The sequence below is a fragment of the Gallinula chloropus genome (genome assembly GCF_964237585.1).
Source record: "Gallinula chloropus genome assembly, chromosome: 5".
Lineage (NCBI taxonomy): Eukaryota > Metazoa > Chordata > Aves > Gruiformes > Rallidae > Gallinula > Gallinula chloropus.
The window spans coordinates 61,762,253-61,901,820 of record NC_140090.1 but is presented as its reverse complement, the minus strand read 5'-3'; the positions used below and the strand labels follow the sequence as shown (position 1 = coordinate 61,901,820).

At 40.8% G+C, this 139,568-nt stretch overlaps 5 protein-coding genes across 9 annotated transcripts; 2 read left to right on the top strand and 3 right to left on the bottom strand.

Annotated features, from left to right (window-relative positions):
• Positions 1 to 26,564: 26,564 nt before the first annotated feature.
• Positions 26,565 to 27,698, bottom strand: NPY4R2 (neuropeptide Y receptor Y4-2; the record flags this gene model as incomplete). The annotated part of the gene is made up of 1 exon (XM_084265794.1): positions 26,565 to 27,698. One exon carries the CDS (start codon positions 27,696 to 27,698, stop codon positions 26,565 to 26,567), a length of 1,134 nt encoding a protein of 377 aa, XP_084121920.1.
• Positions 27,699 to 51,594: 23,896 nt separating this feature from the next.
• Positions 51,595 to 54,163, bottom strand: LOC311192189 (beta-microseminoprotein-like; the record flags this gene model as incomplete). The annotated part of the gene is given in 5 exon segments (XM_084264612.1): positions 51,595 to 51,843; positions 52,517 to 52,622; positions 52,716 to 52,812; positions 54,118 to 54,133; positions 54,135 to 54,163. Coding segments are annotated over 5 exon segments (378 nt in total). The 3' UTR covers positions 51,595 to 51,713.
• Positions 54,164 to 61,611: 7,448 nt separating this feature from the next.
• LOC311192428 (beta-microseminoprotein-like) lies at positions 61,612 to 66,694 on the bottom strand (the record flags this gene model as incomplete). Of its 2 annotated transcripts, XM_084264898.1 has the most annotated exons (4): positions 61,612 to 61,996; positions 62,810 to 62,912; positions 63,438 to 63,537; positions 66,620 to 66,694. In XM_084264898.1, the coding sequence occupies 4 exons, from the start codon at positions 66,620 to 66,622 to the stop codon at positions 61,867 to 61,869; spliced, it is 336 nt and encodes a 111-aa protein (XP_084121024.1). In that variant the 3' UTR covers positions 61,612 to 61,866. The 2 variants fall into 2 exon arrangements, with proteins under 2 accessions (XP_084121024.1, XP_084121023.1); XM_084264897.1 differs by lacking the exon at positions 66,620 to 66,694 and having other exon boundaries at positions 63,438 to 63,561.
• Positions 66,695 to 77,142: 10,448 nt separating this feature from the next.
• Positions 77,143 to 115,852, top strand: WASHC2C (WASH complex subunit 2C). 4 transcript variants are annotated; one of them, XM_084264914.1, is made up of 29 exons: positions 77,143 to 77,253; positions 79,960 to 80,025; positions 80,737 to 80,910; positions 81,564 to 81,657; positions 82,018 to 82,076; positions 82,863 to 82,910; positions 84,229 to 84,333; positions 84,877 to 84,955; positions 86,125 to 86,193; positions 86,555 to 86,667; positions 88,853 to 88,925; positions 89,728 to 89,784; positions 91,749 to 91,907; positions 92,459 to 92,586; positions 94,742 to 94,834; positions 95,085 to 95,189; positions 97,035 to 97,151; positions 98,651 to 98,814; positions 99,271 to 99,382; positions 100,283 to 100,465; positions 101,495 to 101,677; positions 103,890 to 104,018; positions 104,223 to 104,318; positions 105,372 to 105,491; positions 107,011 to 107,073; positions 107,761 to 107,973; positions 110,629 to 111,237; positions 111,821 to 111,995; positions 115,374 to 115,852. In XM_084264914.1, the coding sequence occupies exons 1-29, from the start codon at positions 77,224 to 77,226 to the stop codon at positions 115,508 to 115,510; spliced, it is 3,753 nt and encodes a 1,250-aa protein (XP_084121040.1). In that variant the 5' UTR covers positions 77,143 to 77,223; the 3' UTR covers positions 115,511 to 115,852. The 4 variants fall into 4 exon arrangements, with proteins under 4 accessions (XP_084121040.1, XP_084121039.1, XP_084121041.1 ...); XM_084264913.1 differs by having other exon boundaries at positions 84,874 to 84,955; XM_084264915.1 differs by lacking the exon at positions 89,728 to 89,784 and having other exon boundaries at positions 84,874 to 84,955.
• Positions 115,853 to 119,336: 3,484 nt separating this feature from the next.
• Positions 119,337 to 138,409, top strand: ZFAND4 (zinc finger AN1-type containing 4; the record flags this gene model as incomplete). Its single annotated transcript, XM_084265443.1, has 9 exons — positions 119,337 to 119,520; positions 126,542 to 126,617; positions 126,712 to 126,779; positions 127,272 to 127,458; positions 132,127 to 132,274; positions 132,369 to 133,550; positions 134,159 to 134,213; positions 136,350 to 136,467; positions 138,274 to 138,409. 9 exons carry the CDS (start codon positions 119,337 to 119,339, stop codon positions 138,407 to 138,409), a joined length of 2,154 nt encoding a protein of 717 aa, XP_084121569.1.
• Between the last annotated feature and the right edge of the window lie 1,159 nt (positions 138,410 to 139,568).

Here is a 139,568-nt window from a genome sequence, read left to right as displayed (position 1 = left end):
TTTAGCAGCCTTATCTGCATAACTTTAGTGAGGGCTCCCCAAGGAGCAGGGAATGGCAGAGACAAACTGCCTGTAAGCATGTGAAAGTTGAAAGCTGTGTCTCTGATTCCTTCCTTGTTAATGCGAGTGTCTGCAGGGGTAGGGGAGACCAGCAAATTGTGATATGACATAAATTAGACTGTGGGGAAAATCAAAACTGGCCTGAATTACTTGATTTTGGTGAATGTAGCATATCCCGCTCTTGGAAGCAGACCTGTTTCTAATCCTAGTTTTGTAGTAACTTCACAGAGGTTAGTTGACTGCCTTGGAAGTTGCCCCCACCTCCATGACTGCACTTACCACTTGCTGAGTGAGACCCTCGTATTTGAGCAATGATACAGAGTAGGAATGAAACACTTTGACATGCTTAGATCTGCCTTGACCAATACTTCTCTGTGCTGCTCCCCCCAAGCTTAAGGCAACTCATTTAAATGTGACATGACAAAAAGACTTGGTATTCAGAGTGGTAGCTTTTCTGGCAGAGTGAAGAAGTGGTTCTGCCCTTGGACTGCAGAAATGAACAGGATCTGGTGCAGTTCAAAAAGGCTTAGGGAGTCCAGGATCCAGTCCTGGGGTCAGGGTGTCTGCAACCCTCAGGTGAACATGATGATGATGCTTTAAGTGTTTGTGTTTTTCAGTAATAACCTGATTTCTCACCTGGACTAAAAGTGAGTTGGAGATACATCTCGAGATTGAGCATCAAGGGGGATCTGGGCAAGCTCCAGCCACCAAAGAACAGGGAATCATATCTCCAGTTCCCTGGACAGACGACCAGCTTGATTTTTCAGGGAGCCGTTTGTCCTTGCCATTGATGCTCACCCTTCCCCTGGTTTTGAAGAACAGGTTCAGGCGCTGATTTCTAGCGAGAAGTGTGCAAGGGCCTGGCTGGGGTGTCTGCCTCGGAGAAAGTCGGGCTTACACTACCCTCTTGTGGGTAACAGACTGTGTGCAGCCCGGCCGGCGGGACCACGGCGGGGAGCTCACGGACCCACGCGGGACCCCAGACCTGTCCGCCGAAGAGGGGCAGGTGAGCGAGCATCCCGGTCACCCCCTGCCGCCCCGAGTAGTGCCCAAAGGGCCATAGGGCAGGACCCTGGCAGGAGCAATGCAGAACGGGCATGGGGGGTGGTGTGTGTGGGGGTGTGAGATTTGGTCTCCTTTTAAGTGACCCTCCCAGCTGTTTTAAAATCTGTAACGAAGGCTGCCTTTGCTGGCAGCTATCCCCTTCGTGACTCTCACCCTGCAGTCCCTTAGTGCAGCTAAGATCCTCTGCAGAATGCTCTCCTCTGACCAGCTCTGTGTGATGAGGTTTTAGTGAAAGTATAAGCCATTCATCCCCATGTGTGGGGTATGATTTTTGGAAAGGCCAAATGGGAATTTGTAACTGCCTTAGCAGAGTGCACAAATTACACCCACCTTATTTCCCGTATTTCCTGAGGCTGGACAAGCTGCAAGTTCCAGTTTTGAAGGACTTAAAAGCTGACTAGAAAAGCCTAAAGAAAGTCCAGCTCTTCCAAGTTATTTTAGTTCAGAGTTGTCTGTTGATTTCACCACAACTTTTGTGCTTATGTCATCTCAGAGGTCCTGTTGTTGTTATCAGGTTATTCAGGTCAGAGGTTGGCTTTTCCTGTTGGCCTGTGCTTAGCACAGTGGGTTAGGACGAGAGCTGTTTCAGTGTGATTGTGGTCCCAATTTATTAATAACAGCTTGGAACATGTAAGGTGAATTACCAGTAGGCTCATAGAAGCTCAGTAGTAAAGCTGCGAAGGTGGAACAACTAAGGGAAGCTGATTTTATCACCATAATTGCTGGGAAACAAAACAATTGTAAAACATCAATAAAGATTTAATTACATATTGATTGCTGCTAAAATGTTCCCTGGGTGAACAGGTGCTTTAATAAAGCGGAATCAATTCCTAAGCTGTTCTAACCAGTCTTTTCCAAATGCAAATATTGACTTAGGGCCTTTCTATTCATTCACAGCTTAATTAACATGATTTTATTGCACCAAAATCAAGATAAAAGCTCGGAAAGGAAAAAGTAACAGAGGCAATGTAAAAAACACTCGGGACTGGTGAAGGCCGCCTGCTGCCTCTGTGCCAGCCTTTTTCCACCTCCTGTGCTGCAGGAAGATCTCTGTGTGTGGAGTCTCCAGAGACTGCACTAATCCTACCTTGCTTGTCCCTCCCTGGGTCATTGCTCTATGTCTTCGAATTCAGTGCACACACAGCAGGAGGGGTGCTAACCAGCAGTGTGGTAAGGTGTAGGTACTTTTGCTCTCTGCTCAACTCACACCCAGGTATAAGTAGCAATAGTTGACTCCAACTACTAGATCTGTTTCTGACACCTGAAAAACTAAGAAAAATATTCCAGATGTGATGCTAATGCATGCAAATCCTGTTTTAACACCTGAAGTCTCCCATTCCATTGAAAGCTGATTTTATATAGCACTGCCTAATTCTCTCAGCATCCCAGTGCAGATGTGGCCTGGAACCCAGATGGCTGTCCACAGGATACCCTGACAGCAGCCAGCCACATGCATGCAAAGGCTCTTCTTAAAAGGTATCTCATCACTAAGACTTATGGAGAGAAGTAGAAAAGATTGGATGGGTCTGGCTTTACTTGCATTTCTATTTTGCAATAGTTTAGAGTTATTTTTGGATAAAATTTATTTAAAGTGAGATTAAAAAATGTCGTTTCTGTCAGGAAGTTAAAAAAGAGCAAAAATCTTAGTTGGGTGAAGTGGGAGATCTCTTTCCCATCTTCCCATGCTTATGAATGTTTTTTAAGAGGGAGAAAATAATCTAAGAAGGGTGTTTTATCTTTATGGTTCTCTATGGTTTCCCCAGCAGTGCTTGGAAGCTTGGAGGTGGTGTAGGCAGTTAAGCTTGGGCTGGGAAAGAGTCATGCTAGAGGCACCAGGGCTGTGAGACAGCCCAGACAGCATTTCTCTTCAGAGCAGAGGGTGGGTGTACTGGTTTTGGCTGAGATAGAGTTAATTTTATTCATAGTAAACAGTATGGATCTGTGTTTTGGATTTGTGCTGAAATGAGTGTTGATAATGCAGAGAGGTTTTTGTTACTGCTTCTCACAACACCCCACCAGTGAGCTCCCTGGAGATGCACAAGGAGTTGGGAGGGGAAACAGCTGGGACAGCTGACCCAGGCTGGCCAAAGGGATATTCTATGCCATATGATGTGAGATATATATATGATATAGTATATAACTGGGAAAGCTAGCTGGGAAGTGAGATTGCTGCTCAGAAACAGACTGGGTGTCAGGTTTGTTTGGTTTTTTTGGTTTTGTTTTTTTCCTCCACAGATGGTGAGCAACTCCATCTGTGCATCACTTGTGTTATAGTTGCATGCTACTTCTTCTTCTTATTATTATTATTTTCCTTTCTCATGCTATTAAATAGTCTTTGTCTCAACCCATGAGGGTTTTGTTGTTCTTTTTCCCATTCTCTTCCCCATTCCACTGGCAGGAAGGGGTGAGTGAGCAGCTGTGTGGTGTTCTGTTACCTGCTGGGGTTAAACCTCAGCAGTCCTGTTTGGTACCCAACGTGGGGCACGAAGAGTTGAGATAACAGATCTGACCCAAGTGTGTTAAGACAAATTCATTGTAAGCATTCATTATATTAGTTTAATAGTCACTGGTCACAATGTTGTATTACGTGTTTGTGTGGTTGTGTAAAGTAATTTCTTTCTTGCATTATGTATTCCCTATGGTGCTGTTTATTGTCTCTGGGAGCTGAATGAGTTTTTTTCCTCTCGCTACACTGTGTACTACCTGCTTATGATAAGATAACATTATTGGCTATGAGAATGATTTGGTATGTGTATTAAGCATTGCTGTCATTTCCCTACCTCGGGAATTATTAATAATCATACTCCCTACCTTTTTCTCCTGCAAACCAATCTATGGAGGAGATGGGGAGGGGTACCTTCACCTTTCCTTTCTCCTTCACCTAGTCACAACAGCTCTTGAGAATTTTTAATACTCTTGGGATGTTCAGACCAGCATGTTCCTATTGTTAGGTTTGAATTGTGGTTCAGGTCTTGTTCAGGGTTAATGAACTATTTAAAAATGCCACCCAAAGACCTGGGCCAAGGCTGGATAGTTATGACTGGCAGGGTGTATCGGGGTAGTATGGGCAAGTACCTAGAACACTGAGCACCTCTGGTGCGTTGGAACTTCACCCCTAAACAAGTGCCTGAAAAAGTAGTAAAATATTTGGGAAAAGTGCCCTGTTACCCTGGCAATTCTAGAGCAACAAAAATCCCTGCAACTTGCTGAGGCCTGGCCCATACTAATCAGACTGGGTTCAACACTATTCAGTACCCTCAACCAAATGACAACTAAATCAAAGGCACTGTGACCACTCCTGTGGCAGGCATTGCAGCTACTCCAGCAGCCTGTTAGCCCCCCTTTTTTTTTCTGTTTTGTTTTGCCAAAAACACAGGACAGCACAGCATATGGCCCAGGGCAGAAGAGGAGAGGGGTCATGCTACCATAGATGGTCCCATTAGATCTTCCGATGTGGGCTGAAGAGAGGCTAGAGAGGAGTGCATCCTTGTTCCTGGGCAGATGGGAGCCTTTCTGAATGGACACTGCTGATTATTGTTTATTCTTAAATTGATAAATTAATTTATTAATGTGACATGCTGCAGTGAGGGAATACTGTCCTCCACAAGCATCCAGATGGGATAATGGAGTCTCCTAATGTTGTAGTTTATTTCCTGGCTTTCTTGACAGAGCCTGTTTTGCTGGCTAGGTGGCCATCTGATGATGAAGTTGCAGACCCTCCTTGGGACCTATTGGATGGCATCTCCCTTGCAGGGAAGATAGTACCAAAATGTAAGATGATAATATGGGACTGTGCCAAAGATATAACAGGCTTTTCTTCAACTTCTGCCCTGAACCCAAATGCCTGAGCTGACTCCAGAGATTCTTCTTTAGTTGTTGGGGGTCGATAAGTGGAACACATCCTTGTGCCTGGGATACTGCAGCAGCACAGAGATGTTTTGTTTGACACAGTGCAGTGACCTCTTCTCCTCAGACCACATATAAACAAGAAGGTCACTCCAACTCTCCATCAATCCCGTGGCTGCAAACAATACTGGTCTTGCAAGTAGTGGTTGTTCAGTCTTTATGGTGTGTCATGGTTTAGCCCCAGCTGTCAACTAAATACCCTACAGCCGCTTGCTTGGTTTCTTACTCTCCCAATGCGATAGGGAGGAGAAATGGAAGAAAAAGGTAAAGCTTGTGTTTGGGATAAGGATGGTTTACTAGCACAACAAAAAGAGGAGAAAAATAACAACAATACTAATAAAAAACATACAAAGTGGGTGAGACACAGTGCAATTTGCTCACTGCCTGGAATCCATTGCCCAGCCTATCATTAGGCATCAATCCCTCCTCCCTGGCCAGCTCCCCCTTATATACTGGGCATGACATCATATGGTATGGAATATCGTTTTGGCTAGTTTGGGTCATCTGTGAGGCGACATGGCCAGGAGAGCTTCTTGTGAAAATTAACTCTATCCCAGCTGAAAACCTGAACAGTGCCATCCATTTGAATGCAAAGGACCCACTGATAAGGTTCCAACAAATTATCAGTAGAGAATTTGTTGTTTACTTAAAAACTTTATGTTAGGCTGCAGGAGAATAACTGCACTTTAGGTTTTATATCTGACTGTCCTCCCAGTAGCCAATAGAAACAGTCAGCCCTGGGGACCTGGAGGAAAGTATGATTTGTTCAAGCTGTGCTTCTGTTTTCCCAATCTGCCTTCCTGTTCCAAATCTCAATTAGCCATGGTGCGTCAGCATCATGCCTTGGACTGTTTGTGTCTGTTGGAGTTAGGACTGGTGTTTCTGACTGAAAGTTGTATGTCTGACACTTAAGGGTGTCATTTGTATGGGAGTTCAAGCTCCCAGGGACTTTATCCCATAATAATACGCAGTGTTTCTTTAAAACATGCATATAGTGGTATTTTTATGTGACACACAAAACATATGCATGCATCCAAGTGGTTTTAAAATTCTGAGAAACATTTTCTGCATTACTGGCTAGATTCATAGCCAGTAATGGTCCATAGATTCTGTACATGCAGGGATCTAACGTTTGGAGAAATAAATAGCTCTGGACCACACAGAGGAACTAGTACTGTTCTCTCTGTGGTAATTGAGAACAGGATATGTTGTAGGCACAATATTATTAATAAATAGTGAGCGATGCAATACAAATCTGTAATTCAATTTAGGATTTCAGCTGAAATTGCTCTTTGGAGTTATAGATGACAGTAGGCTCTGAAATTGAGTTACAGTCCAAGCAGGAACTGAGTCATGTGTAGCAATGTTCTAGGGAAGCATAGAATCACAGTCAGCACTGGGCAAAATGTTATTGACAGTAGTATATTCACTGAAAAATGGCATTTGGTGGACAGAAATGAAATGTAATTGAGCTTATAAATGAATGTCAGGCAGATAAATAGGAGGAAAATTAAAGTCAACATTTCCACGTATTGATTTTAAAATGGCAACTTTATTTTTAAAACTGTTTCAAGCTGAAAAACAATTGCTGAAAGGTTTCATTAATCTGAAGCTGAAACATGACATTTCAGAGGGGAGAAAGTGAACATATATTTTTTTAACTTTCAAAAAATATCTCCTAAGTTTCTGTTTTAGGTTAAGCCAGAGAACCACAGTTTCCCCTTCAATTCCTTTGTTTAGCCCCTGAGCTCAAAAATAGCTTTTTTATTTTAGCCATAATGAAGGCTGATGTTACTCAAAAAGGAGGGAGAAATCATTGCTTTAATTGTAGCAATCTTTCCCAACAGAAGAGATCAGTGTTGTGGGGGCTAAATTGTGGGTTTAAACACATCCCAAATGGTCAAGACAAGAAGAAACAGGACAAATACAGTTGATGTTAGCTTCTAGCCTGGTCAAAACTTGCTGTTCAAATCTTATGCAGCATCTCAGAATCACCCTCTGCTACCTTCTCGTGTTATTCTTTCCTTTCTGAGGTTTCCAGGGTTTCACCTTAACCTTACTTAATTACTTTGCTAGGAAGCAACTATGACACATGAATATGAAGTATTTTTGTAAAAAATGCTATGCAATGGTCAACAACCTAGTTTGCAGCACAAAAGTAGCAGAAGAAAGGTGCAGAAACTTATTCACACTCTGTGCTGAGCAATTTTAAACAAAGCTAAATTCAGAAATTTATTAGCTTTTTAGAATTTTTTTCCCTCAATCTGAAATACTCTGGTATCCTAGACTCAAAAAACCCCCACCTTACTAAATAAACAGAGCTACAGCTTTCCCTAAGATCCTATCAATTATTCATATTAATTCAAGGAATTGCTACTTAAAGACAGCAGGATGTCATGGCTATCCCCATACAGTTGCCATCTCAGCCTTAGTTCTCTCCTTGCAGGCAAGGCAGAAAAAGGTTTCAGAGTCAGTGCCACACACATAGAGTATTAAAGGCTGTGTCTAGGGCTGAATCAAAAAATGTCCTCCAGTTTTTGAAAATCATTATATAAATGAGAAGGCTTCAGGGAGACCTTGTGCTGCAGCCTTTCAGTACTTAAAGGGGGCTTATAAGAAAGATTGGGAGAAGCTTTTTAGGAGGGCCTGTTGCTATAGGACAAGGGGTAATGATTTAAAATAAAAAGGGTAGATTTAGACTAGATATAAGGAAGAAATCTTTTACAATAATGGTGGTGAAATGCTGGAACAGGTTGCCTAGAGAGGTGGTAAATCCCCCATCCCTGGAAACATTCAGGGTCAGGCTGGACATGGCTCCGAGCAACCTGTTCTAGGTGAAGATGTGCCAGCTTATTGAGGAAGGAGGTGGGGGGGAGCATGTGTGTGTTGGACAATATGACCTTTAAATGACCCTTTTAACACAGACTTTGCTATGATTCAATGATAAATTCACTTATTTCTCACTGCTTGTTGTGCTTCTGGGACTGAAAGAAAATCCCTGTATGAGGCAGTTTTCTGCTCTGCAGACATGATAGATCTGGATTTCTAAGCCAGAGCTGTGTTACCGTGAGTAAGGTGCTAACTGTAAAAGCCAGGTAGAGATAGATCTTTACTTCCTGGGACTGTCTGTAAAGAGCCTAAATTAATTAGTTTCAGGAAAGTGCTCAGATTCTGTGATTAGAAGCCATTAAATAAATAGGATTTTCAAGCAGTAAAGCACAAGATAGGTTTCTTATGAAGCACCAGTTATTGTCCACAGTTAAGAAACTAGTCATCCAATATGATCCACCACACTAAGACTGTAGTTCCTTCCTCTTCCTATTTCATCTAGATTATCCTGTAAGAAATCCACAACCTCTCTTTTCCTGCCAAGTATTCTGGGAAAGGTGGTCAGACTAACTTAGGATGCTGAAAACTAGGCTAAAGTCAAAGAAGAGTTTGACCAAGATCACCTGTCTTGACATACACAATAATTTGTCTAACATCTGATTCCCAAGTAAAATAATACCAGGCAAGAAGCTGGAAGAACTGTTGGTTTGTTTTTTGGTGGAAGCTAGGGAAAGAAGTTTCTTCTTAAACTAGCAAAGTACCCAGTAGGCAGTACTACTTTTTTATGGTTTCCTGGTGAACTTTTCAGATGGTTCCAAGGATAGGTCATAACCACTTCATTTAATGTTTCAGTGACAGTAAGCACAGCAAAAATAATTGTCTAAAATATACTGTTCCTTAAAGGCCTCTTACTGGTTTAGGAAAATTGTGGTTAAAAACTGTGGCATTTGGATGACCTTCCTTTTGCTGTTCTTCCAGCTAATACTAATACTCAATTCTAGTATAAATAAAGGCAAACATTAGTGATAATAAACTTTCAAACTCAGTCACTGACTTGTTTGTAGCTAGGTTGGAACTTGAGGGATCCAGTTTAATTTAAAAGGCAATAAATTGAAACAAACTCACTCCATTTTGGAGGCTGTTTATGAATTCTTTTAATTTGGTGTCATATTTATTTGGGGAGAATTAGATTATCCTATTCATTAGATGCAGTGCCCGGTGATGAATGGAACAACATTCCACATCAATGGCATTAATTGAATCCTCGCAAGCACAGATAATACCCTTGCAGGAAACAGGAGGAGATGGAAAAGTTCTCCAAAGTACGCCTGCAGATTCTGCAGCAAAGAGGGAGCTCTACTGGATAGCCAGGATTGTTGGTAGCAGTTGAATCCTTTTCATTTTTTTGTGAAATTGCATAGAGAGTAGTTATGATCTCTGGGCATACAATTAAGGTCAGATCCCCATGGTACTCTAGGCATTGCACAAGCACATGTTAAGGGGAAGCTACTGCTCCAAGCAGGTTTAAATAGAAAAAACAATGACAAAACCAAGACAATGTATGGGACGGGTGGTAGATCTAGTCAAGGGGAAAATAGGTGGTTTAGGACATGCTTTAATAATACAGATTAGCTGCTGTGCTAGCTACCTCCGGCACTGGCAGACCTGATATACTTCCTTTACTCTGGCAGCTGCCTGTCTTGGTGATGAGCTGGTTCAGGAGACAAATCAGTGAAAAATTTTCTCGATGCTTATAGCCTGAGGCTGCAAATTTGTTTCAAGGGGTTTCCTGAACCAACTGCACGTCTCACTGATGGTGAAAGCAAATTGTTCCGCCCCACCCCCCTTCCCTGCTTTCAACCATGTACTCTGGCCTGTTGCTGCTCATGGGGCATGTTTGACTACATCAGCGCTAACAGCAAAAAACCTACATTAGCACTTCTTTGCCTAGAAAGGGAATTGTATCAACTTAGCCTGAGATCATAGTCAAGTCCAGGGAGAAATCCCCTTTGGGGGCTGGGAGCTCTTATTTCAGCTCAGCAGTAACAAACTCCCTCATTTCTTTCCTGCTGGCTCAGCCCCCTGCCCTGGCTGGATCATCAGGCTGCCAGTACTGTGAGAAGCAATAGGGTGGGCAAAGCGGAGGGGAGGGCCATGCCAACCAGACCACTGGATTGCCTGCCTTGGATTTTGGCATTGCACCCATATAGGTACTTTGAAAATTGGGAGTCCAGCTCAGCAGGCAAAAGAAACCTTTTCAGCATGTCGTGTCCGGGATCACCCATGGTGTCTGAAGCAGAAAGAAAGCATATGATTCTGAGCTGCAGGCTACTGCCATAGCAAAATCCTTTGCTTCAGGGGAGATTTACTTTATTTCAAGAGGGAAAAGTCAAAAAGATTGGCAAACCTTCCAGCAAAACTGATTTAAACCTTGGGTTTGTAACAAGACCAAGATGATTTTCTCCCATCTCATCAATAATACATGCTTGTGTCTGCTGAGGATTTCTCGGAAATGTGTCATTCTTCCAGGGAGCGTGTCCTATTGATGGAGCCATAAGCCACTGCAAATTAATCAGGGCATAATGCAGTGTTCAAAAATGAGCATGAGCCTTTCATGCCAGTCCTGTTTGATTCATGCCTCCGCTATGATTCATGCCAGTCCTCTCTCAGATGAAAAGCTGTTGGCTATGAGGACATTATTTTATTGTCAGTGAAAGGTGAAAACCAGCCTCAGACATGGATGGATTTAAGTGCAAAGGGAGTAGGAATGCAAACATTGTTACATTCTGAGCTTCCTGGTTGCTTCCTATGGCACAAAGCAGTGAAGAGTGGCAAAGTGAGTTGAAGCAGCTGAGCCCTGGATGTATGGGACTCCTTAGATCCTTGATGGGACCTATTAAGTTCCTCTGCTCCTGATGGATCCTTTCTATCATCGTTGCCTGCCACTCTGCAGGCAATGGCAGGTGTCTTCAGCAGTGTCTTCACCAGGACAGTTCTCCTGGGGGAAGTCAGGGGCAGTAGCTGGAGCAATTGTTTTCTGAATTTTTTGAACACATGCCCAAAACCACCCTGCTGAGTAAATGAGAGGGGCAGCAATGACGATTACTCATGCAAAAAGGCAGTGCCAAAACTGGCCACTGGGAATGCAGGTGACTGAGCATTCCCATTGCACATCCTCTGCCAGAGGCAGGAGGGCTGGAAGGTAGATAATAGCACTGTCCTCATATTGGTGAGGCAGAAACAGAGGTGGGTGACCAGTTCAGGGTCAGCAGTGGAGTAGGGATTAGGGTGCAGTTCATGAGAACCCCAGGTAAAACACCCTCCTAGATACTCCACCTCTTCTCTCCACTTGTGCAGGCTATGTTTCTGCACTCTCAATATTGCAGTCCTGAGAAAGTGCTCTCAGCTAAGGTCTCAAAGAGGTTAAAGAAGTAATAGCCACAGAGGGAGCAACATGGGCATTTATAAAACTAACCATTTCAGAGCACTAATTTCATCAGCAAGCTAATTGCAAATATTGTATCTAAGAACATTTCCAGCCATCTGCAGGAAGGGAATGTCACAGTGCTTGAAAGGCATCATGTATTTATGATTGTGTCTTGCTGTCAAATAAATCTGGTGTGGTGATTTTTGGATGTCATGATGATAATCATGCAGAACAAACTGTATCTGAATCCTAGAATCACAGAATGGGGTGGGGTGGAAGGGGCCTCAAAGACCATCTAGTTACAATCCCCTGCCATGGGCAGGGACACCTTCCACTAGACCAGGTTGCCCAAAGCCCCATCCAACCTGACTTGGAACACTGCCAGGGAGGGGGCAGCCACAACTTCTCTGGGTAACTGGTACCAGTGCCTCACCACCCTCATCATAAAACATTTCCTTCTTATATCTCACAAAAAAATACTTCCTTGTCTGTGTAAAGTCCTGTTAGGTTTCCTCTCTGTTTTAGAATATACAACTGAGTGAATATGGGGACTGTTAATACTCCCTACAGCAGGGCTTGGCTGTACTTGTTCTCACACAGGAAACCTGTGATGCTGCAAGGAACAAAATTGTGACTCACCCAATGGTGGTACTCTACTAACTGTGTTTCCCTTTTTTATTGTGGATCTAGATAAATATTTGCAGTCTCTCAATAAGCTTCATCAGAATCAGTCCTAAGGTGACATAAGTGACAAAGAGACCGAGAAGAGTCAGGTTTGTGTCCCATTCCCAGAGTAAGAACAGCAGCAATGTCAGGAAAGTGGATTCCTGTGCTGTCACTGTCCCTGTGCTTTCTGTATTCTGGGTAAATTGAAATCCTCACTTCTGAGAACAGGAGGTTTTGACACACACCAAGTCTACTGGAAGGTAAGTAATTTTTAAAACACATACTGGGCAGGATTCACCATGTGGTACCACTCTGTTTTTTGATGCTCACTGAATCAGGCAATGGAGTGTGAGCTCTAAAGGAACCTGCCACCCTGTTGGATAGAGCTGTGGCATGATTAGCCCTTCTGTCTACTTGGAACCAGTTCTAGAAGCTTGCTGCTCCCTGGGAACTGATTTTTGATGTTTGGACTGCCTCACGTAACTCCCAAATCATCTGTGTTTGTAACTAACCCTTTTCATAGTCTTGTGTATAATGTATAAATAAAGCTATGCTTGCTTTTTTCCTGTTATGCAAAGGTGACCTGTAAGGAACTGGCACCTGATGAGGTGCCAATGTAACAAATAACCTGCAAGACCTCCATCTCACAAACCAGTTACATAGCTGCATGGCTGCATATAGCCCACAGGATTTGTGAGTTGCCAGCCAAAGAACGAAGAGTTTAAAAACACGACAGGTCCTACTCTGCAAAAGCCAGAAGACTTTTAAGGAGAAGCCAAAATTATTTTTAAAATTACTTGTTTGATAGTTGGTTTAATGAGGGAGGTTGTCCCACTAATCATTGTTATAACAACTGTTAGGACACTTCCCTCACCTGACAATCAAGCAGAGTCATTCTGCTCTGAAGTCTCAAAAGTTTGTGCTGAGACAAATATGCTACCAAGCATAACAACATGTCTTTCTCAAGGGCAGGGTGAAGTTATTACATCCAGGCTTAAGGCTAAATAATCCCAGGGGTCAAGACATTCCGACTGAACTTGCAACAATTAGCTCTTAAAATATTTCCCATTTTCCTCTAGAATAAACCAGTTGAAAAAACAGAGTCATGTTTCTTGTTAATTGTAGCATATGCCTATCAATGAGACCTTGATGTTTTAAGCAAAGGAAATTGAAACCTTTCCCCCAAAATAGCTCACTTTGTTAACATTTATTAACAACTTAGCTTGTCTGGGATCCAATCCTGGTCTGGACAGATTCAGTGCTAGAACTGAGTACCATGACTTTTGTTGAAAGTTCTCTGGAATTGCTGGGGTCTGGTCCAGTTAACATCTTCTCAAGATCAGGACCTATGGTCACAACAGCGAGCAGCACAAAACTTTACTTTCCCACTGACTTTACTGAGACGTGTGGATGCTAAACACCTCTAGTAATATATGATACATGTATAAAGTGCTTTTCATAGTGGGTAGATGGAAGTAGATGTTTAATCAAAGCAATGTGAAGGGACCCTGAAGAAGGACCTGCCAGTACAAGTTCTGGCAGGTCATCATCTGGGTCTTGTTTTTCCTGTAGATTGTGTGATATATCTGTCATATAAACATATGCAACACAAGATTTTTACTTCTGAAGGCCTAAATGATTTGCATGTGAATTGTGGGACACGGTGGTTTCCCACTCTGCAGTCTTGACCATGCTCTGAGAGCTCAGCTTCTCTTGGTTGTGGTTCCCATGTGTTACATTTAGGGCAGACACTGGATGGTTGTGCAGTATGGAGTCTGCTTCTACTTCTGCTCTGACACAGCCAAAGCTGTGTGCTCAGATGATGTTGGTGTTGTCTGGGTACACTAGATGATTTTTTAAAAAAAACAATACATTAATTAAGAGTGTCTTAGAACCTCTTTTGTGAGATTGGTAATACTGGTAACATACATACTGTGACTAGTTCATAAACTCTTTATGTCTGTCACTCCTCCTCGCAGAGATGATCTATGAAGATGACAGGGGTTGAAGACAGTTAAACTAAAAGCAGTACCCAGTCACAGTCTCTGTCAGCAGAAGAGATGAACCATGAGCACAAAACTAGCTTTGCCACCTTAAGCCTGCTTAGCACAAGGACTCACGAAATCTGAAACCAACTCACTGGAAAACAAATAGAAAGCTCAGTTCATGCTGTCTGAGGTTTCAGCTCAGAAGCAAAGCTCCTTCTAGTCTTTCATGACTCTTTCCAAGACAACCACTATAATAGTAATACTTTTGCCACAGCACATGGATGAAATGTGGTCATTCGCTCAACAGCCAGAGTCCAGTGTAACTGTTAAGCAGGTATTCTTTACTGCAGAGCTGGGCAGCACTGGGCCTTGCTCCACTGCAAGTGCTCCAATGACTTGGTGAGATAACAGAGAATTTATGTTACAAAATCATGCATATTCAGTAGAATTTCCAAGAGCTAATCTACATAAACATTCAATTTCTAAGAACTCATTTATATATGTCAATGTTTTTGTCACATGATCAATAGCTCCTTCTGGTGGGCTTCGGGGGTCCTCTGGTGGTTGAGGGATGAAGAAAACACTCTTCCTCAGGTGTTTCCAATTGACCCTCTTTTGTTATTCTTTTGATCTTGATGACTCCAGCTTGTGACTCAAGAATCAGTTTGATAATCATGCAGTTAAATGTTAATAGGTGTAATTGTTGGATTGCATGCTTGATCATTGCTTACAGTTTGCTCATCTATCTACATTACTAGAACAAACTATCAGTTTGGCCTTTAAGGAATTCCCAGTCTTTTTATTAGTCTCCTTCAGGAGGAACAGGACCCATTTTTTAAAGGTGTGTAAGGCAGGCATGAAAATTCATCTCAAATTTTGAAGCTTTTGCAATTTAACAGAAGGTCTTTTGAAGAAAACAGGGCCTGCACAATGTTTTATAATATAATAATGGAAACATTAGCCTTTATCCATCCTACAAGAGTGGTACTGTTTGGAGCAAACAAACTTTGATCTTTAGAATGAGAGATAAAATATTGTTTGGAGGAAAAAGACCAGCAAGTTCACATGAGCAGTGCACAGCATTTTTAAGGTGACTTCCAATCATGAGGTTCCTTTGAAAACAAATTCATAATTTAAGAACAAAATTTGCTCAGCAGTCATGGAATCACTCAGGGATGGAAATCTGAGCAGATCTCAACTTATGGTAGGTGGAAAAGGATCACTATTTTGACAGAATAAAAATAATTTACAACACAGAAGCACTTCATGATCTATAAATAGAAAAAAATTAACTCTTCATGCCTGAACATCCAATTCCAGATGCCTCAGAGAAATGAAGAATGAAATAACCTGATAACTAGTATACTTTAAGATGTTTCTAAATTGTCTAGTCCTGGATGGGGATTGAGCCCAGCATCCTCCATGGTAATGACTTTGTAGAGTTTCAGAAACCATGTCCATTCACACATGTGACGCCCATTTCACTGACTCTGATGGTGCTCTGCTGCCTTACAGCAGCTGAAAATCTGGTTTTAATTCAATCAGATGTTAATTCCCAAAAGTTGGGCAAGTCAAGTCCTGACTGCCTGGAAATAAGCTTTTTAAAATAAAACATTCTTTCAACCTCCTCTACTGGGGTAGCTGCCGCTTCATCTCTCATAACCTTTGCCCCACCATGGAGATTGCTGTAAGGTTTTATTAATGCTAGCAAAAAATTGTCTCATGATTTGCAGAAAGTAGACTTTTAAGTACGATACACTTTCACTATCTTTAATTCCGAAAAACAGTCATAAAAGCAGGAAGCACATTGACTAGAGTTTATTTGGAGCACCTGGGTATAAAGTTACCACCTGGGCATGGAACATTGAGATAATCGAACTTCACGTAATTCCAGTCTAAGAAAATTGATTGAGGGTTAATTGTTAGGGAGTTGCCCAAAACACTTGCTCTTCAATTATACTATTTAAGGGGCTGATCAGGGAACTTTTAGTTGAGTTGCTGGGGAAGATGTGTCTGGAAAGAGGCAGGTAGCCAGTATAGCCTTTACTGCTGGCTGAATAATTGTTGTTGGAGATCTATCTAAAAGCTCCTTACTGTTTTCTGGTGGTGCTGTGTTCTTGGTTTGTTTTTTGTCTATTTTTTTTTTTTTTTGATGTATCATATTTTAAAACACTTGTTACTTACAGAAATATTCATTGGGTGATCTGAAAGTTTCAAGATATGTTTCTGCCAAGAAAAGAACAATCTCCTGCTCTTACATGAAGGCAACAGGGAATGGCTTTTGTACTGCATAAACTGCCAAAAGATTTATGCTAGTTCCTTACAAGGGAGGACAGCCTAAGGCAGTATCATCTTGGGGATGCTTGCCTGCAGGTAGCTTCTGCAAAACTATTAATTCCTTTCTCTATGCATCACAGAAAGACCTATTAAGGTATGGACTAGTAAATGACTTGAAACCCTGGGATAAAGGAAGGAGACTCCAAGCAAGGCTGCTAATAAGACTGTGGTCATCAGTCTGACATAATAACTATCTGGCAGCAGAGTACAGGACTGTGATAGGTGGTCCACAGCTATCATGTCCTGTAGCACCAGGTAAGCTTGTTAACTTGGTTTTGGTCTTAAAGATAACATGGTTAGGAGGTATTTCAAGAGAGCCTTCCAGTTTCAAGCCCTATGTTAACTTGTTTTCTTGCTAACATTGTCTCTTGACCTGAACTGCCGTTTCTTTCTCTCTGACTTAATTTGCCTGAGGCAGGTAAAAATGGTAACAGCAGCCTGAGTAGCAAAGCTCTTCTAGTGACTTTTGCTATATAGCTGGCTGATTCTCTGATCCTAGTAATCTTACTTTGCAGCTCGTCCTGTTTTCTGTAGATCTTTCCTTAGTGTGGGCCTCTCTGTGCTGCATGAGGCCCTTGCACAGTGACAGGTGTTTCAGTTACCTTGTTCTACTTGTCCTCAGATTCCATTTCACTTCTCCCAGCTGCCTGATGTTATGAGCACACTGTATGCTGGAAAGGTCACACTATGTCATCATGTAGCAGCACTAGCAACTATGAGTTTCTTCAAAAGATTCTGTAATATCTTATAATGGTACCTCAGAAAATGGATTTGGGCATTTACCTTGACATTATGTAGAGCAACTCCTCAATGCACCTTCTGCACTCACATTATAAATATTCCTGAGTCTGTGTGTGCTTCAGATGCTGATCCTCAGGGTTATGGCGCATAGCTTAAACTCTGTGTTCCCACAATATTGAACTAATATTGAATGAAGAGATATTTCAATATCTCTATAGCACTTAAAGTCTCAGCAATAACAATGGAAGGGCAATTTGTAGAGTTATACATACTCCCTGGAATAATTGGTGGTCCATTTCTCAGTTTAAATTATCTCAGAGTAAATTATCTCAATGATAATTTACCAGGCCATGGCTTCTTATATATGTACTCACATATTTTTTGTCAGTTGACACTTACAAGCATTTCAGCTTCTTGTTGACTCCTTGGTTCTGCTCTTTTTTCACTAAGAAACAAAAAGGTAATTTTAATAACTAAATACGCATGTTCATATGATTGACCAGCTCTCGTTATCTATTGAGAATTACTTAATATTTTCTCTACAGTGTTGTGTAGGATGAACTAAAGAAAATGAGGCTATCTTACTCCACTGTGTGATCCAGAGAGTATCTGAGCCAGCTGAATACAATTATGCAAGCTGGAACATGAGCATCATCCAAAACACACAGTAGGAATTCCCTCTGGCACAGTAGCACTCAAACATACCATACTTTTGCAATAACTACAGAGGGTCAGGATGTCAGCTTTAAAGCTAATTGGAGAAAATGGACGTGTTCATTTATTCTCATTAGTAGCTCTACCAGACTGTACTTGTCTCAGTATTTTAAGCTGAGAGAAGTCTATGGTGTCTATATAGGAAAGAAACTTTCAGAATTTAGAAGGGAAAAGTTCAATGTGGGGTTCTTTCTCTCCATTTAACCTTTTTCCCTCCTTCAACCTTTATGTAAAAGCTGTTAAAGCTTTTCAGTGTACTTATTTGCAGTGATTGCAAATATTGCAGCAATTATGCTAAGAGCAGTCAAAACACTTCATCCAAATTATGTGCTAAGTACCTCCTGCCTTATTATAACACTGGCTGCAATGTCAGTATGGTGCAGAACTTTCTGTTTCTTGCTCTGAAAGACTGTTTAGTTCTACTGAATGTTGTCAAGCAGATGTAACATTTAACCCAAGAGCTGGTTGTGTTTCAATCCTGGATAAAGTTGTTCCTGTAAATAAAGCTTGCAAAATGCTCTCTGTCTGAACAAAACTATGGGCCAGTTTTTATTACATGCTATTATTATAATTATAAGATCTTCTGCTTAATCAGGATGTGCTTAATTAGGATAGCCATTTAATTGGGACATCTCCCAAGGAACCAATTTAGTTTAATGTTATTAGTACTATCTAATCAGGGCAGCTTAGAAAAAACTTGCTTTTAAAAAATAAGACCCCAGCAGAAGAAAAGATAAGCTGATGTTTTGCTGGTCTGATGCACCCAGTCCATTCTCTAAAGGTTTGGATTGCAGCACTGCTAAGGTAGCTGTAGGGATGATCGCCTTAAAGTAACAGAAGACAAGCCTGATCAGGCTGTTCTGAAAGTACCAGACACAACCTTCACTCCTGTTGGCTACCATTTCCTCACACCAGAATACCCTGGCTAAATGAGACCTGTGAAATTAATACTGTACCCAACAGGAGAAATCTCCAAATATAAATATCAAACCAGAAAATACCACCACATTTTAATCATGAAAGAATTTTCAAAGCTATGAAATAAAGCAACAAATAACACACCTTAAAATGAGTTATTCAAGAAGACAGGCAATGAAACTGTTTGTCATTGAGCTTTTGTTGATATTTCAGAAAAAATCTTTTTGTTCTATCTTAGGTTTTTAAGTTAATGTCACTGCAGTTATTCATTCAGCATTGTCCAATGATATACCACCACCAAACAAAAGCTGCTGTTGTAAAGAAACATGGAAATGTGCAACTTAGGCTTAAATTTCAATAAGTTCAAAGGTATTAACTTCTGTGATTGAACTTGAGACTCCATCTTAGCCTGTGAGCTAAGACGACCCCAGATCCTGCAGTTGAACTAGGCCTGAATTTTCAATTTCAAATGCTATTGAGAAACTTAGAGGGAAAGAAGATTAAGTAGATGACTGACTTCCAGCTGATGTAAATTGGTGACATCCCATTGCAGTTGGTGCAGACATACTGGTCTTCATGTGATGAAGACTATAGCTTAAGACCGTGAGATGAAGCAGTGATACATCTGCTTGTGCAAGGTGGCAGTACTGGAATAAGGTTGCCTAAAGGTGTTGTGGAATTTCTATCCATGGAGATACCCATCTGGATGTGATCCTGGTCATGTGCTTATGGTGTCCCTGCTTGAGCTCAGGGGTTGAAAAAGATGACTTCAAGATGTTCCTTCCAGTCTCAGTTGCTCTGTGATTCTGTAAAGATTCTGACCACGCTAACGTCAGTATGGGTAAAGAACAAAGCCAGAGATTATGCTGAACTAAATCCTCAATGTCAACTTTGGTGAAACTGACTTAAATCCTGGATTCCAACATTCCCTGCTCCTTTTTTTCATGCTGAAAGATCACTGTCTTTACTTGTTGTGACAACTATTTATAGGAACATAGCATTAACTGGATCAATGACAAAACAAGGCTTAAAAAAACCAAGATTCTTTTTTAGAATGTTTATTTTTTTAAAGTTATTTTTAAATGCATTTCAGTTCAGCTATCTGGTTTTCAACTCTGCTGTCACAGCACATGGGGTGATGAACAAGCGGATGGGGAGACAGCTGGGAAGATCCAAGCATGATGCCTGGATCCTACACATTGTATAACTGCACACTGACTTGCACTGTCTTTTGCTGAAAGCAGGTATGTCTGTTCTCTGATGTTAATTTAAAAAAAAATCAGACCTTTGTCTTCAGCAGACTGTACCTCTTGGGTACTCTTCTTATGGGGGTAGGCAGAACATACAAAACCAGGTACGTTTTCCTTCTGTGCAGGTGAGGAGGTCTAACAGTTAACCAAATAAGAATTAAAATTGCATGAAAGTATATCCAGCAAGTTCTGCACAGTTCTGTGGGGACTGGTTGGCTCATTAATAGTACAAAGCTTGCAAGAAATGAACTCATTCAAACTAAATTAATTATAAGATCAAGTCACTCCCCAATTAATTGTTCTAATTGTATGACTGTCCATCCTCATTCAGGTCACCTTGTACAGCCCCATCTCCTTCACAGTGCTTTGACTCCCTGAGTTCAATCTGGATTGAAGTTGAATTTACTGTTAGATCCAGATGGAGTTTAGGCACCTATATTCCAAGACAGGATCCTCAAAGGTCTTCCTAACTTTAGATCTTGATTTGTGCTGCTTTCCTGGTCCACCTGAAATCCTGCTGTGGCCATGTCCAGAATTCCCTTGATTTTGTCATCACCAATGAGTTGTTTTCCTACCCAGTCCTTGCTGCCACCTTCAGAGCAGGTACTCCCCAGCCTGTGCTTCCTCAAAAGCCTGCTCCCTTAGATGTGCATCAGGGACTTGGGCAAGGCAATACCCTTCCCCTACGCCCTCATATGATTGCTGAGTAGCTGATGCATGCATGAACAGTGCATGCAAGACCCTTCTTCACTTCTCTGCACAGCATCTTCAGTAGCAGAGCGCTGTATTTTTAGCACAAGTAAGTAGATAAAGCAGAGTTATCTGTCTGTGTCATCAGGGCTCTGTAAAGAGAGAGGTAAGATGTAAACCTATTTAATTTGTTAGTGTATTCTGTTTACAGAAATTAATTATTTTCAATCACTGCTGTCTCTTGTGGCAAAGAGCAGGTGCTGTGTGTCTGCAGCCCTGACTGTGCACATAGCATACCCATCCATAGCATACCCATCCATGTATGTGCTCGTGGCACGTAGGAAGACCCCCAGTGGTGGAGAGCTCTCTGTAGCTGCCTGCACTCCACTTCTGTGTACGCTGATGGCACTGGGAGGCCTCATTGTGGGAGATGCTGCACTTCACAATTAATGCATGTGAACAGAGGGTGCAGCACAGATATTCTTTTCCTTTGTGAACTTCTATTAAAACACTTGACAATGTTTTTCTGAAGAGGCATTAGAAATGTTATTTAAAAAAAACCAAACAAGGCCCTTTTGATAAGGAATGGATGTTCTTGGAAGCTGGTACTATTTATTGGTCCCATACATGGTATTAACTTTTATTTAGTTATAAAAGGAAACATTACACATCATTTGCTCGTAGTATAAAATGGAAGATTGCCACTGATAAGCAACCTTAAAATAAGCACGACAGTGGTTATTTTCATTCCCTAAATATAATAACAATATGTAGAGACAAAAATGAATGCAGCTGGTGACTAAATCATAACAATAGCATCAACTGATTTGCTTCTGGATCTAAAAAAAACCAAATGAAGAATTATGTAATGTCCTAGATTTAAGACATTAACCTTAATCTTCTATCTGTTCCTTATGCTCATATACTCTCTGTACACACAGATGCCTGCTTCTACCTCTCACTCATGTGAATTCTATTTGTAAGAAGTAATATGGAATTAAGGTGCTTGAAATAAAGGCACATGCCTTTGTGTTATACTTGAGGGAACTAATAGCCATTTTGTACTGCACTAAATCATACCATTTACAGTCCAGTCACAATAACACATTCATGTTTACTTTATAGTGCTTATTATTTTTGTACTGTTTCTTTATGCTCTGTCTATTGAGGCTAATGTATTAACCTAGGAAGTAGTGCACAGTAGTCTTGTCCCAAAACAGGTATCCATAGGAAGTCTAAAACTAAGCTACTGCTATTCCTGACATAATTTCAAGTAATTTTTTTTTTCTAAAAAAATAAATCTCTGGAATTAAATTTCACCCCTGGTTTCCATTATATAATCTCTGCGCTGCTACTGAATTTCATGTTTACTAAGCATTTATTGGAAGGACAACAAAACAGTTCTGACTCAGGCCTAATGAGCATTGTCTGGCAGGAAAAGGCATTATACAAAAACATAAATCTCAGGCTTATTCTACTTACGACTTCCTGAGTTCAAAGAAATGACTTTGTAAAGCAAACTGAGAAACTGAGGGGTCATAAAAGCTACGTGGATGTTGATGCTCATAAATTGTAAACGCAGAATAACCATGGTGCTAAGCAACAACAGTATCCATTGAACTTAACACTAACCTGAAAAATCAGGCCAGTATTTAGTGAATTTGAAGAGTAGCCTGTAAAAGAAATGTCAGGTGATCTTGTGAGAAGACATATGCGTCAAATTAAAAGAATTCCTTAAAGGATCCTTGAGATGTGATGTCTTAATTTACAGCTCACTCTCAGACCATCATGCTTCATACATGTGTGTACACTATATTTGCAAACAGCAAGCCTACAGCGTAGACCCTGACTGACTACTGTCACAACATCACTGCCAACTGATGCTGATGATTACATCACACTTATGACATACAACAAAATGGCAGGCTGGTAGCAGATACTGCTATTGCACTCTTTCCTTGTGTATGTAACAAACATAACCTCATTATAGCACAATCTATGACCATCTCTATGATCATCTTGGCTTACTTTCTGTTAAGGCAGGTAACTCAAGCCAGAAAAAATTACCAATTCTTTTTTAATCCAGTTAACATGATGTTCAACAAAATTCTTATAAATGTCCCCGTTTGGTTTTCATCTCAGCAGTCTCAGTTACTTTCTGGTTGGATTTCTGTTCAGGGTTCAGGACCATGTGCTGTTCAGGATCCAGTTTCCTGTGCAGTCTGTCAAGTCTGTGAGGATGGGCTGAATCCTGGCATTAGAAAATTCCAGTGTCCCATGTTGAATCTTCGATACTTAACCTGTCTTCTCCTCCTTGCCTGGCTGTGTGGCATCACTGTCTGTTCTTGGCAGTAACGTATCAAGCTATTAATCCCTCATAAATCAATGAGTCTTACCACATAGTATAGCTTGTTTTCTCTTGATAAACGCTAGTCAAAAACTGAATCTGAAATACTTTATACTCTAGGTAGTATTATACCATTTTACAAAGCAGGCACAGAGAAGTAACACAGATGATATTAGATGATACTTTATTTGACTCCCCATAGCATGCCACTTATCACAGCAATGAGTTGTTTTCTTGCTCTAAAAACTTTGCATTCTTCTTACAGCATGTCACAAGAAGCAGGGTTATAAAAAAGAACTTATTTAAAAAAAAAGCAGAGTAAGTTCTTAAAATTGTATGATATACATGTATAAAATTCATGATTTGCACAACTCTTGCATATTTCCCCAACATCACTTTTGTAATGCAGTAGCAGAGCTTTGTGAAGAGCATGCTCAGAAGCATCACTGTATACAATGAACACAAAAATGCTTGATCTTTCTTGGATGTGAACCTTATTTGTTATTTACAAATGGATAAGATGTATGAAAGATATTTCTGATCTGTTACCCTCTACTGGGACCAAAGATACTCAGCCTCCCTTGGTTGCATTGAAGCCTCAAAGCAACAAATAAAATAGCTCTTTCAACCATGCAGGCATAATTGCATCCAGCCTTGTGCCTTTGCTTTCAGGAAACAGTTGCTAGAGCAGATCTTAAAATCTAGTGGCATAATATTCTCTACTACATTCGTGCACAGATGCATAAGTCTTGATGTCCATGCAGAATTAAAATGAGGTGATGAAGGCACCGTTCCTGTTCTGGCTGTTTGTGACAGAAGGATGCCTAGTGTAAATAAATATGTCAGTAAACATAGGGCTTACACATGGCATAGATATCTGGTCCTTTGGAACTTATATACATATTTTCTGGGTTTCCTCTAAAATTTATTTTGAGGTTGACCATTATTTAGAGGTTGAAAAATGTGTACCTCAGGATGGTATTTAAGTGGATTGATAGGCAGCAGCTGGTTGGGAGTTTTGAGGCTCTCCATTTTTGCAGTTACATGGATGCATGGAGTTTAGAAGCTTGTATTGTTTAAATCCTTTAGTTTACTGAGTCCAAAGTCTGTTAGCAATATACTTGACTCCAAACTTGACACTTCCCTTAATCATCTCTGCTCATGTCTGGGTTATTGTAAAGTTGTATCTACTTGCTTTACATATTTGCTTGTGCTCATGGATACAATTGGCTGCATGAATTGCAGTTAAACAGAGAGTCAAACTCTGCTGATATTTCCACCCTTTGCAGGAAGAACCTCATGCACAATGTAAATGCATATCTCTAGGGGCAAGCCTCTCACTTTAAGCGCTCTATCAAAAAGTTTTCACTTAAAACTAGCAAGAAAGACATGTTCATGGAAGTGAAAATTCTAAAGGTGATTGTGCTTCCATTTAAAATACTGGTGCTTGAAAAGTTGTATACATAAGGTCATAAATTGGATAGGCTGTAACGTTTGTGTTTATCAGAGTGTACTTATGATAGCTTGACACACATCTTCATTAATTATATGTTGGAATTATAGTAAGTGCAAGAAACACAAAGAATTACTCAAGGCTTGTTGGATGAAATTGATCCTAAATACAAAACCACTACAAAGTTTAAGCAGTATTTAAGCCCTCAAATAATACAACACAGTTTTGGCATAAATCAAGCTGATGGGGTATTTTATACCTCTTGATATCCCATGGTTGTATCAGCTCTGATTTCAGCTACAGTAGTAAATTTCAAGCTGCATGTAAAATAAGAGTCCTCTTGTTCTGTGTTCCAAATAGACTTGATGTCCAGTCTATCAATTATATTGAATACAAAAAAACCCAAAAGAAGCAACTTGTCATCCTACTGTGGAAAATAACAAAGAAAAAAATAAAGCAGAAGTCCATTTGAAAGAAGCAAAAATGTCTTGCCAGGTAATTGAGGAAGATACAAAGGGTATCTGCATGTGAACTCTTTCTGATACATAGGGGGTTTTTTTGCAGAATTAGAAGGGTGACAGCCCCAAAACAGCTTTTGCCTTAATGTACAGAAGAATTCAGGTCCAAACATGAAGTTTTCCCACTGATTTCTGTGCACTCAGTTCATGGCAAAGGATTAACTCCCATTTCTGCCATAAAATGAACCCATTGACTACAATGACTAACATCTGCTTATCATACTATAATTCATGTTGGAAATCACCTCAGTCACCTAGTCCAGTCTTTTAAGCTTAGTTTAACCACTTGAGACAGAACTAGCTTCCGTATTTCTTTAGCATTGACCTGGTTGGTCTCCTTTTTATACTTGCTGCCTTTTCTTTTAATCCATTCCTCAGTATGGGCTTCTTGGATTTAACTGATTCTTGGTTTCTCAGTAGTCTCTGAGCAATGTGTCTGGTTCTAAAGGATAAAATGAGCTTATGTTTTGTGGAAAAATGATAAACATACCACATCTATGAAAAAACATGACCCTCACTTTAGTAGAGCAAATAATGCTACTTATTTACAAGTATCTTGGCTTCAACCTCACCTGGATTCTGTTTGTGTCTTTTCCTTGGCCTTCTACTAATTAGCTGGAATTTCACTCCCTTTCTTTTGCTGATACCGATGAATGGGAATCATATTTGACATCTGGGTTTATTTTAATGGGAAACTGAAAGCCTCCATGCATGTTTATTTCTTCCTGACCATACCCTCTCTGAAAAGACATGTTCTCTACAATTATGTTTTCATGACTGTTCTGACCTTCTGATTAAGATACTTTGCCATTAAAGTACCAAGGAACTGTTGAAGTGACATCTTGCAGTTTTAGCATTGCAAAGCTTTGTGACTGACAGCATCAGGAATTAAGTCAACAAGACTCATTTCCATGTAGATCTACAACTTAAAATTAGGGTTCAGCATCATCTCAATGTGTTGTAAGAGTTTGATCCACTGAGTAATGCTTTTCTTTGTCATTATACCTCAATAAGTAACTGTCCTCTTTACATACCAGGGCCATTGTCCCGTGTCCCTACTTGCAAAGGCAATGGGTATTCCCAAGCCTGTATGACAGAAGTTACATACAAACATCTAGTTGTTTGATGTGAACTAGATCTGCTGAAAGATAACTGTTATCTAATGGGCTGTGAGAGTTGATAAAGCACAAAAGTTTATATATTTACATAGCTCTAGTCCATTGGTGTGACAGTTGTACACAAAAATCTTTCTAATACTGAAAAATTGAGAATCTTCTCTAATGTGGCTTTTGTCAGCCTGCAGCGCTGAAACTGGAAGTCTGAGTTTCTACCACAGCAACAGTAGAGATGTGATCTTAGCTGATGAACCCCATGTCAGTTTGTGTGCAGCTGCAGCTTAGTTACTGATCTGTTAGAGCTGTCATGTATACATCAGCCCAGTCTCCTCAATATCTGTACCATCTCAATGACATGAATAACTTGCATACCATAGGAGCTACTGTATACACTTACAATCTTCCTTTAAATGCCTGTTCTTCCCAAAATCAGGCAGTAATGGGTTCCTGTTCACATCTCAGCTATGGCATTGCCAGTTGCTTTTTATACCTAGAGGTAATAATTGGTGTGTGGTGTCAGTGCACCCTGTTTTCTACTAGCTAGATAGAGTTATGTCTGCAGTTCAACATTAGTGAGCCCTTGGAAATTTCAGTCTGCATGGTGGATAAAGGCAAATGATCATATTCTTCCATTGATGCAGTTACTGAATTATGCTGGCAGCTCAGAATCAGCGACTTCACTTCTTTTTTGAAGTTGCTATTTAGGAAACCATAGATAACAGGGTTGACACAGGTGGAAGCCATAGCTACCAGGTGGCACAATGAGAAGATCAGATTGTGGTGGCAAGGTGAAATGATTTTGTAATTCCAGTCCACAATGGTGTTGAAAACATGCAATGGTAGCCAGCAAACAGCAAAAGCAGCAACCATGGATGCTAATAAAATATTTATCCTTCTTAGCTGAACTGCTCGGTTGCTATATTCGCTCTTCTCAAACATGTCCTTTCTCTTCTGTAGACGTAAGTAGATACGCAGGTAGCAAAGTATAATGAAGAACAGTGGGATGCAATATTGCAAGAGCAGTAAAGTGGTAGTGTAGATAAGTCTGTGTTGCTCAGAAGGCCATGAGTCTATGCATATGGCCCTGTCAGTGGAAAAATTCATGATGTGTGAGAGCTGCTCATACAAATCATTAGACAAGATGGATGTGGTCAAAAAGGGCAGGGACATGAGACATGCTAAAGTCCAAATTACTCCAATTCCTAGGTAGGCTTGAGAGATACTTGGCCTCCAGCCAGTTGGGTTTATGATGAGCTGGTGTCTTTCCAGAGCAATAAGGACAAGGGAAAGGATTGATACTGTCACAGATGTGCACTGAGTAAAAGAGGTCATTTTGCACATGACTTCCCCAAATATCCAGTAGTCCATCATAGTGTAAACAATGGTGAAAGGCAGACAAACAAGACACATAAACAAGTCTGAAATTATTAAGTTGGAAATGAGAATGTTGGTGACATTGGCTTTTTCCTTCTGCCTGGCAATAACAGCAATCAGACAAATGTTTCCCACGATGCCTAGGACAGTCTCCAAGCTGTAAGAGGTGGCCAGAAAGACAGTAAGGTCAGTGATGTTCCTGCACTGGTTAGAAATGTGGATAGGGAAGCTTCGGTTTGAGCTCCAGTTTTTACTGTTCAGGAAGTGAAAACCATCGTTAACAGCCCTGGTTTTATTCATTCTGAACCCAAAAGTATTTATCCAAAAAGATGATAGTCAAACAGAATCTGGGTCTTCTGGAGCCAGCCTAAAAATTGTTTTGTCTGTTCTGTTTGGCTGTGGAAGATCTGGGTATATCTGCAAAGAAAAGAAAAAAAGATTGCTTAGTTATTCCACAAGAAATTAGTCAAAAGTTTGGGGGCAGGGCAGGGAGGGAGACAGAGAAGTAAATTCCAGGGATTCTATGTATATTCTGCAGCTCTCTTAATTATTTTGAGTTTATGACTCAGTTGGGTTTGTCCCATGGGTTTAAGAATATCTTAATTTCATCATTTAACTCAGTGCCATATCCTAATGCAATAGAGTAATGGTTCAAGAAACCTGGATCAAAACTCACTTGAGGGTAAAAATTGTGTATAATTCTGGTTTTGCAAGATTTTAATCCAAAACTGAGCAGAAGACACATTATGGGGCTGTATTTACCTTAAATTGAGCTAAACGTCAAGGTGAAAACTAGGGCATATTAGGTGCATAAGCCCACAGTAAAATATCTTCTGTGAGTTAAACTATGTAATATTGCATTTGTGATTGCAGCTGGAGGGATAAGGTGGGACAATTTTTAAAAGTCTAAAATAATTCAAAAGAATTTCAACACTTTTTCAGCATCTATGCAGCTGTGATAGGTCATGGGAACTGCAGCCCAAATTCCCCACTCCCTCATTCTGGATGGACTCCAGAGTCCATGAAACATTGATGTCTCCCTCTGGGTGGCAAATGTGGCTATCACAGTATTTATCAGAAATACAGTCAAGTCTCTTGATTTTGGCTTTAGGAGTGGATCTCTTAATTCCATGTGAGAAGCTGCTTATTGATTCTTCCTCAGCATAATTCTTTTTTTTTTTAACCAAGAGAATTCAAGCATTGTAATAGTATGTGATATCTTCTGGATACTGTTCCTGCACGAGCAGAAGGATCTGCTTCTTAATCACTGCTCCAAGCCCTGACCTGGGATATTCAAGGAGGTCTGGGGGAGCTGAACCCATGGAGCTAATTGCAGCTGCACACTTTTGGATATCTCAGCCATAGGACTGACCAGACTCTATCAGATGGCTCCTGGGAGGGTGTCGTGATCTGCTATAGCACAGCCTGCTTTAGAATCCTGACCCTGGAGCCCAAATCCTCTATGTCCAGGAATCAGAAAAAAAAAAAAAAAAAAAAAATCTGACTCTGCTGGGAGTTCTCCTCTGGCCAGAGGCAGTTTCATGCTGTACAAAGGCTTGCAATGTGAAAAGTAAATAAATACTCAGGGAATGACACTATTTACCCATTGCATGACCCTTTCCTTAGCAATAAAATGCCACTCAAACAAGTCTGCAAGGTTCTGAAAAACTTCTGAGTTTCAGAAAAACAAGTGGTCAAGTTATGAATATATAAATAAAATAATGGTATAGTGAGTTTATCGCGTTACTGCTGAGCAGCTGCATGCATATAGGTACCCACTACTACACAAAGAAACCACCCACCACCCTACAAATTTCTGTTTGCTTAGTCTGTCTCTTTATGAACTGTACTGTATGATTCTAGAGATGTTGTCTCTCAGAACTAATGAAAGCACTAGTGTACAGTAAATAAAAAGATGTTTTGGGATCATTGTTCTGCTTGGTCAGGCAAAAGTCACTACAGTAAATTGTTTTGGTATTTTTGTTTTGCTAGACCTGTTGATTTTTCTATCTGTACCTCTCTCTGTCATATATCTGTATTTAAGACAGTCACATGAGTAAGATTTAGCAACTTTTTCTTCCTCTTGTTCTTTTATTCCCTCAGTAGTGTAAATATTTATTAAGGAGGGCAAAGAAAATTTTCAAAATTGTGGATGTAGGTATGACTTTGTTCACTGCTGTGCTGTTGTTAAACCCGTGTGAACAGATTGCTTTATTTTCTATTTTCTATCATCACTGATGTATCAATTGCACGGTCATATGGCAGAGGGTCTGGGTCAGTGCAAAAATTGATATAGAATGAAAAAATAGATATATAACAAAAAAAATCAATCAGCCCCTTAGCTTTTAATGATTGCTGGCCAGTGGAGATGCTGCAAACAACGAAGCGAAGACAGCAGCAGCCTGCAATATTATTTGATAATAGTCAAAGGAGCTCAGTCTTGGCATTTGGACAGGACAAACTGCTGTAAATGAACACATGAGGTTTTTACTACAGTCCCAGCTTACTGTCCTTAGCTACAGTATCCTTGATAACAAACACATGGTTCTCTTTTTGCTTGAAAAATGTGTGCTGAGTTATTTCAAACATCTGTGCCCCACAGATTAAGCCCTCTCAAGGGTTCCAGACACTTTTGGACATGCTGAGGCGTCAGTGAGAACTAATAATGTTGAAGAAAAAAAGAGACAGTAGTGGAGCCACCTGGAAAGCAGAAACCAGATCCCACAGCTTTAAGGGGTACATTCCCAAGAGGAATGCCAAGGGCAGAGCACAGCTTCATGTTTATTGCAGATGTCAAACATGGTGGGGATAAAGAGCATCTCTGAAGACTCTGCAACGCATTCTGATGGGTTAAGAGCTCCCTCTCTTTTAACACTTACATAGTGTCTCCCACAAGGTTACTGTCAAGCACTTTCTGGGCATTCATTCTTCTGGTACTGCCCAGTGGTAAATAAGGAATTAATTCTCTCTTGTCACAGATAAGGAGATTGAGAGAGGGAGGTGAGACATAAGAGTTGTTCAGCATCGCAAGGGAAACTGTGGTGCACTGTGCAGGACTTAAAACTGCCTGACAACCTGATGTCTTTGGGAAAAGACTTGATCACCTAGGTCCATAGCGCTCTATCTCTTATTCTGGCAACTCTATGTAAAAAATAGTTCTAGAAAAAATAGAAAAATAAATGTTGTAGTGGCCTTATACTTATGTATCCTATTATACTGTCCTTGGATGGCAGATTCTCAAGGTCAACCACTGTTGAATGCTGTGTTATCTCAAAGTGTTTGACTGTCAATCAGTTTGGTCTAAATGAAAAGCCAGTAGTAAGCAATGTGTGCTTACTCTGCGTAGGCATTTGTATCAAATGTTAGCTAATGTACTGAATAACCAATGCAGTTTTAGAAAGGGTATTAGACCCCCCCATTATAACAAAGAGTTGTTGATTGCCCAGTAAAATATAGCAAAAACTTTATGGGCTAAAAAAACCCAGATTTTGTCTCCAGAAAGTGAGGAAATACTTACTTGACTTATAGGAATAAGACACATTTTTCCTAAATCAGTTTGCAGAGGGAGTGGCTGGAAAATTTGGGTAGGTTTTGTTTGCTAGGGTTTTTTTAGAGGAAAGAGCAATCCTGTTCCGAATCCTCAATGAACTTCAGGAAAGAGGTCAGTAACAAAGCTCACATGCTCAAAAAGAAAAGGTTTTCTTCTCTAATTGATGCAGCATGACAGAGTTTCTCTGAAGTAAGGGTCACAGAAGTCTGCAATAAATTAACAAGATCCAGAAGGAAAAAGAGAAGGAGCTTTTGGATTTAATCCTAGTGGAAGTTAAATTCCTCACTTAGATCTTCTATAGACATTCATTACCCTGCTGTCTGTTGGAAGCAATGAATAAAAGCAGGTAAGGTCTGAAGAGTTTGTCTTGCTGAAAAACAGAACCTTCTAAACTAACAAATACCACTCAGGTTGTCTCAAAAAAAAGGAAACCAACTATCCCTAGTCAGCTTGAAAGCCTTGCCCTGGAGGGCAATCCTGTATTTCCTGGAAAAATTCCTGAAAGGAAAGGTAACTCAGCAGAAGTGGGCCAGGAATAAAATTAAGCCCTCTGTGGGTTCCAAGGAGACTACTAGACAACATGTAGCCCTGAAAAGCTAATTCATGACTGCCCTTTTGAGAGATCTCTGGGCTTGAAGATATATTGTGAAAACATCTACAAAAACTGTGTTCCTGGAGGCAGGATAAAATAAGGGCCTAAAACTGATGCTCTACATCCTAACCAGAAAAGAGCAAGTCATTCTCACAAAGCTAATGATGATTGTTGCTCCCTGTAATCAAAAAATCAGTTGTGATGGAAAGTGTGGATAGTCAGACATAAGCCAAAGAAAAAAACAGTCTGCTGTATTTGGCTTCATTATCTGGTACTTAGAAGCAATTGCTTATCTAGTTTAGAACATAACCAGTTACTCAAGGCATGTTTTCTGCTTTCAGTCCATAAGTCTTCCTGAGAAGCAGTTCCTAAAGACATGAAGTGATTGTGTTATTTAAAGAGTAAATTATCTGGAGCAAAACAGCTATTGTCTGCCTCTTACAAACTAGAAACAAATGAGCAGCAGAAAGGTTTTAGAGACCTCTGAAATTCACATTGCAGATATTAAGGGAGATGGTGGGGACTGACTAGCAATGGTATCCCTTTTGTGCTGGCAATGACATGTCAATAAAATAGGTTTGCCTAGTTTAACCTTAGATCTTGGAGAAAGGTTAAAAATCAGCTGGCTACTTCTACGGGTTCCCAGGAAGGCAACACTTAACTAGAACAGGAAATCTGCTACTGTCACCTCACAGCAATGTTAAAGCCATAAGGGATTTGGTACAATGAAATGTAATGGTGTACTCTTCATCTTTGTTTAACTGTTGCAGAACATATTGGGAGCAGAAAAAGGTATATCTGTTAAAAATTTTTAAAACCTGCACTCTTAGAATATAGCACAAGTCATGTATTAATATGCTACATTGGAAGATGGTTTAAATTCCCATTGCATTCATACCAAAAGCATTTTCTTTTTGCATCTGAAAAAGCTTCTGAAAAATCCATCTGAGAAAAATCCCATCTTTCAAAACTACACTTTCAATGTTTTGTTTTGGGCACTGATAAAAGCAGTTGTTTGCAAAGCCTTAATCAAAACCAAATGGTAAACAGCAAAGCCTCCCTTGTTTTTATAATAATTCATGCTAAATTATTACTATTAATAATTATGTTAATGGTTATGATGGTGGTTTTAAAAAACTAATCGAGAATGGGTTCTTTTGTGCTTGGTGCTGCATATGTCTAGAGGAGCAGACAAGTCTCTTGACAGAGATGGACAAGAGTTAAAAAAGATGCAAAGAGAACAAAGTATTTATTACTGTTTTTCTTTGCCTTGTTACTGGATTCAGAGTGTGTTGATTATAATGGACTTTGGATGAGGTTCACTTAATATTTCTGCCTTTGTTTCTGTGTTGTTCTAAAACCTTAAAGAAATCCACAATATTTTCATGGAACAGAATTCTTTTTTTTGTAATCCAATATACACAAACCTTTCATTCCATGGCTTCTCTTGAAATGAAATTTCATGCCCCTGTCAATATCAATGGATTGATTTTAGAATTTAAATGCTCTTTGAATGCTTTTCATTATCTCCTGTTTACCCAAATAGTTAATTGAACGAAGAATCATATCTGAACTTTTTGTAATCCATATTATGTTTTTATAAAACTTTTTTCTTTATATTAACATAGCCACTACTCAGAAACACTCAGAAGTTTCTATATACAACTCTTGTCTCAGATCTTAGGTTAAATTTCAGGTGAATCCTTACTTAATGTTTTCTGATTAGAAAGCAGTCGTTATTCAAACCAGAGGAAGATTTGAGCAGAAAGGGCATTAGCAGTGATGGCATCAGCTGTCAGTCACTCCAGTGAAAGTTGAATACATTTTTACAGCCAAAAGTAACAACTTTATTAAACATATCTGAGGTCATACCAGTCTGAAATAGATAATTTAGAAAATTCTTACCTGTTACTGATTGAGAAAATGACTGTTGTTGCTGCACATTTCTGCCTTTGTAGAGTGAAGGTTTGCTGTAGCAGCAAAGTCAAGTCTTCTGTGTCCTAGCAATCCAGAAGAGAGGCTCTCCTCACTGTTTCTGTAGGTAATTCGGATGGCATCTCTCCCCCTCTTCCCCCTCTCCCTCCCCCCTCCTTCCTTCCCTCCCTTCAGTTCAGCCAATGAATTCTGCTTTATGGTTATGGTCTGACTTTGAAGTTCTGGCTCCCTCTGCTGTTACATAAATATAGAAATTTTACAAATACATGAGAGCAATAGCAACTTCAGGAAAGAGCTATGAAGCTATATGAAGCACTGCATGCACCCATGCTGCACCCAAGGAATAAAATAGTGGAGCAGAGCCTAATGCTGTTCTTGCTGAGGCACGATTTCTGTAGGGCTCAAGGAGAATTTTGCCTCACACATGAAAATGTTGCCAGTATCAGCTTTCTCAGTTTTTCCATTCCATCACAGACTAATATTCAAATTTTATTTTAGAGGGATCCAGGCTGCAAGTCCTTAAGTTGTGAAAGGGGAAGTGGTACACTGTTACTGAGGCAAAGAATTCAGAAATATAAGAGCACTGAGAAAGATGGAAATAGAGGAAAAGAAGAATTTGCGTAAGTGCCAGTTTTCATTGATTTTCCCTGGGTCTTTCTCACGAAAGAACAAGGCAGAAAAGTTGCAATTTTTTTCCTTGCACTGAGAAAATACACAGACAGCTATTTCCAAGGACCATTTCAGAATAACCTAATTTTAGTCTCAACTTAAAGTGGGTTTTAAGCTATTAACTATTTCAATTGCTAAGGTTATTCTGGGACCCTTCTAAAGGTGTGGTAAGTAGTTGTAGCAAATGTGTGTTCTCATCTGCAGGAATGTAGTATGTCGATAGAAATCAAACATTTCAATATCAAAATAAGTGCAAGCTCTTATCGACTAAACCAATAGTGAAAATAGGTTTTTATTTGTACTTATTCTTTCTTTTTTTTTCTGGTACCAGCCCATCTACTTCAAGTACTTAGCTGAAATATTTCATCATCAGAGAAATAATCAAAGCAGAAGCAGGATTATTTAACATCTTTCTAAGGTGTTTTGACATTCCCCATGTCTTATGATGTTTATAAACTGGAATCTGTGTAATGAATGAAGCTAGAGAGTAGTTACTGGTTCTTTCTTCAGGGCATCCCTGAGTTGCTTCTTATGGTGTATTACTTTTTTTTTTTGGCCTCCTTTTCAGTAGCTTTACTTACCAGCTGGTTTGAACCATCAACCCATATCACAGCATTTTATATATATATATATCCCTTTTACCCAGGCGCCTCAGAAGGAGACAACCTTTTGGATCTGGTTAGAGAAAGGGACATGTAGTCTGTGCTTCAGCTGAAAAGGCATCAGCCCACACAGATCTTGAGCGTCTTGCCAGCTTCTTAGGAAGTAGAAGCTTCCTATCTTACTGGAGCCAGAAAAGCTGAAATGATTTATTTAGCTGGCCTGTTCCCTTCTGTTTCTTCCTTAATTTATTTATCATATGTTTATTTGTTCTGCTCTTCAAGGCATTAAAGAAAGGGAAGGAAAACTACTAGGAAACAGACAGTCCTTTTACTGGGGAATATTTTGATTTGTGGAAGCTGGTCTCAACCATCCCCAGCTTGCAGCACTCCTCAGCCAGTCTTATTTCCACACCTTCCAAACATATAAAGATATGCTGTGTCAATTCTATTCTCTCAAATCAGACTTTTGGGCAGAGCATGCAAACTAACAAATAAGCATCTGCTCTCTTCTTAAAGTCAACAAAGAACAGCTGCAGCACTCACTATTCCTGAAACACTGCTCGAGGCTCTGCCTCACAGGGGTCAGGAAATGACCCAAGCACCAATATTTTGCTATGGCATCTGGGACATTCTTGACAGATTTTAGGTTGAACTGCTGTATCAAGGTTCTGGCTATTTTTAATGTGGTCAATGGAGCTGCATCAGAGTCATAATACATAGCACATATCACTTCCACATCATGTCCAGACTGCAGAATGCTCACTATTAACATGCTAATGTGGTAGCAGCATTTGGGTTATTCCAACCATGCACTAGTTCGTGTAGTTAAGACTTGCTTGCATACCACAGCCACTGAGCATAAGCCAAGAGATGTGGTGGGTCTGGAGCTGCCGTGCAATAACTGTCCAGACTGTATCAGGAAGGGGACAATACTGGAGCTAGCTTGGAGTGAGACCAGCAGTAGAAAGACAAAGTTGTGTATTTCCTCCTCCAGGTAGGTTTTGTAGGCTTGGTTCAGCACCAGTTGGTTCTCTGTCCACACCATGTGCTCCTGTTAAAGGAATGCACTGGGGAACTGTCCTGTTTTCTATACTGTTTGTTACATAAGACAGTTCCACTCCATTGTTGTGGGTTTGTGTGGCAAGGTTGTGGTGGAGGAGGTGAGGGGGCTGCAGGGATGGCTTCTTTATGAAGCAGCTAGAAGCTTCCCTTAGGTCCAACAGAGTAAATACCAGACAGGCTCATGGACAGACATGCCACTGACCAAGGCCAAGAAACAGTCATAGTACTTCTGTGAATTACATTTAGGAGAAAAAAACCCCAAGTATCCACTTCTACTGCCAGAGATGGGAGTGAGAAGATGTAACAAACTTTGCAGACACCAAAATGAGTGAAGAAGGGGGAGAGGAGGCATTCCAGGTGCCAGAGAGAGAAGACCATGGTGAAGCAGGTTGTCTCCCTGCAGCCTATGGATGATGATGTAGAGCAGAGATCCCATCTACAGCCTGTGGAGGACCCAGAGTGGGTGGAGACACATAAACGATGCTGTGACCCAGTAGAAAGCCCGCATTGGAACAAATACCTGCAGCTCATGGACAGACAGACCCATGCCACAGCAGGTTTGCTGAGGGGACTTGTGACTCTGGGGGGACCAGGCCGGAGCAGTCTGGGCTTGAAGGTTGGAACTCATGGAAGGCAACCATGTTTTAAGATCTGGTTGTATTTCTCATTATCCAACTCTGGTTTCTGTGTGTGTGTGTGTGTGCACTGTAATAAAAGAGATACTTTGTGAGGTTTTTATTCTGTGTTGAGTCTGTTTTGCCCGTGACGCTGATTGCAGAATGATCTCTCCCTGTCCTTATCTCGACTCCTAAGCTTCTCAATATATATTTTCTCCTCTGTCCAGCTGAAAAGAATAGCGATAGAGCAACTTTTGTGGGCATCTGGCCTCCAGCCAGGGCCAAACCACCACATCCATGGAGACAACCTGTTTCAAGGGGCTACAGATGCATGAGGACACAGTCCTCTCCACACTGGCCAAATAACTCCTTTCTGCTAGTTGTTATGGTGACAACAAGGCCTCTAGCAAGATACATTCATTAGGTGCAAGTAAATATTTTCCTGGGAGTAACAGGATTGCCACAGCAGTGGGGTTATAACTGCAATTCTGGGTGCTTTGAGGGTCTCCTCCAGTGGTATTGTGTTAGATTTTCAGGCCTACCAGCCTTCACTGATGGAGCCCTGAATCTCTGTTTCTTTCCTCTGAGTATGGAATTTCAGAGGCCAATTATCCTACAGAGAATTGGTAAATCTAATTGTGGTCCAGCATCTGGAGTCCTGTTCTCTCTGGTACTGTTAAACAGTGAACAGTATACACAAAGTATAATACTAGGTATTTAGTGATGAAAGCATGTGAAGAACATGTGCCAGTGAACAGTACATAGCCCATGTGTATGCTAAGCTAACCAGGTCTACACGGTACCCTTGTAGGTATATTGCAGAAGTTTGTTTAGGCTTTGTTTTGTCAGAATCTCTAGCTCTTTCTGAAGCAGAATTGATACTTTAACCATTTTCATCCCTCTCCAATCTGTTTGTACCCCTTCTTCTGTCAGGGGGAGGAGGGGAGATGGTGAAATCCATGTATCTTCCCAGGATTTTTTCTGAACTGCTTAAATGATGTCAAGCCTTCAGGAAAGCCCTGTTATTGCTGACTTCCTAAGCAGACCCTTACAAACACATCTAGTATATAGGAAGCTGATAACTGGTATTGCCTTACATACACATAACCTTACATAAATGTATATAATATATATATGGGTGAAATCCTCTTATCTGCTTTCAGCAGATAGAAAAGTGAGTGCCCCACAGTGTCTGCTACTTGCAGGTTGGAAGGGTCACAGCCAGCTCCAGTGACATCCAGTCCATTACTCCCAGAAAGGCACAGGGGGATATCATCAAAAGGAGCTGCTACTAAGCAGTTCTAACTAATGCTGAGGGACAAAGATTTAAGAAACCACAACTGCATTTCTCATTTTACCTGCTTCCTGGAATTGTCTTAATGACTTTCTGGTAGTACCTGGAACCATGGTTGAGGTTTTTTGTAATTGTTGGTAAGCTGTTTTCCTTAGCAGGTGTAGGTTTTCTATTTGTATGCTCTCAGCACCACATTTGAAAATAAACCATGTGGCTGTGGTTTTCCACAATAGATATTAAAAAATTGTTGTTTTCATTAGCAGAAATATTTCATTGCAATACACTTCAGCAACGTAGAGGAAAGGCAGATGAAGAAAACACCTATGATATCAGTGTTAAATAAATGGAACACACTCATATTATTTATCTGGGCCTTTTAAGCTGTACAGAACTCTAGTTATAATTGCTCTAAATATTGTCTAAATACATTTTATAGGATGTTTCTTATATAAACCACTTTCATGGACTTTGTACCAGGCACAGTGTAGTGCCTGATGTCTACTGACTAAACCTGTTTTATAGTCTAGGTTTTCTACACAAACAGCTTTCATGGGGTGGTTTGTCAGTGAACTTTGATCCAAACAAGATAATTGCAGGAAATTTTACCCTTGTATGAAAGGCTACAGAGCTATTTATATGGCATTTCTCTGTGGTAGGTTAGACCTTCAGGCATGGGCTTTCTTTTTGTGTGATACACCAGTCATCTCCTGGAGAATATGTTCCATTGTGCATCTGCGCCAATATATTGATCTAGACAAGGCATCAGGGTGGGGGGAGGCTTTCAAAGGGCTGTTTTCTGCTTTGTTTCATCCCATTCTTCTAGTATATGTGTCCTTGGGGGAATGCCAGTGAGCCTAATAGCATAATGAATCCATTTGTCTGGCAATAATTTATATAATACCTGTTACTCTAAAAGCTAGATGATTTCTAAATCAATTAAATTTGCAAACATTTACAAAATTCTTCTGTTTTCAATACGACCAATCAGTGACTACTTAGAAGGAAAAACAGTGATTTGACATATGTGAAAATTTATTTAAATTTGGATCCCAACAGGAAAAAAGTCACAAATTTATCTGTGGCAAAGCTTGGTTATAATTGTGTATGTTTTAAGACAAACCATCTAACATCAGAAATGAGAAATATGTGGAACAATTAGAACTGCAAAAGGCACGAGGTGAACCCATTCCTCCTGAAATCATGCTGCTTTTCTGCTTTCCTCTAAAGGAGAGATCCAGAGCATGTTCAACTTCTAGTGCAGGTGCAGGAGAGAAGAAACACATCATGCAGTCTTAACCAACTCAGTTGTAGACTTTGCAGCTTATATCAGGATTTGTTTTCTTCACTACTCGGATGGAACAGCTTTTCTTGTGGAATAGGCCAACACAGTTCACCCTGTCATAGTTCTTGGGGATTAAAACCCTGTCATTGAGAAAAGCAAATAGAAAATCAGCAGCCAAGACACGAACTGAAGTAAGGATGCTTACTGAGTCACAGCTACCATAGAGCAAGCTGAATGGTGGATAAATTTGGCTCATGGATTCCTTTAATACAAACACTACGGATTTTCACAGGGTGAAATAGATTTTCACAGAAGAAATGAAGTCCCAGTCATGGCTGTTAACAGATGAAGTGACTTCACAATGTTTGATCTGATTTCAATGTAGTTTTCACTGTCCAGTCTGTTAGGGATTGGTATAAATTCCCACACAGAGGCAAATGGGGATTAATTCCATCTTCCCCATTTAAACTAAGAGTTTCTTGACATGAACACAACATTTAAAGAGTGCTGAATCACCCCAACATGAATACCTCCTAGCTGAGCTTCTTCTGAACACAAGTCAAATCCCTCCCTCCTATAGCTGAGAACAGCCAGGGATAGCCCCCACCAATGATTACTTGGCTTTTATCCTTCCTCACAGAACCTTTATGAGACTCTTTCTCTCTCAACTCAATAATAAATTTCTCAGCCTTCTGAGGAGAGAGTTAGCTCACCCCATTATATTTAGGAAGACACAGCTCTCCTTGTGTCACCTGTCATCCGTGAGGCAGAAACACACGACAAGATTTAGAAAGCAAATTATCAGAGGAGGGTATGTCTGCCTTATTTTGATAAGCAGGAAGAGTGGACTTTTGGCAGCATGGGAAGGATGTAAAGAGCCTCTGGCCTGATGGCCAGGCCACTGGTCTGGTGCAGAGCTACAGAAGCCTGTGTGCATGTGTGTTGTGGGGTGTTTATGTATCTAGACACAAGCTGCTGAATAGAAGGAGAAAGAAAACTGAGGTTAAGGGGAGTCGTGCGTCCGGTTAGTATCAGAATCAAAAGAATGCCTAAGTGATGAAGAAAAGCCATGTGCTTTTCCCTAGCTGCATTTCATTTTGTTTCTCCTCAAAGAAGTCTATGTGATTGCCAGATTGTTCTGCTTGGTCTTGATTAGAGTTAGCTGGGAAACAGGAAGAGGAATTTTGCTCATGTGAGCGTGAAACTCCAATGTATCCTTTCAATGAAGCGGGGTTTTTTAAGTCTTAACATTTCAAACAGTTCATGAATAAGCAAACAATAATTTCTGGCAACTTACAAGCTGCAGCAAATCATTGCATTCATCTTACACCTGCATTGATAACAATCTTCAGTCTTCCACACTGCTCCAAAAACATAGAGGTTTCTGTTTGAAAGGCACCCTGCATGCACACATCAGGAAATGATAGTCAGCAGATCAGAACACGTATCAATAGACATAGACTACAGTCTTACATTTGTGGACTGGCAATCAAAGCACTGATTTCCATTCAGTCACACCAGGAAAGAATCTGAACCAGTGCTCTGCAGAAAGCATACCATGTCTTTGCCCCTGCAGCATGCATGAATGTATTATAAAGCACGATAAAGTGGTAGCAACCACATACCACAGAAGTACTATTCTGCTATAGCAATGGATCTGAGAAATGCCTTAGCTTACAGGTACTGTAGGATCTCTCTGCCCTTTTTCATATCCAACATACATGTCTAAAATTTAATTTTCCCCCTCCCTGCTCTGCTAAAGTGAATTTAAACACTAGTTGTGTTGTCTTTGCTTTGATTTTAGTGTCAGATACCCCATTCAGGTTAGTCAATGGTGCTTAGAAGTACATGAATTTTGACACTTGGGCAAGGACTTCAGTTATACATCAGCCTAGAGGGTAACTACTGAACAGGGAAACTCTCTTCCTCTGTGTCCAGATGCCTCCAGGTGGGTTGACTCCTAAGCATGCAACTGTTTGGATCATTCCTCAACAAAGACTGTATTATACTATTCCAACATTTTCAAGAAAAATAAGGCTTTGAATCTCTGAATGAATACTTATGGGATGTCTACATATTTAGCATTCTTACCGTATTTGCTGGCTGGTCTGAGGTAACAGCGAGCATCACACAGAGTCCTTGAGAAGAGAAGGATCAAGCTAAAGACCAGCAAGAATTTCTAGAAAAGAGACAAAAAGCTTTCTTTAAAATCAGGTGGTATTTTTCAAAGGTCTAGCAGACTAACTTGCACAGAATCAAAAATGAGTCCCACTACTCGAAATACAGTCAGATTAAAAACACTTCCAGTGTAGACACACATAACACATGCACGCAGTATAAGCTGCTGACTTACCATACTTGCATGGGATGCTCACATCTCCTAATGAGAAGTAGTGTGTATTTATATACACTGAGGAAACAATGGTTAATGCAAAGGGAGATGATGTAAATGTGAACACCCCAGGTGCCAATGAACACTCTAACCCGTTCCGTTCATTGATCAGAAGGTGGCACCTCAAAAAGTCTTGCAAAGGCTTGTTCTGTGCACTGATGTGCATTGGCATCCTGATCTCCATTGTGCAGGTGTAAAACTAAAAAAAAAAACAAACCAGTAGATCCATCAGTTACTCCACATCAGCATTGGTGTCAATGGAAGAGCCTGACCCCCAGAAAGTTATGCCTCCAGAACTGGCAGGCCACCAAGGAACAGCAGGGAAAGGGCACATGCTAAGCAAGGCAGCAAGGCACTATTGTTCCACTGACCTGCTGCAAGGAGATCGCCCCCAGGTATGGGACAAGCCATTCAAACAGTGCAGTCATGTGGAGAGTCCACTGTTCTCTGACTGATTTATTATCATATCAATTATTTTATATGAGACACATTATTTTGTCCATATGTAGGGACCTGCAGGGACTAGCTGTAGTTTTGATCTCCCAGTTGCTGAAGCAAATCCAGCATGACCAGATCTCACCTTTCTGGTGGCAGAAGTCAAGTGAGGTGCATTGTCTCAATCCAGAAGCCAACATAACAGTCATGATGATTGTCACTCATGAGTCCCTTCCTGACAGCAATTACAGTGATGCCAAGGATGGGGTGAGGCAAAAAAAGCCAGTGTTCCAGTTGTCTTTCACCATATGCATGCCTGCCTCTAACAGCTGGAATCAGACCCCAAAACCAGTGTTGTTTCTGCAACACTAAATTGAGAGAATTTCTTTCAATATACAGGTTGCCATTAGGTGTCTAGGTCTATTGCAACACACAGTATGTGAGGCTGCATCTCAAAACCAGCCAGGAAAATTAGTACAGATCCCTGTGGCTGCATCAGGGGCTGTAGGGATCCAATGCTTTCCTGAATTAGAGTATGGGCATAACAAATTTTAAAAGTTACCAGAGATTTTCCAGCATAATGAGTTGCATTGATTCCATTAGCGTGGCTCTTCCAGCACACCTGGGTTTAATTAGACACCTTGATCACTATGGCTGAACTCGTTAGCTTCCACTGATTGATAATTAGCTAGAGGAAGCAAAGCTGCACTGGAAGTGGTTTCTGGATAAAAGGAGCAGCAGAATAGTGAGTGTGGTCTCTTGGGGAGGGGGGAAAGGAAGAGTTGCAAAGTAAATGACTGATGGCTTTTGGAACAAAAGATTTGATTTATGTAAGTTTCTTTTACTTATTTTCATGTGTATTTTAGAGTTTCTGTTGCAGTTTGCCTGTAGCTTTGTGCAGCCCTCAAGTTTTGTGTTAATTTTGTAATTTTGGTAGAGTATGTTCTCTGTTTTGCTGCAGGAAACATTTGTGGTATTTAATGAAGTGCCTTGAGAAAAAAATTTTCTTCTGGTACTCTTTAAATGAATTAACTTCTGTTCTGAAGGGAATAATGTGTTTGAAATGACTGTGTTAGTTATGAGAAGCAATTGTATCAAAATACAACACATCTCTTATACAACTGAGCTTTTAAGTATTATGATATGAATTTACTTTTATTTTAATTGAAACTATTCGATTAGGGTCTAGCATGACTTGAGGCCAGACCCGCTTTGGGTTCCTGATGTAACTCTTGGCAAATCAATTTGGAGCATTTTGGATTGCAGACTTGACAGCAAAGAAACCAAATACTTATGAAAGCCTGTAATACTGAGTTGTCTGTGGGATCTGTAGGAGTGTAAAGGCTGGACCTGTGTCCTGCTGCCCTGCATGGATCTCTCCTCTTGAGACAAACAAGTTTCTTTGGGTCAAATGGGTAAAAAAAGAGTAGAGAAGATTCTCTGTGCAGGTATAAATTAAGTTACCTTCTGGGTCTGGGGTGTTAAGCAATGTTCTCTGGGGGTTTCTCTGTTAAGGGAAGGTTAAGCTGCCCTTACCTAGTTGATGGCTGTGGTGGGTGAGAAGGCTGATTATCTCGAAGACATGGAGATCATGGCAGCCAGTAAGCTGCTTTCACTCTATACCCTCTCCCTTGGACTCTCTTGTGCTGTAAGGGCTTGCAGCCAGCTCTAAATGTACTGACTTAAGTAAACCAAGTTCCTTTGTTGGTGCTGGGGGTATAGCAATAGTTAATATACAAGTGTCTCAGCTCCAGGTCCATGAAGCAATGAGATGAAGGTCCAGAACTGCCTTTCCCTGTTTATCGAGTTCCTGTGTCTGTCAGGGAAGCTGCCAAACTAAACTGGTCAAATAATATAGCAGCTCTACTAAAACAGTGACTCTCCGCCAAGACAAACAGGCAGTTCTGCCCTAGGAAGCTTTTGCCAATTAGAAGGATTTTATATTTTCTGAGGAGATGTCTGAAGTGTGTCCCTTCCTTGAACCAGAGGGGTGCCTGGATGGTAGTTCCAGGTCAACAAGGCTCTGACAGAGGTATCAGTTCCATAATTTGCTTAAAAATTGCTCACATTGAAAACAGCTCTTCAGTAGCCTTTAGTGGCTTTAGATAGGGTCTGCTGGTTGTTGTTTCACCTTGTGTTTCCTCATTCAAAGCTATATCAATATACTTCTTAATTTCTAAACACTGTGGTGGGCTTCAAAATTGGACTGAATCACATTAATGTATCTGACCTGACTTGGAACAGTTCATGTCATTCTCCTTTATAAAGAAAAGCTAGGAAGGGAATCTGATGTTCCTTCTGGATCTGACAGTTGATTGCCTTGCTCATGGTAGAGTCTTTCGGTAGGATCATCTGTGTGCAGTTCTTGGGGAAATCAAATTTTTACCCTGAAAGCATCACCTATGTGACCTGGCCCTTGTCAGAGAGAATACAGTTTGCTATTACTAGAGGTGGATCATCTGTGTAGCCACCACTTGTGGTGGGTAGTACTGTCTTCCCTCTGCAGGAAGGATTCAAGATTGACTTCCACATGCTTTTAGGTTATGCAAATACACCTTGCCCACATACCATCCCCAATATAAGTTTAAAAATTTCTCGATTAACATTCCCATTCTTTCTCACTATTTTGGGGCAGACGTTTGAGTCTCGTGTGTGTGATTATTTTAAACTTGGGTTATTTCAAGTTTAACCTATGTGCATGCTTCCTTTTCCCCAGGTCCTTTTGAAGCAAAAATAGAGTTGTCTAACTGCTTCTGATGCAGAAGTCCCAATTCTTTTCTTTAAACTGGTCAGTAAAATGACATAACACGTAACAGTGATGGATGAACTGGGTTTTGCCAAGCTGGTCTAGCAGTGTCTGATGTCTTGTTAGACAGGGGTGTGACAAAAAAATGCAAACCTGAAAACAGAGTTATTGCAGCTGTTACTATCTTTGTAATCTAGCCTGAATGACCATACAAGGGATTAACTGTAGGCTGCATTTGTCATGGAAAGCTTGTGTTTGCCAGTGATATCAAAGTGCAGATGGCAGAGAAAAACAAGACTGAATATTCCCACCCCTATCCTAGCTTCTTGACCTAGTAAACAAGAATTCCGCCTTCTTTCAGCAGTGCAGGCCTGCAGGTAGCTGACCACAGCAGCTGTTTAGTTTCATCTGGAGGAGTGCCTTGCTCCACTTCTCAGGGAGTTCCAATTTGAGGGAGGAGGGAAGGTTCACGAACCTCTGCGCCTTATCCCTCTCATCCCAAAGATAAGAGACCAAATCCCTGAAGAGAAGCTATTCTTCTGGGGGGCTGGGAATAGGGCTTAGTGTCCATTGGTGTAGATGGAGCCAAGCCCCATACTGGCCCTGAACTTTTCTGTGAGAAACAGTAATGACAGCTCTGGGAAGATGTTCTTGACTCTCTTGAGTATTTCAGAGCTGAAGTGACCCTTTAGCCTCTTAGGTGTGATTTGTTCTGCACTATCTTAAGTATTCCTAAAATGGCTGGCCTTTGAAAAGCTCCCTTTTAAACTAATACTGCCAGCCCTAGTTTCCCCTCCCACTCTGTTCCTGTGTGAATCTCTTCCACCCTAGCAAAAGTCTGAAGGTGAAGAGTTAGCCAAGATTCAGCTTAGTAGTATCAGCAATGGTACTAGGCAATGAACTATTCTGGCAAATGACTTCCTGAAACTGGAGTAGGAGGCTAAAATATGTCCATTAGTTTGACAACTCTCAACGCTTTCGTATTTATCAACTTTCCTGTACTTACTGAACATGTGACAAAGCCAGGGTAGTCTTTGTCTCTAGCCTGACTAGAAACCAACAAAGCCTAACCCCTTATGTGCTGTGTTCTCCTGTGCTCCATCCTTTCTGTGTGAAGGGCAGTCAGACTTTTGTGCTTGGTTTCTTTTGGGTTCTTTGTTAGACTTAAGTGGCCCAAAGCAAGCTGGGAATTAAAATCTTTCAGGTAAGAGACTAAAGTAATACAAATGCTCATTGGCAGTGTTAAAAGATCTCTGGTAGATGACAAAAGTCATCGAGTACTTACTATTTCTGCCTGTGCGGAGTATGAGGATTTTAGTCTGCCTGGCAGAGGAGCTCCTTGTAAGTAATGGGCTTTTTTCCTCTTCCTTGTCCCCACCAACCATATCATGGAAGTTGTGTCTTGACTTCAGCTCTTCCTGAAAACACAGTTTTTTCCGAGGACTGAAACTTGTTTCCCAGTGACAGAGGGCTGCAGGAATCCCTACAGGAGTGATGGATGCCTAATTGATGATTTGCCACGGCAAGATGAAAATCTTCACTGCGGCCAAAAAGACAACAACTGTGTAAGTTGAAAAAAAAAGTGGTGGAGGATATACTGAAGAGGCCACTAGAGGAGCAACAGCTTGACAAAAATGACCAGCTGCTAGATGATGATAGGACTTTGCTAGACTGTGGTATAAGCAACCAAAGCTGCCCTCCTTGTGCGGGCTTGTCCCTCCACAGTGGGCTTGTCTTTGTTCTGACTTGGCAATGGCAGCTTTGAACAATTGCATATGGATCTCTTCTCAAGCACCCCAATGCTACCTGATGTTATGACGTCATGGAATTCTGGCAGCAGCGCTAAGGAAGAAGCCTTGTGTTAAAAGTAGCATCTCCTCTTTTGTCTCTTGCAGACTGGGTATTGGTTTTGTCTATGTATCCTGCACCCATCCACACCCTTTCAAATATGTCTATCTGATCGATAAAGCATTGCAATTCAATTATATGATGTCAGTGTGCTGTAGTGTCTAGGCAGGCAACAGAACTGTTTCTCAGGATCCTTTTCAAAGTAGAGATAAGAAGGGTGGCAGCAGCTACTTACTATTCAGTAAGCTGAATAGTAAGTAGCGTGTTTTGCCACTTGTGTTTCTTCCAGGCAATGCCCATGGCCTTATCAGTTTTGAACAGATGGGTGGGGTTTTCTGGGGGGTGGGGGGAGAAATGTTGCACAGACTAATTTGGGATGCAAGTGTATTTCTGTCTTCATCTTGACTTCTGACAGTAGTGCCCTGAGGAGTTGGCTGGAAACTTTGGGGGACAGAGTCACAGAAGGAATTTCCAGTTCTGCCTGTAGCAAAATCTTTAGAAAGACTATAACCTCAAGACATGAGCAGCACTTAAGATTGGAGGTAATAAGGTCTATTTTCTAAAGTTAAAGGACACTGCACTAATACAATGCACAACAATAAGTTTTCAGAATCACAGCATTACCAGGTTGGAAAAGACCTTCAAGATCATCAAGTCCAACCATTCCCATCCTATGCTAAACCATATCCCTAAGTACCTAATCTACCCTTTTTTAGAACACATCAGGGATGGTGACTTAACTGCCAGAGTTGATGTCAAGTACCATTACTGGCATGGACTGTTGAAAACCTCTTAACTGGGCAAAGATAATTTTTGTCCTTCAGAGTTTATTTTCTGGCATCTGCCTTCTCCATTCTCGAAAGGCCAGAAAAATACAGTGGAAACATGTAGTATAGACAAAACCTGATCTAATAAAAGTACAGCTTGATAAGTCTCTATGAAAGAAATTGGTTACCATAGGTATAAGATCAGTCCTATCTATGCTTCTACTATTAAGAAAGCTTATGAAGTCACTTCACTTCCCAAAACAGAATTGATCTCAGCACTATTTATTTTTTTCTGTGAACCAGATTGCCTATTTTAGCATGAGGCTTTTCCTTTTCATTCCTAGTGATCATTTCACAAGCCACCACCTCTGATTCAACTCACTCTGAGGTGTCAAGGCAGAAAACTCCTGGGTTTGCTTTGTCTTAACAGAGGTGCTAGTGCATCTACTCCCTTAAACTCTGAAGTAGTGTTACTAAGTTTCCATTGTCCTGCATCAAGTGTAATTCAGGCAGGCCACTATGTCCAAGTTCAAAAAAACAAGTCTTAAAACTACTCAGTCCTGTCTGTGATACCTCCTTGCAGGATTCTCTCTGTACTGACAGACTAAGGACACTTCTCAAATGTTGCCTACACTCACTGGAGGGAATGGAAATGGTCTGTCAGCTGAAACAGGACCTAGGCTTTTGTGTTCTCTGTAACTCAGACTTGACCATTTCCTCCTTTCAGCACAGGAGCACTGTGGCAGAACTAGGATGCCATCTAGTGACTACAGTGAATTTATGGGAGAGGAAAAAAGATACAGACAAATCTCAGCAACAATGGGAAAAAAGGAACTTCTAGATATGTCTTATGTGTAGATAATTGTACGAATGTAACTGAGATGCATTAAGAGCAATCTGCTCAGCCAAGCTCCTGATACTTCCCATAAGGCTTGCTGAAAAGCTCAGGTCCTCTTAAATTCTTGTGTGGCATTGAGCACTAAAAGAATAGTGGCATGCCACACTCTATTGCTCATAGAATTTTGGTCATTCTAACTTTGAAACTCATTTTTACTGAAAAAGAGATGTAAAAGTCCCCCAATTAGAAGATATAATAGAAAGTAAATGGATTATGAGGAATATTGGCTGCTCAACTGAAAGTCTATCTTAAGACATAGGCCCGAGGCCAGCTGTGTAGGCAAACCAGACCCTAGAATTCTGGCTATTATGCTCATTCCTCCTCTGCCAAGATTCGTAATAATGTTGGACTTGATTTATCTAATAACTAATTGCTGTTAATAGTAGAGAACAATAATCTATGCTTTGAATGCACCCATTCAACAGTCTGCTTTACACTTGCATACTGCAAACAACTGAGCTGGGAAAAAACCCACAAGACTTGTTAAATAATACAGTCTCTGACTTCAGGAGTCTAAAGAATTTTGACTGAATAATTCACCAAGCCATACCCCTGCTTACCTCCCTTGACCATCACCTTTGGTATTCCCTTGTCTAGAAGCAGAAGAGCAGACTAATAAAACAAGATCTTGCAGCCACTGGGAAGCTTCATCTTTGTGCATGACCTGGGGAGACTTAGGGACAGGGCAATTAGGAGGGATCAGGCAAGTCCCAAAATAGGAACTGAAAAGGGGAGGTCAAGTGCCTGAGGGAGCTGTTGTACTCTAATAATGCTGAAACTTGGCTCAGTATAGTATGTTAGGGAAGATACGCGGTCCCAAGCTGGTATTTGAGTCTGGACCAGCTATTGTGTCCTTTGTACAGTGGAGTGACTTGTGTCATACAGCTGTCACTGTACATTTGACCCATCTTTGGCAGGCCAGAACAGTGATGGGAGAAACCTCTGTTATTACAGTGGAGAAAATGCTGGGATGTTTTGAAGGCAGTTATTGCATAGTGGCAGAGGACTGCGGTTTATCAGCATACTGTAATGGTGATCTACTTGAAGTATTGATTATGCAAAAGCACTGAAGCCCTGGAGATGAGTAAAAAGCATGGGAAAGTAGTTGACCCATGCTGGAAGAAATTAAACATGAAAATACAAATTTTTTTGGAGTGAAGTCTTAAAGTAACCATGTCACGCTGAGTATTTCAGATTGGCCATATGATTTGTGCACTCTGGAGTTTCATGTAAATACTTATTATAAAGCCAATCAGTTTCCTCTAAAATAAGCCATAGTCTGGCTCTGTGAGACATGCACAGAACAGTAGATTTCAACAGAAATGTTCAGGCTTTCAAAAGGTGTCAAGGCAAACTTTCCTGCATACCAACAGAGAAGTTAATTAAGAGTAAAGTTGTCACAAACTGAATTTATCTAAGTCTCTTAAATTGGCACAAAACAGAATGTGAACTGCAAATCTCTAGCTGATTTGGTATGCCTGATATAAATGAGATATGCACTTTCCTTGTTTATGATTAAGTTGGATTTTATTTTTAAGATTGGAGGAAAAATCTTAATGGAAAGAAAATATGAAACAGAACACCATTAAGTTTAGGTGATAAACACTGATAGGAAAGCTTCCATCAGATTTGACGTGTATTCCGGTGTTTGTTTTAACAGACGTGATAGTTGGTAGGCTAAGCAGTGGATTTCATTTCTTTTTTTAGGGCAAACCCACCTTTCCAATACTGAGAAGACTTGCCCTAAAGAATTACTGGGTGTAGAGAGACTATGCCCAGCTATCCAAAGCTGCCTCTTTCTAGTAGAAATAGTGGGAAAGTGTGTACTACTAGGTGGAGACAGTGTGTGCTAAGGGAAGAGAACACACAATCTCTTCTGCTCTGCCTGAGCTCTGTTGCCTCCCAAGGTTTTGTAGAGTCTATTATACCTTTAACAGGTCAGGATAACTGAGGAAACTCATGTGAATGTTTATTTTCCACGTTGCAGAGATAGTGGTGTTACGACTTAGGGCTTTGAGGGACAGGGGATGTATGAGACTGTAGATGTATGTCTTGAAGTAGTGAAATGCAAAGATAAAATATCACTTGGTGGAAATGGGAAGAGTGAAGTAGAGGTTTGTGTACTCTGTCTATGCTTTCTCAATTTTTGAAGGTTTTGACATCCTCCTGAAGCTTGACTCTTTGCTACAGAAGGGAGCCAAATCCCTGCTGTGCTTCTGGTGTTTTGAAACTACAGTAGGTAACATCATCTGTTTCCATGTTAAAATTTAAGAGAAGAGCTGACTGTTCCCCTGAGGATTTTTAGATTAGATAAAAGGATCTTTCCTAGTTCCACATTGCAGACAGAGTAGATCTACATGTTGTAACAAGTCTTGGCAGATGGTGAAGAGTGCTTGGGTGTATTTAAAATGTAGTTAAATACATCTGGATCATGTAGGAGTTCCAGTAAGGCTGGATTTTCTGGAATTTGGGACTGTGGATCTACTTAGCAGTAGAAAGGAATCACAGCATACTTAAGACTTTATGTTCCCTGTGGATATGCCTTATAACTGAACCTGGAAGTCTCTTGCAGACAGAAAGACATCCATAGAATGGTTTGAGAGACCTCAAAGATCATCTAGTTCCAACCTCCCTGCCATGGGCAGGTACATATTCCACCAGATCAGATTGTCCAAAGCCCCATCCAACCTGGCCTTGAACACTTTCAGAGATCTTTCTGTTACAGGGAAATAGAGCATGAAGACACAGAATGCTCAGTCACTTGTGGAAAGAGGCAACTGAACAAAATGTACCCATAAAGATTATGAATTCACACCCCAAGGGAGACCTTATACCACCATGTGTATCCCTTTTGTTATTGTTTGTAGACTTGTCAAGCTTCTTCCCTGATAGAGTACAGTCCAGAACAGTCTCACCATCCAGCCACAGTCCTGTATGTTGACCAATTTAATAACTCTAATTTCCCTAAGGATTAATCTGAATAAAGGCTCCTCTCTTCTACCTAAAACCCAGGCTGAGGACTGGGTCTGCTGTGCAGTGGGTGCAATGGAAGTACAGTGCTGGGTTAGCCTGGACCTGGTGGCCCTTCAGTCTATAGGTTGGGCAGGTTCCAGGGAACTGTGCAGTATAAAAGATCATTATATAAGACATTGCTATAGAAAAGAGTGTTTAAGGCTAAGTAGCTTTTTATTTCTTTCCCATGTTTTTTTTTGAATTTTAGTTCTTCAGGTTTCCATTCTCAAAGAAGAAAATAAGTCATATGAATTCCTGATGCTTCATCTGACTTTATTTTAGCTAAGATACAGCTGTGCACGGGTAATGGAATATACTCCCTGGGACTGAAGTGTGACTGGAGAAGAATTAAAATTAGCAGCTACTGAGGATGCTAAAGAATGTTGCCTTTAACTTCTGCTCTCAAGGAAGGAACAAGGTAGTTCTTTCTTTATAGAGAACCAGAAGGCAATGAAGCCAAGGAGTCTTTTGTGAGCAAATACTCAGTTTTATTATGTGCTAGATTTTATGAGTAGATTTCATTCAACAGTTTCATTTTTTGGTGTTTCTGAATTTGTGAGAGAACCATTAAAACAAAAAAGGCAAATATCCTCCAAATCCACAGTCCTTCTATGCTAACCCACCCACTCATGGACTGGGCATTCTTTTGAGTGATTATCTTTCTCCACTACTTTATAGCTGCAGGTCTCTTCGTTGAAAATGCTTATACAATTCTCTTCATCATAGCCAACTGGTGTTGCATAGCTGTCATTGGGAAAAGAAAGACAAAGAGGTGATGAGATCAAGGAGTAAATAGTTTCCATTTCAGATGATATCTACGCTTTAAATATGAAGAGGCTGTACTGAGGAGGTGTTCAAAAGCAGAAAAGGGAGCTCACACAAAGCTCCCAGCTTAAAATTTAAGCAGGATTAGGGGAGATATGTTTACTGTTCTGATTTACACTCAAGGATGCTTGTTGTGCTTATTTACTACTCAAGTATAATTGATTTTTCTTTTCCGCCACAGTATGGAACATGAATTGCTTGAGTGGTTGAGTGTTGCTATAGCAAACATTACAGGCAGGCCAGTGTATCTTGAGCCTCTTCTCAGAGTAAAGAGGGACTGTGAGGCTTTGGGAAGATCTGGATTAGGAGCAGTAGAAAATTCTTGAGTAACTTTGTGTTATCTCTTGAATTAGTGTCTATCCTGAAATTTTAGCCCTCAGAAGAATTGAGACCTTGATTATTGATTTTAAAATGAGCTGTATTTTTCAGAACTTCTTGTATGCTCAGTGACAGTGGTCTTGGTTTAATGCATAACTTTGACATGAAGCAAGTGAAAGGAGGACAACAGTTGTTTCTCAGGGACCCCTGTGTGAAGGGATTTGTGCTGTTTCATGGCAGTGGAGGAAAACCCTCACAGCTGCTCTGAACTCACCTGGTACAGCAGCTGATTCCACTCCTGGAGCAGCTGCAGTCATTACAGTCTGTGTCCCTCCATTCGGAATCAAATTTATGTAACTCTCCATTTGAGTCACGGCAGCCTGAAAACATAGCATTCAGGCAGCATTCAGTGTCAGACCTAATCCACTGATGATGCTATTGCTCATACAAAATGGTTGGGGTCTTTGGCTCACCATCAGTTGTCCCTGGCTTCAATGGCTCAAAGAAGCAAGCAGCATTGGACAGGTTCACACTAATGGCAAGAACAAGAAGGCAGGCTAAGATGGCCTTCTGAACAAGGAAACAGAAGTAATATTAATACTTAAGTAAGTATTAAGATGTCTGAATGACAAATACTACCTTTAGAAATAGGAAAATATATTGTGGTTTCAAATCAAAATCAATTGTCTCCTGCAGTTTAGACGCTTCAACATGCAGTCCAAACTACTGAGCAATTTAGAAGGACAAGAGGTACAGTATCATTTGAGAGAGGGGAAAAAAAAGTCTGTTTTCCAAGCTGTAAAATGAGGCGTTGCCTAATATAGGACTGATAGACTCAGTTTGTAAAAGGAGTGTTTTGTACTCCTTTCCCCTCCCCATTAATTTTTCTTGTCACTACTTTCCCCACAGGATTGGTCACTGGCTATCTCTATCACTGGTATTGCTGATAGCCATAAATACTACTTCACTGGAGACTAACAATGCCACAGGTTGTTTCACTGTACTACTGAAGGATAATGAACAAGCTGAAAATCTTCAGCTGATGTTGAACCCTCAAAATTTCACCCTGCTTTGAGCAGGAAGGTGGATTGAATGACCTGCAGGTGTCCCAACCTAGATAACTCTATATTTTAATATCTTTCCTAGTGGTTTTCTCTAAAAATTCAGCTTAAATTCCTCAGCAAGCCCTTTAATTCAATATGATTTTGAAATGTTTGAAAGGCTTTCATAGAGGATATGGAGGAAATAAGAACAAGAACTCTAGGGCGGAATGAGCTCTGAATTTAAAATCTTGGTAAGAGGAAAGGTAAACCAGGAGTAAACAATGACATACATATACACGTGTATTGTATTGCATGTTCTTTGGATGGTGTAGAACTGAGCACTTACAAAAAGAAGTCATATCTGAGAGATGGGGTGGAGAGAACTAGCATTTAATTTTGCAGAGAGAGGTTAAAACCCACAGAACTGTGGTAGAGCTGCAAATCAGTAAAAAATCAATATAATGGTTTTGAGTTTAAATATTCAGGTGTTATATAGACTTTTCATAAAAATTAAGGGCAGCTGTAGGTTGAGAGACAACAGAGTTGCTTTCTGGAGGTGAATACCTCCAAACATTACAGGTAAGTAAAACCAAGTTTTAATAAAAAGCCTTAGCTGAAGGCTTATTAGACGTCTCCTGCCATATGCACACTGGTATCTTTTACCCAAGTTTTTTACCTGCCAGTGCTTGTCTGACTTTAGCTCTCAAAACACAGTACTTCTATTTTTTTTCCAAGTTCTTCAGATCTCTTGGTACTGAGAAATCCAACAGAACCTCCCTTAAAATCTATAGCAAAACACCAGTCTTTGACAATATAAGATATAAGGACTCACCATTTTTGCAGAACTGAGGCTTCCAGTAAGGAGACAACCAGCTCATTTTCTCTGAGAACTTATATAGCGAGGGAATCCATGATACCAGTCCCTAAGCAAACTGAACATGCATGAAAAACGCCAATGAAGTTTCTGCAAAATGACCTCATGGGGTGGACATTATTAAAATAAGCCAATTATATACAGGGAAGTTTGGTTCTGAAAGGGACTGAAGAAATAGGTGTGGCCTTTGTGCCACACCTGATCTGGAAGGCAGTTATGAGAGGTACTTCAAAAGTAATTTAAATCCTGGAAGGAATATTTAGCACTGAGAAACCCATTAGAGATGTTGTGGTTGTCACTCTCAACAAAACTTGCATGCTTAGTTTGAACCATCTAGGTTTTCAGAGAGAGGAACTTTGAACAATCATTCAGCTTTCTAGTTCATCAGCTAAAGACGAATGAAGGCTCTTGCGGAAAAGCAGTGGTGATTGGAAGCATTATGTTTCTGTGAAGAGTGGCTGGCATCTCTGAGCTAGAAAAGGTCCTAGATAACCATTTTCTTCTCATATAGCCCTCTGTGAGTAGGGCATCTTGTATTTTCTTCGTTCTTGTAGCTGGGAGAAATGGTCCCTTTTCTGCAAAGGCTGTAAATGTCAGGAACAGACATGCCTTGCAAATGCTTAGTACAGTAATGTGATAGCAAAGGAGTTAAGTATAGTCCTCTTGCTTAGCTTTGATCTAACTGGTGGAAATAATGTAAACTGTAACCCCCTAACAGGGGAAGATGTTTTCCCCTTATTACCAGTGCAACACAGTTTGCAGTACTTGAACTATTTGTCCTGGTTTTGGCAGGGATAGAGTTAATTTTCTTCCTAGCAGCTGGTATAGTGCTGGGTTTGGGACTTAGGATAAGAATAATGTCAATAACAGACTGATATTTTAGTTGTTGCCAAGCAGTCAAGGACTTCTCATACTGACCTGCCAATGAGAAGGCAGGGGGTTGCCCGAGAAGCTGGTAGGGGACAAAGCCAGGAAAGTTAAGCCAAACTGACCATATTCTATACCATATGATGTCATGCTCACTATGTAACTGGGGGGTTGGCTGGGAGGCACTGCACCCCAGAAACTAGCTGATCTTTGCTTCAGGTAGCGAGAAATTGTGCTGTCCATCACTTGCCTTGAATTTTCTACTATTGTTGTTGGGTTTGTTGTTATCCTCTTTTCCCTTTATCTGAACCCATGAATTTTACTACTTTTTTTATTCCATCCCACAGAGAGAGGGAGCAAATGGCTGTATGGCTGTGCTAGCTACTGGCCAGGTTAAAGCACAACACTACTCTGCCTAATTGCATTGCCTTATTCTCTCGGTTTGAGAGTTGAGGCTGAACTCCAAGTTGGTGTGGCTACTCCACATCTACCCAAACTCCAGGGTTGAGAACTATCTCAGGAAGTCCACATGAGAACTGGAATTGTTGCAGTGCATATCAGTGAGAGAACAACTCACTGGGACAGCCTTAGCTGGCTTTCAACTGAGGCAGTTGGGTAAATCAATTTTTCTTCAGTTACCAGACCTTTCTTCAGAATGGCAGAAAAGAGCTGGAGTGTTTGCATTCATAGTTTGATTAAAGCTGCCCACAATTAGCTTGTTATATTGTCCATGCTGATGTATGCACTGTCCTGAAACAGGAGATGACTCACACCACCACCACATGGCCTATGCCCTTGGCTCTTAATTGCTGGTAAAACAACAGAACATGTCAGCCTATGAGCACAGGCACTGAGAATTTCTTTTACGCCATTTGGGCCCAAATAGCCCCTTTGGATCTCTCTCAAATATCTCCAAAGTCCTTTTGACAGCATTGTTGTGGCTTGGCATACTGTCAGAGTTACAGAGGAGGAATTTCAGAGCAGGTGTGTTTTTTTATTAAGTGTAGGGGGGAGGCTTAGGAGGATAACAGGATAACAAAATAATATACCCTAATACTAGACTAAAGCTGCTTTTTTGTGTTGGTTGCAGTGAAATTGGAGAGAATTCACACTCTCCCTTCCAATGTATATATATACAATGTATGTATATACTGGGCTCCCTGGTATAAAAAAGACAGGGATCTCCTGGAGAGAGCCCAGAGAAGGGCTACAAAGATGATTAAGGGCCTGGAACATCTCCCCATGAGGAAAGGCTGAGTGAGCTGGGACTGTTCAGCCTAGGGAAAAGAAGACTAAGGGGGGACCTGATTAATGTTTATAAATATCTTAAGTGTGAGATGCCAGGGGAAATGGCCAGCCCCTTTTCAGTGGTCTGTGGAGACAGGACAAGGGGCAATGGCTGCAAGTTGGAGCATAGGAAGTTCCACACCAACATGTGGAAGAACTTTTTCACAGTGAGGGTGACAGAGCACTGGGACAGACTCCACCACCTCCCTGGGCAGCCTCCATCTCTGGAGATATTCAAGACCAGTCTGGATGCCTATCTGTGCAATATGAGCTAGGGAGCTGCTTTGGCAGGGGGGTTGGACCCGATGATCTCTTGGGGTCCCTTCCAACCCCTATGATTCTATGATTCTATGAATGTCCTGTTCCTGTGCTGCCTGACCTAATAGATTTACATCTGTGGGACAGCTAATGATGGGCCCTACCTTGGCACACCTGCTTTTTGTTAACCTTTTTGTGGTGAGTAGTTACTAGTTCACTTGAGCTGAAAATAACTGTAGGAAGTATCAGAGAGTCCTATTCAACATATTGGCTCTTCCATGTCCTAAAAGATAGTCTGGAGAAAGCATTCCATGATAGTTTGGAAGAAAAGGATCATCAAATTACATTGTCTTAACTCTGGTAATTATTACTGACCCATTAAGCTTCTTAATTCTTGCATGTTTTGGAGTTTGCATGTAATATTTTTCTTGCTGCACTCTGCAGCAGTTCTTGTGTGTGAACAAAAATCACCGGACACGTAGCAATTTGTGATGCTGGTGTACAGGAGTGAGGCAGGAATTTGTTACAGACAAAACCCGGTTAACTTGCTGGTTTAGTGCTGAGTGACATAGAACTTGATTTTTTTTTTCTCAGCTCCAAATTGTTTGTGTACAGGATAACAGGCACCTTGCTTGAGTGGGGAATAGGTATCTCCAATAGATGTTGCTCTGTTGAAATTTTGCACTGTCTTCATAAGAAGTTTATTTCTTATTAAAAACATTATAAGAATATCAGTAGTCTGACCAGTTTTGTATCCCCTTTCCTTCCACCTGTGCTGATGAACAGAGGATCTTGTTCCTTCCTAAAGTGGAAAGGGGAATCTTGGGGACTTTCTTAAAGATCTACCTTGTTATTTTACTCATTCTTCACCTAGGACTTTTGGTTACATCTTACTGATGCCTACAAAGATAATGAATAATGCAAGACAATCAGCCTTTTTTCTTTATCTTTCAGTGCTAGGCAATCAACAAAGAGAAATCCAGCAGGATTTTAGAGCAGCAATGTTATTAAAAAACCCCCAACAAACTAGCATATCCATGTACAGTCCTTAAGGCCAGTAGGTTAGCTGGTAGTGCTGTTGAGACGAGAAAAGTAAAAGAAAAGCATGGGGTGTATCAGCTCAGATCATAAACAACTTTAAAAATAAATTTATCTTGATCTTAAACTGACAGTGCTGTGTATAATGTACATTGGTTTTACAGTTGTTGAAGTATCTCACTTGCATGTGAGAAAGGACAACTGTTTTAACAAAAAGCACAAGCAAGCAACTAAAATACACTGTGCTATTGACACAGAAACATATTGTAAATGTTGTAGAAGGAAGTTTTATCTTGGTGGGAAAGTTTTTAACTGAGGCTCATTCCTGCAAACCTCAAAGCCTATGCCCTCAGATCTCTCCTCATATAGGGATTAGTAAAGAATTGTATTGATTTTACATGCAAGGAACACAGATGGTGTGAGTGACTTGCCCCAGGTAACATACAGCAGCAGAAACTTGAATTGAGGCAAACTGGGTGGCCCAAGCTGGAGACAACATCATTTCTCCTTGATCTGAACACATTTCTTCCTATAGGTAGCAGATTCCTCATCCCTAGGCCAAATTTCAGTTTTAATTCAATGCAATTTCAGTGGGGTGAGAAACACTTCATTTCCCCCCCCCCCCCCCCCCGATTAGTTCTGCAGATAAGCAAAGACCCCTCTTGCTAAAGCAATGTCAAGAAGAAAGCCCAGGAAACATGGCTGTAAGCCCCCCATAATGTCTGACTGGTGCTTGGAAGTATTTTAACAGTTACTGGAAGCATACTTGTGCTATAAAAGATTTTTCCCCTTCTGAGAAAGCAAACATGAATCACAGCACCTGAAATTGTACAACACCTAACAGGCTTTATGTACTTCCTGCCCCCCAAAAATGACATTTAGCATTTTTTGTTGCTCCTTTAAATGTGAAGAAAGTTGCACCTCAAATGCATGGCACTCTGATCACATACATGTCAACAGGTTGATTCCAAGTGCTACGAAGCCTTAAGAACCTGAAACCTGGACTTACAATGTGTTCTTTCTAAGGAGCTCTTGCAGGACCTGTCTGGAGTTTCCTGAAGGGTTGATGTCAAGCAAATATATTTCAGGTTTGGAGAGGTTCTGTTGGGATTTCTGAGGAAGTTATTTAAACACAACTAGTAATCTATAAGCAGATTCATCACTGTAAAGGATGGAAAACTGAATATAGATTACTAGCTGTATTTAAATAACTTCCTCAGAAATCCCAACATGAGCGCTATTCTGTTCTCCTGCAACTGGATACTCTCAAGTGGGAAAGAAACAAACAAACAAAAAACAAGCACTGCAACAATGTTCTTAAACATTTCCTCTCTCACTAGAGGGGCTGTCCATTTTACAGCAAGGGGGAGTCAAGGTTCCTGAGCTTTGTTGCTAAGATTGTTTCATTTAAGAGAAGTAAAATTTCAGTAGTGCCAGCAGCTCTGGCAATAGAACACTCAATAAAATTGCATACGGAAAGATCTATTTTTTTTAAACATCTGGAGAGAATTTTGGATTTCAGTGAAGCAAGACTGTTCTCTGGAGCCTCTGGGTTAGTTATTTCCATGTTTACTGGACCTGGTAAACTCACCAGAATTCATTTTTTGGCTTCTCCAGTGTTTGTCCAGGGCTGTTCAGATTCTGCTTCAAGGACATGTAAGGGAGGAGGTGCCCTTGTAGTGGATGATGGCCTTCCCCACCCACAGATAACTGGAAAACACGTGCTCATCACATTGATCAAATGTGCTGTGTGTTCCCAGTCTTGCAACCTTAATGAATACATTAAGCATAAGATTCAAAGCCTGTGCTAGTTTTCTTGTTTCAGTCAATCATGCTTTTACTGGTGCTGCCAGCAAATTGGAAATCTTGCACTGTGAAAGTCGTCTTCATCTGTAAGAAAACTTGATTCTACAGGAACACTTGGGACTCGAGGAGGTTGTAAGGATCCTAATTAAATGCCCGAATAAGGCAATAAGTAGAAGGAAATTCAATTTAATTTAAAACCGAATGAAATATCTGTAAATCACTTAATGCCAAGTCTTACTGAGGAATTAACAATATTAAGAACATGAATGTGGCCTCATGAGGGAATTAACTAATTTTCAGAAGTTTCAGAAGAAAAATGTAGCCTTAATTTGTAAGATTATGGTAGGACAAAACTTGGAATACTGGAATCACTGCAGTGTCACCTGGTACTTCCAGACTAAAACAACTGGGTGGTAATCCTGATGTGTGTAGTTCTCAGTAGTTGGATTTTTACAAAATCCATGATGAATCTCCAAGTCATTTTTGTTAGTGATAAAAATGTTTATGATTTCAAAAAGAAAACAAAAGCTGAATTTTCTCAAGAAACAGTTCTGTGAGCTATTTAGGTAGGAAGCCTTTGGATCTCTGCGCTCAAATACTACTTCCCTAAGAAGCTGCAGCTGTTTGCCCTGTGAGAACATTCCTTCAGGTATCAGTTGAGGCTGTGTTCTGTGTAATTTTGATGTGAACTGGTGGAAAAGGGGAAAAGTCATTCAGAACAAATTTCAAAACTCTTCCTCTCCTGCAGGATATAAAAACTCTTCAGAGAAAGCTGACCTTAAGCAATGCGAGAACATTAATTTCCACATGCTGCTGTTCAAGGGAATTTTAATGACTGACACGATTAAGTCAGTGAAAGAAAGTCTGATTTTCAAAAAGGCTTGTATGAATGTTTGTACTGGAAAAAGCTGAACAGGCTCTAATTCCGGCCCCTCATGTTTTTTCAGCCTTGTAGGAAGTAACTGTACAGAAACACAGGGTTATTGACTGATATCCAGCCTGCACAGAGCACTGTAAAAGGCTAAGAATGTAATACTAGTGCTTGCAAAATACTTGGATGTTTTCCCCAAAAGGAGGTATCTTAAGTGAATCCATAAGAGAGATCAAAACAATGTTTACAGGCAAATTATCAAAAATAAAGCCAGAGAAAACATACCATGATAAATCCTTCTGACTTTACTGATTTTCTTCACAGAGCCTGAGACAGGTCATCTTGAGAAGCAAATACCTCTGCTAGGTAACAGCCTGACAATTAACTTTGGGCCAGGTGAGGATCCTTGCCCTAAGGCTGCTCAGCTGTGTGTAATGTCCTACTTTTTCAAGACAACAGATTATGGAGCATCATTAGAGAGTCTACTTGTCCTGAAATGTGTGTTTCTTTTCAAACCATGTGACAGTTAACTGCAGATTATTGTGGGCTTTTAATACTCAAGTCTGAAGCAAAGAGGTCATGTAGAAGTAGCATTTTACAGGGTATTGTTGCCTAGTGTCCTATGTGTGGGCAGATTTAGGATAGCACCAATTGTCAAGTGGGAGATTTGATTTTGAAGCCCATCACTGGCTGGGCTTCTCTCCACAGGGAATGTGGGGAATTTTTGTACTGAAGAGACAGAAGCCATTTGCCTTTTATAAGTACCTCAAGCTTTGCTGCCATGCGAGGAAGCATGTCTCCAGGGGCTGATCTAGATCTCTTTTTTTAGTGTGGGAAAAAGCCACTAATGCAACAGTGTGTGCATACTTCCAGGAGCAGGGCTTGGACTAGGACACCTAGCAGCAGGGCAGAGTGGGCAGTGAAAATGAGCAAGCATCGCTATTGGGTGATGACATAGCTTGAATAAAAAAGGATGATAATCTTTCATGCTCACTGTTCTTTCACAGGTCACCAGTCATCTTGCAGCACGGGTCTTGCAACACTCCTGCCACAGTTTCAGGTGTGTCCCGTATGCCCAGAGTAGGAGCCACTGCACAGTATATCCCAAACAGTCTATCCCTTCCAAATGATAATGGATTTTGACACCTGGTGAGCTAAAATTTCTGCTCAGATCCTTGACTAGAATAAAACCTACAAAGCATGAGTAATTTATGCCAGGGCACTGGTGCACCACATGTTGGAGTAATGAGGCAAATGTGTTCCCCTCTCAAAGAAGGTGATATTGCCCAGTGTCATTGTACAGTAAGAGCCATCATGATTACGTATTTCTGGATGTTTCATCTGGATTTATTGTATTCAAAAAAGCTCAGTGATACCAATGCAATTAATGATAGAAATCAGATGTTGTATCTGATTATGCATCTTGTATACCAAATTAGAACAATTAGGACAAAAAGTGAGCTGCTGAACTAATCTTTCTTACAAGATCACCCATGTCTTTGAGCTTCTTTATGATGATGAAGCATCTGTAGGAAGGTAAGGAATTCGATAGGGTAGAGAGGTTCAGAGCAGTTGGATTGCTAGCCCACACGAGAATAGACAAAGCACTCCTTTGAGGGGTCGCTCTTCTGCACCACATCATAGTTACAGCTTTCCTTGTTGAAAACAATTTTACAGTTCTCTTTGTCGTATCCAGTAGGAGTATGAAAGCTGTCATGGGCAAAGAGAAAGCACATGTTAGACTGAGATTCAATACTTCGGTGGCTCAATGGCTATAGCCTGAACTACTGCTGTGTGACGTAGCTCTGAAACTTTGGCTTAGACCAGCCTAGCTAGCTTGAGTGCCACACAGCTACAGCTTCTAGGGCCTCAAATGATGCTTTGCTGTGCTGTGTAGGTGCTCCAGCACTAGCATAGGGATTTCTAGCACAGCCCTCTACAGTGTGACGTAAGCATGGTCTCAGCATCTTTTGTCTCTTTTCCATTAATTTGTCATTATTGCCAGTTTGCTTAGAATGTGGTAGATGATTTCTGACAGACTGTCACCTAAGCAAATGTAATGAGCATAATCAATCCATTTTGACCCTTTGAGGAGGCTGGATAGGAAGAAAGGAGGATGTTGAATATGAATATTGGATCAGCATATTCACTGGGGAAAAGCATCTCTGGAACTGGATTCAGATCATCATCAGCCCTTTAAAGAGGCTTCATTTAAATCCCTTGTGGAATAAATTCCCTAAATTAAGTGTAAGAGGGCTTTACAAGTTGCTCAAAATTAAAGGCAAGCACCAACTGAATGTATCTGGAGGCACTTGTTTTCACTCCCACACTCGCAATTGGCAGAAAGAGAGCTAAGATAAAGCCACAGATCTAAATGATTAAGAGCTATATTTGCCTTGCCCTAACTCTGTGACAAGGGTAAGGAAAAGCTCCCTTGTGCCCCTAGAAACTCATTTATTTTCAGCAAATGGAAAACTATAGTCTTCCTATGGGCAATGATACCACCAAGAAGTTGAAACTTACAGGGAGCAGCAGCGCATTGCATCCGGGCTGCAGGTGCATCTGAAGCAATTATGTGTCCTCTTAATGTCTCCAAAGGGATATAGTTTTCCCTCCAGCCTACAGCCTGCATAAGACAGCAGCAAAGGAAAACATGTTCTTTAAGTTTCCACGTAAGGGCTGAACAGATTAAAAGTGATTGCAAAAAAAGTGTTTTTCCTGGAAATAGTAAAGTAGAAGTCATTTTATTTTCCAGGTTATTACCTGGACTATTTTGAGAGCCTGAATTTATTTCTTCTTCACTTGTTAGAGATAGTTTCAGTGTAACAGGTCTGGAGTGAAAGCACGCAAACAAACATCCACCTGGCACTGTAAGTACTTTCAACTCCAGCCTGAGCTCCATGTGTTGGAATAGCAATAGCAGCCCACTGTCAATAGCCATAATATTGCTGCAAGCATACCCAGCGCAGGGCAAGATTTTGTTTTTCCCTTCTTTTGGAAAACTGGTGCTGGAATCCTATTCACATCTGACATCCCTGCTCCCCACCACCACCCCACACACACCCCCCAGCTTTGTATTTTGAGCCCTTCCTGACAGCATGTAGAGCTGATCTGCCACAGAGCAATCAAGTAAGAATACCTTCCCTCTTACCTTCGTTGGCCTCCCCTGGCTTGTTCAGTTTAGAAAAGCAGTATGCATCACCCAGTGCCACTATGATGCCCATTGCAACAAGGAAAGCCAGAAAGTTCTTCTGTAAAAGACACACAGATCCCATGGGATTAATTTAATTCCACTTTGGTTATATTTGTTTTCAAAAGCTAAGTCACTGAATCTGAAGCAAAAGTTCAAAATAACCTTCTGTAGATGAAGGTGTTAGAAAAGGGCACTCCGGACATTTCACTGCCTTGTGACTTTTTTCTTTAGGTGTGATGAGACAAAACTACATGACATAAATGTGTCAGCAGCATCACTCACTACCAAAGTCCAATCTCTAGAAATCACAAAAAACTTCAGTAGCACTATGCACTTGAAAGCCCTGTCAGACTCTTATTAGTGCTTTATTTGTTGTCTTTGAATAAGATTTCTGATTGATATCTCCAGGAAAGCACAATCTGTATAGCATCCCATTGCTTCACTTTTAGGTACAGCAATTTCTCCAATTGGCAGTAGAGTGGAAGACAATTACATTCCTGCAATTTTTTAAAAATAGGTGGCTAGGTAGAGAACAGAGACACAAATTAGTGACTTAGGGTAAAAATCCAGTGCTGTATAATCTACTTAGCAGCATATGAGCCTTCTTGTCAAACAACATGGTTGCACAGGTCTGGACATGTCACAGTCCATCCTTCCTTCTGTCTGGTGGTAGCAACAGCTAAACATCTGTAAGAGCTCTTCAGAGATGTCTGATGGGACCTGTTTAGCAACTTTTAAAAAAATGTCTGCATAATGTTGTAATGGCCATTACACTGGGGTAGAGGGACAGGAGAAGCAGGCACGCTGTCGAAGAGACCCATGCTGGAACAGTTCATGAGGAACTACAGCCTGTGGGAGGGCCTCATGTTGGAGCAATTTGTGGAGGACTGTCTGCCATGAAAGAGAGGACATGCTGGAGCAGGGGAAGAGTATGAGGAGTCCTCCTGGCTGAGGAGGAAGGAGCAAGTGATTAACTACCCACAACACCCATTCCCTGTCCCCCTTTGCCACTCACGGGGAGGAGGGAGGGATTTTGGGACCAAAGTTGAGTCTGTGAAGAAGTTAGGGGTGGGGGGAGGTGTTTTGAGATTTAGTTTTATTTCTCATTCCTCCACTCTGTTTTGCATAGTAATAAATTAGATGATTTTTTTGAAAATTGAGTCTGGTTTGCCCTAATGATAATTGGCGAGTGATCTTTTCCTGTCCTTATCTTGATCCATGAGCCTTTTATTATATTTTTTCTCCCCTGTCCAGTTGAGAGAGTGATGGAGTAACTTTGGTGGGCATCTGGCCTCCAGCCACAGGGAGTTTTATAGGTAAAGGGAGGAGCTAGGTCTATGGAGTGGTCTGGGAATGGTGTAATTCTTAATTTCCACAGTGGTTCTGTGATGTGGAGATCCTGATACTTTGGGGTAGAATATAACCAGTTGAAATGCTGAGGACCTGTTGTGGTTTAGCTCCTGCCAGCTAGGATGAATTCTATCTTAGCTGAACCCAGGACAGGGCCATAACCAGAATGTGAAGTTTGGAAGAAAGAATGAAACTCTTAAACCATGCTGTTCTGTGGTGCCTGGCCAAAGGAAAAATGTCTAAGCAACTCCTATTCCATGAAGTTGTAGGATTTAACGTTGCAGCTGGTCTCTGCTGGGGTTCCATGCATATTTGGTATGGATCTATTGGGCTATCTGTGCCATACAGCTGACCAGGACTTTGAGACCTAAGGCAATCATGGCTTTCCACAAAGCCTCTCAGTGTGCTTGGGCTACTGCTTGCTGTATATTACTAATCCATCTTGAGTTTGGTAGTGGTTTTCCTCCAAACTGGTTACAACCACACATACCAGTTCTACCAGAGATCTTACTGCTGTCACCCATGTCTTTATAGAAAAGGCTAACATCCTTGTTTTCCTGTGCTAGGCTATCTTCTGTGAATGCTTTGTCCAGTGTTTGCTTCAACATTTGTCCTTATCTTGCTATCCCTTGTAATGTCAATCAGATTAACTTGGGCGTTCCTTCCACTAAACCTAAGAGAAAGAGGAAATCTGTGGTGTCTAATCACTGTCTGAACTGGCTTTATGCTGTAACAATCAACTAAACAACAGATAGTTAGCAGTAAAGGACCCACATTAAATAGGCAAAGCACAGATTAAATTAAAGAGGTAAGAAATCACTGGCAGAAACAGTGTCCTTTATTGGTAATGGTAGAGTGTATTACAGTTACATTGATGCCAATGGCTCTTAGTTAAACATCTGGGTTGTGTTGTTCTGAGCTGTCTGTTAGGCATTTCAAGGAATCCTTTTTTTTCCTCCTTGTTTGCTCTCTTAAAAAGGTGATGCAACCAGTCATCTTGCAGAGCAGAATATTCCAAACTGCATTTAATGGCCTTTGAAAGTAGGAGAATTAATGTGGAATGAGATACCAGGTCACTTTCAACTAAGTCTTGTTTGAGTATAGACAAGCTTTGGGAAAGCTTAGGCAGAGAAATAACTAGCTGATAATTTTGTTCTTTATGAATCTACATATATTATAGAACATACTGTCTCATCCAAAAAACTTAAGCCATTACTGAGAATCTCATAAAAGGCAGTAATTGATGTCTCTACCTTTGAGGATTTGAAGAACATATATTAGGGAAAAACTGGGCCATAGGGCTTTGTCTATTTATTTAGCATTATGTAACTATGGATTCAGATTCTGCAAACACATTTGGAGGCTTGAAGAGCTGAAGCAGGACTTGACAGATCAAAGAAAAATGCCAACAATACACTATTACAATTTTAATTGTAAAGTTGACTATATTTTAAACTGTATTTTACATCTACATTTTTTGAGAGGTTGCTTCTAAATGTTTACAAAATTCTGAATATTTTCACAATCATTTCTGAGAAAAGCATAACAAGTGAAAGACTAGTAGATACACGTGTACAACTTCTTGCAAAGAATTACAAAGCAAAGAACAAAATTCACAGTAATTTTCATAGAGGTGACTTACTGTCTTTGCATCTTGCAGTTTTTAATAATATATATCCACATTTTAAAATGTGTTATTAGGTGATTCTCTTAAATAGCCTTCTTATGCAGTTTTAAAGCAAATTCCTACCTGTATTCTCCTTTTAAAAATTTCTAAACCTTGGACTTACCATTAGGGAATGTTTGGCTTCCAAAGAGCTCCAAGCCTCCGGAAGAACTCTGCAAGTGCTTTATGTGGAATCTGGGAGCAAATATTTTATGGTGCCTTCATGTTGAGCAATTCAAGTCTCGGGTGGAAAAAAGCTTACTCAACTCAAATGCAATTATGTTGACATATCTGAAGAAATCACTGAAATTTTGCCAGCTGGCAGTGAAAAAATGTTTGATTCTGTAGAGCACTGACCTGGGTAAAAAGTTGGACCTGGAACTTTGTATTCCTTGGAAGAATTATGATTAGAAGAAATGCCTTTCTGGTGAAATACAAGTATTGATAGCGGTGGTGTAGGCAGTATTGTATGGTTAGGTGATTTTCAGCTGTGGCAGGACTACATGCTGACCATTTCTGGGATCAGTGGGTTGGAATATGCTTTAGAGTTGGAAGCTTTTGCCAGGTCTTTGCGTACTCATGTTTGATGTTGTAGTGTGCATTGTAAGATAACCAAAGGCATTTGGCCTTTACCAGTACTGAAATCTCTTAACGTTTAGATCTTAGTCAAAGTTGCATCATATTACAACTTGTCGCTTTCTCTTCAACTAAAATAAGGATTTCCTCTCAAATCAGAAGTCTGCTGTTGCTCCTGTGGGACTTTGACCTGAGTAACTGTGACAGAAAATGTATGATCGCTTTTATATGTGGAAAGTACAAGCAATAATACATTTCAGAGAGATGGTAAAATATTCTCCTTTCTTTTGCTCCTGCAACTTCTCTTTAGAATGAAATAAGAGCATGTAGCCCTACCTGTATTTCAGAAGAAATATTTTGCTACAGATGCTGGCAAGCAACTTGAAGCTCATTGCAGTGGGATATTTATCACCAACTACAAGAAATTTGGCATATGACTTTAAGATTATCTTTAGAAACTATGGACAAATAAATTGACTAAAGTTTGGCTGTACTACAAGCTAGATAATTTGGGGCTGCTTTTTAAATTTTTTTTTAATTGTTTCTTTTGAATAAATTAAACAGAGTTGTAAATACTTTGGAATGGTGGTGTGATAGCAAAAATAGTCGTCATTCTTTTCCTTCTACGCACTATATATTTCTGAGTAATAATAATAATTAAATCAGGCTTTAGACGTAGTCAATCCAATGAAATAGGAAAAAAAATAGAAAGAAGTGCATCGCATGACATAATTCCATGACCACCTTGGAGCAAAAGCTGAAATGGAAGCCTGTGAAGGTTTGATAATCCTTTAGTAAGAAGAACATAATTAATGAAAAGTTACTAAGCATTCAATTTTACAGACTATACACCTGAAACTTTTTGTTGTTGTTATGATATCATCACTATATGTTTAAAGACTTTCATTTAATGAAAGTCACGTTTACGTCACTGGGAAAATTCACTAAATTTCCTTTTTTACCCTTTGCTTCTGACATACTGGATAGTAGTACTTTGTCAAAACCTTCCTCTTGTCTGTGCTTACAGAGTGTCACATCATAACTTCCCTCAGAGGAGTAAAGTATTTTGGTCTTCAGATGTGTAGCACAGATTTCCTTTCATTCTTATAACCCATTTCTGAACAGTCTCCAATCTGACAGTATCTCACTTCAATCTGAATACAGAAGAAGGTCTGAAAGTTTCTAACTGTTGTGGAAATGTCCCCAGAGGCAATGCTTTTCCTGTGCATGCATCCAGGGACCACACCTGCTGTTTCAAGCACAATAATGTTCTAAATACAAAATACTTGCTTTCCATCTCTAAACTCTACTCGAGGGCACTGTTTTAAATATATTTGTCACTATTTACAGAGTTTTAATAGAAATCCTATTCCTACAAAATGTTTTAAAATTAAAAAAAAATAAATCTCTAAAGCACAGATTAAAGTAAGCAGGGTTTATTTTACCTTCAAGATAACCAGACTTAGTCATTATTTGTCACATTAAGCATTTTTTGCAAATCCTGGCCACAATGACTTACGTCAGAACACCTTATTATTCTTCTGCCAATGAGTTCCTGCTAAAGCACTGCTGATTGTCTGCTAGTGGGCTGAGCCTCCTCAAAGTGCCTTTGAACCTCCTGCCTTAGGACATGCAGATCTTACTTTAAAAGAATTGAATCTTTCCATAAAGTCTTAGATCCAGCTACATCTCCAGCAAGTTGCTTTTTTAATACACTTTCTTTCAAGACTGATTGCTTCCATAGCACTGCATTAATTTGCTTTCCATCAGTTGTTATACAGCATGAAGAAAGACAGAACTACCCGACAAACCCTCCTGTGGAATGTCCATCATCCTTGTGATCAGTTCCACTATTTCTGATCATTTTCAATATTCCTGTGAAGATGATAGCTGGGTTATGAATACAGAGTGATGAGGGACTACTTTTTCTGAATGCAGGATTACTAAAATGCAGAAAATGTCTAAGGCTTTGTTGGTAGGACAGCTGCTAAGGATTTCATAAGTAGACCTTTCCTAGTTTCCCAGATGAATGCTGCTAAACATGTCTGGTCTCAGCTTCTTAGGAAGAGTTTTCTCTGAAGCGTTGACACCTGGAGAAATCTCTCAAAAAGTTATCCTGTGAGCTATTATGGTATTACTTTTATAGTGGTTAAAAGTACTTGTATAGGACCTTCTAAAAGGCAAGTTGATTTGGGGTGATGGAAAGGAAGGTGATGCCAATTATTCTTGTCCTGTCCTCACAATCCTGCTTCATAACCCACCAGCAATTTGGAGCTCAGGGTAATCTATTGTTACCAGGTTGTTTGTTGAGTGTGTTTTTAGAGCTGAAGAAAGAAAGGCCTCATTCCTTTGCTTTTACTTCCAGGCTATTTAAAATCTTCTAATTAAATTGTAAAACCTAGTGGATGCTCTTCCTCTATTTTAAGTGTAGTAAACTTTATGTCAATTTAAACCTAGTAATAGATTTAAGTAGAGGTTTGGTAATTGTAGTTTAAGTAAATTCCCTCTCAACTAAAGATAAACGGCTGAAGAGATTCATTTTAAGTGCAACTAAATGTTTTTGCCCTGGTTTAAATAAACTGATTTAAATTCATTACTGTTAAGGAACTCTGGAGTATAAACAAGAGTTTAGAATAATGTTCTTGGAAAGAAACACCTTTTTATACACTGCTAGACTAGATTTGCTACTGTTGTGGCCAGGAGATGCCATTTCTGCATATCAGGATTGATGTATACTTTGCAGCAGCAGTCCATCAGCAGCAATTAAAGTCATGATCCTTTAATAGCTTTAGAGGCAATGTTGCTCTTCCAGGAATCAATTCTCTGAGCATGAGTAAGTTTACACAGGACATAGCAAGAATTGTTTGGTATGCCTCTAGAACTGCCCTGTAGCTTTATTCCCTCTGTAGCTGCCTTCAGCTGTTCATCCAAGTATGTCTAATTCTGATGTATCCAGTTTCGCATAAAAAGGAATGTATTTTCCCTTCCTTTTTAAATGTAGTTCATATTTAACCACACCAAGCTGAGTGGTGTGGTTCATACTCTAAAAGGAAGGGATACTATCCACAGGGACTTTAACAGGCTTGAGAGATAGGCCATGCAAACCTTATGAAGTTCAACAAGGCCAAGTGCAAGGTCCTACATGTGGGTCAGGTTAATCCCAAACATGGATGCAGACTGGGCAATGATTAGGTTAAGCGCAGCCCTGAGAAGGGCTTGAGAGTATTTCAGGATGAAAAACAGTGTATGATCTGACAATGTGCAACAGCAGCCCAGAAAGCCAACTGGGTTGCATCAAAACAAAACGTGGCCAGCAGGTTGACGGAGATGATTCTTCACTTTTACTCTGCTCTTGTGAGATCCCACCTGGAGTACTGCATCCATCACTGGGGTTATCAGCATAAGAAAGACATGGACCTGCCTGAGCAAGTCCAGAGGAGGGCCACAAAGATGATCAGATGAGGGGAGGAATGGCTTTAAACTGAAGGACGGGAGATATAGGTTAGAGATGAGGAAGAAATTCTTCACAGTGAGGGTGGTGAGGCACTGGCACAGAAAAGCTGTGGCTGCCCCCTCCCTGGCAGTGTTCAAGGCCAGGTTGGATGGGACTTTAGGCAACCTGGGCTAGCGGAGAATGTCCCGGCAGAGGGATTGGACCTAGATGATCTTCAAGATCCCTTCCAACCCAAACCATTCTGTGATTCTATTTTTACACTTCCCATTGAAAATGCTTTCCCTTTCAGATCTTGCACATCCAGAAAGTAGATGTCCTCATGGTGGGTTAATACTCAATAAGAGAACATAGAGTTTCTTTGTGGACTTATTTTCCAAAGTTCACTGCTCATTCCACAGAACATACATATATCACACAGATAAATATCAGCACACAAGTCACACAGATTAACTAAAGCTCATGTACATTAGAAATATGTTTTTCACTTAAATAGGTTTTAAGCCTACTGAGAAAACCTGGAAAACTCCCATTAACTTCTGTAGCCTTCATATTAGATCCTAGGGCTTGGATCAAGCAAAAACCACCGAATATATCCTTAGCTTTAGCCATATGAGTAGTTCCATTGTCTTCCCTGGAGCCACTCCTTGTTCTCAAGCACAAGCTTGGTGAAAGGCTTTGCTGTATCTAATGTGGAACACAAGTTTACAGTCATCCCAGCTCCATGTTGTTTTATCAACTATGATATATGAATTGATATGTAAAGTTTAATTTCTTGACCTATTTACAAAAGTTGGAGGGTAGCACTATTCACTAGTCCTGTGAGTTTCATGTTTCAACATTTTGCTGAAGACTGGAGTAGAAAAACATGAGACTGTGATTCAGGAGCTTTTTAAGCTTTTCCTTCTGATACTGACCTGATGCATTACTTCATGTGGCTCCCTTAAGTGTGTCAGAGATTTCAAGTTGCAGAGCTTATTACCTGATTGTGGAGGACTGCAGAACCCAGAGATAGAACCCAAAAGTCACCTTGCCCCATTCCTCGTACATTAGGCATTTCTACCCCCCACCAAGGGAACTCCAGGGTAATAGCCATCCTCCAAAACCATAAGCAATGAACTTTTGGGATCAAGGAAGGATCAAACCCACATAGGAGAAACCATGAAACACAGACTCACGTGTGTTTCCAACTCCAGGTTCCTTTAGAGTTCTGCTCTGATTTTTTTCTTTTTCCCTCTTTTAGGATTTCTAGTTACCTGAACTGAGTTTATCATCCTGTTGGTTTTTTTTTTTCCTGCTTGCACAACAACTTATTGCAGTAAGTCATTTGACTGAGTACATAGCAGCAAGGTCTTTTAGGTGACATGGGTAATCACAGTCTGCTTCTTTCTGACACTTGAGCTGTAATTAATTATTTTAAAGAAAATAAGATTTTGAATTCCCTGAAATTAATAAATTACCTACACAGGTAGGTAATTAATAAAATACCTACACAGGTAGGCATGTGGTGTTTTCTGTCATTGCATTAACCAGCAATGAATCCCAAACAGGAGGGCAGGTACCTTGAGGGGCTTCAGGATCCCATGCTGGTCGAGTGACAGCACTTGTGTACTGATTTCTAGCTGCAGACACTCCTTTCTACATTGTGCACCAGAAATTGAGGCATCTTCACTTGTCACCCCAAGTCCTTTTGCAGCCTGCAGATAACACAGGAGGGTTGAGAGTTCTGGTAGTTGCAGGGCTTAGACAAAGACATCTCTATCCTGTACCAAGCCATACAACACAATCTGGCCATGAGAACAAGGAGTGGCAGGGAAGATGAAAAACAATGCATAAACTGTGTTGGAGTTCTTTCTGGTGTGATACAGAAAGTTATGTTTTAATTGTACGTTGGCTTTTTCTTTTGTTTGCATCCTGTTCTAAATTATAAAAACATATTTACTTTCTGTTAGCTATTGGGAAAGCTGGCTATGGTATTATCTTTCTTTTTTTTTTACCATGTAAATATTTGTGAGTTTAACCAAGTGCTGTGTCTGTTTAAGCTTTTGTTAGCACTTCCAGTTTAAGGCAACAGAAAGTAATACTTCTGCAGAAGTTTTTACCCATGGAGAAAAAAAAAATTACCTGGGCTAACTATATGGTATATCATTACCCCAATTATCAAGAAGACAATATTTAGAGTTTTAATGAATATCATGCTAAGGCTCTGTCCGCTGGACACTGTAATACTTTCATGGGAAAATTCTAATGGGAATTTACTAGCCACTTCATATAAACAGATTAAAAAATAAGTAAAAGAGAAAAATCAGATTCCCCCCCCCCCAGTAATCCTCTATGACTATTTATTGTTATTACATAAACTCTGTATGCATGTTAGAAATCATTTTGTCTTTAATAGAGTTGCATTATAGCTTAGTAGTGAATGGGTATAGCATACACAATACCTCCATTAAAGTTGGCCATGTTGTTTATATGGATATTTTCTGGACAAAAAAATAAATTACTACTTGCTTTGAGAGTACTCAAGATCCATCCCAAGTGATTTTCTTTTTTCCAGCTTTGCAGAAGTTGTGAAGAGACAGTAAACTCTGGTTATACCTAGCAAGCATGCAGTACTGGCCTACAACTTACTTTCAAGGTTTCATCAAATTGCCTTTAGCCTCTAACAGCAGCTGCTAAAAGTTCTGCACTGTCTCATGTGCCAGTGGAAGTTATTGTGGATATCCACTGGGGACCACATTCATGGGAATAGATAACATCTTGTGCATTCACAGATGTTCTTTGTGGACAAGAACAAGCTTTGAGGCTAACACCAAATGAGATTAATCTAGTGGATTAAGGAGTCCTAGCGTGCTCTTTGGGCTGCACAACTCCAACTGGTTGTAGTACCCCTCCCACCATTTTTTTTGTCCCTATCCCATACCTTGGTTTCACAGGAAGGAGAAAGCCATCCAGATTGCTATAGTGCAGAATCCCTAACTATGCTAGGATCAATCCCCACTGCTCAATCCAAACTGCTAATTTCATTACCACATTGAGAAGGCAAACTACAGACACATATTTATATCTGTTTCCCCAAATTAGTTGGGAAATTCCAGAGCCAGCTGTTATTTTGGGCATATCTCCAATGCCAAGTCTGTACGTAAGCAAGTTTTCACAGTAGAACAATAAACTTTCGTCATTGTCTCCAGTTTTAAGTGATGATTTATCATAACTAATCAAGAGATTTTAGTCTGGCAGTAGGCTGGGGTAGTACATTTTGATACAGGGCTAACAAGCAATTTCACAATGAGCAGTGTTTTTTTCCACCATGGAGGAACACTGCAGAAAATAGCATGAGACAGAACCATGAAGAGAGCTGTAAAGGTTTGTTTCTTCTTGCACCATGTCTGCATAACTACAGCATCCTATTAAGCTGTGCTAATTCTCGACAAACTAGAGGGCAGAAAAGAGCAGCAATTGCAGTATGTGCTATCTTTCTCCACTCTGCCTTGTGTATGTTTCGTTCAAACCTTTTGTGTCCTGTACCTTGGCCCACTTCTGTAGTCCACAGGAGCCTTCCAGTAACCTCTTGACTGCTTGATCCCACCTTTGCTGCAACCTTTCGGAGTCCCATCAAAAGGACTCTGGCTCATTTGACACTGCTGCAAATGCATAAGGCTGAGCAGTTGCATGGGACTGGCAGAATTACAAGGATCACCAGTCTGCTTTGGACTTCTGTCCTTGTGGCCATTCAGGAAAGAAGAGATTCCAGAAGCACTATGCCACACAGCTAAGGCATGTCTGTAAGTATGGATATCAGAGCTCAGCTCTGTGCAGTCTGTTCCTTAATGTGCAAATCAGTGACATACGTGACTTTTGACACCTTTATATCACATATTCATTTGGAAAGTTCAGAGTGGAACAGGAAGTGATTTTTCTTGTTGTCATCTTCTCTCTAACCTTTAAAAGGAACCTGTTTAAATTCCTCTCTAAAAGAACTTTTAGGGCTGCAATGCTTTTTGAGCCTTGACAATAATGTTTAGGTTAGGACTAAAAAGCAGGTTTTCATTGTGCCATTCATGGCCCTCTCTGCTCAGAGAGTGGTGTATGTATTTCCCCTAAAAGAATATTCAGACTCCAGGTTTCTGTCTGGTTTATTTTTTTTAATGGAAACTAACGTGCAAAGCCCCAAACCTGAACCTGCTTGATGGGAAGTCCTACATTTTTCATCATCAGTACACACAGAGCATACAGACCTCACATTTTGTAACCCACAAAGCTCTATGCAAACAGAACTTTGTTTTATCAACAAAGGACTTGTTGGATTTTATTCCACACTTCAGTGAATATGGAAAGTAACTAAAGGCAAATTTTTCTATGTTTTGGAACGTTGCAGAGGAAGGAGCTATGGCAAAACACTAAAAGCCTTGGAGAATAATTTTAGATTAATCCCATCTGTGTATCTTTTAACAATCTTACTCAAGACATTGTTGTGAAAGTAGCCTAGGCTAATATTTTTCTAGTTGTACTTTGTTAGTTTCTGCTGTCTTATCACTATATTAAAATTCTTCAAATTCTACTAAGGTTGAAGGTCTGAGCCAGTTCAGTAATAGTATCTTGTTATAGAATCACAGAGAAAAATAGAATCAAAAGGAGTATAATGCTACTCTGCTTTTAGAAGTCCCTATATCCCCCATCTAGCACTATCCTTCAATATCTGGATGTAGCCAGTAAAACCAGTATTATGAGAACTTGGACATCTTGGGTGGTTTTCTTATTTAAAGTGAGAACATAAGAAGCAAATCACCCCATACCCTGGTTCTTCTTGAGGTCTTCTGTGGTATGAGTGCAGTCAAGTGCAGTAAATAAATAAACTCTGCAAGCTATTATAAAGGGCTGATCTAAATTGATCATTTCCAATGAATAATTTAGTTACCAGCTGGAAGAACAGATGATTGTATTGTCATTTCCTTTATGGTTAATTCACTTGTAATAAAGAAGATACGAAATGCAGTAGTATGACGAAGTTTTTTAATCCACTGGAAAAACATGATTTAGTGAGAAAGTGGAAAGTCAGAGTTGGTGTTTGACCTGCAAAGACCCAGGGATAATTGGCCGTGAATCCCAGTGCACCATATATGCATTTTTGTTAGTGTCTATAGCATTTTTCTTCTAGCAAATCCCAGAATTCCTGGAGTGGGCTTAAGAATAATCTACTTTAAATCAAAGGAGATTTTGCCATACACTTTTGTAAGAAAAATAGGAGGAAGGGGTCCCACTCTAGCTTTGTAAGAGTGGGCACCGGCATACCCCGTTGCAGTGCTCCGGCGGGGAGCTGTGCTGCAGACATGCTGCCATGACCTGCTACCCCTGCTGCCCTCGCCGTTGTTCCCGGTGTGGGGCAGGGCCGTTACCAGTCACTAATGGTCTCTCAGTCAAGGGTGTCAGACCCCGAAAGCGGATACAGTGGTCAAAGACATCTCCCATCTGGCCCTCCGTTCCCCTCAGCTGGGACTTAGGGTCCTCACAGGAGGGATGGAGCAGGCATCCCGTCACCCAGCTGAGAGCAAGCTCAGCCAGCTTCGCGCTGCCACCCTCCCGGGCCACGAGGCTGCGATGGCCAACTTCGGACCGGATGGGTGCCCAGGTGAGTGCCCTGTTCCCAGCAGGGCTGCGCTGCGGCCGCCACACCCCCGTTCGAAAGGATCGTGCCCCGCGCCGGAGCGGCTGCGGGGCCGCGGTTAGGCCGCGGCGGGCGAGAGCCGCGCGAAGCGATGCCGGCGCGCCCCCTGCCGCTCTGCCCGTGCGTGAGTCGCGCAGGGCGGGCCCGGGCGGCGGGTCACGTGACGGCGCTCAGCTGACCGCCGGGCGGGCGGCGCGGCGGATGGCGCCGGCGGGTGCGGAGGGAGCAGCGAGGCCCGTGGTCACGGTGAGCGTTTGGGCGGGCGTTCGGGTGTAGCTGCAGCGCCGGTTCCGGTTTCTCGGCTGACTGCCCTTCTCCCGCAGATGAACGGAGCCCCGCGAGACGCGGCGGAGCCGGCGCCGGTGTGGGAGCGGCCCTGGTCCCTGGAGGAGATCCGTAAGGGCAGCCAAAGCTGGTCCTTGGCCTCGGACGCAGGGGTGAGCGGTGCGACCAGGCCCGGGTCCCTGCGGCTCGGTGCTCTCTGCCACTGGGGTTTGGGGGGTGTCGGGTGGGGGACTGTGTGCGGGACGGTCCTGCCGCCTGCTGGCCCGTGCAGCTTCCGGGGGTCGGCCCGGCTGTCTCGGGAAGGGCGCTGTGGCTGCAGCCCGCCGGGCCCTGACTGGGTTCCGCCTGGCGGGCTGCAGCCTCTCCCGTTGCTTTAATCTTCTGGTCCGGGCGAGGAAATGGCCGTGAGGAGTTGGCCTGAAAGGAAATGCAGAACGAAGTGGGGACTGAGTAGGATGAGGCTTGGTCCTGGGTGTAGGTGGGAGTGCTGCAGTCTAAGCTGTGTTTACTTTGGTGCTCAGTTGAAGTGTATGATCAGCACTGCCTGTGTCATAAACTGTGCCAAAATAAAAAAAGAATTGGAAGCTGACTGTTTCTTTTCTCTGTTTTTAAACAGCTTCTGCATTTTCTACAAGAGTTCTCACAGCAAACCATTTCCAGGACTCATGAAATCAAAAAGCAAGTAGATGGATTGATTAGTGAAACAAAAGCCACAGACTGTCGCCTTCATAATGTCTTCAATGACTTTCTTATGTTGTCCAATACACAGTTCATAGAGAATGTGAGTATATTCCTGTACAGTATCAAGCTTGTACTTCAGACATTGATGGTGTCCCTTACTGTAATACAGAGGATGATGTTAATTTAGATATGAAGTGGTTTTTAATTGATTTCTGTTAAAGAGTGTCATAATTCCTTTGAGAGTCACGCACTAGTCAATATTGGCGGATTCTGTTTTGCTGCTTCTGAGGTACCTTCCTTCCTTGTTGTGGTGGTTTAGCCATGTCTGGAGGCCAGATGCCCACCAAAGGCTGTTACTCCCTTTCTTAGTCGGACAGGGGACAAAATATATATTAAGAGGCTCAGGAGACAAAATAGGGACAGGGAGAGATCATTCTGTCAGCAGTGACATGGGCAAAACAGACTCAACACAAAGTTAAGAAGAGAGAAACTACATAATTTATTACACTACACTACAAAGAACAGTGGAGACTGGATTTGGGAGCGTGACTAGATCTTAAAACAAACGCAACCACATCTTAAAACACTTTCCCCCCACCACTCCCTTCTTAGCAGGATTTTGCTCCCTTCTTCCCCCCCTATTTGCAGTACAGGGGCGGCAGGGACTGGGGGAAATGGGGTTCTCGGTAGCACCTTCCCCTACCCCTCCATTCTAAGCAGACTTCCCTTTGGCCATGATTTTGTTCCCTTCTTCCCCCTGCTCACAGTACAGAAGGGCAGGGACTGAGAAAAAATGGGGTTCTCGGTTACTTCTTCATGAGCTGTTTTCCTCTTTCAGATCTTAAAACACCTCTAACTTCCCCCCCGTTGCACCATGGGGTCTCGCCCACAGGAGACAGTCCTCCACGAACTTCTCCAACGTGAATCCTTTCCCACAGGGCTTTACCTCTTTATCACAGTGTCTCTCAGTCCCAATCCTCCACGAGATTCCAAGCCTTCCCCCAGCAAACCTGTTCCGACACAAATATTTCTCATCTCTGTGTCTCTGTTTCTCCTCATGGCTGCAAGTGCTGGCAGGGGCTTATCCCAACGTAGGGTCACAGCATCTTCTCTATGTCTCCACCTGCTCCATCCAGCGTGGAGCCCCTCCACAGGCATCAGGTGGGGTCTCGGCCTTTTCCATGGGTATCTCCATGGGCTGCAGGGGCATGTCCTCCCCCACCCTTCTCCGGCCTTTGTGTCTGCACAGCTCGTTACATCTTCTCACTCCCTTCTCCGGTACAGCTGCCTCTGGGTTGTTTTCTCCTATATGTGATTCTCAGAGGCGTTTCACTATCTCTTGGGCTGTGACTTTGGCCTTGAATTGCTTGTTGTTTATAGTTTAGGCTGGCAGAAAACTCTAACTGCTGCTTAAAGAAACTGTCTCAGTAGCACAGCCTCACAAAACTGCAACACTTGCTTCCATATGACATGGAGATCAGAGTTTCATTTTTAGGACTACAAATGAGTTGAGGTCTCTGGAATGGCCTGGTGTATCTTTAGAGGTAGCATGAATGTAGGATTTGACAACAATTGGCTGTGTAAATATGAGGTATGTTATATGATGCTGTAAGTTGGCCCAGTAGTATTATTTTACATTAAAAGCAGTTGGTGTTAAATGTGTCAGTCTGCAGGCAGTAGTCTATTATGTTTGGTCATGATGAGCGTGTTTGTTGGTTAATATTCTCTCTTCATGTACATTGCTATTTTAGAGAGGTAAAAGTTGGTCATGAAAGCCTGTTACAGCCAACATTGTATCACTAGGAGCAGGTGTGTAGTTATGATGTAGAGCTTTAATGGTCTTTCAGACATGGGGAGTATCTTTTAGGACTGTGGGTTTTATCAGGTGATTTGTTTTGATCAGCGTTGTTCTCAGGCCACAGATGTGTCTCATCTGAAGCCACGATGTTATTAGTGGGAAGGTGCTGGCAAAGGACAAGAGAAGGGAAATCTGTTTGTCTGGTTTGGGGTGGGTTTTTTTTGGTGGTGGGGGGGTTTTTTCAGAGCTGCTATGTCTCTTCTGACCTATCTTTGCTGTTCAGTGTAACAATTCTGCCTGGGAACAGTTTGTACCAAGTGTCTTAAATCTTGGGTGCTTGAAGGTGTTTGTTCCCAAATTTGAGTGCACAGAAATAGGTCCTCATTTCTAGTTCTCAATTTAGTTAATGTGAGAGAGCACTCTCTTCCCAGGGGATAACTACACCTGTGTTTGAGAGATCAGGATTTAGGTTTGCAGGTTCAAGGGAGACTTTTTATTCCACCGTGTCTCCTTGTAGCTGATCGTACAAGAGAGTTCTAAAATAGCTGGATGGGAGGGATCATCAGAACAAACTGAAGGCAGCTGTGAACCTTTCCTGTAAGTTGCAGAAGAGTAAACAAGAAGAAAAACTCTGAAATAACAGAAAATGAAAGGAAAATAGCCTATAAGTAAACTTAGATTCCACTTTGAGGGCTTCTAGAATAGCTGGTGGGGGGTTAAGACAGTGCTGCTTTTTAACATATTTAGGTTAATCAACAGGGTTAAATGTTCAACTTCTACTGCAGTGGCGTTTGCAGTCTTGAATCGCCTCAGTTGGGTTGAGATGATGCTTGACGGGAACTTCAGGGTGTTGATTTTGATGCATGAAGGAAATTATGGCATCATCCTTTTTTTAACTGTTTAATGAATTAATGTGTAATTACACATTACAAATTGATCTGTGGGTGGTGCTCATGGTTTAGCCCCTGCAGCAGTATGTTCTGAAACTAACTTTGCTTGACTTTTTAGAGAGTGTATGATGAAGAAGTGGAAGAGCCTATTCCCAAAGCAGACATTGGAGACAAAACAGAACAGGTAGTTGACTGCTGCCTTGAGCACTGGCAATGTATTTGTAGCTGTTGTCTTACCCTCTCCTTTTCAAACTTATTTTTTGGATGTTTACAGTTTATGAACCAAACTCTTTGTCCCTGAAGCCCCTCTGTTGGGCAGTGTATGTCATTCAAACTTAAAATTGGTAGTAACATAGGAGACCTCTACAGCTTGTGATAGTCTGTTAGGGCCTTCACAAGCTCAATACTGTGTCCAGTAGACTAGACATGTGCATTGATTTTTTTTTTTTTTTTTTTTTTTTTGTTTTTTCCAAATGGCTATGCATGTTTTTTTTCAAGAACATTCAGGAAGAGAACTTAGGCTTTGGGCCTTCTTACTGGATTCAGAGACAGTGAATTGGGGAAGCTGAATCTACCTGCAATTCACAGGGATAAAATCTGAGAGACCTTTTTATGTATCTTATCGCCCTGATGTATTATGCCATAAATATCCCCTTCATGGGCTAGGAGCACAAGTTGAATAATACTGTCTTGTGTATATTTAGAACACCTTAATTTCTGGGGTTGATAAAAGTGAAGTAAGTTAAGCAAGAACAGGTTATGAAGGTCATTTTCTTACATATAGTGGAAAAAGCTTGCAGCACACTAATTTGAAGTTAAAATTTTGCATCCATGTTGTAGTGAGATTGAGTACTGAGTAAAATGCAATGAGTATGTGTTGTTACTGTTACTAAAGGAAAAGACACGGGAACAGAAAGAAGCTGATCTGATCCCCAAAATTCAAGAAGCGGTGAATTATGGGTTACAAGTTCTGGACAGTGCATTTGAACAGCTAGACATCAAAGCAGGCAACTCTGACTCAGAAGAGGAAGAAAGTAATGAAAGGATGGAACTGATACTCGAGCCAAAGGTAGACACACCTGTTTTTGCTGGGAGTGTGGGTTTGTGTTTGATTTTGTGAGACTTGCTCTTTGCTTCTGTCAGCCAGTATCACTGCATTAGTATAAAATTTATATTAGTTACCTAAAAAGATTTGATGACTACTTCTGAAGTGCTCCTTGCTGAACTATTCCTTATGTAGCTTGTCTTGCGGTTGAATTAGCATTAAGGTATGGCACCCTAAAGGGAATTATTTTAAGGGTGGTGAACTTGGAAAGGGAAGTCTCAATTCTGGGTGGAGTGGGACTTTTGAATTTCATGCTTGTTAGGTACACATCATATCTTCATGGGTGGTTTTTATTCTCCAAGTAATTAAGAACTCTAGGTGCAGGACTTGGGATAAAACTGATGCCCACAAGTCTTTGCGAGGGTATTTTTTTGTTAGATAACACCTAGAAAAGTGGGGACCACACAAATTGAAGTAGCCCCCTTTGTAGTGTTAAAAAGGAATAAATCTCAACTGACCCACCTGGTTCTATGCTGACTTGTAACGTGTCTGGTGGGACTCTTGAAACAAGCTTGTATCTTCCTTGAGTTAAAACATGGGATGTAAGACTTAGGTTTTTATTGGCAACATAGAGCTGTTCCTAGATATCAGAAAGACCTGATGTTGTCTCTTTTCAGGATCTTTATATTGACAGACCTTTACCGTACTTGATTGGCTCTCAGCAGTTTATGGAACAAGATGATGTTGGCCTTGGAGATCTCTCTAGTGAAGGTATGTACTGGCACAACCTTTTGTTTCTTATCTGAGACCGATGTGTCGTAGCTCACAGCATGGGTTACACTCCATTGTAGGTTTAGATGCACACTGTGATTAGCTGGGGAAAAAAAAAATGCATCGTGCTGTAACAACCACTTTTCCAGTATGCAAAGCAAGTTGTCAGTAACTTGTGCTCTGTGTATTAGAAACACAGAGTGCTAAAATTGCAGCTCTTCCAAGCCGCCCTCTTTTCCACCTGATTTTTAGTTATCTTCACAAAGCCTTTAAAGTTGATGTTGATGTGTCTACAGACTACATTTCACTGTCTACAGATGCCGTGTCTGATTGTAACTTTTTTGTTTTCATTTAAAATAGAAGGATCAGTAGGTAGTGACCGTGGAAGTGTAATTGACAGTGAAGAGAAGGATGAAGAGGTAAGTGCCAAGTGACAGAGTAACAGCCACTTTGCACAAGCATTCATGAGTCCTTGGGTTGTGTGTGAGGCTATTTGTTACCTTGCTTTTTCACGTGGGTTCTGGAGATGATGGTGTACAATGTCTGTTCTCTATGTCGGTTGTGGTAAATGGGCTTTTCGTCATTATTCTTGTGCAGTAGTTTCCTCTGCAGCTTTTCAGAGAAACAATGAAATGTTGTTGCCTCTAATGCTATTACATTTGAATACTTCACACTGAAGTATTTTATTCCAGTCTAATTTCACTTTGTGAAGCAAATTAGATTCTTATCAAGAACTACCTCTATGGAGAACAAATCCATTGTAAATTACAAAGAATGGAATGGAAACTAACACAAGTTTCAAGGTTAAGTAGGTGTCAGTATTGCACCTCTAGGCTTTGGCTCATAAATATGCTGCACTAGACATCGATTTCTGATGTTTTGCCTGCTTTGTCTGGGGTGCTTCTGCTTTGTAACTGTGCTAGAAAAGCACTCTATTTCTCCTGAGGCTCTTGCTTCTGGTATCTTTTCTCAAGTAAATTTCTTTTGAGTTACTTAAATGCACTGCCAGGTGGAGCATGGAATCTTTGCTAAGTTAATGACTTTCTTGTGAGCTCTCTTCATGAAGATGGTCAGTGACAGGGAAATGGTTCCTTGGTGAGGAGATTTGTGTGTCCAAATATAAGCAAGTCCAGAGCTTCTGAACACTCTCTTGGCTGCTGGACCAAAATTGTGTGATGCCTGTCTTTGGGCTTCTTGTGTTCCAGGAATCGGATGATGAATTTGGAAACCCTAGTGAAGATGACCAAAAGACGGTACGGTTATACACCTTGGTACAACCTGAAAGACTTTCCACTTGTGACACAGCAAGGACGCTGGAAAGAGGGGATAAGAGCTCTAGACGTTTCATGCTTAAATACCTTGGTTAAGGCTGATTTGTGTCACGCTGTATGGGAAGGTTGTCCTGGCTGGATTGCACCATGTTGTGAAATTGGACCCGTGTTGGGCTTAGATATGCTAGCAGGTTGTCATTAGATACAAAGCATATGTAGGATGGCATTGCCTGATGTGTCTTCCTCAGGAATAATTTTGAAATAATAAGTTTTTTCAAATAATTTCCCTGAGGAAAATGAGGCTCTCGTAGGACTGTTTTTTTGTGTGTACATGTCTGTAATTCTAAACTTACTGTGCAGGAAGTAAGGAATAGTGCAGTTTGGGTATGATATGAATTCAAAGGTGCGAACAGTATTAGATGTTTGAAAGATATGCCTGTTTGGATAATAAATGAAAAGGGAAAATATGGGTTTAGATTGAGTGATTCTGACTTGAGTCCTTAGTAGTAGGAGAAGGAATCTTACCTGTGTTTAGGTGTGCCATTGCAAAAGATATTCATGCTAGGGATCCTCAATCTGAAATGGTTAGTGGCAAAATAACCATGTTTCACAAAGCAGCCCCTTTTAATCAATGTATCGATAAAACAATATTATAAAAGCACTCAGCTGCTATATTAAGCTGTATTGATTTTCATAGGGTAACTTTGTATGCCTGATGTATTTTAAGATGAGCAGGTCTCTTTGGGTTGTAGTGCTTCAGTTAACTTCTGGGCACTTGTCCATGCCATCCCCCAGCTCACAAGTCACTTCACCTTTTACATCCTCTCTTTTTTTGTTGGCATAACTGAAGCCAAGATGTGTCCATGTGATGTCATTGTGCTATCCTCCTTAGGAACAGCTCTAAACGATACGGTGTTTTACTAGCAGTTTGCAATGTTCCTGAGTTAAGGCTACATATTAGGACTTCAGTAGAGGAGTTCGTAAACTAAGGCAAGTGGCACAGCTAAAGCAGTTCAAGCTTATGTATAGTAGGATTACGTTCCTTGTGAGCGCACTCTTGGTGTCCTCAGTTGAATATCTGGTCTGGAAATGTTCAGTGATACAGCACAGGGGTGTGCTGGAGAAAGCAACAACTAGCATGAAGCTACAGGTGCTCTTTCCTTATGTCTCATAGCTGTGGGCTGGCTGAATGTTTCCCTCCTTCCAGCAAGTTTGAGTATTTTATCTAAGCAGGTGTAGCTTTGTACTTGTTTTGTTTGCCAAGGTCAGTAGAATACAACAGAGTATTACTGTTTTTTAGAGGACAGCACAGATGAGTGATGAAGATGATTATGATGGCTGTGATCTCTTTGACTCTGAAAAAGAGGAAGATGAGGATGGAGACTTAAATGAAAGCACAAGGCCTGTAAGTAATTGGAGAGAGATTTCATTTTCCTCATAAAAAAAAATTGTCCTTATAGGGATTATAATGGTAGCTCTCAGTTACCTGGTGTGGGATTATCTGGAGAGTGCCTGTAAAAATTGTGAATGGTCTTTCAACATGATTGTTCAGGCTTTATCCCTTTAAACCAGGGGACTTCTGCCACCCCAATGTGGCATCAAAGCTGGCTTTGAAGGTCATTAAGAAACTTGTTGCATTTGCACGTGTTAAATACTTCTTGCTTGTTCTGGTCTCAAAATAAGGTGACATTAAAAATGTATGTAATCACAAGGGATCACATAACAGACTAGAAATTACTTTTTTCCCCTCTTGAATCATGCACTATCTCTTAATTGCTTTCTTAATAGAAAGCAGCACTGACTTCTGAGCATTTCAATCAAAGGCTAGAGAGAATATTGTACAACTGAGGCTGTAGAATACAGTATTTATAATTGGAATTGCATCAAGTTTTTAACCGGAGTGTATGTAAGGAATGCGCTGTTTCTTGTCCCTGCTCCTCGGAAGAAGAGGCCAACATCATTTGCAGATGAGCTGGCAGCCCGAATCAAAGGAGAAGTTCCAGTCAAACAGGACGAAGAGCGTTCATGTAAGTTAACACTTTAGCTTTGATATGTGCTTATGAGGTTGTGGGGAATCATGAGAGAGCTGGACAGGAGATTCTGTTTAACAGATGTTTCACAAAATTTGAATATGTGAGAGGAGTTAAAGACACTGTTTCATGTTCTGAGAAACCTTTTGACCGCAATTTCTAGGAATTAATTGAAATCCACTGAGTGTTATAATGGAAAGCATTGCATTCAGGTAAGATGGGTCACACACAAAGCACACATTATTGGAAGTGTTTTCTTTGCAATCTGATTCTCCCTCTGTTTATAAAATTGCATGTTTGACCACGCGTTTCCTCCTGTTTCAGTAAGAAGTCACTGGTCGCTATAGTCTTTGTGTGAGCTTTACAATGGAAAACCCCTCGAGCAGTAGATTTTTGTTTTCAAGGTGTATAGGTTGTTTGGTTTTCATCTTTGTTACTTAAATATGCTGTGTTTTGAGGAACTTTTCCTTACTACTGTTTTCAGTGATATTTGAGGCTAAATACTGCATTTACTTTTGTGTCCCTTTCAAAGGCAGAGCTCTCTCAAACAGTTATTCTTGCAGCAAAGCAGCAGTTGAAAATAGGTGACTGAAACTGAGGTGGCAAGTGCCTGTCAGCCTGTTTCTTACCTGTAATTCTGAGAGCATGAACAAACATGAGCACCCTATATGTGTTCTTGAGTGGTTCAAATAACCAAGCTAGGTCTGTGAGTATTAGAGTACAAAACCTGCTGGCTTACCCCATTCAGTTACAGGGAAGTCTTCTGTTCGTTGTAATAACCTTGACATGGTAGGGCTAGAGGGAATAAAACTCTGGCTTTGCTTTAGGTAATTGAATCAAGGATAATATGTCTAGAACCACTTAAGATGCTCAAAGGTTCTGTGTGGGCTCTGCACCAGCTGGAATGCTGTGTGGCTCTGGCATCTTGGATGACAGTAGTCTGCTGGACCCATGGTGTCTGACAGAATGTTGTTATTACAATTGTAAAGTGCCTATTTTATAATCTGTACTTCATAGAGTTGCTTCAATGGGCTCATTCATATGAAAACACATAGGTCAGCTTCGTTAGATTTTGGGGGTTTTAGGTTTGCTTTATCGTAAATTGATCACTGTCTGCAAGTAAAGATGGACTATTTTATTTATGTTTTGAAATTTTCTTTTTAAAGCCCAGTCACTGGAAACCAAAACACAGAAAACCCTGAAAGAGAAGAAAGAAGTCAGAGTTCCATCAGATGGTAGGATTTCCTTCTCTGTTATTTTTGAATTATGGGCTGGAATGTAAGACACTGCTTAGAAAATTGTGACATCTACTCTAGAAACTGGGTGGGATGCATCCTTCAAGGTTGAGTGCGTATGCAAATCTAGGTTGTGGTGTGCTTGTAAAACAAGGCTAGAAACAAGCCTAGTGAGAGTTTCTCCTTAAATGTGGCCTTGTGGAGCAACCATATATAACCCAGTCTGACTCAGCAGCTTCTCTGTATGTGTCATGTTTGAGACATGGGCTGGAATCAAACCAGCTTTTGTTTTGGCTGTTTAATTCTCTTTCACTGAAATTTGGTTGGTTGCACCACAGCTATATGCTCTTATATTTTCTAGATGAAGATGATGACATCTTCAAACCTCCTAAATTAACTGATGAAGACTTCACACCCTTTGGGTCCAGGGGTGGCCTCTTCAGTGGTGGAACAGGTCTCTTTGATGATGAAGAGGTGAGAATGCTGGAAAGGATAAAAATAGAGTGTGTGTGTGTGTGTGTCACCATTTTAAAACCAAAGTATCTTGACATTCTCAACTCTGGAAGGCAGGGAAGGGAAGCAATATGTTGTTGATTGATGTAATATTCAAGCATAATGGAACAGTGTAGCTTTCCAGTGGAGAAAGAGAACTACACAAGTGAGGTACTTACGGTTCCCTTGGCACAAAGCCCTCTCTTCTGCACTAGTGCTGCTAGAGATGCAAGTGTGGTCCTATTGTTACATAAGGTTGTAATTCCAGCAGAGCTTACTCAGCACCTACCTCATCTTTATTTGTGGAGGTAAACCAAATGCAATACTGTTTATTCATTTTAAACCAGAATATTTTTCTTAAAATGCCTGTGAGAACACTGAGTTTCATCACTCTTTTTCTCTCTGGATGTAGGAGAAGTTTGTTAAGAAAGAGAACGTGATACCCTTTCCATTCTATCTTTCACATACCGTATCCAGACAATGATACTGTTGGGTTTCTGTCTCTGTGCTACTAAAAGTTCCCTATTGCAATTATATTCTTTTATCCAGTTATACAATTTCTGGGTTACCTGCACTGGCAAGAGAAGTTCACTGTAAGCTCACTTTCGTGCTGTGTAACTGCAGCTGACTTGAAGGAATGGCACAAAGTGCATTTCTGACCTTATTTTAGCATCATTTTTGCATGTGAAAGAGGAAGGAAACTCACTGTTGGGGGTACTTGAGATGTAAGAATCTGACAGTACAACTATGTAAAACAAGCAATTGCCTCTGATTTTATCATGCAGCTGGTTTTGGTAATGGTCAAACATAGTCCAGAATTAGCAGCCAGCCAGCCTTGTGTTCCTCATTACAGCTAGAACAGAAGTCAGGTGTTCCTTGGAGCTGAGGAGGCTATTTGACTGAAGTTTGGAAGGAGAAGGAACAGCTGACCTCAAGCTAACCATGCCAGTCTGCTAGAAAGTAACCAGCAAGCACCAGACAGGGGCATTGTGTGAAGGAAAGGATAATTCTGTACAGTGTTTTCCACTCAAATGCAGCCCTTACTGAGAAAATGTGTATGTACTTTTTAAGTGACAGATGACAGCTTTAATGAACAAACCAATGCAATAGCAGAAGCCAGCTTTGTGTCAGCGCTGATTCAGATGAAGAGATCACCAGTGCCTTTTGGCTGCTTATTGCCAAGGTTACTTTCCTCATCCTGTAGACGCAGGAGAGCCAAGCAGCTTTGTCTGTGATTGTTGCCTGCCTGCATACACTTGTTCTTGATTTTTCTGGTACCTGGAAGTTAATCATCTAGGAAGGGCAACTTAGGATGAGGCCTTCCTGTGCCAGAAGGCAGCCATAGTAGATCAACAAGCAAATAGTAGCTGACAGATGTGCAGTAACTCGCATTCCTGATGCAGCCCTGCACTCCCCTACTTTTTCCTAAGTATCACTGCCTTGTACAAAATTTTATATTTTGTATAAATACAAATTTATTTTTGTATAAATACAAATGCCATGCATTTTGAACCTCCAGGGATTCAACCTCATACTCAACTTCCCATAAATTGCTTTCAAGAAGGTGGTCAATGCTCATAAGATCTGGAGGCTTCCTGAAAAACTAGGCTGTGATTCTCAGGGAGGATTGGCACAGGGAAACTTCAGCCTGGACACAGTGACTTCTCTGGGAGTGTCCTGCAATGATTTTGAACTGTAACATACATCTCTGCACCATACTGGTGTCTTAGTCTCCTTAGCAACAACATAAATCATTCATCTTAATATGTGATGTGCAGGAATATTTTTATGATTGTCCTAATCTGAATTCTTCCTTCAAACCTTACTTCAGCAGGAAAGCTTAGAAGGGTTTAATCAGGACAGTTGCAGATTCTTTAGTGTAAGCCCTTGGGTATATGCAAATAAAAGGTCATTCCTTCTCTGCTGCAAACAGACTGATAATCTGTATAAATTAAATTTCAGAAGACAAAGACACTCTTTTGAGTGTGTACACTCAAGTTGATGCTTGAGTCTATATGTGCAGATATCCTTTTGAGAGAGATGAGTGATGATTACCTCCTTTGTCTTGGCTTAGAAGTGGATATTCTACATGGAAAAATCAGCAGCTATCTTTTGTTACAAAAAGAAAAAAATCACCACTTCTCTCCCTTTGCATTTTCATCTACAGAGTGATCTTTTTGCTGAAGCACCAAAAGGGGAAGAATCAAACAAGAGAGCAGACCAAGTCTCAGTAAGTGAAGGTAAGAACCAATTGTTTCTTCCTGTAGTCCTGTGTTGTGATTTATCACTGCTAGCAGCTAGACTGTGTTGTTTCCAAACTAGAAGGTCTGGAGTAGCAATTGTTGGCAAGTCTCTTCTCCTCCCCAGTCTTAATAAAGAACAGCTGTGTTTTCGTTGAATTTTAAATGTGTTTGTTCAGTATCATCTTTTACACACCTACTCTCCTGGAGCTGAAATGCTGTCTTTACCAATATTGGCAGAGCTCTCTGCATGCAGTGGGTTCCTGCTGCTGAAGAGTACTTTGTGGGATCCAGCTGTGGGTTTGAGTGGAGTAAAGATTGCTGCTTGTAAATTAATGCAAGTCGTGAGTTTCCCATTAGCTGCATATCTCGACCCTGAAGGATATTGAGCGCATGTTCTGTACTGCAGCAGCTTTGAGTGAAGCATTGTATTTGATGATTTTTCAGGTGAGGGTTGGGAGGCTAAGCTATTTTGTTTTGAATATATTGTATTGATGTGGTTTTGAATGTGTGAATGTGAACTCTTGTAAATAATGGTATGTGTAAGTGAATATTGTATTTAGATGCTTCAGTTTAGTAGAGTTGTTTTGTGGAGTTTTAATGGAGCAAAAATAGCTAGATTGCTATATGTATTTGTGAAACCCCACAAGTTCAAGGAGACTATGTAAAGAGTTCTGAGCTGTTGAGAGGGGAAAAAAAAAGAGCTCAGACTTCTCAGATTCTTATTTTTATGGAAGAATTCTGAAGGCTTTGACAGATGAAACAAGTGCATCCATTTGTATTGTACTTCCTATGATTTCAGCGTCCTCTACAAAGTCCTTAAAGAAAGTTCCTGCAGGTGCAGTATCTCTGTTCCCAGGTATGATTCATTCAATAGCAAATTGCTTCATGCACAAAATGCTCTTTTCTTTAAAACCTACTGAGGAGGTTTTAAAGAAAACTGTTCCAATACAGTGACACTGCATTGCTTGGTCATGTGCTTAATGACAAATGCAGGCGCTTCTACCATGCTAAGCCTAAAATGCAGCATGCTTTATGGATAATGGAGATTCTATAGGAGCTCTGAAGGTAGGTGTCATTGATGGCAGATATTGGCAGCTGCAGCTTCCAGTGTTATGCTGTGAGCTGTTAAGGATGTGTGTTACTTTAACTGATACTGTACTGTTTGTCTGCAGTGCATGCAGTCACACCTTTCCACTGTGCTCAGAGAAGAAAATGCGTTTTGGTTTCTCAGATTTGATCATGTTGCTTTAGGATAGCAGAACAGTTTAAACATGAGGTTCCTACATTTTTGTGGCACAACTAAGACTAATCTTGTTTCTGTGGTTTTGAGTAGAAGGATCTGCATACATAGGGAAGGAACAGTTCTTTAACTTGGAGCGAGGAAAAAAAGGGGTTTACAAAGGTTCTTGTTCCATATACCACTTCAGGCTGAGCAGTGAAAAGAAACATATCAGCAGCCTCTTTGAATCATCTGACTTGATTTCTGCCTCTGTGGAGGGTCTTCACCTGACTGTTACCTTAAAGTGTTGCCATTTGAGAGGGCTATTTTGTGACTTGTTGCTTCGCTTAACTGAGCCATCAGTGTTATTTTAGAGTAACATATTTACAAATACAGCCTTTTTAATTCAGGATTTAAAAGATACATCAGTATTGGTCATTCTGTGTAATTTTAAGACTTGGTAGCAAAGTTAAAAAGAGCAGATTGACATTTTCTTTATCCCTTGCTCTTTATTGGAGGTACTGTTGCATAACCAGTGAACATTCCATCATTCTAACAGTGTCCTGTTCTAGCTCACCAGGAATTAAGTTATATGTAGTGTTTATTCAAAGTTTTCAGTTGTTCCTTCTCAGTAACTCGTAGACATATTAAGGCCACCAGAGAAAAATGCAGATTACATATCCTTTGCTACTCAAAATCACTTAATGAACACATTTCCAGTAAACAGTTTAAGAACTTGAGAATGTTTAATTTCTAAACTTTGTGGCTGCGTTCTTGTCAATCTTGTGGCACTTTCTAATATCACAGTGCACTTTTGTCATAATAAACTGCTGCTGTGCTGGTCAAAATTCATGCAATCTGCTGACTTTTAATCAAATAATGGTTGTTCCACTTTCTGCTAACCTCTTAAAGCATCTTCCCCAGGCTTCCCACACACAAATTTCCAAGATAATATACATAAGGAGCAAAAAGGCTTAAAAAACAGGCTGCCTGTTTTTACCAAGAGTGTTAAAAGTGTTTCCAGACAGCTTATTGATGTGTCCTGCTTCAGTAATATGCACATTTACCCACCAGATACAGAAGAAACAGTTGTTACCAGCTTATTCTAGTTTACCATTGCTGTATCTAGAGTACATAGGAATCTTAGGAACGGTCAGCCTCATGCCACGGTACTGCTAGCTGTCCTGCATGACAGGTGCAGCTTTTTAGGAGATCTCAGTCACCTGTCCTCCCCTCTCCTCAAACACCTTACCACTTCTATTTGTCCAAGTGGTGTGGCTTACTAGTTAAAATGGGATTCTGGTTTGGGAAATCCATAGGGACAACAGTGAGGGACTGCTGTGTTTTGGAATCTGGCTACTGTTCTTAAGAGAGATGAGGAGGTTTGAGGATTGCAGTGTGAGGGATTGGCTGGCTGTGACTTGGCTTTATCAGGAAGTTTCTAGCTAATGGTTTTGATGTAGTATTGTTGCAGGAGCACATTAAAAGTTGCTGTAATGGAACTCTGCCTCACTCCAATTACTGTTGCACAAGTTCAGCCATTTGGTAACTCTGGCAATGATCTCTGTGTGGGTTTTATTTCCCCCCTTTCTGAACTGCAGGAGGAAGTGATGTGTTTAGTTCTGTAGTTGTGGAAAAAGACAAGAAACCAGTAGCACAGAGCACAGAGAAGACTCCTAAACAGCCTGGCAAAATTGCTCTGTTCGATGATGAGGATGATGACTTCTTCGTGGGGCCAACTAAAAAGCCTCCAGATTCAGGTACGTGTGCAAAGGAAGATTAAATCTAAAGGTCATCAAAATTCAAACCTGCATCACTGTTACTTCTGCTTTGGTTGTTTTATGGGAGTTTTTTTTGCTGTTGGCATTTCTTTTCTTCAGAGTGGCGTAGGACTGTTTGTTTGTACATGCTGTCCACTGACTTCCATCTCTTAGGGTGCTCTTTCTGCTGCTTAGAGCAGTATCTAGACTTAAATCGGGGCTATGTTGGAGACTTTATTCACACAGTCTTGAGTCCCTGAGCCCAACACTCACTATTGGCAGGCTCTAGACCTTTAGAGGTAGCAAGCCAATACAAAACACTGCCTTTAGGGGTGCCCCCAGCAATGCTTGCTGACTGCACTCTGTCACCAGTGCTTTTGGGTAAATGGTGTTTCACTTTCAGAACCTGTCTAGCTTTTTCCCTTAGAGACTCCTGATACTGGTTATATTTAGAGAGGGAACATGGTATCTTTTTGAGACTGTGGTATCTTGTTCAGTAGTGGCTGTTCTGTTCTCATTCCCTGTTTATCCTGTCTCATCTCTTAATGCAGTCAAGTCCACGGCTGACCTGTTTGATGATGATGAAGGTGACTTATTCAAGGAAAAACCTGGCATTCCTCCTGTGGTGGCTGGCACAACTAAAGCAGAAAGCCGCAGGGACACAGTCATGGAAAAAAAGGTAATGGTGTATAAATAGATGGTATGGCTAAGATTTTAGGAAGAAGTTACCACTGTAGACTTTCCATATACAACACTGTGGAAGTGTCATATTTATGAAACAACTAGACTCATGAGGACTTTCGCAACCAGAGTGCTTCAAGCATCCTTAAAGCCTTTTGCCTCTCAAACCTCAGGTTTGAGGGATTTTTGTGTGGGTGTTGTCCCAAAAGTAGGATCATTTTGTGATTGGAAGAATCTTATTACGGCTAGATTGAAATAAGAATAATAAGAACACAGTAAGAAACCTCTGATAATAAATAAGTTTTTATGAATATCATGGCTGAAATGAAATTAGTTTGACTTGAGAACCTTTTATGTCATATTTCTGTGCTACAGAGGCAGTTTGCACTTACACCAACTGTTGATAGCAACTTAACTAGTAACCCATTGTTTTTATCTATTATGGAAAAGGAAGGTGGGTGTCATAGTTCTACCTAAGCATTTACAATATTTGGAGTGTTTAAAAAGTTGGTTTATAGTGAAACCTCTTCATTTAAAGAAAGCTCTAAATGCTGTCCTGAGGACATACATATAGACTATGAGTCTCCCGATGCCTGCTCCTCTTTTATTTGCAGACACTATCTTGAGGAGAGTAGGGATGCTTTCTATGGCAGAAATTTTATATGCTCTTTTTATGTATATTTGTTGTCCAAGGAGTATTTGAACATAATGAGGGGCTGGAGAGCTCCCTGGAGGAGAAGAACCTGGGGGTGTTGACAGCTGGCTGAACATGAGCCAGCAGTGTGCTCAGGTGACCAAGAAGGCCAATGGCATCCTGGCCTGTATCAGGAATAGTGTAACCAGCAGGAGTAGGGAAGTGATAGTTCTGTTGTAATCAGCTCTGGTGAAGTCACATCTTGAGTACTGCATTCAGTTTTGGGCCCCTCACTACAGGAAGGATGTTGAGATGCTGGAGCATGTCCAGAGAAGGGCAACAAAGCTGGTGAAGGGTCTTGAGCACAAGTCCTATGAGGAACAGCTGAGCGAGCTGGGACTTTCTAGCCTTGAGAAAAGGAGGCTGAGGGGAGACCTTATCGCTCTCTACAGCTACCTGCAAGGCAGTTGCAGAGATGTTGGAGTTGGTCTCTTCTCTCAGGTGACAAGCAATGGTATGAGAAGAAATTGCTTAAAATGTCACCAGCAGAAATTTAGGTTAGATGTCAGGAAGAATTTCTTTACTGAAAGGGTTGTCAAGCATTGGAATATGCTGCCCAGCAAGGTGGTGGAGTTGCCATCCCTGGAGGTATTTAAAAAGGCATGTAGATGAAGTGCTTAAGGACATGATCCTAGAGGTGGACTCGTCAGGGTTAGGCTGTGGTTGGACTTGATGATCTAAATGGTCTCTTCCAACCCAGGTGATTCTATGATTCTCCCTTCTGGGCTGAGAAGCCTGCAGTGCTGGGTATGTCAAATGCAAATTGCTGCAGGACTTTCTCCATATTACCTTATGAGAAGCACCTGAGCACAAGGGCCAAAACCAGCTTCTGTTTCTGGTACAGTACAAGAGTATCCATGGCCAGTGAAGCGGGGAATGGTGGTGGAAGGTCATCCAATTCCATTGCTCTGATCTCATAGCACTTGGCTTTTCTGGAAGAGAGTTTGAGAACTGATTCAGCAGCACCACTCCTGCTCAGGAAGTGTGGGCAGTCTTATACTCTCTTGCTGTCAGTAGTGCTTGGGTCTGGAATTGTTCGGAGTTTAATGGCAATATAGCTGGTGGCAGGCTAGGGCTGTGCTGTGCTAATGCAGGAAATGATATCTGGCACAGACTGCCCTCTTCCTTTACAAAACACAGCTTGTTAGAAGCAACTTTTTAGTTTAACTCATGAGGAGGCCTGGCGTGAGTTGCTGCGTACGTTTTTCTGCTGAGAAGGTGGTGGTAGGAGAGGAGGCCTATGATAAGACCAGCAAGTCACTTTGCATAGCTCTGGCTGCGTGTGAGTAACTCAGCATGTGAGTTTTGGATTTCAGCCCATGGGTGACAAGCTTGTGTTCTGTCCCTCCAACTGCTGGGATGCTGCCAGCAACAAGCCTCTTAGAAGGGGCCATATGATGTGCCAGCCCTTACTGAATCTAAAATGGGTGCTGATGCAGTGTCTTTATTTGTCCTAAAGAGTCAACCATCTTCAGGTGAAGACTTTAAGCCTTTATCTGAAAAACCTCCAAGAAAGCAGATGGGCCTCTTTTCTGATGAGGAGGATTCTGAAGTGAGTATAATGAAAGATTGCCTATGTTTAATATCATGTCCTCAGCTTCCAGCTAGAAATTAATCTACAATACTGAGGGAAATTTTTGTGAGGTTGCAAGTGATTGGGACACCTGAGTCAGAAAATATGTCCCTACTTCACAGGCACACTAAATCCTTTTTTTTTTTTAAGGAAAAAAATTAATGTCTCATTTAGAGCTCTTGGACATATAGCATTGCTTTGCAAAGTAACACTTCTTTGGTTTGCACAGGACTTGTTTTCAACAAGTAAAACTGTGAAGCCCAAACATACACCTATACCCACCAGCAAGTCCATGACAAAAGCACCACTTTCTTTGTTTGATGATGATGAAGAGGTAAGTACCACTTCCTGATCCTACCTCTGTGTGTGTGTCCCCTGTTGCAAATGTAGCAGGAAGTACTCAGAAGTTCACACCACTAAGCTTGTAACTGGGGCACTGAATTGGAATGCTTAATTGATCTTGCCTTGTGTAGCAGTTCTGAGTGTGTATACAGCATTGTGGGGAACAGTAGTAACAGGGACTCCTGTGAGTTCTTTGAACTTATTAGTATTTTGCAGTCAGTGCATAGTATCTCTGGACCTAAACATGTTACAATACAAGAAAGATATGGAACTCTTGGAGAGGGCCCAGAGGAGGGCCACAAAGATGATTAGAGTGCTGGAGCGGCTCACCTATGAAGAGAGGCTGAGGGAGCTGGGCTTCTTCAGCCTGGAGAAGAGAAGGCTGTGGGGGGACCTCATTCCCAGTACTTGAAGGGAACATACAAACAGGAGGGGAATCAACTTTTTAAAAGGGTAGACAATGGCAGGACAAGGGGGAATGGATTAAAGCTAAAGGAAGGAAGGTTTAGCTTAGATATTAGGGGGAAGTTTTTTTACAGAGAGAGTGGTGAGATGCTGGAATAGGCTGCCCAGAGAGGTGGTGGATGCCCCATCCCTGGAGGGTCTAGGCCAGGTTGGATGGGGCCCTGAGCAACCTTGTGTAGATCCAGGTTGGTGGCCCTGTCTGTGACAGGGGGGTTGGAACTCTATGATCCTTGGGGTCCCTTCCTACACAGGCCAGTCTATGGATTCTATTACATTTTCCCTCTATCAGGCTAGAGTACACTGAGCAATAGAATGGATATGAGCTTCAAGAAGATGATTTATTCTGGCCTCTGGTACCTAGCAACATGGATGACTTCTTGCTTCTCTTGTGTCATGGCCTGTGAATTCCTTTTTTTTCTCACTTTCCAGTGTGTAAGAATTTTGGTTGCTAGTGTAGGAACTGAGATCACAGCACATTTTGTGCAAGAAACGTAACAAAATTGGATTAGTGCATGTTTTTCTTTTTTCCTACCCTCTTCTCACACCCCCATGCTCTCCAAAGAGCATTCAACTCTGGGCTTGCAGCCTTTGTGATGAGTTAACTTGCTCTGTAGCCTTAACCTGAGGCAAACAGGAGACCTGCTCAGAGCTGTAAGATTAGGGGATTTCTGCAAACTCAAGACAAAGGTTTCTCTTTTAAGAGGAGGGTGCTTCTAGATTACCTTTCTGAATAGGGGCTTTTCAGAAGCAGCTTTCAGGATAGTGAAACATTTTGTAATGTGTCAGGGTCTCTTGTTTCTAGCATGAAGGTAACATTGTGGACCTGAAGTTCAAGTTAAGTGGAGAAAAGAATAAATACATGTTAGGTGGTAAAGTCAACGTATGTTTTGGTATATTCTGATACCTAAATAATAATCTGCATGAGTGTCTGCAGGTGAAAAGTCTTGGATCTTGCCTCATGGTAGTGGTTTGTCTATCACCTGTCTTCTCAGAATAGGATTCATTCTCTATTTTATGATGTAGGTGTAGAAACAGTACTCCATTGTGTTAGCTACTGTCAAACAGATCGGCTCAGTGGTGGGTTTTGGCTGTTGGTCAGGCCTTATGGTAGAGAATCTGTGAGCCAAAATCAGGCTGTGTGCTTACAAGTTTATAGTCTTATCAATTGTGTGCATAGAATTCCCTGTACCATTCTTCAAATTGTTTCAAAAAGGGTTCACAAAACACAATTTCTCTATCCTGCTTATCTTCGAAGTGTGTGGCAGCAGTGTCTTGCATGCTGATGACTTCTCAGTCAGTCTTTCATTGAGATTTTGGCTTTTGATTTTTTTTTTTTTCTAATATGTGGGGGGTTTTTTAATTTTCTTTTAAGGATCTCTTTGGTGTGGTACCTGCCAAGAAGCAACAGGAGAAGCCCCCAGAAGAGAAAGCAAAACAGTCAGAGCCACTCAAGAAAGCCACCAGCTTATTGTTCAGCAGTGATGAGGAGGTACTGAGGAGTAAGGTTTGGTTGAAAGGGATTACCAGGCTTTATGCAGGGCAAAGTATAAAACTGCAGAGATGGGAACCACAGTCAAACTCTGCTATGTCCATATGCCATGCCTGCCCCAATCCTGGGACTTTTTTGCAGTTGAGAAAGTTTGAGCCAAGAAACAGCTGTTTTAGGATCTAGGTAACAGAAGTCATATGGAAGAGAAAATTAGTATTTTCAATGCAATTTATTAAAAGATTGATAGAAAATGGTGACTGCTGCCAGCAAATCTGACTTAATACTGAAAGGGATAAACAAGCTAATTTTTACTGCTTTAATTTCTCTAATGAAAGCTTAGCAATCCTAGGTAGACGTTAGATATGTGGTGAAATTTTTTTGTTTTGTTTTTTTGGGGGGGTTTAATTTATTTGCTTATTGTTTTTTTGTTTGTTGTGGGTTTAGGTTTTTTTGTTGTTCTTATTGGGTTTTTTAATCTAGGAAAAGACATAAATGACTAAGCTTCCCAGAGAGCAGTACTCTTCTAGTGATGGATTAGGTGTTGTCCTGCATGTTAAATGGAAGCCAGAGACACTTAAGTAAATTAAAAACTTGTCTGGAAATTCTCTGAATTAACTTGTGTGAATAGGATCCAGACTCTCCCTAGCCTTCCTACCTCCCAAAATTACTCTTTTGTGTCAACTTGATTTTTATTACCTGTCCTGTAATTGGTTGTGTAGTGGATACTAGTAATGTCTTTAAACACATTTTTATCTTAATGTAGACTAAACAAAGTTCATACTTCAACATGCCTCTAGTCTCTTTCAGAAAGAGAAGGAACAGAGGTAGAGAACAGGACAATCCACTTAAAATGCTGAGAATAAGATAACACACAAGCCAGAAGACTCTCACGATGCCAGAAATGTTTCCTTTTAATGTGGACTTGTTTGGGGAGTAGGCTTGAATTTTTTCACTTTTTTTTTTTTTTTTAACCTTCAGGGGAAGGGCAAAATAGTGTGGTTAAAAGCTGAGGAATTAAAACATGCAGCCTCATGCACTTGAGTAATGAATAGTCTTGGGTGTGGGGCATTGTATGCTTTTTTTCTTAGGTTTGGGGTAGGTTGTTTGGGGGTGGTTTTTACACAGACAGACACACACACACACACACACACACACACACACACACACCAGTCTTGCTGATTATTTGATTCAAATCATGTTCTGTTGGGTGACCTTACTCCTGTAACTGCAGCTGACACTGACTTCAGTTGTTAAGAGTAACTGTAATAGTAAAGCTTGCATACCCTGTTTTGTTGGGCAAATGCTGCATGTCAGAAGGTGGCCAGGCTCTCTGCAAAGCCTGAGCAGCGTCAGATTACAATAGCTAACACAAAGGTAGGAAAAAAACTAGTGGAGAGATGCAGGGGCTGCCAGGATGCTGAAGTGTCTCTGCTTGTAGAGAAGATTGGAAAGTGGCTTTCACTGAGACAAAAGAAAACTTAGGGTTCCTTATTTTTAAGGAACACTGGAATATCTCCAAGCCAGCTAAACTTCCTTCTGAAGATGACCGAAAAGAGGACCCCGCAAAACCAGCTAGCACTGTCAGTCAGGCTAAAGCTGTGAAGAAGACGAGCCTCTTTGAGGAAGATGATGATGAGGATTTATTTGCAATCACTAAAGAGAGGTGAAAGTCTGGGGAGGGGAGGGGGGGCATTTTTCAGAACAGCCCAGCAGTGCTCTCAAAACCAGGTGGATCCAGGCATATTGCAAGTGTTGTCCCTTGCTACTGCTGCTGAGGAGGAAGTAAGAGGTGTGTGAGTGGGAATGGGTAGGGCTGGGCTCTCTTACCTCTTTCATACCTGTGGTAGATCATTCTTGCTGCCACTGAACTGGGATCTCCGTTTCCCTGCCTGCTATATAGAATACTCTTTTTATCTTTGACCTCTTTTTATCTTTGCTTCTGCTGAAAACAGACAAGAAGGGAGGGTGGTAGAATTGTTGAGACAGTAAGGAAGCAGAGGCCTGTTTCTGGGATCACTTGCCACAAATTATGATCCTAAGTGATAGTTCTAAACAGATGCTGTGCATGGCATCTGAAACTTTTGCACTGAATCTTCCCCTTTCTCCCCTCTTCCTGCAGCCAAAGAAAGCCCCAGAAGGTATCCTTGTTGTTTGAAGATGATGCTGTTAATGGAGAATCACTCTTCAGCTCCCAATCAGCTCTACTTCCTTCAGCTGCTACAGCTGCAGTGGTACCCTCCCTTTTTTTTTTAAAGCTATAGTGGAACACTTGATCTTTTTATAGTCTATCTTAATCGTTAGATACTTGATGTAGGTCTAGATAATAGTAGCTCTAGCAAATTGGGAATGAGAACAGGGCAAACTGAACTCTTACGAGTGAAACGTTTTACTACCATCAGCCTAACAGAGGTTTCAAAATTTTCTCAACCACAAACTCTAAATTTGTTTGGTTTATGCGAAAAGGCCTTCCTGAGGATGATTTGAGAACTCTCAACCACAAAACACCATTTAAAAGAACAGATGGCTTACTGCTGACTGTGAAGCTATGGCTTCACCCTTTGTGTCACCTCAACCCAAGCTGATTTATCTGTGTTTACAGGTTTCTTATTGTCCCTCTGTTGAGGATGCTTGCACTGTCCTCTGTCTTATGAAGTTAGCTTATCATGTGTGACCTCTCTGTTGATGTTTTGGAATTGAGAGTAGGAGTTGGAGAAGCCTAACACAACTGTATCAGTAGTGGGAATTCCTTCGTGTGTGTGCTTCCTCCCCTTCCCCTTGCCTTCCTGCTTACTGGGAAAACAATTGTCCTGGCCCATAAAGATGATAAGCTTGGGAACAGAAGAAGAAACAGGCAATCCACAGTCTTGCTGCTGGCACCACACAGACAAGATTCCCAGTGCATCAACTCTAAGATTACAACTGCTTCCTGGCACTCTGAAACCAAAGAGCCTATAACACCATTGATCAAAAGTTACAAACCAGATTGTCCCATGGGAGGAACGTAGGAGTTAAGCGTTGTTGCCAGTGCCCTAGACCCCTGCAGAAGCCAAACTGAGACTGTGCTGTCCCACAGCAGTGTATACTTCTATACCCACTGATTTTGTGTCAACAACATTCTCTTAATTTTGCAGGAGAAATTAAAACCAGCACAGGCATCGCCTTTCTTTAATGATGAAAAGGAGGAAAAGGAAGGTCTACCAGACACAGCAGCAAAGTCTAACCAGGTAGAAGATACTTTGTGGTGTTTAGAAGAGCCTGAAGCAGTTCCTGTGCCTAGAGGAACAGATGTTGCACAACAGCAGACAAAAGAACAAGTGAGAGATTTTTTTACATTAATATGAAGTTTGGTCAAGGCTCAGTTTAAAAATATTAATCTAGCAGCACTGTTCTGGGACAGAATTCTTTTTTTGGATTGCCTCTTCTATTGCAAAGGAGAGAATAGCTCTTGTCTCCACTTAGCAAAATCACTTGTCAGTCAAACATTAAATTGCTTAGTTGAGAAACAACTTTGAAATGCCATTTAACATATGTGAGAGATTTGTTTGGGATTTTTTTGGGGGGTGGGTTAAGGTGGAATCTGTTTCGGTTTTCTGTTTTTCCTCCAGAATTGGATGAATAATCTTTACTTACATGAACAGAGGCTGTCCTTTGAAAGATCATTTACACTTATGTGTAGGCTTTGCTTCAAGCTTAGTAAATTTGTTTCAGCATACTGTCTGATGGGTTATAAATGGTGTTGGTAGCTGTAACTTTCAGGATTGTGAAGTTCTCCTGGGCAGCACTTCTAATAGAATGATATTTGAGTGTAGTATTGAAGAAACTTCAGCATAACGTACTTTTGGCCATGGTCTTGCTAAGGATTTTTGGGAAATGAACAGCTGATAAATTTCCAGAGTAGCTATGTCTTGCTTATTCAGGGTTCAAGTAGTGCTGCCCAATCCGAAGAATCCCAAGTTGCATGTTACAGGTACCTCAGAGATAGTAGCAAAGCTATTTAATGCAGCCTTGTGGTGCACGTGTAACCTGACGTACTGATGAGGACACCTTATGCAGGAAGCCGCTTATCAACAGCGCTACATCGTAGGGTACAGGAGGAAACTTGTGTTCCCTTCGGAGACATAAAGTATGTTCTCTTCTTTATATATTGTCTGTCTAAGTAAAATTAGTTGAATATAGTTGCTTGTTAGTGGACTACAGACCTTGACCACTGCTGCATTTAACCAAGAAAGTTTAAAGGGTTTGTGCTTCGTCTTTTTGTGTGGCTTTTTTCTTTGTTTGTAAACCTGAACAAAATAACAGGCTGCTGAATTAATCTTCTTGTGGGTTGTTGTGTTTTTTTGGAGCCTTTTGCAGCAGCATCCTCAGAGCTAGACAACAGTTCAGACCTGTTTGCAGCATCACCACCAGCTCTAGAGAAAGATACCAAAAAACAATCTAAGAAAGTATTAAGCTTGTTTGAGGAGGAGGAAGATGAGAGACTAGAAGAGGATGATGGCATTAAAACTGCACAAAAAGAAATTGGTGTGGTAAGTCTAGGAAAGTACTTGAACGCTAAGGAGATAGTATTTTTACCTTTCTACCTCTCCTATTCTAAGCAAAGTTATGTTTTTACCTTTTCCTCTCTTCATGTCATAGAGGCTAATCCTCTCGTACTTCTAGACTTACAGATTCTGGATGAGAAATTATTCCTGTTCTTCCCCATAAACCCAAATCATTATTTTGCTTCATGCTAGTATGGAAAGAAATTATGTTCCAGTGTTGTAGTGCAGTTACTTGTCCCCTGTACAGAATTGATTCCACAGTTACCTTTCAGGGTTAGAGGTACTAGGAAGTAGAAGGATGTGGAATTTGAAACTTTATCCGTTTATTTTTTACATTGCTGCAGTTTTCTTGGTGGATATATGCCTGAACACTTAGCTTCAGTAAGAATCATCTTAATTCTATTTTTCCCCATTTTTCCAGTATGTATGTTCACTTTAAAAAAAAAAAAGTCTCCAGTTGCCACATTCTTGCTGTATGGCTTTCCTGATATAGCATATACCATGAAGAGCAGATTGTGACTCTTCAGCAGCAATATCCTTGAATCCCTGGCACTGTTCTTATTTCTACTTGATTCACACGTACCAATCTTTTTTCTGTAAACTTGAAATCATGTCTAAAAGTATATGCTGTATAATGCAGTGTAACTCAAGGTTTCGTCATCTTAGTGCGACCATGTAAAGTAAGTTGTCAACCCAAAGGGCTGTACACACCTAAATCAGAAGTCCCTGGAGCTGAAAGATCCCCTTTTATAGCTGCTTCTGAGTTAAAATGGATTGTTAGCTGGAGCACATATTTACCTGTTGTAAAGGTATCCTGTGTTTGCTTATTTTACGGGGAGGGAGCGAGCACATTGTGAGAAGCCGCATCGGTACTGTGAACTTGGGAAGATACAAATCCTTCCAAATCTTTCCTTAAAGCATTCAGCTTTCAGCCTTTAACAGTCATGAAGTGATCAAGGTGTTGAACTGCATATTAATGCAAAGATTAGAATTGGAAATTTAGGAGCTTAATCTTGTGGTAGGCAAATTTGAAAGGTGCAACTGTTTTCCTTGCTTAGCTTCATATGTTTGGTGGGTAGATGCTATTAAATGTGCAATAGGTTTACATGTTTCTGGGCATAAACAGTACTTCTAGTGGTCTAAAAATGTGACCTGGCTTTTAATATTAAATTAAAGCTGGTGCTCACAGTGAATGAAAATGGAGCAGTAGTAAAAATCATAGAACAGGTGGTATAGTACAAAAATGGAAACCGGCTTTAGTAGGCAGACCTTTAGGGCTCCTGAAGACTTGTCCAATTCTCTCCTTCCCCAGCCTTTATTCATATGACTACTGTTCCTGCTGCTTGGATTTTGAGTCTGATGTTATGTTACTGGACATTCATTCACTCTTTTAAGAGGCATCCTTTCATTTACGTAAGCCCTGAAGAGACAGCTGCATGGTAAAACACAGATTCTGATATTCAATGGGACCTTTGTCTTTTGAAAGTCAGACCTGAGTGCAATATAGTGACCACAATCATAGAAAGGCATTGTTCTTGGTGTCCAAACAGCTGCTACTTGTTTGCCAGATAGTGAAGGGCTGACAAGGTGATATGTTAACTTCCACACACACAAATTTCAAAGTACAAGTTCTTGCCAAAGGTAGACAATGTGTTCTGTTCTTCATTGTGGGATGTGTTTGCTTTAACAGGAGGAAAACAGATAATCTAAAAATAATAATAGCTTTACAGGCCTTCAACTTTGGGTTTATTTTATTCTACTTTTAAAAGGTAGCTTAGCAAGATTATTAACCAGATTTCCTTCATCTGGCTTCAGTGTCCTGCACTGTCAGTTGAAAACTTGAAGGCATGTCTTAGTAAAATATAAGCCTTACTGTACACTCACGATGACATACTGAAAACATTTCTTCCCTCTTGAGGAAGCTTGACATGTAAACAGTAGCAGCTGAATCTCAGATCAGCAGACAGATACATTTTGGTTAATGTCTTATCATCAAATTAAACTGTTAATACAAATACTTAGATTGTAAATTTTGCAAATTTGGTCAAAGTAAGATATATAACTGGCAGTTAAAGTTGCATTTTTATTACCAGGGTCATAGTGTAGCCTCAGATGAATTGTAACCTGCCTTATTGCTAGGCAAGTAACCTTAAGGAAAGAGTTTCTCACTGTGTGGACCATTCTCCTCTCCGTCCAGGCTTCCGAGAAAAGAACTCGTCCCAAAAGCACTGGAGTCTTTCAAGATGAAGAGCTCCTCTTCAGTCACAAACTTCAGAAGGATAATGATCCAGATGTTGATCTCTTTGCCAGCCCCAAGAAGTCAATGGTGAGTTCAAAGTCCTCCCCTGAATCTGCTGTTGAAAAAGAGTCTTCACAGTGTACAGCTTACCGATGTTCCTAGTTTGAACACAGTTTAGAAGTCTGATTTCCATGGGAGGGGCAAGTGCTAATACTGGTTCAAGCATCCCAGGCTGAAGGAGATGTGCTTTTGATCTGTGACGTGTCTTTTCTCTATCTTTTGTCTCTTTAGTCTGCAAACCGTATCGTGAAGCCATCATCTGGAGGAGGGCTTTTTGGGGATGATGATGAGGATGATCTCTTTAGTACTGCTAAAACAAACCTTCCGGTACCTGTTCCTCTACTATAACTGGCTTTTATAAAAGATGTTGAGAAGTGTATGGAAGGGACTTTTTTCCCATATGTATTCCTGTAAGAAATGATGTGATTTCTCAAAGATTTTTGAGGGATTAGAAATACCCTGGTCACCCATAAAGAGATGCATTTGGTCTTCCCGAGCTGGGATGAGAGGATTGGATTTTTTCTCTTTGTGTACCACTGGGACTGGCTTCAATGTGAAAGAGAACACACCTGAGCAGAAATTCATAGTAGCAGAGTTTGTATTGTTTAATTGGGTTTTTTTTGTTTAACTTGCTAATAGTGCTTCCCTGTCGCTCATGCATGACCAATGAGCCTTGCTCTATGAATTAGGTAATTAAAGTCTCTGTGTATTGGCTTGATTTAAGGTAATGAATATGGTATTAAAATCCTTGTGATAACTGAATTGTTCTTACAGGGTGAGCAGCTGTAGTAATGAGCTAGACTGTGGTACAGGTGGTCTGAGGTCAAAGTCCTAACATATATTTAGAGTAGCAGTTTAGAATGCATTTAGCTTAATTAACCTGATGCCAACTTTTACTTTAGTCTGTTTTCATATCTATAGCTGGAGATTAGGCTAGAAAACTGCAATAGTTCCTGGAAACATTTTCTTTGAGGACTGTGGAAGGGGTGGTCTTAAGTAATTAGTGCTTGGCAGCTATATATGGAGCCTGTTTACTTGAAAACATAAAAATAGCAGTCTTCTTTTGCTAGCTTTTTGCTTTTATTTTCTGTGCTGTCCTGTGCATGAGGAAATAAGTATGCATTTGGAAATTTACTGAAACTCATTATTTGTTAGCACAGACAGCAAAGGCTGAGGTAGGCTAAAGGAATGGAGGATTGGGAGGCCCTTGTCATAGCAGAGCCAAAACTAATGCCTGCTATGCATTAAGGAGTCAAAAGATGTGGCTGCTTTTCTTTTCAGATAGAAGCAAGTCTTTTAAAAAACTTTGGTTTGTTTGATCTGCAGACCATGCTTTTTGCCTGATTCATGTTGACTTCTACTTACTCCTAATGCTTTCAGAAAATAGCAGAGAAGAAAACACTTAAGGGTAGTACTGGTCCTTCTTTGGAGAGCAGCAACCTCCTAGAAAATGCTTTAAGTGCCAAACAAGATGAAGCTCTGAAGGCAGCAGCTACAGAGGTAAGTGCCTAAATCTTGTGCCTTGAACAGCATGGAGAGAAAATGAGCTGTATCATTTTGTTTTAAATAAGTCTCTTGAGAAGATCAAAACTTAATGCCTGGATTCGCTGGCTGATACCTGTCCAGACTTGTTTCTGCTTATCAGCAGGTTACTAGCAAGAAGTGTAGGTGCTGTTGATACTGTGTTTTATTCATTGCTCACACACAAGGGCAAAGTACAAGGCAGTGAGGACCTACACTTTGGGTCCAGCTGGATTGAAAAAGGGTGGTTGGTCATTCTTCTCTGAAGTACCAATGTCTTTTGGAGTGAATATGATATCGGTAGGCTTTCTCAGAAAGGAGATGAGGGCATGCAGCACAAATCTGTGGCTGTCAAGAATCTTACCCTAGAGACTTTGATGAACAAACAAGTCTCCTACTCCTGTCCCTAATCTTACAGAACTGAAGGTTTTTGGGAGAGGCAGTCTGGCTCTGAATTCTGATTTGTCCCTCACCAGAGCTGCTTGCTGGATTTCAATCTGTAGATCAGCTTTTCACTGGGGTGGGTGGGGCTGGGCTTTTCTTTTTTCCCCCTGGGCTGAGGAACACAGAGCAAGTTTGTAAGGCTAGTAATTAGCCTGTCTCCCCTTATGATGGAAGTACTCCTTGTACTTGTAGAACCACGTGCATCTTCCCTTTTTTTGTAGCTACTGACAGACAGGTATAGGCATGATTTCAGTCTGTCTGAGGTTCAGCTGAACACATGCATTTAAGTGGAGAATAATCTCCTCAGACGCTGGGATTTCTCTGTCATGCTATCAAATCCCCAAACCATTGTCCTCATCCTTGCAAAATCATCTGTTACCTGACTGAAGGAATTCTGACTGCCCAGTCACATCACCAGCAGTACAGCCTTGCTACAAACTTTTGAAGAGTGAGCCCTGAGAAGAGCACCTTAGCTGATGTGATTCATGCCTGAGTCCTGGAATTGACCCAAGTCTTCAGACAAAACAACTCTCTTGCTCACCTAGCCTTATTTCTGTCACTGATGGACTGATTTTTATAGAGGAGCACTCAGTTCTCTGAAGCTTTTTTCTCTGTTGGCTGAGCGGTAGAATTTTGTAGCCCTTTTGGCTTCTGGGGGGGGATTCATCAAAGTCTGTGACCCTGTTATAGCCAAGAGAAGTTACTTAATATCATCATCTGGCCACATGGCTTCAGAGGGTTCTAAGGGGTTTAAGGGGGGAATAAGAAAGGAGGGAGCATAGCTGTCACAGTTTGTTTTGACTGGTGGTGTGTGTGACCTGGAGAAGATGGAAGTTGTTGGGCAGCTATGGCAAAGCAGGAGGAGGGTGAGGAAGTGTGGAGAACTGATGCTGAAAATTTAGTGACTGAAACTCTGGTGGTAGAATGTGATGATAACAAGGCATCTTCAAAAGAAATTAGTAAGCAGTGATGCTTTCTACAGAGGTATTAAAACGTAAAGTATGGTTTAGTTGATAACTTGTCCATTTATTTAACCCAGTGTAATTTTGTGCAGAAATCCACAGGTCCTGTTCCCACTAAAACCAAAGAGCCCTCATCTCGGATTGGAAAGCTACAAGTAATTAACTTTACTGGCATTTTTACTTTCAAAAGAAAAAAAGAAATCTTCCTTGTGTCACTGATAGCTTTCCCTGAAACAAAATCTTTTTACTTCCTTATCTTTATTCTTGCAATTTTACTAATTTTTTTCAGATGGCATATTTTCTATTACTTTTTCTGTACTGCATGTTTAATATTATTTCCCCCTCCCATTTCAGACCTCATTCTGAGCAGCGCTATTTACTCTTTTTGTGGGGCAGAGGGTGGGCTCCTCTTCAACCTTCCACTCTTCTCAGGACTATTTTAAGTGTCTTCAGAGACTCCTGGGGATTTCGGGTTTTGTTATCTCCCTCTTGACATGAAATGACTAATATCTGTGTATATCACAGTATCATTCCTAATGTCAGAACCATTGTTGCCCTTGGAGAGGACACCATGCTCCATATTGTTTGGCCTGATATAACCTGGCCATGCTGTTCCTGAAGCTCTTAAACAGGATAATAGTGTTGAGCACTCACAGTGCTCCACATTGTCTCCCACGTCCTGTCTCACTGAAGTGCGTAGGCGTGAGAAATGCCAGTCACTTGTAAAACTTGAATGCTTACATAAGCAAGTTCTTGTTGCTTCTCTGGAGCCATGCATGCTCTTGAGCAGCATTAAGGTGACTTCTTTTTCTGCATATGTTTTTCTTTTCTCTGTTTTGTAGGCTAATTTAGCTATTAACCCTGCAGCCTTACTACCTGGTGCAGTGCCTAAAGTCTCTAATGTAAAGCCCCCCTTACCGGTTCTGGAGACTCCATTGCATGAGCCCAAGGATATACAGAACAACGAATCCTTCCCTGATGCAGGAAACAATGAAGAAATAGGTGTAAGCTTTGATCAGCCTATGCAAGCGGATACCTTACACAGCGCTAATAAGGTAATCTTGGTATTTAGGAGGATATCAAGGGGGCTTAAAAATGCAGTGTGTCCTCATGAGGAATTTGCATTTTAGTATGCAAGTTCTGCTGACAGTGTGATCTATATGAATCTAAATGGAGGTGTGGAAATCTAATCCATTCTCATTTCTGTGGACTACTGAAGAGCATGTCAAGCCTACTACAGTCTTAGGTCTGTAAGGGGCCTATGTACATGCCCGGCTCTGTGTCTTTTTAAGATACGTGTGTCTGTTCCCCAAATACAGTAGTTCTCCATAATAGGTTAAAAGTATTTTACCATAACATCTTGTCCTGCCCAAGGAAATGTCAACCTGAAAACCATAAAAAGGCATTTCTCTAGGCTAGCTATAAAATACGTTATAGACTGTTGTTGTTGCAAGATACTAAGAACACATCACTGCCGTAGGTTGACCTTAACCTCCTCTCTGGATAAAAAATCATGTTGTCCTGATCTGTCACTCCTGAATCATTTTCAAACAAAAACTTTGGTTTTGAAGAAATAAACAACACAAAACCTATACCAAAAGGAAGTGTTGCAGATTTTGACATAGCAGACCTCTGCCTTCTGACTCACTACTTGTTTATTCATACCTCTTACTTTATGGAATGCAAATGGCTTATTCTAATTAAAGATTTAGTGATTCTTTGAAGAAAAAAAATCTTGAACCATGTAGTTAAGATTAATGCTTACGATTTCACACATCTCTTGGGTTTTGCAAGAGCAGCGATTTAGATAAGATAACTTATAAGATAAGGATCTTAACTTTGATTCTGTCTTTGCGTAGTGCTGCTGGGGTTGCTCATAACTAGATGAGCAGCAGAGATGACTTGAGAAGATGCAGCAGCTGTCACCACAACTGCAGACATGAGCCCTTACTGTCACATGAGTTTGAAGCTTGTACATCAGACTAATGCAGTACAATGTAGATACGGTTGTTTCCTGTAGCAGCATGTCCTGCGCAACAGACACAATAAACTATCGTGATACTTTCGAATAGACAGGCTTGCAAAACAATAGAGCTGCTATAGCTGCATATGGCCAACCTTGAATGTTCATTTTAGCATAGTGATGATCCGTGTTACAGAAGTGATCTGAGAAGCATCAACTCAGTAACTATACAGTGAATGTGATTTTTGAGCCCCAGGTTACATGTTTTAATTTTGATTTAAGATGTAAATATATGCAGCCAAATGCTCTTTTTTCTAAAGGCTGGAAACCAGTAACCTACCTAGCATTCTGGCTGTCTTTTCAAAGAACAATGCATGGACCAATGATTTGTTTAATTCCAGTGCATCTCCTTTCCATCATTAGTTTTCTGGTTTTCAGCCATGCTCAGATCAAAACAGTCCCACACTCAGAAAGCAGATGTGCTTCTGCAATAATTCTGACAAAAGCACATGAGCATCCAGATTTGTCTTTCTACTCCAACTCAGCAGTTAACAAAAGGGAAGAGGAGGTTGTATTTATCTATTTACTACCTGTATGCATGCTCCTGTCCATGAAGGATACAGTAGAGGTTATTGTGGAAACTTGCAGGGTAGCCTTTTTTTAAAAGCAGCAGAGGAATAAATAGCAGCATAAAATGAAATTAAATTGAAAACATAATTAGTCATGACTTGGACAGACTAACTGCACTGCAGAAGCTCCTGGATTAGCAAGGTGTTAGACTGGCTACGGTATTGCGTAAGGTGGAGGGTCTAGAGTGGCTTGCTGACCGCTGTTGTGACTCTGTACTTGTGAGTGCTGGTGCTTTCATACCCCAATTCCATCTGCTGTGAAATGACCAGAGGACAAGAAGTGAAAAGTCCTGGATTATTTTTTCTGAACCTCACTGCAAACTGTGCCAGGCTTGAATGTCCATCTTTCCTCTTTCTGAAAAATAGGGAGAATGGATGATGCTGAGCTGAAGATACATGGTTCCTGCTGTTTTCTCCCTATAACCTAAATCAGTGTCTGCTCAGCATTCCTTGCTGAAGATTGTCAGCTGAGTATTTACTTAAGTATACATGTAGCTGTTTAAGTTACTTAAATGAGAGCTGTGAGCAGAACTGGTAGTTAATGTGAAGATGCTCTTGTGAAAACAGGCTGAGAGATTTGGGGTTGTTCAGCATGGAGAAGGCTCCAGGGAGACCTTATAGTGGCCTTCCAGTACCTGAAGGGGCCATCAGGGAAGCTGGGAATGGACTTCTTAGAAGGGCATGTAGTGATAGGACAAAAGGGAATGGTTTCATATTGGAAAGGGGGAGATTTAGATTGGCTGTTAGGAAGAAATTCTTCACTACAAGTGTGTTAAGACACTGGAACAGGTTGCCTAGGGTAGGTGGTGGCTGCCCCCTCTCTGGAAGTGTTCAAGGCTGTGTTGGATGGTGCCTTGAGCATCCTGGTCTACTGAGAGTTGTCCCTGTCCATGCCAGGCAGGTGGAACTTGATGATCTTTAATGTCCCTTCCAACCCAAACCATTCTATGATTCTGTGATTAATTCAGTTTCAGTGTGCTAGTATGGAATGAATAATGCATGTTAAGTGCAGTGTTGTGAAAGCAAACTGTTACAAGGAAACATAACCTGTCTTCTCTGAAGCATGAGGTTTTCTTCCTTTTATATAACCCTGCTCTGTTCTAACTCTGTTTTTGCAGACCAGGATCAAGGTTACAGGAAAACGAAGACCACCGAGCAGAATGGCCCGCCGACTGGCTGCCCGAGAGTCTGAAGAGACTGTGGAGGTGGAGAGTGCTAAAGAGCCACAAATCTCTCTGCCAAAACAGACAACAGCAGTAGTGAGCATAAAGGAGCCTCTTGCTACTGACGTGGAGTCAAAGGAAAATGGCTTTCTCTCTGGCTTGTCACTACCAGCTCATAGCAGGGTGTTACCTGCTAGGACAAACATACTCCTTCCGTCAGAATCCAGAGACCAAGGAGATGACCTGTTTGAATCGGAAGACCTTTTTGCAAGCAGCTCAACATCCAAAGCAGCTGCACAATCAAAGTTCAAGGAGGGGATGTCAGATAGTGTGGCTAATAAACCCATCAAGGGCAGGGAGAAAAAGCCTGATCTGTCTGTTCTGAGTGATCAGGACAGCAGTGATCTCTTTCAGCCTGTACAGCAAAAATCTTCAACAAAAGGCAGCATACCTTTTTTGGAGGAAGAGGAAGACTCTCTCTTCACCTCTCAGAAAACTGGAAAAAAGGAGTTGAAATCTGCTGTCCGGCAAACAGTTGACCCTACTGCCCAAGATATTTTTGAGGTAATGGTTGAGCCTGCTACTTTGGTCTTTTTGATATCCGGGACTTTATGGAGAACACTTAGACACAGGCTTAAGGGAGGCTGCTGAGTAGGATAGGTAGTGAAGTAAACTGTCAGTCATGCTTTGCTACTGGACAATAGAAATGCTTTCTTTGGATATTCATCCCCTTATTAGCAAGAGTGGATTAAAATGTGGAGCGTTAACACAGAGCAAGCAAGTCACTGAATGTGCTGTGACAACATATTTACCATTATGACCTTTTTCAGAGTAATAAAGTATTAAGTTCTTATCTGTCTGTCCAACACACAGCAGCTCAAATAACCCTTTTACAGAAAGAATGAAGTAGGCCAGCTGGGCAGCTAGCTGGTACAAGCCACTGTGTACTGTACTTGATGAGTGCAGTCCCACACTAAGGCACCTCTCCCTTCAGAGGACTCTACAGAAAGGACTCAAACTTCTTGAGTTTGAGAAGCCCAGGGCTGTCATTCTTCTAAACATCTCAGCTATTCTGTACAGATAACTTGACTCTTCTCTTAATGAGTGTTGAGTGTTGCTGATCTCTCTCTCTCTGTTTTGTTCCAAGGATGATATATTTGCTACTGAGGCAATTAAACCAATGAACAAAGCAAAAGAGAAACTGCCAGAGACTAACCTGTTTGATGATAATGTAGATATTTTTGCGGATCTCACAGTAAAACCAAAAGAAAAGATGACCAAGAAAAAGGTGGAACAAAAATCCATATTTGATGATGATATGGGTAAGTAACGTCTTGCTGCCAAACTCTTAATATTGTCTGGGGTTGTATTCATTGCAGATGTTTTGGAAATCTTTGCTTTATTTTAAATTTTTAAGTGCTCTGAAATCACTGGTCATCTTTGGATTTTAATGTTGGATTAAAGCTTCCTAGATTTGTAGAACTAACATGGCATTTTAATGGCTTAGAAGCATATATAAAATTCCTCTGAGATGAGCAGTCTGATTCCTGTAGATATTTTCTCAGCTGTAGGAATTAAAAGATTTCTCTTGTCTGGAGCAAGAGATTGATCTCATGTTGTTCTGGCTTTGAGATGTTTTCTGCTTCAGTTTATACAATGCTTGGTATCGCTTTAGTTGAGTCAATGATATGAAAAAAATTAGTGTCCCTTCCCACCCTACCTTTGCTGTTGTGTTGACTACTTCAGAGCCCATAAGATTTTGTTTAAATCCCTGTATACCCAGAGCCGTTTACAAATACTGCACCTGAGACCAAATGTTTGCCCTGTGTAATTTGTTGAAAAAGCAGCATATAGTCTGAAATCATAGAATAGTTTGTGTTGAAAGAGACCCTTGAAGATCACCTACTTCAAACTGCCCTGCAAACACCCTCTACTTGACCAAGCTGTCCAAAGCCCCATCCAACCCTCCCAACACAGGGAGGGGGCAGCCACAGCTTCTCTGGGCAACCTGTTCCAGTGTCTCACCACCCTCACAGGGAAGAATTTCATCCTTGTAGTTCATCTAAATGATGGATGCTCCTTTCTTATTCTCCATCAGTGGAAGTATCAAAAGTCATTTGATTTCCAGCATCATCTGGGCTCTTCATGTCTGTAGTTCTGTGCAACTGTGTGTGTTTTTCCTCTAAGACAAGAAAAAATTCCTTTCTCTAGCTATGATGGTTGTCAGTGTTCATTCTTTCTAATAGAATTAATCTGACTTATCACTGTTCTGCTTGGACTGCTTTCAATCATTTCAGCCTGATTGAATGACCTGGGTGAAGTCTGTGAATGTGTTGGTAAGCTTGCCAGAGAATGAACATCTTGAGATTTCGAAACATTCTTAATTGATATAAAAAATAAGACTTAAATGTTTGCAGGCAAGGTATTGGAAGCGTATATTGGACTATTAAAATATTTTAATCATTTACATTTTTTTATGTAGCCTATAGCAAATGAAAGGATTTATCAGACAGCTACCCCTTCCAAATAGTGGAGCACAAAAATCCAGAGCTTGTTTGAATAAAACTGTTCTAGAGTGCCACTTGAAAGTGTCTTAGAAAATCAGCTACAGCAGAACCTGTTGTTTGCACTTCTACATCGACAGTGGTGCTAGAGCTTCTTGTTTGATGTCACATCTGACCTTGATGATGTAGATGCTATAGGTATCTGAGAACACTAGAAGGTGAAGTCTGACTGTTTTGTGGTGCAGCCATGGGTATGCAGCTACTTTGTGCCCAAAACTGTGGAGCTCCAGAACACCAATAGTTCAGGGAAGAGGCAGGATGGTGAGGATGCCCTGCTGGCAGCACACTGGTAGAGCTAGCACTTGCCTGTGCTTCAGATTTAAAGGTTGGTTTAAGTCATCATGCTAGCACTTTATCAGGGATGTATGTTGTTGCCTGTAGGACATCCTTTCCGCTGCCACTAAACACAGTTAAGTGGGTGCTGTTTGGAGACAGGAAAGCTCCTAGCTGCTTGGTTCCTTTTTCCTACCGCAGCTTCTAGTTGCTATTTACCACGTTTTTGTAGGCTTGTGTGGTGGCACTGCTAGGAAGAACTTTCTACAGACCTTTATCCTGCACTGTTAGGAAGGACTCTGCCAGACCTTTATCCTCCTAGCTTTCTCAGTTACCTAATGACTGATGGCACAATCATCTTGATGTCACCTCTGCCTGTCTGGGAAAGTTTGCAAAATGATGACTGAGCTTTCTTGTGCATTGACAAATACTATTTTCCATGGCCAAAACTTTAATATTCCTTAAACCTTGTCATAAAACGGGAGCAATCCCTCTACTCTTGATGGCATTCACTGTACTTACCCTCTGCTGTGAAGCTAATCCACATGATAGCTTCTTGCTTTGGACTGATGCCAGTAGGGGATTACTTTGTTTTACTGCAGTTCTAAACTGCTCTTGTGCTGAAATGCTGTCCTGGATTATTTCTGTGTAATCCTTATGATCAGCAGCACAGTGGCAGACACGTGCTGGAGTGGGAGAAGTAGCAAGAAGAGAAAGGCAAGCATCTTGTGATAAGCACAGGTCAAGCACAGCAGCCTAAGGTTAGGTTACGTGTTGGAGGATGAAATACTAGTTTTTACACGTGACCAGTAAATGGCTTGTTAACCTCTGTATAAGACCTGTTGTGTGCTACTTATACTGGCCTTGTGAATCAGTGCTGATCCACATATCAGTCTTATCTCTGGTTTTGTTTTTTGGTGGCATGTTTTTTATCTTCTTGTAGTCTGAGTAATCTGAGTATCCAAAATTTAAAACCTTAGTGTATAGGAAGACACTTGCTGTTGTGTGTGTCCAGGAAGCCTCAGGGCAACACTTTAGCACATGCATGGTAGCAGCTCCATCTTCTTCCATGAGCACAGTCCTAAACATGAGCAGTGTACATAGCCCTGCTGCTGGCACAGGGTGTCTGGGTTGGAGGGTTTCACTTCTACCTGTTGTTATCCTTGAAAAGACAATTTGTCTTAATAGCAATATTATATTGTTCCACTTTGTGGTCCTAGTTATTCAGAACAGGAATGCCTGTGTTGAGAAAAGGTGTGAGAGATGTTGAATTAGTACTGTAGACAGACTTACTGAATATTCAGAGGATGGTGGTTGTAGCTGTCTGCCTTCTTGAGAACAGTCCACAACTAAGATGCAAGTGATTTATGCCGTGTTCTTACCGTGCTGCACATTAAACACTCATGGGTAGTGGATGTCACAACATTAGTTGCTAGCAAGTACCAGCTTTTCCTTATCAGATTTTTTTTTTGCAACAGACTCACAGCTCCTGGATCTCTCAGGTTCCTGAGACGCTAATGTTCTAGATAAGAAGGATGTTATCTGGCACTTGCATGATGGAATTTATTGTGGAGGTTTAATTTATTAGTATTTCTCAAGTGCTTATGAGAGCTTGAATATGTTATAAAATGCAAGTATTATTCTGCTCTACTGAGAAGAAAAAATATTCTTAATTTGACTTACAGCTAACAGCTCCCACGTATGTCCTTACAAATGCATCTAGAATCACAAGCAGCAGGAAAGAATTTGTTTATCACAGAATGTCCTTGGCAGTCACTGCTGTGTGCTGGAGACTTATGTACAATGTTACTTCTGTTTGGCGGTTGCTTCACATTAAAAATCTATCTTTTTTTTTTTTTTCAGATGATATCTTCTCTAGCAGCCAAGTCAAGATACCCACTCCTAAAAGCAGATCATCTCAAGCAGCTTCAGAAGCAAAATCTGAAAGCAAGACACTGAGCACCTTTGATGACCCCCTGAATGCTTTTGGAGGCCAGTAGCCAAGGGGAGTGTGTTGCAGAGGCGGCCTTCCTCGTGCCCTATCCAGTACTAATACTCTGGATTCTCTAATCCAGTAGAGCTGAAACGAGATGGCTGTGGATATTTAGATGAGATTACCCATTTTAAATGGTTAGTACTCTCTTGTGCTGGGTCTAATTGTGCTAAATGATCTATTTTTTAAAACAGTAACCTCCTGCTATCTTGTTCCCGTGGTGCCCTGATGAATATAGCTTGTGCAATACCTTCAATGAAGTAATCTATTATACAAAGTATAGCTTCTTTTATTGAACAGATCTATAGAGAAAATAAATGATAAATAGTAAATGGAGTCTGTCAAGCCACATCTGTTTGTATGTCTGTCTTACCTCTTTGCTGCTTGTGTCACGACTTGAAAACAACCAAAACCACTAACCATGCCGTGTTTGGGTCAGCTGCCAATCTACTGAGCTAATGTTAGGGTAAGGCTGGGTTCTGTTATCAGGTACAACATCTTTTTATGTAATCAGTTAACAAATCTTAGTGTGCTAAGGACTTCACACTAGATAGAGAGAAGATCTTTCATATTGGCAGTTAACATGGTCTGTAAAAGTAACAGTGGTGTCAACTTCTCTGCCAGAAAGTGCCTACTACAGGAGGACTTAGTTCTCCATAAAAGCAACACAAATGTAACATTGTCTTCTGTTCAAGTTGCATACCACTAAATGAAATTTTTCACCTGCCTGAATTTGCCAAAGCTTTGCACATAATGCTGCTTAAGAAGTCTGTACTGAGCATGCTTGTTCACCTCTGGGTTAACAAGCCTGTGTGCATGCTGTGGTGGAGAGATGTGCTTGTGCCCTAAGACTGCTTTCCTTTCTCATCCATAACAAAAACATTGTAGGCTGTTTATAGGAGGTCAGTATTTTGTGGAATCCCTTTTAACTGTCCAATGCATTTGGCTTGCTTTCCATATTTTTTAGATTGCCCTTCTGGAACTGATGCCACTAACCATCCTTGATGGCCAGTAGTAGATACTTGCTCTCCTGCATGCATACTAGCAGAGCAAATGCATAAGTGCAGAAGGTTCAAAACTTTCTCTTATTTTACTAGTGACTACCTGCAATTCTGACTCTAAAACTAGATGTGCTGTTTTTCTGGTAGTGTTGTACTGCTTTATTGTCAACTCTTAAGACTCTTCTGCTGTCTGTGAATTGAAAACGTGTGCTCAGAGGACGACTTTGAGAACAATTCCCACTTTCACTGAAGCTCTTTGAGACATCTGCTTCAGTCTCATTTCTTAAGTTGGATTTACTTTATCAGGCACAGTAAATATTACAGCCAAAGTATCTAGCACTAATAAGGGTAAAGCAGAAGGGAAGGTTGGAAGGCATAAAGGAGAAAGAAACATTGTGTGTTGATTTGCACCATAGGTGGGCCTAGCAATGATTCATGTTAAGTGGGGGGTAAGTAGGGAGAGCAGCTTGAAAAAGAATGTGGGAGCTATTTGCAAATGGGTGTCTACAGTGAGAGCACTTGCACTTTATTTATAGGCTTTACATCTGCTGCATATGCCTCATACATGATTTGGACTGCTTTACTCCTTTCTTCTCTGCTTAGAAGGGCTTTGAAGACATACTGGGAGAGAGGAAAAAGATGGTGAATTATTCTGTTTCTCTTCTGCATCCTCCTTTCTTCACCCATTCACATTAATAACTTGTATTAGCAATGCCCAAGCCAAGAACCCTAGGGGACAAAAGCTGTTGGAGTAGATGGGGAAGAGGGAGGGGAAAAAAGCTTGTGCCTTGAAGTATTTCTTAAACTTTAATGTGAAAGTTGAGTAGAGAAGCTCTCGATACAAACTTGTACCATGACATAGATCAAAACCTTTCTACCCCTGCTCTTTCTAAACTGGCAGAGGGGAAGAGTCTCTTCCCCAGTTAAAACGTGGTTGTCAGTTAACTCTATCTGACAGCCTGTGAATCCTGGGCTTGGCACTTCTTTGGTGGGGGTCGCCTGTACCTGTTCTGTACATATGAAAAACTGCTGCGTTCTGTATGTTGTAACTGGCCCTGAACCCCAATAGCTACAGCCAGGGTTTGTCTTGCCTAATTTAAAATCTGAAGGGAAAGTAGTTCATGTAATTAGCACCACCTCATAAGGTAAGCTTGTTTTCCCTTGTATTTTGCTGGAAGTGCATGATCCTCCACTGGATGCATTGCTCCTGGAGCCTGGCCTGCTGCCCTGCCTGAGGCTCAAGTAGGATCGGAGTCCTGTGCTGACCTTGAATAAAGGGACCTAAGAGCAACGTGCCTTCCTCTGCTGTGCCCACCTCAGGCCCCTGGCCCGGCTGAGGTTCTGTTGCTGAGCGCCTCTGGTTGGGGTTTTTGCACATCGTCCCTGAGGAAAGGCCATGGTCGCGCCCAGCCCATGGAGCACTGCCCTTCCCTGCCGGAGGCGAGGCGGCCACCGCGCCGCCATCAGTCTCGCCCCGTTGGACTACATCTCCCAGGAGCCGCCGCGGCATCGCTGGCACTTGTCACGTGGCCGCCGTTGTTAACGCTCGGGCGCCGCATCCGGGCCCTTCCCCGTGCACGCTCAGCCGCTCGGCGTCTTAACGACCACAACAAGCGAGAGCAGCGCGTCGCGGCCCGGCGGACGCCCGCCTCTCGGGGTAGCTGATTGGGCGAGCTCCCGAGAACAAGCGTCGCATTGGCCCGTAGGAGGATGCTTGGCGGGGATGTCCTTTAGGATAGGTAGGCGCGGAGGCTGCCGGGGGGTGCGCGGCGTCGCTGCCGGCGGTGCGGGCGGCTCCCGGGTCCTACCCCTTTCCCGCGGCGGCGGCTCCTCCCGCTCCGTGAGGCCTGCCGAGCACCCGTTAGGCGCGGCGGGCGGGGCCGCACAGGGGAAGAGGAGCCTGGTGTCCCCCAGAGCGGGCCCAGTAGCGACAGGTGAGATGAGACCCCACCCTCCCTCCGCCCGTCGCGAACCACTCCGGGGTGCTGCACCCTGGGGGGCCCTGTGGCGGCAGCGCCGACCGGGGCGGGGTGAGTAGGGGCCGTGCCCCGACCCCTTCCCCTTCCCTCGCTCGGCCCTGCTGGCGTCCGGGGCGCCCCTAGAGGGAAGGGGGGAGGTTCCCCTGGGTCGGGCTGGGAGCAGGGATGGAGGGGCTCCGCGGCATACCCGGTCTGTGAGGCCGCCCCGAGGCGCGGTGGCGGTTGGGGGTGGGCAGCTGCTCTCGCTCCTTTGTTTGCGGGCTCTCCGCTCTGCGGCCTGGGTCCGGCCTGCAGCCCCTGTGCGGGGACCGGGCCGGGCCGGCGGGAGCTCGGCGCTGCCGAAGGGGCAGAGCTGCCGTCTTCTCCAGTGCCGTCTCCTCCGCTGCCTTCCCCGAGCCCGGATGAGTCCCAGTTATTAGGTCTTTCTGGAGTTTTTCTCCTGCTCCGGACATAGCCCTTGTCAGGAGGCTTTGGGTATTAGTGTCGCCGGTCGGGTCGTCGTGTCGCTTGTGAAAAGAAAATGGAAATGAAAAGGTGGTAGGTAGGACCCGGGCTGCTGACTGACTCCGGAGTCCTAAAGGTGCGGTTACCAATGTAGTTTGCGGTTCTCTCTCACGTAACCTAGATATAATTTTACTACTTAATAATTATTTGTTTGTTACTCAAGATTAATTGAAATTCTCCTTAACAGCTATATTCAGGTGGTCTTAGAATTCTGCTTGTTTGTTTTGTAGGTGAAAAATCCCAAACATGAACAGCAATGCACCACGTCTGTCCACAAAGCTGACTTGGGTAGAAGAGGAACGTAGTTTCCTGACAGATCTTCTTACAAGGAAGTTGTAAATCCTTTGTAATGGCCAACAAGAAAGAGCCTCCTTTTTTCAATGAAGATAACATGGGACCGTTTCACTACAAGCTTCCTTTTTATGAAACTATGGAGCTGTTCATTGAAACGCTCACAGGAACATGCTTTGAACTGCGAGTTTCCCCCTTTGAAACAGTTATTTCTGTGAAAGCTAAAATTCAAAGACTGGAAGGTATTATTCTCTCTTATTTCAGCATAAACTTTATCACTTTAGAGGAAGCCTTGTTCTATGTATTATAATTGCTAAGTTCAAACCAGATAATTTGAATGATTTGTTCAGTAATATATATAAGCTAGGCAGTCAATTTATGGCTTTGGTTTAATTGGAGTGGAGTTTTCTGTTCTTTTTCCTATCAGTTCATGGCTTAGGCTTCTTTTTTGGAGAGGGAGTTACATTATTATTAAGATAAATCTTAAGAAGCCTATGGTGTTAGGTATTATTATTGATACTGTGTGTGATATAACCCTTTTGGTGTTGCAAGGATTCTTTGCCGTGAGTTGTTTGTTTACTGGCATAGTTATAACCCCAAGTCTTGCAGTATGTCTGTTGCAACTGTCTGAGCGTATTTTACACTAGGTGCTGTTGCTTCTTAGGTCAGTCAGTTTATGGTTTGTTTATGATGCTGCAGTCACAAGGGCAACTGCAGTGCAGGCAAACCACAAAGGCAACATGAAGTTACTGACTTGAATTTTGTTCGGGCAAGTGATCTTTTGCCGATAGAGGTGTAGCTGAGCTTTGTCTTAAAATTATGAACTTGGCATGTCTTGCAAAGTAATAACCTCCTTTAAGTTATGAGGGCAGTCCTGCTGCTAATGCAAGAAGTAGAGATGTAGGTTAGTCCTCATCCCTTTCTCTCTATGATGATAATGATTCAGTATGGAAGACTGTGATTTGAAATATTGCATTCTTTCTCTCTGGAGTTAAAGAACTGTGTAGCTGCACAAGCTGAGGGCACCAGAGTTGCTATTTTTAAGAAAAGGGATCATCTCTTTCTCCAGCATATTTTTACATCTTTTTCATGTTTCTGTCGGGTGGAACCCACCCTCTGGGAGATGTAATATGATGCTTTAGACTGAAATCTAAGGTACTCTCTTACAGAAATATGTGCTAATGGACAGATTAAGGTAGCTGGCACAACTGTTAAAATACAGAGGCATTGCAACAATAGAGGTGACTTTTTGCTAGTAAGGTCCCATTAGGAGAAGCTTGACTGTGTAGACAACTAGAGTTTGCATCAGTATAGCTACATTAGTACAACTATGGGGATATGCTTTTGTTTCCCGTGGACAGGGCTATAATTAACCACAATTCACACAACGTGGTGAGATTCTCCTGGAGGCTGAAATCAGAAAAAGAAAGAATTTTTTCTTTCTCAGTAGTGAATATAGACATAGCAGAGACAGAAGGAGATATGTGATAGAATGCAATCTAAGAGCGAATTAAAAGGGGGCATAGGCAATAGAGTACAGGAGAAGGTAGGCTATCTGGACAGCATAGATGGAGTGAGCTTTAAAGGATGTGTGAAGGGACAAGTGAGAGCTGTGAGGAAATTTCTTGTAGTCTGAAACAGGACAGTGCAAATAGACACACTGAATTATACCTACAGCTGGGTGTGCCTACCTTACAAAAGCGTCATAATTTCTTATTGGAAGAACAGCTTAGTAATAAGACTGTAATACTGCTTACTCAGAATGTTCACATGTTGTAGTTCATAGGATGATAAAATAATTAATAGTTTAGGTGCCTGCAGTATAGACTTAATTAATAAGCACATTTCATTAAAAATTGGAAAAGTTCACTGGTGCTTATCAGATTGTTAGAAGTCAGTTGAAATACCTTAATACTCTGTTCTGGAGTTAAAAAATCTGCAATGCCCTGATTAATATGATTTATGAGGGGCAGAGTGAAAACGGATTGATTAGCTATGTGTGAAAGGGGCAGACACACAATGATAAATTAATTTTATGTTGTATTTGGGGCTGCTATTACATGTAAAAAATTAACTTTTCAGTGACAGAGTTCCAATTTTAGTGCACAAGTTCAAGCAATGAATCACCCAAGTAAGGTGAAAATCCGAGAGTAGTTTTCTGTTTGTGATTTAGCATGGGAGGCAGAAAGCTTACATCTGTTACTATTTCTGCTGCTGGTTTTCATTTTTTGTTACTGTATTGTGTCAACTTGCATGAGGTGTGAACCTCACTTAAGCAGCGTTTCTGGCTGGAGAATGCCTCCTGCACTGCTGGGAAAGTCCCTAATATGGACTCATTTGGGTGTTGAGGATTATGGTATGTAAGCATTCAAAAAGATGAATTTTGGAAAATTTTGTGACCTGAAATCTTAAATAACAAAACTAGAATCATACCAGAGGCTAAAAAAATTATTCAAATGTCACTAATGCTTTAAATTGTAAGAGACTAGTAATAAAACTAAATCATGGCAAGCTAATCTTTGTCAACAACTGGAATATCAATAGCTGTAGACAGTCTGCATGGTAATAAGAAAGGATAATATAGATGGCATGTTAGGAATTTTGCATGTTTCTGATGCTGTTTGTCATTCTCATTGCCCAATCAGTGATCTGATATGGAAAGGGTTTGTTTAGACAGCTGTAGTAGACGTTGGTACCTTACTAAGAAGGAACTCTACATCTCCAATATCCCATTTACAATCAGTTTAGTCAGTAAATAGCATGGGTAAAAAAGTAGTTGGTTCAAATGTGTCTGAAATTTCAGTGCAACTCTACTCATAAATTGAATTTAAAGCACTTCTGATGTGTGTTTGTATCAGATCTAGGTATTTGTCCTCAAATCAGTTTCATGGAAAGTAACCACTTGGTATGCAAAAACTACGATTTGTTGTAATGCTGACTTTGGAGCCAGCTGGAGTAAATCACACCTAGTCCCAGATTCACTGAGTGAGCCTTTTTAAATGGTATGCTGGAGAAGGAGTAGCTCCCTTTGTCTCTACTGGTGACATAAAAGCTAGAATACATTCAGCCAGCAGCATAGTGTAATGTTGCCGCAGTGCTACCTATTCCACTGGGCTTGCTTCTTGTTGACTATGTGTATTTGAAAGCAGGATCATGTATTGATGGACATGGATAGGATGGTACCCGAGTTTCAAGGTGATGTGAAAGACTGAGCCTTAAAACATGAATGGTACTTAAAAATAGCAAGATCTCATTGAATGAAGAAGTGGCATAGTCCATTGTACAAGTCTTTGTAGCAGCTGTGCTGGACAAACTTTGCAAAATTATTTGAAACACCTATTATTTTTCTGAATTTTATAGAAGACTTTATTTTCAGTCAGTGAATTCCTTTCATCTGTTAAAGAACCATAGGTAATACTTGTCAACATGTTTGTTTATTAAGATAGGCTAGAGTCTCAAGGGTGGAGATGGAGTTTGGGATTTGAGGTTAGTATTTTTGTATTGTTATTAACTTGCAGAAAGTAATTTGTATTCTACAGTATGGAGTACGAAAGCCTTCATTTATGTAGCTTAAAGTAAGAAAACTCAGTCATGGTTTGTTCAGTGACTGTTTGCAACTGAATTTCATGATCAGTGTATGTGAAAACATCTACCTTAGCTGAAAATTTAGGTGTTCTCCTGTTCTTGTATTATTATAAAGGGGAAAAACAGAAGGAGTTTCAGAGTACATGGTAATTTGGAATGTTTGTGTTTGTCAGGGGATGACAGATGTAACTGAGTAACTCTCTTGTACATGTGCATACTCTCAATTTATTACGAGAGTTGTTATTTTTCTTTGCTCTTTTTGCTGTCATTATTTTGCTGCCTATGTGCAGCAGCTTTACTTTAAATGAAAGGAACCAGGTAAATATCAAGCATACTTCTGGATGTTGTAATTTCTTTCTAATATTCTGAGTATGTCCTGATGATATTTATTACTAATTGCATTAGAGAAAATAGCTATGCTTCTGTCAGGACTGGAGTAAGTGGGTTGCACAAATGTGAAGTGTTTTTAGCAGAACCAGTTTTGGTTTTCTTCTGTCTACTACTTTTCCTCTATCTCTTATTTGCTTTGTCACTTGCCTGTTCACTGTGCTGATAGAGACTGGAAGTTCGTGGAGCTTTTTTTAAGCTTATGCTTTGTCTGAGCTGGGAGAACGTTCCTGCAAATGCAAGCCTGTGCCCAGATCATATGGTTAGAGCAGCATCTAGAAGGTGTAAATAAGGTCACCTTTGTCAGGAAGTTTTGTGGGCCTGTGTTCAGTTCTTGGTGACTTGCTGTTGCCACAGACGACTTCTTGTCAGTCCTGCAGATAAAGAGCAGGTTGGTACTGAGTTAAAATCATGCAAATGAAAGCTGGGAGGTTTGACAGTTATAAAAATGGGCCTATTGGTGTAAGTTGTGAACCTTTGCACCGTTCCCTAGAGTTGCTGTTTTGTGGGGGACTACCAGCCCAGCTTCTCAGTAAGCAGGACTGAAAAGTAAATGTTTAAGAAACTCTCCAGCAATTTCAACTTTGGATGAAAGATAAGTGCACAGGTTGAACTTTGACTTCAAAATGTTTGTGGTGGTTTTAAACATAGTAACATTCTATCCACAAAATTAAATCAATTTTTTTCTGAAATCACCAGGGGTTTTTTTCTTGGGTTGGATGTGACCACATCAGTTTCCCTGGTGAACTTACTTAGCATGCCCGAAAGAAGAGTAAAGGAGTGAAGCTTCAGGGTGTATCTGATACACTGATTCCAAGGCAGGATAGAGTACCTACTTCTCTACCTTCCCCCTGCTCCCCACCTCCTCCTTCTCTTCCTCCTACTTAGTAGGTCAGATTGTTGGCACATCTGCAGCCATTTCAATAGAGAGTCTGAAGACTTTTCTGTCCTTCCTATAATATCACCTAGCTAGCCCAATTCCTTTTGAGCATTGAGGTGTAGCTTATTGCCCTACTTTCTTCTCCACACCGATTTAGAGCAGGCTGGTGATGCAGTTGTGTGCTGCTCAGGGAGAAGGCATAGTGGATGGGTATCTCACAGTTCCTATTATTGCTGCAATTTTACATGCTGATCCCATGTGCAAATATGTCCTCAAAAAAGTCTTGCTATAATCCAGAAAAGGCACAAGTGATGCATATTTTTTGTACTTGAACCTATAAAGCATGTGCCATTTCCTCCATGTATAAATATAGAATTCTTAGAAAGCAGCATGAAAGGGAATTAGTAATAAAGACTTGTCTGTTTCCCATTACAGCAGAGTATAGTCTTTTCATCTGTTCAGTTCATCAAAAATACATTGTCATTGTTAGATGAACAAAACCATGTTTCACTGCAGCACAGCCAGTTGCAAGCCAGCCTTTTTTACAAATACTCACCCAGTTTATCAAAGTAATTGGAAATTGCTCCTTGGAGGCTGCTGAAACTGTAACAAATGCAGACAGTAATGACTGTTTGTAATCAGAAGACTGCAAAACAACACAGAAAAGAACTTCACTGTAGCCTCACTGGCTGTTGCCAGCTTCTTTGTTTTGCTTATGCTGCAGGCTTGAAACATAACCAATAGCCAGTTATTAAATAGCTGGCAATGTAGTAGCAATTATCGTAATCTATATACTGCGTTCCCCTAATAAATGTCTTGCAGAGTTCAGAGGATCCAACATTCATGTTAAATATTGTCCAGATGAAGTAAAGTTGTGTTATTTATAAAAGAGAAGCCTAGATGTCATCTGTGGTGAGAAAAGAAAAGAAAATTGTCTTCTCTATACTTCTGTATTTCAAATAATAAGAATTGTAGTTCCTCCAAAGTGTAGCCCTGCTTTTGCATGGGGATGGCTGTTTAGCAGGTGTCCTACTTGCTTTTGAATCTGCTTGGGCTTCAGAATCTGGTACCCTTGTCTTCCTTGTTGGTGATGAGTGTTGGTAGCTTTGTGCCCTTCCTCCAGGTAGGAGGGGGCTCGTTAACTGACCTTATCCAAACATGCAATGAATGAAAGTATAAGGTTACTTTAATTTTTTGGAAAGCACATACAGCTTTTGCTACTTAGCCTGAGGAGTAATTTTTAGACCTTTTAGAACAAGTAGGTTTTTGCGTCTATAGATATTAATTTAAATTATCATTTGTGTGGAATGCACAAATTCCTCTTAATTACCTGGATTTCAGTAGACAAAATGAACAACAGTACTTCCTTTAGATGTTGAAGGGAAGGTTTGTGGAGTTTTTTCAAAGCAAAAAAATACATCTTCCTATTAGCCTTAGTCTTTATTTGTGTGTGTGTGTGTGACCAGAGATATCTCATCCTGTCATAACTGTCCTTGTTTGTATTCTGTTCAAAGTCAGGGAAGTGGCAACATTCTAGTAAAAATGTGTGAAGACCCTGGGTTGTACCAGCTCATGTTTACTGTCCTTAACATGTATTATTACATCTGTATCTGAGTTGACTACACAGGCAAAAAGAAGCAAAGTTAATTGTGTAGTATATGGATTTTTAATATGAAATTCAGTATGCTTGGTTTCTTTTAACAAAAAATAGCCAAACCTGTCCTAGAACTTGAGCTTAAAGTTAGTATTAGTGCAAATAAGTAATAAAATGTTCTGATGGACTGAAAGAACACCCACAACAAAATGTTCATAGTACAAAGGTTGGCTAACTGCTGTGGTACTATACTGTACATGTGAACTTTCAGGTTCGAAACGAAGCAGTGATAAAAATAATTTACAGTTGTCACCACTGTAAAGCTGCCACTAGTTGCCTTAATGCGACCTTGTTTTTACTGTAATACAGAAGAGCAGTGTGTGTCTAAATTATTCAGCAGTTCTGTAGTTAGAAGCTGTATCCTGTTTTCCCTGCCTGTGGAGGTAAAGCTATGAGGTACAGACAAACAGGTGGAAAAAATTCCCTTGTCTGATGAGCAAGTATTCAATAAGCCTGAAGCACTTGAATACTTCTACAGACCCCTTGATTAGTCAAAAGATTGAACTCATGTGTGAGCCCATGTCTGCTGAAAACTTTAATTTTGTTCTTAGTAACTATTTGGGAGGTTGGGTATTATGACTAAAGGTTACTCAAGTGCCTGTCTTTGTTCTGCTTCCTTTCTTCTTTCCCCTGTGATCTCCTTTCTTACCTGTCCTCCATTACCCCCACATTCTTCAAAAAGCAAAACCCACCAAAAGCCTTCCCACCAAGCTCCAATTTTAATACTTTTTTTTTTTATTTATTTGCTTTTGGTTAGGTATTCCTGTCTCTCAGCAGCACTTAATTTGGAATAATATGGAACTGAAGGATGACTGTTGTTTGAATGATTATAAGTAAGTATTGAATAAAATTGCAATGAGTTTTTCTGAATGATTGTTAACATAAGCAAAAGGAATACTACAAAAATGCCTTTATTGTTATTTACAGCATTTCGGAAGGCTGCACTCTGAAGTTAGTTCTGGCTATGCGAGGTGGACCTATTAACACTAGAAGAGGTAGGTATTAACTCAGAAAATAATTACTTGTGACATAACTGTAAACAGCTGCTCTTAGCTAAGCATTTTAGACAAGCAGACTTCAGTTTCAAATTAATTGGAAAAAAACTTGACAAAAATTGAGGGACTTTTTTCCATCTTTTCTTATCATACCACGCGCACCATCCTTTTCATTTCATTTACCCTTAGTTTTACAAGTATCTTTATATGTATAGACTCATCAAGTCAAAATCAGAAATTCTTCACCTGCAGGAAAAATGATGCTGTTATGTCACTATACATTTCAAAATCCATTCAGTAAGAATCAGGCATTGGTTTAGTCTGATGATGAACTTGGGTATGTGGATCATCTATAGACAAATGAAAATGGGCAAATCCCTTTAAATTTTAACTCAGAAAAGATTCAGCATATCCCCATTGCAAACTGAACTGAGGTCTCAAAGGTGATAAAAATAATAATAATTTGTTTCTTTTTTTTTTTTGTCTGTGTAGTTCCTGTGGAAGACCCCATCAGGGAAATGGCTGAATACATGGATCCCAGCAGAGATGAGGTCTGGGAGAAAGGGCCGTCCAACAAACAAGTCACCTTCTTAGTATATCGAGAAGGAGATCAGTTGAATTTCTTCCGTGTGGTAGACCGTGGAGATGGCACTTTAACACCATTATCTGAATCTTTGAGGTACAGTTGGGTTTAATATTTATATTATTTTTCAAAAGGGGGGTGATATATAATTTTCAACTTTATTTGTTGACTTTATCGAAAGAGTGTCTGGAATATGTCTCAAGCCTTACAAGAGCTGCTAAAATGCTGTAGCTGCATGGCCTAACGGTGCAGTAGTACTCTGTGGTCAGTGGCCATGCTGATGCTCCACTGTCACTGTGTGTGTCAACAGAGTGAGATAAATTTGGTATCATGCTTGGGGTAATTCTCAACATTCCTGCCCCTTCTGAAAGGGAACATTTCACAGGAGAGTAAATTTGGCAGTAAAGTTACTAAACTTTTTTCGTGAATTTCTTTCTCTTTCATCTTAAGGATTTTGTTTCCATCAAAGGTATTTGTTTAGTTTTATAAACATTTATCTGTTCACAGCATAAATTTTCTATGACTTGGCCAAATTATTAGTCAGGAAGTTAGTAGATTGGCCATGCAAAATCTTGAGAGGGTTTGTCTAGAAGTTTCCAAGAAACTGAGTTGGGTCTTGGGCTCTGATGGGAGAGTTTGGGTGGTTTTGGTTTGTTGTGTTGTGGGGCTTTTTTTAAATATACTGAAAGTATTAGCAACAGAAGCTAGCCTTTGGAGATAATTAGGCCTCAGATTAGCTAGTCTCAATCACTGTCACAGAACCAAAGTATGTCTCCTACTTTGTAGTTAAACAGGTTAGCAGTCTTGTTCCTAAAGCTGTCAAAATTTATATCTATTAAAAATATTAGGTTCAGTCTTTATACTGCAGCTTTTGGGTAGGTTTTCTGGGGGCATTGGGTTCTTTGTTGTTTGTGGTGGAGTTAATTCCCTGAAGAACTTAATAATTGTACAGCTGCCAAGGGAAAGGCATTCTTGTTCTGGGGACTAGCTGTGTTTTCTCCAAGGCTGAGGCTTTACTGTTTTATGTAGCTATTCTAGTTCCTGTTTGTAAACTGAAAGCAAGAGCTTTGTACTGGGCTTATATTTAGTGTGGTTAACTGGGTTCAGTGACACTTACAAACTTTGAGAACTGTACTTGAGAACTACAGGCTGAACAAAATATCAAGGTTGAATTCCCATATGGTACACAGAGTAGAAAGAGCGAGTGTTTGATATACAATTATTGGAGGGATAGAAGAGGAAAGATACAAAGATGTTAGATCTGTGATCTTATCTTTGGGCCCCTGCACTCTTTTTCAGTCGATAGCCTGGTGTGGTACTGTGTGTAGATCTGAAATAGGTAAAACCCACCATTGGTAAGAGCAGAGAACCTTGCTGCTGCATTTACCTGATACACTTCTGGAAAGAGGAGCAGACAGATGTGATTCCTGTTCTGACTGATACCCTGCCTGTTACCAAACTGTCCCCTTTTACCTTTTCATTCCAAAGAAAGATTCAAACCAGTCCAAAGAACTAGAACTGTGGATGCTATACTGTTAGTTGATGGAAGCTGTCAGAAGGAGCCTGAACTTTCAGTTTTCAGTGTAATGGGCTCCCTGGTATCTGCCTGTGTGTTCAAATTCACGTGTGAGAGACAATTTTTTTTTTTTTTCATTTACAATTAGCATGGACAGATGTCTAAAATTCTTAATAGTTCTCAATTAGGTAATCCCAGTGTATAGATTAAATTGTAATTTATTTAAGATTGGCTAAATGTAGCAAACTGGGGAAATAAACCACACCTTGCTTTTGCAAGGCATCTTGGTAAGCGTTTCAAAGTAGAACAGTATGTATAAAAGTTAGATACATTGTACTTCAGAAAGGTGCTGTCACTGGTCAAAAGATCCAGTTAGGTTGGAAGTGACCTGAGTTGAAAATATTCAGTTTGAGTTGTTTCTCTTTGTCATGGTACCCCAGCAGGTAACTATGCACCACATAACTGCTCACCAAGGGGTTGGTGGGAGAGAATCAAAAGAGTGAAAGTAAGAAAACTCCTGGGTTGAGACAGTTTAATAGGTAAAGCAATAACTGTGCATACAAGCAAAGCAGGAATTCATTCCCCATTTCCCATGGGCAGGCAGGCAGGTGTTCAGCCATCTCCAGGAAAGGAGGGCTGTCACAAGTACCAGTGACTTGAAGACAAATGCCATCATTTTCAATGTCTAACCCCTGATTCTTTCTTCTTCTCCCAGCTTCATATGCTAAGCTTGACACCATATGGTTTGGAATGTCCCTTTGGCCAGCCTTGGTCAGTGTCCCCTCCCAAGTCCTTGTGCTACTCGCTGGTGGGGTGGGGTGAGAAGCAGAAAAGGCCTTGGCTCTGTGTAAGCAGTGCTCAGCAGTCACAGAAACATCTCTGCTTTGTTAACACTGTTCAGCACAAATCCAAAACACAGCCCCATACTGATTACTAGGAATAAAGTTAACTCTCTCCCAGCCAACACCAGCACATTCTTCCTCTGCGCTTTCTGTGGGGGTTGATTAATTAGCCTTATTGCTTAAGGCAGACAGTAATTGCAGGGGGGGGAGAAATCCTTTTTTGAAGTCTGTGTCAGACTGCATGTGAAATGGAAAAGGGAAAGGAAGGAAACAATGGAAACAAATCAGATCTTTTTGTTTTAACTTTGTAGAGAAAGGCTGTAAATCACTCTGAATACTGATGTTTTCCACACTGACAATTAAGCATGTTTCTATGTGTGAGTATACTGGTGACTGAGCATTTTGAGACACTTGTCTGTGAGCTTTTCTCACATTGCTTATGTGTAAGGCAGAATTTAGTGACTGCAGTTTAGACATGAGACATTGGTTTGGGCTTTGTTTAATAGTTCTCCAGGTCATTTTATCTCTGTTTAAGTTAATGGTTAAAGCTTGACAATGATTATTGTCTCGAGATTAAACAAAAAAACTGTTGAAGTTGTGATAAAGGACTGGTGGGCACTGGTGTTAAAAGCTTCATCAACCTACTGATGTTTTTTGAGGCACGCATCTTACAAACAAGGTCTCGGGAATGTTGACACCTATGGGTAAAGTAAATTTGAAATCTACTCACTGGAAAATGGGCTAAAAGTATCAAGTACAAAGCTCCTTGTCCAACTTTTACGATTTTACAGTCACATTAAAGAAAAAAAAAGCCTTTGTTATTCCTTTTTTCCCCTCAGTGTTTGGGCTCCTATTTAGCCAGAAAGTGCAAGAAAAAAATGGCAGCTATTCTTTTTCATTAAAAATCCACAACCAAATAAACATAAAACCAAACAAACATGTGAGACATTTGACTTTTCTTTCTGTCCTCACCTTATAGGAACAGAATTTCTAAGAATTGTTTTGATATGGTGACTTAAGTCTTTGCAGTTAAAATATTGAAGTAATTCTGTAGTGGTGGATCTTTACTGGGAGAGAGATGTAGTATCTGTGTTGACTGTCCCTATATGGAGCTAGCTGTTCAGGTTTTGGTAAGAAGTGACTTGACAACATTGCTCATTCTTTCTTTGAATTTGCTGCCATCTTACTCTTAAAGATCTGTCTCCAGCTGTGTTGCCTTTGGAATTTTGCTACATTTTAGGAAATGGATTTTGAGAGTCAGTGCAAAAATACTGGCCCTTTACTAAGGGCAGCAGAGTATTTCCAAGAATCAGGTAAGATGCCAGCTCTAGTGGGGGTTTTTTGATGTTTTTGTTTTTAATTTTTGGTGCTGACTTTCTTATGACCTTTTGTTCTTCCTTGGCTTCTTCTGAACAGTAGAAACTTCAGTTAAATCTTCTAAGACGTCTATATGAACACAGGGGAATTGCCTGATTGTCACAGTCTCTAGATGATGACAGCCTAATAGAAGAATTAAAACATTCTTTAAAATGTGCTATACACAGTGTTGAAAATGCATCAGTTTGTAATGGACAGTCCTAATGGTTCTTCCATTTCACTGTCAAATGTTGGATGTGTGTTAGTGATTAATGCTTCACTGCTTCATAGGGGGAAAACAAGTCAGATACTGACTTAAAAACATTGAGGTGTTGCCTTCTGTTAGAATACAGAATGGAAAAAGGCAATGTGATGCTATAAATTTCCAGTGACTACTGCATTAAAATATTTTGTGTAGGGACTAGCAATTGGAACCTGTTAATTTTTTTCCAAGTGTGAGAGACTCTGGAAACCTAAACTGATCCTTTTTTTTTTCTTTTTTTTTTCTTTTCTTTTTTCTTTTTCTTTTTTTTTCTTTTTTTTTTTTTTTTTGAAAAGGAGAAATAGAATATCACATCCACATGGGTGAGCCCTCCATTTCCATTTATGGTGAGAACACCCCTCAGGATGGATAGAAATTTGGACTTTCCTTCCATGCCAGTGTCTGGTTAATTGGAAAACTGATCAGCTTGTTCTCTGAGTCCCACAGTTAACAGCTTTGGCCATACCTTCAGGAGACATTTGTGGAACTGGATATCCCCTCTGTGGGGAAAATATATAGTGAGTGTGAACCAACTGTATACGGTATAACAACTTCCCAGAAGCGTGTCTGTGTTCTGATTTCAGCATCATCACTTTGCGTGAGCGTCTTATAAGGAATGCTTATGTGATAAAATAAATGGATTTGAAATGTCTTTGCATACAGCTTTACATAATGCTTTGTCAACAGATCAACTACGGATATGACTTTCTAGTTGTGAGAGTGCTCTACATTGAAAACAATGAAATCACATGATTAGAGGGTGAATACAAACTTTCTTTTCTTTTCAGTGGTGGTTCAGTTTATAATTTATATGCTGATGACGAAGATGAAACAGAGGCATCACCTTCTGGCCAACAGATTATTGAGAATTCAATTACTATGAATAAAATGAAACTGCTGAAGGCAAAGATGGAGAACATGAATCTGAGTAAAAAGGTGAAGCTTGGATTTCAATTTTTCTATTGTAAAATGGCTGTAATTGAAATACTAATTCTTGTTATGTGTGGTTTTGGGTTTTGCTTTTTTATAGCCTAAGAAGACTGTCAAGGTGAAACCACGTCCTCCAATGGCTCCTCGACCGTCTAGTGGCTCCATGGGTGCTGCTCGTCACCGTTTTTTAAGAGTGCTCCCCCATATTGGACAGTCCTGCCTACTTCCTCCTGGGAATTTGTATCCCTCAGAGTCTTCCCAAAATGCACTTTCAGCATTAGCTACTTTGGCCACTGCTGGTAGAACAATGCCATCCACAACTAATGACTTTCTTAAGGAAGATGACACTTGGCAGAGCAACTCTTGGTCTCAGTCTGTTAGTAGTATCAGGTTACCACCGAAAATATCTCGCGTCGAACTGGAAAATGCAAAACTACCTACAAATAGTATTCTGACTGCTGTTTCATCTCTGCCTGCAAATTCAGAAAAAGCATCTGAAAATGTGACTTCAGCAAGCGAGGAGGATGCTGTTTTGATTCCAAATCTAACAAATGCAGAACTGTATGGAACAGAAGAAAAGCTTCTACCTGAAACAGATGCTTTTGCTTTGTTAACAGAATCGAGCACCACTGAACAGTGTAGTGAGGTATATGACATAGGAAAGGTGAACCCAGAACTCGAACTGTCTGATGGAGATGACGAATCCAAGGCTGTAGAGCAGCATAGAAAACCTATTAGCAAAGTGCTGAGCACTGCAGCAATGGGGGCTGGTCTTCTCAGTACTCATGAATTAAGTCCTCAGAAAAATCTGCTTTTGTCACCTCTTCGGTATTCGGCGCAAGCGACATGTCACAGTTCTCTGAAACCACAAGCACAACCCAAATGCTTTGAGGCTGGTAACTTCAGATCTCCTGCCTCCCCAAATGTACTTCGATCGTTGGAAGTCCGTAATATAGCAGACTCGTCTTTTTCTAGGACTACTAGATTTCGTAGCGTGAAAGTAGAGTCACTTGGCAAAAGACCTGATGTAATTTCTAAAGCAGAGGTTAGGGACATCACAGATATGGCTAACAGGGCATCCAAAGAACCTGTAAGTTCTGTAAGTAACTTGGGATTTCTGGCTTCGCTGGCCCGAAGCACAAATAGGGAAAGTTTACAGAGTTCCTCTGGGACAGGAAGGTTTCGGACTTCTGGTATTGCACTACCTAGAAACCTGCAGCATTTTCAGGAACAAAGCTTTAGGAAAACTGCTCCTCCAAATGAAGCTGCTGAATATGTTCTAGTGAGTACTAATGCTTCCAAAGAAATCCAAGTTTTCTTTTTTCTGGAACTGGCATTATGACAATTGTATTTACGAGTGTGTGGCTGTGTGTCTTTTCAGGAAAGGCAGATGGGCAGGGGGAGGTGTACTTAAATCTCTGATAGTCTTAAACTGTTTTCTGAATTCCTCTTGGTATCTTATCTGCCTGTTTATCTGAACAGGCTGGAGAAGTAATTTTTCCTAAAATTTAAAGTGGTTGTTTAGCTAATAACTAAAATTATTAGTTGTTGTAATGATAGAATTATGGATGCCTGTGTTTGAAATGTCATCTGACTTCCATTGCTCACTAATTGTCATCTATTCCAAAGTTGTCCCTGTGACTGACACCATATGTGCCTAGCTTCAGATCTTCTTACTTTGGTGGTGTGAAGTATGGGGAGAGTATTAAATAGTCATTTTGAATAAGGGTTTATATTGCAGAATTTTAATTTTGTGTACAGAAGTCGTCTTTGACTCTGTATAGGGACACTGATTGATAAAACATTGATTTCAAATAAACTGATACCAGGCTTTTAATTTCATTTCCATCTGCTAGTAATTTCCTTGTGGAAATTTTTTTTTTTTTTTAGTCTGCGCATGGGCTTGGAATGAATGGAAGTATTGCAGCTGTAGGGAAAAGAGTAGGTAAGTAATGTGACTTAAATAATTGAAGATGACTCTCTAATCTTTCCTGATATATCAGATATGTAGAGGACAAGAATCATTTATCTTTGTAAGGCATATGTCTTTCAAAGTCCTTGCTGTATTATGCTTTTATAGCATGGTATAACTTTTCATATTTTAAGCAATATCATCTCTATCTTAGGTAGATACACCTATGACTCTTTCCTAGCTTTTTTAAATACTCAGTGAATCCTTCATGTCATCTGTAGACCTAAACATGACTTTCTGCTCTGAAGTTTCCAGAAGTTCAGTTCTGTGTATACTACTGAGCAAAATAAGAGCCAAATTTATTCGTAGCATTGTCTTTAGGACTACAGCCTGAGCCAGAAATTCGGCAAAAGCAAAGTGGAGAGGAAGCAATAAGGGCACATGGATGCTGAAGATTACTAATACAGTGTAGATTTTTCTCTAGTTTTTTCTTGTGGGCATCATTCTTTCTGCCCTGGTCTTCGTAACTGTGGAGTGCTTAATGCTTAGCATCTGCTGAAAACAGATGTGTTGTGCCTAGATACGAATTTTTTATGTGATTAATTCTCCTAGGAGGAATGGAATAATCTAGATTAGTACTTTGAAAACAGTGACAGCGTCAGTCACAGACAGTGAGCTAAAGATTCTCAGCGCAGTTAACTTTTCTCTCCACATCTCTGACTTGCAGTTTGCAGATTTGCTTCTTTTTCTGTATGACAGGAAAAGTGACAGGCATGTATTCTGGGATTTTAAGATCTAGGTATGGAAAATGAGCTAGAAGACAGATCTTGAAGTAGCAGTTGCCACAGGAAAGATGATGTGATTGTAATGATTTGGGGCTAAAAGCTGCTAAAGTAGTGGATTGTGCCTTCGTTTCACAACCAGGGGTGCAGCTTTGAACTGACGTTCAATCAATAAATAGGTCTGTCCTTACCTGCTCCATTGTAAAAGAGGCAATACCCTAATAGCCACATCTGCCTGGTGGGGAAGCATCGTTTTGGATTGATCTATGAAGATGACACTCTTCTGGTACATCTTAGGCAAAAGTGTGTTTTCCAAAGTTCCAGACAGGAAGAAGATAAAGTTGGTGTTATCATATCACGCAGGCTCTTGAGAAAGGGAGGGCTGGTAATGATCTATTGTATAACTGCCCAAAAGACAGATTCAGTTTACGTGTATTTGTAAATACTATTTGGGATAGCACTGGTTGGTAATGATGACCACAGTGTGTAGTGACTGCCTGGTGTTATTACTGAACGTAGCCTGCTGGGAAATGACTGCTGGGATTAAAGATGCACTGGACAAAAAATACTTCTGAACTCATATGAGATCACTTTTGGGGAGCATCCTGACAATACAGCAGCAGAAGCACTGGAAGAATGTTTGAGAGGATGTGTTGCTCATTTTCACTGTCCTAGTAAATATGCATAAGCAAGTTGTGGACAAAGAGCTTACTGCTACAGAGGGAAGCAAGGTGCCTTTTTTTACATGCTCTGCAGTTAATAAAGCAACAGACGAGAATCACAGGTGAAAAAAGTCAAAATAAATTTTTAAGTACAGAAATTTTACAAACATCTGCAAAGTTCCTTATGAAACCATACTGCTAAACAGACACCTGTAGTCTAATAGTGTACTTTTCTTGCAATTAGGGAGTAGCAGCAAGATTTTTAAATGCTGCAGTATTTATTTGGCAAACTTGAGTTATTAGCTGTTGAATGTCCTAGATGCTACTTTGTACTTGACTAATTCATTCTTTGGAAAGCCATTGCGTGCAGTGCTTTCCCAATCACATTACATGTTTTCATTTAGCATTTGGGAATGCCATTAGGAGATGTATTTTTTACATTATTCTGTAACTTCTTGCTTGTGTGAACTTTTAACAGGTGTTAAAAATAATGGGTCTAAATCCTGCACTGTGCTGCCTCTTCCAAAGGCGTTTGGAGGCTTGAGGTGTGTTATCTGGTTTCACTTTGGGGTTTTTTTTCCTCTCTGTTTAGGCTTTGGGGTTCCCACTCGAGGTATCCCAAGAAATGAAAAATGAATCTGGGTTTCAACAGATAACATTTAACTGGTTTGTGATCAGGAATAAGTAAAAATAAAATGTCTTTGCTGTCTTTCTACTTCTGAAAGCAGGTGAAGCAACCCATCTTCCACCTGTGAATGGCTCAATTCAAGCAAAAAAGAAAATTACAAAGCATTGCTTTCTTTGTGGCAAGAAAACTGGATTGGCAACCAGCTTTGAGTGCAGGTAGGCTGAGTGTATAACCAGCTGTTGTTTAAAATTGATAGCTGGGTTAACCTAAGGTTTTCTATGCTCCACAGTATTCCTTAAGTGTAGCAAATCAAAATACAACCTTCAAAAAAGTTGCAATTCTCAGTTCAGCAGAGCTCCAGGAATTAAAATTCCAGAGTGTTGTGTCTGTTCTGCTGTTGAGGGGTATGTTCTTTGAGGAAAATCAAGAAATGCAAGGTATCAGAATGCAAGATATCAGGAAATAAAGAACATGATTGCAAAAGAATAATGATGACATTTTTACTGGTGTGGGGAGAACTTGCTACAGTGATGTTCTGCAAAATTTCTTGACAATAATTACATCATTAACAACTTGAGAAAAAAATGGGTTTGCTAGAATTTTTCAGAAAATCTCCCTCTAGTTCGGTCCTATCAGAACACATCTGCACAGTTTGAGAGTTTATGCCCATTTGTATTTGACAGCTTTTTGATTTTGCATGAGTTCTGTTTCTTGTGAGACTTCAGTCACCAGTATCTAGAGCACCTCAGAAGCAGAATTCCAGACTGCTGGTGCTCCAAAGCAAGACTTACAGACAGCACAATGAGACCTGGTGCTTGGTGGTGATCACTGGAAACTTAAAAAAACCCCCCAAAACAGCAAACCAAACAAAACACCCCCAAAATCACCCAAACAAAAAAACCCCACTAACATCCACCCCAACAGAAACAAAACCAAAACAAAAGAAACTGAACCACAAACAAAACCAACCCCCCTGCTTCCTCTGTTGATCTTGGTTCTCAAAGTATTGTTTCACACAAGTTGTTATTTTCTCAGTATTGTTTAGTGGAGGTTGGGAACTGCCACACTGTGAGGGCTGCATTTGAAGCTGATCTTGGTTCATGCCAATAACAGAACAAGACTTCTGCTGTTAGGGAATTGTGTTGGAGAGTTTCAGGGTGCGGAGCTGCCTCCTTACTGAGTCTTCCATCTTTTTGAAACAATTTTGGAGACTGCATACTTTTCTGCTGAGCAAGTAGCTGCAAACTCTTCTAGAATTAACTAAGCAGCTTGCTGAAGGTTAAAAATGAAGCACAGAAAAACGGTGAAAATCACACTTACCCAATAATAACATTTGTTCTGGTTTCAAAAAGAGCAATCATATGACCTATTAATAGAATGCAACATGAACCAAATAGAGAATACAGTCATGTGAGAGAACTCATTGATTACAGGACCAAGAACCAAAGAAAAGCAAATTTATTACCAGGCACACAAAGCTGAAGCAGCAGCTGAAGAGTATACTATGAACCCAGATAGGGGGTTATAGTCTGATAGTAAGTTGGAGGAGTACTGCTTATCTATTACAAGAAACTTGATTTTAAACAATGTCATGTGAGTTTATGCCAAGCAGAAGTTGTGCTGAACTGAACATCTGTTTTGGTGGTCTGAATGATGTGGTGCTTTTAGTTCCATGGTTTTGTTCTCTGAACTGATGTTTTGTGCGGTCTTTAAAAAGAAATAAAATCATCAAAGCCCATTTTTCTGAATTTATAAGGGTGTTGGATTCTTGCTAGCTGGTTCAGGACTACTGATCTTGCTTAACTTCCCACAAGATGAGACTGTTGTGTTAAAACTGCAATATTCAGCTACAAAAATGTCATTTTGATTACCCCACCAGTTCATGTTATCAGTCAAGGATTATTAGAATCCAAATAGTTATGTCAAATAAACAAGACATGATTAAGCCAAAGGGCTTCAGACATGTCAGAGAGTTAAAAGCTTCTAAAAGCTTGTAACTTCTAATATTCTTGATTCTTCAGATGTGGAAACAACTTCTGTGCGACGCACCGCTACGCAGAGACTCATACCTGCACCTACGACTATAAGAGTGCAGGGCGAAGGTATTTGCAGGAGACCAATCCCGTCGTTAGTGCACCAAAACTTCCCAAAATCTAAACATGAGTGCTCTGCATGTGGCCACTCTGCTGTTGAAGAATTGTATTACACTGAGAGAAGCACTTGCTTAAACTGCATAATTTTGCCATGCTCCTTATTTAAAGATTTGCCAAGTAACAAAAGCACAGGAGGATGCATCCTATCGAAGACTAATGTGGGCACTACTGCAGTTAAAACTTTTCTTCTTTAGTGAATGAAAAGTTAAAGATTAGTTTTTAAAAACTTACACTATGATTTCACTGTTACTGCACGTCTTGTGTTGTGTTTTATATTTTGAAAAGCTATTTCACTAGACAAGTCTTTAAAAGATGCACTTTACTAACTTTATTTACTGTATAAGCAGACTCGAGGGGGTGTTGTAATGAGGGTGTCCCGTAATGTCTTCTGTACTCCTGCGTTTTCTGTCCATTGCGTGGTACCTTCTAAGTTATTTCACTAGGAAGATCCTCCTCCCTCCCCTTTCTTCAAACAGCCTAGTTTGAGATTAAGGGTGTTGTAGTGTGTTCTGCGCCTCTGTTCTGTTCAGATTGGTGTTCATATGCTGTGTAGCCATTCTGAAAATTATATATCAATCACATTTTCTTAAGCTAGTAGTAGGTAGGACAAGTTTGTTTTTAAATAGAAAATTCCCCCTTTGTTGCCACTGAATACAAGGAACAACTTAACTTTTTTTTGTAATCCTAGATTTTTTTTAAGACTTCACAACTTGGTTTGTTAAAATGTTGAATGCTGTTACTGGAAGAAATTCTAATAAATATAAAAATTTATTCTGGTTTATGCTCTTGTAAATGCACAAAATAACTTTTCCTGGTATCTTAACAGCATGCTCCTAAAAGTTGGGCTTTGTTGCAGCGGGGAGGGGATATTTTCAATAGTTTTTTTTTCAGAATGTCATCTGTTTCTGCTTACTTTGGGAAAACTCCTACCAACTTCACTAGGAATAGTGTGACCAACACTGTGTGCTTTAAATAAACCTCCTGAAGTCTTATAGATGTACTTACTAGCAAAGGTAAAATGTATGTTCAACAACTGGCATATATTAACCTTGCAGCCTTTCTCCCCTCCAGCTGATACTGCACAAAGGCAGTTCAGTAATTGCATGAGACACCTCTAATGAGCATGTAGCCACTGCAGAAAGTGATGCTGGAGGAATATACCT

Excerpts from the sequence above, each read along its gene's own strand:
- WASHC2C (XM_084264913.1), top strand. The coding sequence starts at position 77,224 with ATGTTGTCCAATACACAGTTCATAGAGAAT. Across the intron at positions 80,911-81,563 it reads AACTGATACTCGAGCCAAAG|GATCTTTATATTGACAGACC; the intron begins GTAGACACACCT and ends GTCTCTTTTCAG. Across the intron at positions 105,492-107,010 it reads TGAAGGCAGCAGCTACAGAG|AAATCCACAGGTCCTGTTCC; the intron begins GTAAGTGCCTAA and ends AATTTTGTGCAG.